The 144,179-nt window shown below is 39.5% G+C and overlaps 1 protein-coding gene, 1 long non-coding RNA gene and 1 pseudogene across 13 annotated transcripts; 1 reads left to right on the top strand and 2 right to left on the bottom strand.

The window, feature by feature from the left end:
- Positions 1-22,364: 22,364 nt before the first annotated feature.
- On the bottom strand, positions 22,365-25,635 carry LOC129627862 (prefoldin subunit 4-like; annotated as a pseudogene).
- A 2,850-nt stretch (positions 25,636-28,485) lies between these two features.
- LOC129628900 (uncharacterized) lies at positions 28,486-31,259 on the top strand. Its single transcript, XR_008702969.1, has 3 exons — positions 28,486-28,605; positions 29,799-29,855; positions 30,918-31,259. It is a non-coding gene; the product is annotated as an uncharacterized LOC129628900 (long non-coding RNA).
- A 10,334-nt stretch (positions 31,260-41,593) lies between these two features.
- EMSY (EMSY transcriptional repressor, BRCA2 interacting) lies at positions 41,594-124,753 on the bottom strand. 12 transcript variants are annotated; one of them, XM_055549145.1, is made up of 23 exons: positions 124,445-124,752; positions 122,651-122,759; positions 118,246-118,380; positions 117,305-117,404; positions 115,726-115,800; positions 114,346-114,387; positions 110,800-110,975; positions 109,052-109,204; positions 107,067-107,326; positions 97,798-98,074; positions 93,164-93,418; positions 80,994-81,143; positions 78,167-78,337; positions 72,402-72,538; positions 69,764-69,937; positions 67,530-67,728; positions 59,362-59,526; positions 57,504-57,659; positions 56,454-56,495; positions 53,752-53,951; positions 51,290-51,853; positions 49,830-50,330; positions 41,594-45,871 (listed from the first exon to the last, which is right to left on the bottom strand). In XM_055549145.1, the coding sequence occupies exons 6-23, from the start codon at positions 114,384-114,386 to the stop codon at positions 45,677-45,679; spliced, it is 3,816 nt and encodes a 1,271-aa protein (XP_055405120.1). In that variant the 5' UTR covers position 114,387; positions 115,726-115,800; positions 117,305-117,404; positions 118,246-118,380; positions 122,651-122,759; positions 124,445-124,752; the 3' UTR covers positions 41,594-45,676. The 12 variants fall into 12 exon arrangements, with proteins under 12 accessions (XP_055405120.1, XP_055405119.1, XP_055405110.1 ...); XM_055549144.1 differs by having other exon boundaries at positions 118,259-118,380; XM_055549135.1 differs by lacking the exon at positions 118,246-118,380 and having other exon boundaries at positions 109,052-109,201; positions 124,445-124,753.
- Between the last annotated feature and the right edge of the window lie 19,426 nt (positions 124,754-144,179).

Below are 144,179 nucleotides of genomic sequence, written 5' to 3'. Positions count from 1 at the left end.
GGTGACTGCAGCCATGAAATTAAAAGACACTTACTCCTTGGAAGGAAAGTTATGAACAACCTAGATAGCATATTCAAAAGCAGAGACATTACTTTGCCAATATAGGTCTGTCTAGTCAAGGCTATGGTTTTTCCTGTGGTCATGTATGGATGTGAGAGTTGGACTGTGAAGAAGGCTGAGCACTGAAGAATTGATGCTTTTGAATTGTGGTGTTGGAGAAGACTCTTGAGAGTCCCTTGGACTGCAAGGAGATCCAACCAGTCCATTCTGAAGGAGATCAGCCCTGGGATTTCTTTGGAAGGAATGATGCTAAAGCTGAAACTTCAGTACTTTGGCCACCTCTTGCGAAGAGTTGACTCATTGGAAAAGACTCTGATGCTGGGAGGGATTGGGGGCAGGAGGAGAAGGGGACGACAGAGGATGAGATGGCTGGATGGCATCACTGACTCGATGGATGTGTGTCTGAGTGAACTCTGGGAATTGGTGATGGACAGGGAGGCCTGGTGTGCTGCGATTCATGGGGTGGCAAAGAGTCGGATACGACTGAGCGACTGAACTGAACTGAACGCATATATATGGAATTTAGAAAGATGGTAATGATAACCCTTTATGTGAGATAGCAAAAGAGACACAGATGTATAGAACAGTCTTTTGGACTCTGTGGGAGAGGGCGAGGGTGGGATGATTTGGGAGAATGGCATTGAAACATGTATAATATCATATGTGAAACAAATCACCAGTCCAGGTTTGATGCATGATACAGAATGCTCGGGGCTGGTGCACTGGGATGACCCAGAGGGATGGGATGGGGAGGGAGGTGGGAGGGGGGTTCAGGATGAGGAACACATGTGCACCCGTGGTGGATTCATGTTGATGTATGGCAAAACCAATACAATATTGTAAAGTAATTGGCCTCCAATTAAAATAAATAAATTTATATTAAAAATAAATAAATACAAAGGCTAAATTGACATTGAATAACATTAAATTTAAGTCAATAGAATCAAAACATATTGGAGAGAGAAAATAAATAAGCTTTGTGGGCTGAAATAATCTCTGAGGTGACTTTTAAACTCTAGGTTTTGTCTGATTCTATGATCTACTCCAGAATGGTCCAATTAAACGTAGCATAATTAAGGGAATAAAATTCACATCTACATGCAAAAAAAAAAAAAAGATACTTGCTCCTTGGGAGAAAAGTTATGACCACTTAGCACATTAAAAAGCAGAGATATTACTTTGTCAACAAAGGTCCATCTAGTCAAAGCTATGGTTTTTCCAGTAGTCATGTATGGATGTGACAGTTGGACTATAAAGAAAGCTGAGAACCAAAGAAATGATGCTTTTGAACTGTGGTGTTGGAGAAGACTCTTGAGAATCCCTTGGACTGCAAGAAGATCCAACAAGTCTATCCTAAAGGAAATCTGTGCTGAATATTCATTGGAAGAACTGATGCTGAAGCTGAAACTCCAATACTTTGGCCACCTGATGTGAAGAACTGACTCACTGGAAAAGACCCTGATTCTGGGAAAAATTGAAAGCAGGATCAGAAGGAGACAACAGAGGATGAGATGGTTTGGTGGCATTACCAGCTTGATGGACATGAGTTTGAGCAAGCTCCGGGAGTTGGTGATGGAAAGGGAAGCCTGGCATGCTGCAGTCCATGAGGTTGCAAAGAGTCAGACATGACTGAATTACTGAACTGAACTGATCAGGAAGATGTGACTTTTCCCCTTCTTTTCTCACTCTTCTGTATACATGTGTGCATGCTTATACATGAACATAGTAGAGAAGGGGTTTCCATTCAAAGTGAGTAGAGGACTAGGTGGGCAGCTCCATTCTACAGATGGAGAAACTGAGGCACACAGTGAGAAAATCATATAAGATCCCAAGTCCATTCACTGTCCTCCGACCTCAGATACACAGCTTCTGTCTCCTGAGCATCCAGCCTGCTTTAAGTTCTGTTTGGGACCAGAGTGTGGAATCTGGTAAGTCTGACCTTCTCTCCCACCCCCCAGCTCTTCTGCTGCTCTGACCTGGATCTCAGAAAGGGAGGTTTCATCCAATGTTCCAGTTTCAGGAACATGTTCCTTCTATGTCCCCAGCATCCCTGGTAAGTCTGTGAAAACTCTAGGATCCCAGAGATCAATTGATTTCATCCTATCTTATTATTTACATGGGGGAAGAGACCTGCCCACTGCACAATGCATCCTCCCAGAGGCAGGGGTTGTCTTTGCCACAAACTTCCTACAGAAGACAGTAGGAGGAGAGAAACCTGAAGAGGAAACTGAGGGGGTGGGTGGGAGAGCATCATGCAAGGATTGGATGCAGATCACTCTGCTTCTTCCATGGCCACAGGTGCTGCCTTCTAGTTTGTCCACATCAGCACATGCAGCATCCCCCTTCATCTTTTCCTCACCCTAGTCTGTTCATGGGTACACACTGTTCAGAGCAATGTCATTCACATTCATTGGTTCAGCCAAGATAACACAAGAGGTTAACTCTGCAGGGATTTGTGCCTGTTATATAGATGGGAAGACTGAGGCCCAGAAAGGGAAGAGACTTGGTTCCCTGATCGTGGCAGGATGTTGTTCTTGGTAGTCTGCCCACAGCCTCCCACTGGCTCTCACTGAAAGAGTCCCCACATGCTGAGGGGGAGCTGAGCCAGCGACTCCAGCACCTCTGGAGGGGACACCTCCAGCTCCCAGGGTTAGATGGGGTGAGGAGGCAAGGGTGGCAGGAGACGTAGTTGGTTTCCAGGTTTCTGGTTGGCTGTGCACGTGGATGGGAAGCACAGTTTGGGTCAGGCGGCGCAAGTCACAAGGGAGAGGGCCCCTGGGGAGGACAAACTGAGCGGGAACTGAGAGGTGTCTCTGGAGAGGCTGCAGCCTGGGTGGGCGCAACGGTGCCAGGAGTGTCACCTTCCTGGTGAGCCTTCAGCAAATACCTGTTCAAAACTCCAGCCCTCCATACTTCTTACACCCCTCCCTTGCCTCATTTTTCCCCATGGCCCTTAGACCATGCAACCTACTGTTAACTTACATCTCACTTACCTTATTCACTGTCTGCTCCCCATGGTGGGTGGGGATAGACAGGGAGCTTGTGTTTGTTTGTTTGTGTTTGTTTGCATATCTGCTTGTTTCTCTGCTAGGCCCCTGTGCTTAGAACATTGCACATTTATGTGCAATGTGTGTGAGATGTGTGGATGGATGAAATCCTCAAGAGCTGAGGGCTTGAGACTGGGGTGTTTTGGGGGTCAGCATGTAAGAGGTGGCAGAGAAATAACAACCAGTCGACAAGGTCCACAGCACCCAGGTAACCTCCACAAAGTCACTTCACAATCTTGGTTTTGCTCATCTGTAAAAAGGAGATGGGCTAGTTTGCAGGGGCTGCTGTAACAAAGTGCCAAAAACTGAGGGGCTTACACAACAGAAATGTATTGTCTCCCAGTTCTGGAGGCTACAAGTCCAAGGTCAAGGTGTTGGCAGGGTTGGGTGCTTCTGGGGGGTAAGAGGGAGGATCTGGTTCTCGCCTCTCCCCTAGCTTCTGCTACTTTGTTGGCAATCGGTGCCATTCTGTGGCTTATAGAAGCATCACCCTAATCTCTGCCATTGTCGTCACATGGTATTTTCTCTGGGCAGGTCTCAGTTCAGTTCAGTTGTTCATTTGTGTCGAACTCTTTGCAACTCCATGGACTGCAGCACACCAGGCCTCCCTGTCCATCACCAACTCCCAGAGCTTACTCAAACTCATGTCCGAAATTGGTGATGCCATCCAAGCATCTCATGCTCTGTCGTCCCCTCTCCTCCCACCTTCAATCTTTCCCAACATCAGGGTCTTTTCCAATGAGTCAGTTCTTCACATCAGGTGGCCAAAGTATTGGAGTTTCAGCTTCAGCATCAGTCCTTCCAATGAATATTCAGGACTGATTTCCTTTAGGATGGACTGGTTGGATCTCCTTGCAGTCCAAGGAACTCTCAACAGTCTTCTCCAACACCACAGTTCAAAAGCATCATTTCTTTGGGCTCAGCTTTCTTTATAGTCCAACTGTCACATCCATACATGACTACTGGAAAAACCATAGCCTTGACTAGATGGACCTTTGTTGGCAAAGTAACATCTCTGCTTTTTAATATGCTATCTAGGTTGGTCATAACTTTCCTTCCAAGGAGTAAGCATCTTTTAATTTCATGGCTGCAATCACCATCTGCAGTGATTTTGGAGCCCCCCAAAATAAAGTCTGACACTGTTTCCACTGTTTCCCCATCTATTTCCCATCAAGTGATGGGACCAGATGCCATGATCTTAGTTTTCTGAATGTTGAGTTTTAAGCCAACTTTTTACTCTCCTCTTTCACTTTCATCAAGAGGCTCTTTAGTTCCTCTTCACTTTCTGCCATAAGGGTGGTGTCATCTGCATATCTGAGGTTATTGATATTTCTCCCAGCAATCTTGATTCCAGCTTGTGCTTCTTCCAGCCTATCATTTCTCATGATGTACACTGCATATAAGTTAAATAAGCAGGTTAACAATATGTACTTGATGTACTCCTTTTCCTATTTGGAATCAGTCTGTTGTTCCATGTCCAGCTCTAGCTGTTGCTTCCTGACTTGCATATAAGTTTCTCAAGAGAAAGGAGAAAAGGAAAGATATTCCCATTTGAATGCAGAAGAAAGCAAATTGGAAGTGGTCAAACAGGAGATGGCAAGAGTGAACATTGACATTTTAGGAATCAGTGAACTAAAATGGACTGGAATGGGTGAATTTAACTCAGATGACCATTATATCTACTGCTGTGGGCAGGAATCCCTTGAAAGAAATGGGGTAGCCATTATAGTCAACAAAAGAGTCCGAAATGCTGTACTTGGATGCAATCTCAAAAACAACAGAATGATCTCTGTTCATTTCCAAGGCAAACCATTCAATATCACAGTAATCCAAGTCTATGCCCTGACTGGTAATGCTGAAGAAGCTGAAGTTGAACAGTTCTATGAAGACCTACAAGACCTTCTAGAACTAACACCAAAAAAGATGTCCTTTTCATTATAGGGGCTGCTGCTGCTGCTGCTAACTTGCTTGTCGTGTCCGACTCACTGCGACCTCAGAGATGGCAGCCCACCAGGCTCCCCCATCCCTGGGATTCTCCAGGCAAGAACACTGGAGTGGGTTGCCATTTCCTTCTCCAATGCATGAAAGTGAAAAGTGAAAGTGAAGTCGCTCAGTCGTGTCCAACTCTTCGCGACCCCATGGGCTGCAGCCTACCAGGCTCCTCCGTCCATGGGATTTTCCAGGCAAGAGTACTGGAGTGGGGTGCCATCGCCTTCTCTGTCATTATAGGGGACTGGAATGCAAAAGTAAGAAGTCAAGAGATACCTGGAACAACAAGCAAATTTGGCCTTGGAGTACAAAATGAAGCAGGTCAAAGGTTAAAAGAGTTTTCCCAAGAGAAAGCACCGATCATAGCAAACACCCTCTTCCAACAACACAAGAGAAGACTACACGTGGACATCACCAGATGTTCAATACCACAATCAGATTGATTATATTCTTTGCAGCCAAAGATGGAGAAGCTCTATACAGTCAGCAAAAACAAGACTGGAGCTGACTATGGCTCAGATCATGAACTCCTTATTGTCAAATTCAGACTTAAATTGAAGAAAGTAGGGAAAACTACTAGACCATTCAGGTATGACCTAAATCAAATCCCTTATGATTATACAGTGGAAGTGACAAATAGATTCAAGGGATTAGATCTGATAGACAGAGTGCCTGAAGAACTATGGACAGAGGTTTGTGACATTGTACAAGAGGCGGTGATCAAGACCATTCCCAAGAAAAAGAAAGGCAAAAAGGCAAAATGGTTGTCTGAGGAAGCCTTACAAATGGCTGAGAAAAGAAGAGAAGCTAAAGGCAAAGAAGAAAGATATATCCATTTGAATGCAGAGTTCCAAAGACTAGCATGGAGAGATAAGAAAGCCTTTCTCAGTGATCAATGCAAAGAAATAGAAGAAAATAATAGAATGGGAAAGACTAGAGGTCTCTTCAAGAAAATTAGATACCAAGGGAACATTTCATGCAAAGATGGGCACAATGAAGGATGGAAATGGTATGGACCTAACGGAAGCAGAAGCTGTTAAGAAGAGGTGGCAAGAATACACAGAAGAACTATAAAAAAAGATCTTCATGACCCAGATAACCACGATGGTGTGATCACTCACCTAGAGCCAAACATCATGGAATTCGAAGTCAAGTGGGCCTTATGAAACATCACTATGAACAAGGCTAGTGGAGATGATGGAATTCCAGTTGAGCTATTTCAAATCCTAAAAGATGATGCTGTGAAAGTGCTGCACTCAATATGCCAGTAAATTTGGAAAACTCAGCAGTGGCCACAGGACTGGAAAAGATCAGTTTTCATTCCAATCCCAAAGAAAGGCAATGGCAAAAATGTTCAAACTACCACACAATTACACTCATCTCACATACTAGCAAAGTAATGCTCAAAATTCTCTAAGCTGGACTTCAACAGTATGTGAACCGTGAACTTCCAGATGTTCAAGCTGGATTTAGAAAATACAGAGGAACCAGAGATCAAATTGCCAACATCTGTTGGATCATAGGAAAAGCAAGAGAGTTCCAGAAAAACATCTATTTCTGCTTTATTGACTATGCCAAAGACTTTGATTGTGTGGATCACAACAAACCGGAAAATTCTTAAAGGGATGGAAATAGCAGACCACCTGACTTGCCTCCTGAGAAATCTGTATGCAGGTCAAGAAGCAAAAGTTAGAACTGGACATGGAACAACAGACTGGCTCCAAATTGGGAAAGGAGTACGTCAAGACTATATATTGTCACCCTGCTTATTTAACTTACATGCAGAGTGCATCATGGGAAATGCTGTGCTGGATGATGCACAAGCTGGAATCAAGATTGCCAAGAGAAATATCAAGAACCTCAGATATGCAGATGACACCACCCTTATGACAGAAAGTGAAGAACTAAAGAGCCTCTCGATGAAAGTGAAAGAGGAGAGTGAAAAGTTGGCTTAAAGCTCAACATTCAGAAAACGAAGATCATGGCATCCGGTCCCATCACTTCATGGCAAAGAGATGGATAAACAGTGGAAAGAATAGCAGACTTTATTTCAGGGCCCCCAAAACACTGCAGATGGTGACTGCAGCCATGAAATTAAAAGACGCTTACTCCTTGGAAGAAAAGCTCTGACCATCCTAGATAGCATATTGAAAAGCAGAAACATTACTTTACCAACAAAGGTCCGTCTAGTCAAAGTTATGGTTTTTCCAGTGGTCATGTATGGATGTGAGAGTTGGACTGTGAAGAAAGCTGAGTGCCGAAGAATTGATGCTTTTGAACTGTGGTGTTGGAGAAGACTCTTGAGAGTCCCTTGGACTGCAAGGAGATCCAACCAGTCCATCCTAAGGGAGATCAGTCCTGGGTGTTCTTCGGAAGGACTGATGCTAAAGCTGAAACTCCACTACTTTGGCCACCTGATGCGAAGAGTTGACTCATTGGAAAAGACTCTGATGCTGGAGGGATTGAGGGCAGGAGGAGAAGGGGACGACAGAGGATGAGATGGCTGGATGGCATCACCGACTCGATGGACATGAGTTTGAGTGAACTCCGGTAGTTGGTGATGGACAAGGGAGGCCTGGCGTGCTGCAATTCATGGGGTCACAAAGAGTCGGACACGACTGAGTGACTGAACTGAGCTGAACTGAGGCCCCACCCAGAGATTCTGGTGTAATGGGTCTGGGGTGGGGCCCTGCCTTGTGATTTTTTTATAAGCTCCTTTCACTTTCATGCATTGGAGAAGGAAATGGCAACCCACTGTACTGTTCTTGCCTGGAGAATCCCAGGGAGGGTGGAGCTTGGTGGGCTGCCCTCTATGGGGTCGCACAGAGTCGGACACGACTGAAACGACTTAGCAGCAGCAGCAGTTGACACTGACATGCAGGTGGGGATGAGAGCCCAGGTACTGAATCTGTGGATCTGTGGCCCTCGCTGCCTCATCAGCAAACCCACGCTGGGTTGGCATAGCTTCCTGCTCAGGCAGAGCCTTGGGGCAGGCAATGGAACAAAGAGGCTTTGTCCATGCCCACACCCTAGGGTGGAGCCTGTGTACCTGGGCCTTCCCAGAGCTAGGAAGACAGTCCCAGGCCTGGGCTGTGGGAGAAGTAGGGATTATAAAGTTATGGCTTTCTTGCGGATTGCACCCAGGTACTCGGAAGCCTGTAGCAGGAAATGAGATGGAGCCTTCTGGGCACCGTGGTTTTTAAGGTGAAACCTAGAGGAGGTCAGAGTATGGGCTCGTGAAAGAGGCAGAGGGGAGGGCAGGTCCCCAGAAGGAGAGAGAGAAAGACTGTGTGAGGCAACAGGGTGTGGCATGGCATTCAAGTCCAGGCCTCACCACCTGCCAACAGCGTGATCCTTGGAGAGGGAGTAACTTTACTAAGCCTCAGCTTTCACATCTGTAAAATGGGGATTGTGAGTATAATAACTAAATTGTGTGTTGGGGGGTGGGTGGTGCTATTGAGACTAAACACTAGAACTGGCCCGAGCAGTTCTTTACCTCAGCTTCAATCCTATCCTCCGTCCATGAATTGAGTCTATCCCTCTGCTCGGCACTGCCCCACCCCCACTGGAACACAGGCCTGGGGTCCCACGGTCTACCCCACTCGTTGTGTGACACCTGACTTCTCCCCACAAGACCGAGGACCTGGAGGGCGGGGCCTGGGGCTTGCGCTGCTGTGTCGCGGACCCAAGTCTCATGCTCAACCAGCAGCAGGTCCCTTCTGAGAACCCCAGCTCAGTGAAGATAAGCATCTCTAAGGGTTCTCAAGAAGTACCTTGCAGAAGTGACAGCCCAGATTGTGTGATGTCTGCCATACACTGTTCTAACAGGTGCTGGGAGGGTTTGGCTAAGGGACAGATGGACAGACATAGGAGCAGCATTTCCTGAGTGGGGCCACCCTACCGTGGACTCTGCTCACGCGAGACCATGTTCACCGAGCAGCTGTGCTCTTTCTTTGCCACGTGCACCCGCATCCTTGGCTCCTCACAACCCCCTTCTGAGGCGGCTGCTTTACAGATAAGGAGATAGAGCTTGTAGGAGACGGGCACTTGCCCCAGCACGTCTGCACCGCAGGCCGCTCCCACCCCACCCTCTGCCGGGCACAGGGCGCCGGGAATAGCATTCTGTCCCTGCAGGCCCAGCACTGTACCACCCTGTCCGGGCCTGGCTCTGACCTCTCACCAGACCAGGAGCCCACACAGGCAGCCAGCACAGGGCCTGGCACAGACAAGAGTTCACACAATACACAAGTGAATAAACAAGTGAATGAACGGATGGCTGAGAGAAAGCCAGCGCCTCTGTCCTCGAGGGGCTTGTGGTCTGGTGGACAAGCACACAAGATGTGCAGGGAGCAGAGAGCCCTTGGGAAGCACTGACTTCCCCTCTGCGTGCACAGGGAACTGCTCACCCAGCCTCCTGGCCCAGGTGAGGGGAGGCCTGAGGTTGATGACAGAGAAGAAGCAGCTTTCGGTACCATAAGAAAGCGCCCTCTGTGCGCCCCTGTGTACAAGGAGAAAGAGAAGCCCAGGAGGGGCAGGGATACAGCTGAGGCCACAAACAGTCCACAGCGGAGAATTTTTAGGTCTCCCGGCTCCCCTTTGGCCGGTGTCCTCTCTTTCATGCCTCATTGTCATGATAGTGCCACAATTATCGTACTCGTTACATGCAACCTTGGCCTTAAGGAAGTGCCCTTGAGGAGCTGGCCTGTGCCAACGTGGGAAGGATAACAGCCACTCCTGGGTGCACCCCACTTGACCCGGGAAGCATGGCCCACACCCACCTCCTTTAGTCTCACAACAAGCTGTGAGGCAGCCGTGCTTCCTGGTGTATAAATGAGCAGCTGAGGCTCTGAGGCAGGGCGCTTGCTCTCCCAGGAGCACATAGCCAAAAACAAGAAAAAGACAGCCAAGAGTCCGGGATGCAAAAGTCCAGGAGCTGGATGGTGGCGATGGTTGCACAACGGCTTAATACCTCTGAGTTGTGGCTAAAAAGGGTTAAATGGTAAACTGTATACTACGTATATTTGACTGCAATTTGGAAACAAATGGCCAAATGCACCTAAGTACATTTGTGTACCTAGGACCATGGGGAACCACAATTGGGAGTCTTTCCCTTCTTCGGGGTGGGGAAATTTCACCCACTCAGAGCATTCTGGTAACCCAGGCTACCCTCTGCTTCTTTCCTCTGCAGCACAACTTTTCCAGGTTTCTGCGCCATGCCAGGGTCCTGGCTAGGTGCTAGTGACACATGGATGAGGCCCAACCCCCAGAACTCAGCAGGGAGGCCAGTCCAAGACACGGAGGGGCCCGGTCAGGGGCAGAGTGGAGACCACTGGGCATCTGCAGGCTTCCAGGCTGGGCTGGAAGCAAAAGATGAGCTGATCAGGGTCAACAATGCAGCGGCAGGTCTACCAATCAGCTGGCTCCAGAGTCGTGACTCTGAGAAAGGAGGTGACGGCTGGGGTAAGGTCCCCACACTCAGCGCAAGCAAGACAGGGGGCCTGACTGAGCAGGAACCTGCACACCGGGGTTGGAGCCCAGCTGTGCCCATCACCTGTGGCAGGCCATTTCCACTCCGAACTTCCATTTCCTCAGGGTGATACCCGCTCCTCCTGAAGCTCGTGAGCGTTGTACTCATGTGCATACATTGCCTAACTCAAGACTAAATCTTTCTGCCCTCCACTGCCCCTCACCCTAAGCCTCATCGTCTGTCTTAGCTTTGAGAGCTCCTGAGCAGAAGACAGCAAGGGGCTTTGAGCAGCTCTGGCCCCTGTCCCCTGTTCAGGACTGATACAGTTCCCCACCTCCCACGTCCCCAGCTTTGCCCCTCACAGGTGCCAGGGGCCTGCCTGATGTGCTTTCATTTCATCCTCTAGTGAAACAAGGGCTGTTAACATCTATGCTACAGAAAAGGAAACTGGGGCTCAGAGAGCGGCTTCCTCAGTGTGTTGGGGCTGCCTGACTCCTAAATCATGACCTTCTCACTGTCTGTTTGGGTCACCAGTGGTGGATCCCAGCCCCCCAGGGCCATCACCCTCCATCCTTCTGTGACACTATATCCTGGGAGCTGGGCTCAGCCCTGCAGCTTGGCCTGCTGTCCAGGTTTTTACCTGAGCAACCTCCTCACAGGCTTCCTGCCCTGTTACCACATGGCTGAACCCACCAAGCCCAACTTCGGATGCCCCAGCTCACCTGAACGTACTGGTGACTGGGTGCTATGGGTCCTCAACTCCCTGCTCTGGCGAGTGAGTCTCAGGTGAAGGAAATTTTCACCCGTGTGATGTCATATCCCAAGTGGATGGCACATACTCTGGGCTCCAGAAATGTCTGAATGAATCAGAAACAAAGGACCCAGTGCAGTATCCTTGGCACCTAGAGTTGACACTGTGCAAGACCACACCACCCCCAGAGCCCTGCCCCGGAGGAGCGACCAGAGTTATGTCTGCAGCAGGGTTGCTCATGTGGGAGAGAAGAGGAGCAACCAGAGTTATGTCTGCAGCAGGGTTGCTCATGTGGGAGAGAAGTGGAGCAGGTTTGGAAGAAGGAACGGGGGGCAATGGTGAAGCCACAACTAGGGAAGATGGTTAGAAGAGGTGGCCCAGCCGGCTGTTATCCTGAAGAAGACTCCAGAGGGCCCTGCCCATTCAGTCACTCATTCATTCACTCCACCGTTCAACACAGTTTCTGGAATAGTCTCCCTAATGCCACACTGTGCTGGGGCAAAGCGATGACACCATCCCATCCCTATCCTTGGGACCCCCCAGAAGCCCTCTCCACACTGCTGGGCATGGAGTCTAGGCTGGGGCCAGGGAGCTCAGATCAAGTTGTCTGGCTAACAGGCTACACGGATTGGGCAGGGCGTCCAGTGATGCCCTTCATTTGGATTAAGCAGCTGGTGGATGGTGAAAGAACTGCAGATATGGGGACTGTGAGGAAGGACATGCGTGAGGCAAGGGATCTGTGTGGGACACGTGAAATTTGAGGTGCTGCTCAGACATTGAGGGGTCTTCCAAGAGAACCAGATAGATGGTCGGGACACCCACGGAGGGCTCCAGGCCCCGGGACAGAGCCCTGGGGACTGTCGGGGTGGAGCTGGCTCTGATGCCCCCTTGCAGCTGAGGGGTTGAGTGTGTGGGGAGGAGAGTCGACAGCCGTCCTGCCCAGGCGGAAGCCCTCCCGCAGGAGAGCCCAGGCCACTTCCTCCCTCGCCTGGAGCACGGTGGATAAGGGCCGGCCTCCAGCCTTGAGGCAGGGCCTTCCTGCTCAGCAGTGCAGCATGTGAAGGAAATAACTTTATTAGCTCGTGGATGAAAAACAGGAAACGTATGCTGTGACTCGGGCACCAGCAGAGTTTCACTCACATCTAGTTTCTAGGAAACAGTTATGTGGCCTCAGACTAGTGGGGTTTTCTCAGCCAGGTCTTTCTGGAAACGCCATGCTTTTCTCAGGAAAAACCATGTCCTGTAGGCCCCCCCAGACTGAGGGGTAATAGTGAGAGGAGACCTCACTTCCCTTCCCAGTCCCCTACCCCTAGAAGGCCTCGAAGACACCCGAGGCTGACAATGGCGGGTTTCCTGAGTACCTACTATGTGCTATACAGTAGAAATAACTTGAATCACAATAGCAAAGTGAAGATGGTTAAAGAAAGTTTAAAAAAAAAATAGCTGTAAGAACACAGAAAATTCGAAGGATGAAACAAATATTAACCAAAAAGAAAAGAATCTGTTGTAGCCAAATGAATGTTAGACTAAACAGATTTGAAGACAGAAACACGATGAGAGATAAAGTGGGCCATCATGAAATAATTAATATTTCAATTAACCAGAAAGATATAAAACTGTTTAATTCATACACACATGAAAACACAGCTTTAAAAAAGACATATACAGGGGGAGATCTATCAGAACTTGTTAGATCACATTAAAAAAATCATCAGTAAGACTTCAGCGATCTAATGCTTGCATTTAGAATCCTGTATCCAATAACTGTACAATAAACCCAGTTTTAAAGAATATAGACCACCCTTGCCTACTGATAATACACTAGGCTATAAAACAAGTATCAACCAACTCCAAAGAATCATATAAACCATGTTCTCTGACTACAGTGTTCAGCATTAGAAAAATCTATAAATGAATTGCTTTTAACAACAGATTAAAGGGGGAAATTAAAATTATTTTTAATAAATAATAGAAAAAATAAAAGTCAACATCCATTTGCAGTTAAATAAAACTCTTCACAATTATTAATATAAACAAATTTTCTAAACCTGATATCTACCAAAAAAAAAAATCTATGGGAAGCATTTTACTAAATTCTGAAGCAATAAAAGTGCTTCTTTTAAAAATAGGAATAAGATAAAGAAGAGTATTTACTGCCATTTCTATTAAACATTGCACTAGGAGTTCCAGAAAACACAATAAGACAAAAGAGAAATAAAATTAAGGATCAAAAAGGAAGAAACAAAACTGTTATGATTTAATATGACTTTCTACCTAGAAAAGCAAAATAGTCTAGAGTCAAATTATCACACTTAAGAGAATTTAGCAATTCGTCTGATTAAAATCAATACACAAAAGTCAATTGCACTTTTATACACTACCATTTTTCCATTTTTTGTTAGAAAATACAGTTTAAAAAGAATATGATTTGCACTAATAAAAATGTGCAATATCTTGGACTAAATCTAACAAAAGATGTACAGAACTATTAATAAAACTTCATTGAAAGATGTTGCTGTTGCTGTTTAGTCGCTAAGTCATGTCGTTTTGTAACCCCATGGACTGTAGCCCACCAGGCTCCTCTGCCCATGGAATTCTCCAGGCAACAATACTGGAGTGGGTTGCCATATCCTTCTCCAGGGCATCTTCCCAACCCAGGGATGAAACCTGAGTCTCTTAAGTCTCCTGCATTAGCAGACAGGTTACTTACCAAATAAACAGAGATGTATATCACATTAATAAATGGAAAGACTTGCTATCTTGAAGATGTCAGTTTTCTCTAAACTGACCTGTAGATTCAGTACAATCCCAAACAAAATTCCCAGTGAACTTTTTCATTGGGAAAGAATTCAGTTTGCTTGTGATTTCTCCTGTTTCCCCATGATTAGATTCATATGGAAAAACAAACCAAGACAGGCTCCCACTGACCAAATATGGGACCATCTGAACTTCATAACAATAATGACAAATATATTGAAATACTTAAAAGTCACCAAGTTCATAACAATACTTGTTCATATCATAATAGACCTATCATGGTGATCAGTTTAAAATGTATAGAAATGTTGGATCACTATGTTATGTAACAAGACCTAATGTAGTGTTGTAGGTCAATTATATTTCAAAAATAAACAAACTCTTAGAAAAAGAAATCAGGCTTGTGGTAACCGGAAGTGGGAAATTGGGGGAGAAGGAATTGGATGAAGGTAGTCAAAAGGTGCACACTTCCACTTATGGGATACATAAGTACGAGGGATGAAATGTACAATGCAGTAAATGAAATTAACACCACTGTATGTTACATGTGAGAGTAGTTAGAGTAAATCTTGAGTTCTCATGGCAAACTGCCTTCTGTTTCTTTAATTTCATGTCTATATGATATAATGGACACTGACTAAACTTATTATAATATCACTTTATGCTATATGTAAATAAAAACATTATGCTGTACACCTTAAACTTTAGAACAGCTATATGTCAATAAAACTGGAAGCAAAAAGTCTTACTGATCAGCTTTGGAGGGTGCTAGAAAATAAACTCATTATTATGAAAGCTGACAAGTAAAGGGAAAGACATTTATCCTGACTTGCTATTGAAACTACCTCAAAGAAATGAACTCGTGTATTTGATGAAAAGGAAGTTTTTTAATTTTGTTTGGAATGAAGGAATCCTTGCTAATAAGCAAAGAAAGACTAATTGAGTTAGAATGTCACCGTTTTGCATTTCCTCAGAGAATGCCTGATCACAGGATAGGGGAAGGAAGAGTACAAGATGTGCCTGGAAGATCTTGTTGTGCCAGAAATTACGGAAGTATCCAAGAATGACGGGGACTTTTCAAAAGGATACATGACCTAGCTTGAAGGGACTGGTCAAGCTAGGGACAATTTGATCACAGAACTAAATACAGCCCAGTGAATAAAACAGAAAACCATAAGTACACACTGATATAAACAAATGAATAAATTGAAAGCTTGATGAGAAATGAGACATTTTCACAGTGTCAAAGTATTTATGAAATCACAAAAGAGGAAAGAGTAACTTCACCATGGAGAAGACTAGCAGATATCACCTCTATCCTCATCAGTAAAGGGACTGGTCAAAATCACACGCCATCTGAAGATGCAATGAGAAAACCACAGGGGCATTTCTGGGCTATTCCTGCTAACGATGCATAATCATGAGGAAATGTCAGACAAATTCCTACTGGTCTAGAAAATCACTCCCCAAATGTCAAGGTCTTAAAAGTCAAAAGTTGAGGAACTTTTCCAGACTGGAGGAGGCTAAAGAGACATGACATCTAAATACAGCGAGTGTGTCTGAACTGGGTCCTCCGACTATGCAAGACACTGCTGGGGCAATTGGCCACTTGAAGGAGGTCTGAGGAGTAAATGGTAGCAACGACTCCCTGTTAGCCTCCTGGTGTTGCTGGTTGTATTACAGAGGAGACAGTCTTCGTAGGAAATAGTACAGACTCAGGGCGTGATGGGAAACCAGGTACACAACTCACGCTCAAAAGGTTCAAGGGAAGGGAAGTTCTTTGTAATGTACTTGCCACTTTTCTGTGTTTGTGCTTGTTTCAAAATTAAAAAGAAAAACTTAAGAGACACAATCAAAAGCAATGTCTGGACCTTACTTTGGATCCTTATTCAAGCAAATATATATAGATAAAGAGAAAAAATATGTATAAATGAATATACATATTATCTCTTATACTTTATATATACATATGTACATATACTTTATACATATGTACATATGTATAATATATGTAAAAAGACAACCAGTAAAATTTGTTATATTGGTATTTGATTATATTAGAAAATCATTCATTTTTAAGGTGTGAAACTGCTTATCTTTTGCAAAGGCTTGCTGAAGTATTTACAGGTGAAATTATATGAAGTTTGGTGTCTGTTTCATTAACTTGTGGTTGGGAGTCTAGATGGAGCACAGTTAGCCATGAATTGATAACTGTTAAAGGTGGTCAGGGTTCATTCCCTCCACTTTTACTTATGTGTGAAATGTCCTTAATTTCTTTTTAATTTCCAAAGAAAATGTAATAAAAAGCTCATGCGGTAAATATGGGGCAACGCTGGGTGATTGCACACAATGTCTATTATGTTCTTTGCTCTATTTTTAAAGTATCTATTTCCCTTCTTGAAACACCCTGTGTTGGTGACTGTAATCCAGCAGGCGCTGTGATCCAGGGTTAGTGGGAGTGTGCTGCTGCTAAGTCGCTTCAGTCGTGTCCAACTCTGTGCGACCCCAGAGACAGCAGCCCACCAGGCTCCCCAGTCCCTGGGATTCTCCAGGCAAGAACACTGGAGTGGGTTGCCATTTCCTTCTCCAATGCATGAAAGTGAAAATGAATGTGAAGTCGCTCAGTCGAGTCCGACTCCTAGCGACCCCATGGACTGCAGCCTACCAGGCTCCTCCGTCCATGGGATTTTCCAGGCAAGAGTACTGGAGTGGGGTGGGAGTGTAAATGGCCACAATTCTTGGAAGGTAGTTTGTTTAGGGAAGCATAATTTTTTTAAGTTATTTATTTACATATTTTTGACTGCCTTGGGTCTTAGTAGCGGTGCACAGGCTTATTTGCCCACAAGGCATGTGGGATCCTACTTTCCCAGCCAGGGATCAAACCTGCATCCTCTGCATTGGAAGGTGGATTCTTATCCACTGGACCACCAGGGAAGTCCCTAGAATTTTTTCTTTTTAATGATCTGTTGAAAGTATCATTGTACCTCAAGAAATTGATTGACTAGATTAGAGTACTTCTCTAAAATGGGATACATTGTGAACATTTTTTAAATGAGGCAGTTCTATTTTTCTTTTTTTCTTTGCCCAGCATTCTGATGACTATCTGATTCAGGTCACTGACTGGGCAATCATGGTTGCAACAGCCCCAGCCATGGGGTCTTCCTCTTCCAGAGTCAGTGGGTTGTCAGTTTGATTTTGATGACATGAAAATATATTGAACATATGTCCAAGTGAAAAAGTCAAATGGCTGAATAGTGTATGAAGAATGATTTCATCACAGTGAAGTGCAAGTAGCTCAGTTGTGTCCGACTCTTTGCGACCCCACGCACTACACAGTCCATGGAATTCTCCAGGCCAGAATACTGGAGTGGGTAGCCTTTCCCTTCTCCAGGGATTTCATCATAATGTAGACATAAATACATTGTATGTATATGGCTATCTACACTTAAAAATTTTTAATGACTATATCCCAAACTTTTAAACTTTTATTACACAAATAGTTATACAAATTTTAAAGTAAATCATTCAGATTAACAGTGATACTAGTATTATTTTAAGAGAACTTTAATATAAATGGGCAGGGATAAGGATTTTTTAAATGGCCTTTAATAAATACCAAAAACTATAGTGAAGACATTCCAGAAGAAGAAAGTGCAGATGGGGAAGTTTTGCTCTACCAGATATTAAACAAGGGCATGGTCAGTTGCTCAGTCGTGTCCGACTCTTTGTGACCCCATGGACTGGAGCTTACAAGGCTCCTCTGTCCATGGAATTTTCCAGGCAAGAATACTGGAGTGGGTTGCCGTTTCCTTCTCCAGAGGATCTTCCCAAGCCAGAGATTGAACCTGGGTCTCCTGCATTGCAGGCAGACGCTTTACTGTCTAAGCCACCAGGGAAGCCCCTTAACTAGAAAACATGTTTGCAAAATACATATAAAATTTATCAGTAGGCCAATCCTTTCTATTTTTATATCTATATATACATTTATGACTTCCCAAAAAAGCAGTAAGAAAGAGACAACCGAATATTCCTATAGAAGGTCCACCTACTCCTTCTATATACATCTAATGATGTGACCCTCACTCCCTTGAAGCAGCCCCCACTGAAGACTCATTCTGACTGGGAGAAGTTTTTCCCTCATGGAGCTGAGACTTGAGCTCTTCTCTCCCACAAGTTCTAGTTTGCCTGCTTCCTAAGGAAGCCAAGGGGGACACCGGGCAAACCTCAGCTATAGGAGTCTGCCAAGGCAGCCATAACAAAGGACCACAAACTAGATGACTTAAAACAACAGAAAGGTATTATCTCACAGTTCTGGAGGCTAGAACTATAAAATCTAGGTGCTGGCAGTCATGCTCCCTCAAAAGCCCTCCAGAGGACGACCCTTCCTTGCCTCTAAAAGTTTCTGGTAGTCTCAGGCATTCCTTGGTTTAGGGCAGCATAACTCCAATCTCTGCCTTTGTCTTCATATGACAATCTTTCCTCTTCTTATAAGGACACTAACCATAGTGGACTAGGGCCCACCCTACAACCTCTTCTTAACTTGACTACATCTGCCAAGATCTGATTTCCAAATAAGGTCACATTGGCAGGTATGAGGGTTATATCTTCAACAGATCTTTTGGGGGAACACAATTCAATCCATAACATAACACCAGCCTCATTTCTGTCTTCCTGAGAAGGTCTTTGTGTCCCAGGACCTAGGGTTCCCACAGCCAGAGGGAGAAGGGGAGAGCTCTGTACATGAGTGCTTCCAGGGCTCCTTCAATCCACAGGCCAGTCTCCATGTGGGGCCCACAAGAGCCAGCAGGATGCAAAGGGCAGTCCTAAAGCTGCGTAACATATGATTCAATCCTAGATCTATCATTCGCAAGTCATGAAACCTTGAGATTTCATGCCCGTACTGAGCCTCAGTTTCTTCATCTGGAAAATGGGAAGTGATAACATACAGCTCAAAGGCTTGTGAGGGTCAAATGGGATGACTGTCTGTGGGAGTTTCTGGCACGTACCAGGCTCTTGGTTGACTCTCAGTAAATGTTAGTGCTCTCTCCCCCAGGTTCCAAGAGCTCCTCAAGGAGAGAGGAAGCCCCGCCTGCCACCCAGTAGCTTGTAAGCCCCTCAAGGGCAGAGTCGTGTCCTAAATAATCCATACTTGTACCCCTCAAGCATGGTCTCTGCAGCCGGCCAGTAGTGTCAGCATGCCTGAGATGAGTGACCCCTGGGAAAGGGCAGTCTGACACCAAGAGAAAGCCAGTCACCACTGGGAAAGTCGTGGGAGTCGCCACACTCATGTCACAAAGCAAAGTCTTGACCCTGAAGAAAGGAACCAAGAGGACAGAAACCCGACTTCTCAGTGGGCGGCCAGGCCTGCTCTCGTTCCCTCTCCCCCTCTTTGGAGTCTGGCCCCATTGAGATTTGGGAATGTTTATTTTCTTTGGTGGGAAAACAGAGTAGGATAAAATATTTCCTTGCGTCTGGAGAGCTATTTTGAGCCAGGCCAGCCTGGTGATGCTCCTGGTGATGGACGCTGGCTGACCCGGGCTGGGCCCCAGCTTTCCGGTCTCTCTCCCTCCCATGCCCCAGAGTCCTGGTAGCAACATAGCCTGTGGGAGCCTGGGTTCCCACTCCTGCCCAGTGACTCATCCCAGGGGGGTCTCGGGGAAGCCTTTGGCAGTCCTTGGACCTTGTCTCCCAAAGGGGAGACTGAGGTCTGTGCTGCCCCCTCCTGGGGACAGGGAACTCGGGCTGTGGACATGAACGTGCCATAGAGATACTTAGAATGGAGACAAACAACCGCTACACAGCCTGTGCAGTTCAAGATCCCAGGGCGGGAAAGGACCTCCTCGTGTAGCAGTGCCCCTCCACACATCTCCACTCAGTGGCCACACTGTCCTTCTGGAGACCCAGTCTGATCTGGCCCCAAATCTGCCTAATCCTTACCAGCTCCCACTGCTCATAGAAAGAAGTTCTACTCCGTCTGTGATCAACAGGCCCCACCAGCGCTGGATGCCCCTCCTCTGCCTGCTCCAGCCTCCTCTTTCTTTGTGCTCTGAAACCAGGCTGGCCTCTGTCCACTCCTCAAACTGCTGACAAGTCACTCAGGAGTTTCACAGGCTTCATTTTTTTTCCATCCTCACCATGACCTTCAGGCAAGTGCCTTCCAGGGCCAAGGGTTGGGAGGAAGAGATGTTTGTGAATATGCCTGCCACACAATAGGACCTTAATAAATGTTGGGTTTCTTCCTTCCTTCTTAACACACACCCTGTTTTTTCTTTTTTTAAAAAAACCCAATGGCATCACATAAATCTTACTGCAGAAGTTGCTGCTGTTGGGCGGGTGTTGAGGGCAGGAAAGCCCAGGTGGCCCCACTCCAGAGACAAGAAGCAGGCTTCGGGACAAGGGGCTCCTGGGAGTCTGCTCTCTAAGGGTTCCCAGCCTTCCCCGAGGAGCTGGGAAGCTGTGTAACAAGCTCCTCACATCCTCAACAGAGACAGGACTCTGGCTCCTATGAAAGGCTGGAGGAGGGTCTTCATGAGGCAAGTCCCAGCTGGAGGAAGAAACAACTTGAGACTTCTTGCTTCTGAAGGTGAAGCAGGAGTGGATGGAGGGAAGAGCCTCAGAGAAGAGAGGAAATGCTCCCCGGGCGGAGTGTCAGGAACCTCTGGACAGCCTGGGGATGGGGGTTTGCTGGGGTGAAGGGAAGGAGACATCCCAGAGCCCCAGACACTTACCAAAGGCCATACCGGAAGCCGTTAGGGCTCCTTCAGGCTCTTGTTCTTAAACAGTGGTCCAAGGGCTTTTTTTTGGAGAAACCTCCGTACCTTGAGAGCAAAATGAAGAAGTGAATGTGCAGGCTGAAGCGCAAAAGAAGAAAGATGAGGCAGAGGTCCAAGTAAACTCGTACACCACGGAAGCCACAGAAGCAGAAACAGTGAAAGCTAGAGGCCAGGGACGCTGGTACAAAGTGTTCGACTGCATGTCATCCATCTAGAACTTGTCTCAATGGAATATCTATCTGGAACATCTACGGCCATTCTGATTGCCCTGACCACCTTTGAGAAACCCACCATGCTTGTATCAAAGCAGTTCCTTTTGGTCCTTTGCCCTGGACTAGTGATGTTATGGACTAGTTCTCTTGTCAGTTGTGGCTGAATGTAACGTGTACAGCAAATCATTTCTTTTGCTGTCTTAGCTGAAGAATAAGAAAAGTGGTCCGAGGGCCAGCAGCATCAGCAGACTCTGGAAGTTTGTTAGAAACGACATCTCTGAGGCCCTGCCCCAGACCTGCTGAATCAGAACCTGCCTATTAACAAGATCCCAGCAATTCACCAGCACTCGAAAGTCTAAGAAGCGTTCTTGATGGTGATGCCCCCACGTTATAATAAAGAATGGCCTTGAGAGGAGAAATCCTGTCCCAGTTTCTCACAGTAAGTCAATGACAGCCTAAGCCTGGAGTCTGGCTCTCCTGGCCTTGTCCCAGGTCCTTGGACTAGCTCTGCTTCATCCCAGTCCCCCATGCAGGAAGTTATCCTTTCTACCTGAGTGTGTTCAGGACAGAAAGGACTGAGAATAGGGAGAAGAGCTTTGGTTGGGGAAACAGGGACCTGGAGGCTGAGCCTGGTTCTGTTAACAGCCCCAGGTGTGAGCTGCCCTCTTTGGGCCTCGGTTTCCCCTGTGGTTCTCTGAGATGGGCTGGAGTAGGCAAAAAAATTGGGTGGTATAATCAATCACATTCATCTCCTTACAGCTGCCTGGTGAGACAGGCAGGTCAAGAAGTATTTTGGGGCTTCCCTGGCGGCTCAGTGATAATGAATCCGCCTGCTAGTTCAGGAGGCAGGGGCTCGATCCCTGGTCTGGGAGGATCTCACAGGCCGCGGAGCAACTAAGCCCATGTGCCACAACTACTGAGCCTTGCTCTAGAGCCCTCCCACCACAACTATTGAAGCCCATGTGCCCTGGATCTTGTGCTCAGCAAAAAGAGAAGCCACGGCAATGAGAAGCCTGCATACCGCAACTAGAGAGTGGCCCCTGCTCACAGCAGCTAGAGAAACAACTCAGCAGCCATGAAGACCCAGCATGGCCAAAAACAAATACATAAATAAAATGAATTAAAAAAAAAAAAAGGAAATATAACCCCTATTCTACAGATGGGGAAACTGAGGCCTGTTAGGCAGTGGCTTCTCTGAGGCTGCCAGCCCTGGCTGCTTTGTGCTGTTCTGCCCAGCCCAGCGACCCTGAAATGTGCCCCATGGACCCAGCCTTCCTCTCTAATGGTTCTTTCAGCTCCTGTCAGTTATCAGGGCCTCTGGCTCGGCTGACAGCCAGCGTGTCTGCTGCTGATACTCGGATGCCCACATTCCTGGGCTGTGACGGGGAGCGCACCAGGAGCCCAGGCTGGGGCACCCGGAGGGGTTCCACTTGGCTGCAAGCTCTGGGGCCTGGCTGTCTGGAGAGTGTCAGGATGCAAAGAGCTTTCTCTCCTTCTCACTGAGGAGGCAGGGGGTGATATCTCTAGAGGCTGATATGACAGGAGCTGGAGAGGGTACAGGTTCAGCTGGGCCCTGAGGCAAGGCCTGGCCCTGCGGACAACAAGGGGGAGGGGAGGGAAACAGGAAGTGTGAGGGGGCAGGAATGAGCTAGGGTCAGGGGCTGATCAAAGGAGAGCCATCTGAGCAGCAAGACAAAGACCTCAGGCTAGAAAATCGGACCTAGCTGGATTTGCGTCCATGCTCTGACATCTCTTAGTTCTGTGACTAGGGTCAAGGCACCCACCACCTCGGACCCTCAGTTTCTTCATCCTTAAAGTCCTTAACACAGCCTTGTACATCCATAGCAAGCAGGCAGTGGAGTCCTTCTGAAGCCAAAGACGCTCAGGGTTCAGTGTCAGACGAGCATTGCATTTAAGAAGTAAACCTAGCAGATAAAGACAGCAGAACAATTCATCCTCCTCTTTTTAAAGAAGTCATTTCAATGTAAACATTATTCAAGTTTAATATAGAGAGCAAACTAGTGTTTACCAGTGGGGAGAGGGAAGCAGAGGGTGTAGGATTAAGAGGTACTGTTGTAGCAAGGGGGACCCCTTCCAGGGCCCAAAACTGGGCTCTTGTCTAACACTCGGAAATGAATTGTCCAAGGAGACACATGTGCTGACAAAGCAAGAGATTTTATTGGGAAAGGGCACCCAGGTGGAGAGCACTAGGGTAAGGGAACCCAGGAGAACTGCTCTGCCGTGTGGCTCGCAGTCTCAGGTTTTACGGTGATGGGATTAGTTTCCAGGCGGTCTTTGGCCAATCATTCTAATTCAGAGTCTTTGCTGGTGGCCCATGCATCACTCAGCCAGGATGGACGCTAGCGAGAGGGATTCTGGGAAGTGGACAGACACGCGATATCTCCTTCCGACCTTTCCTGAACTCTTCCGCTTGGTGGTGGCTTATTAGTTCTGTATTCCTTATCAGGATCTCCTGTCATAAAACAACTCATGCAAATAGTTACTATGGTGCCTGGCCAGGGTGGGCGGTTTCAATCAGTGTGCTTCCCCTAACAGTACAACTGTTACGCATAAAATAAGCAAATAAACTGGGCTTCCCTGGTGTCTCGGTGGTAAAGAATCCACCTGCAATGCAGGAGACACAGGAGACCCAAGTTCAATCCCTGGATGGGGAAGATTCCCTGGGGGAGGGCATGGCAACCCACTCCAGTATACTTGCCTGGAGAATCCCCATGGGCAGAGAAGCCTAGTGGGCTATAGTCCATAGGGTCGCAAAGAGTGGGCTTCCCTGGTGGTTCAGATGGTAAAGCGTCTGCCTGCAATGCGGGAAACCCGAGTTTGATCCCTGGGTCAGGAAGATCCCTTGGAGAAGGAAATGGCAACCCACTCCAGTACTCTTGCCTGGAAAATTCCATGGGCAGAGGAGCCTTGTAGGCTCCAGTCCATGGGGTCGCAAAGAGTCAGACACAACTGTGCGACTTCACTTAACTTCAAGGCTTATGTTGCTGTCAAATCTTGATTATAACTCAACTTTCGAGTCTAACACCCACTGAGTTGATCTCAGTTTGGATTCTAAGGCATCAGTTTCTTCTAGGAAATTTTTTTCTTTGCTTCTTCTGAGACTTCTTGCGCTCATTACTGAGACTGGCTAATGAAAACATCACCAGTTTTAAATCATCTTGATATCATTACGCAGTCATCATCGGCAAGCATGATGCCCTGACAAGCGTCTTCCAAATTTCAAAGTTGTTTCCTTCTTTACTCCTAATTCTTCCTTCAGTTCTGGGATTCCAATTGTATTCTGTGCAAATGTGTCTTTTGTTTACCTTCAAAAGTAACACTGACACCTTCCTCATAGGACACCTTCCTCATAGCGGCTGCCAACTTAGTGGAGTCTTAGAACAATTCTAAATACACTCCGTGCAATGCTCTGAGAATCCACTTTCTCCTCTTGTCACTTCTGTCCTCTTCTTAGTTTGGCTCCTCTCACCTCAAATGCCCTGAAAAATTTCTCCAACCCCAAGCTATTCAGTTCTTTTTCATTTTCCCTCCCCTCAACCCCAGGACTTTACTATGTGGATCACCTTGGCCTTTTGCCCAGCAACAGGGAAAATAAAGGGGAAAACAGCAGGGTCCCTCATAGGATTCCCTTGGGCACAGTAGATTCTGTGTAGTGGTCCCTGTTCCATCCAGATTACTACTATGATTTAAAGCTGTGACAGGACAAAAAAGATCACCATATGAGCATTCAAGAGCTTGTCCTAACAACTCCCACCCACTAACAAGACTCTACGTTTTCCCTTTCAGTTCTGCCCGTCCTTACCCTGTAAGGCAATGCCAGATAGGACCTTTTTCTTTGGGAATGGAGAATAGGGTTGGAAGGTAAGCACAGAGGAACCGGATCAGAGGGCAGCAGGGAGGGGAGCGGGACTTAGGCAAAAGAAGTTAAGCCTATTTACTTTCGGGGACTTCCTTGGTAATCCCTGGTTGGGGAACTAAGATTCAAAGTATCAAGGGGCAACTAAACCCATGTGTAAAAACTACCCATGTAGTTTTACAAACTAGAGAAACCAGTATAACACAACTAATGAACTCGTGCACTCTAGAGCCTACACAAGGCAACACTAAGAGCTCTAGAGCCTGTGCTCTAGTTCAAATACAGAGGTTTTTTGTTCATCAAAAAGCATCATAAAGAGAAAAGCAAGCCATAAAGTAAGTAAAAACATGTGCAATGCCTTACACCAGAAAAGAAATTACACCCAGAATATATAAAGAAGTTCTAGGAAATAATGAGAAAAAGATAAAAATCAAATTGAAAAAATGAGCAAAAAAACTTGAACAAACACTTCATAAAGAGAAAAGTCAATGGCCAATAAACATGAAATAAACCCAACCTTAAAAGTAATCAGAAAACTGAAAGTTAAAAATATGATTACGCTCAAAATAATTTGTCATTAAAGAAATACAAATGAAAGCAATAATGACATTCTGTTACACACTTAATAGCATGGCTAAAGTCCAAGAACCTGACAATACCAAATGCTGATGAGTATGTGAAGTAATAAGAGCGCTCTTTCATGGCTGTTGGGAATGCAAAATGGTGTAGCTACCCTGGCAGTTTCTTTTAAGCTAAATATAGACTTATCATACAACCCAGCAATCACACTCCTGGGTATGACTTAAGTGAATTGAAAATTTAAGTAAATACAAAATCCTTTACATGAATGTTTATTTATAGTAGCTTTATTCATGAGTGCTCCAATAGGAAACAACCAAGATGTCCTTCAATAGATGAATAAATAAACTGAGTATAACATCAGGGTTCTCCAGAGAAAACAGTATACATATACTGGGCTTGGGAAAACATGAACATATACAAAAATATTTCTAGCATAGCAAAAAACTAGAAACCACCCCACTTCGGTAGGCTGGAAAATAAACTGTGGTATGTTCAGTCAATGGAGTCCTATACAACAGTAATAATTAACAGCCATATCTGTCATCATAGAAAGAGCTGAGAAACATAGTGTTGAGTAAAAGAAGCAAATCATAGAAGATACAGTCAGTGTAACTTCATTTATGTAAAGTTCAAAAACTGAAAAATACATTATTTAATTGTGCACAAGTAGATGTCAAAATATTTTTAAAAAAAAGAAAAAAGCAACGGCATAATTATAATAAAAATCAGGAAACTGGAGGTTCCCTGGTGGTCCAGTGGTTAAGAATCCACCTGCCAATGCAGGGGACATGGGTTTGATCCCTGGTCTAGGAGGATCCCACATACCACAAGGCAACTAACCCCCTGCATCATATCTACTGGGCTCATAACTAAAGAGGCCACGTGCTACAGCTCCTGAGGCCCACATACCTTAAGCCCGTGCTCTGCAACGAGAGAAGCCACTGCACTGAGAAGCCCGCGCACCTCAACTAGAGAGCAGCCTCCATTCACTGCAACAAGAGAAAGCCTACGCACAGCAACAAAGGCCCAACACAGCTAAATAATTAAATAAAATAAAATAAAAATCAGGAGAGTGGTTTTGTCCTGAGAAGAGGAGTGTGACAAGAATCACACAGACTTGCAGGGTGACTGGCAAGTCCCCATTTCTTAACTCGGGTGGTAACTACATGAATGTTTGTATTTAGTTGCTCAGTTGTGTCCAACTCTTTGCAACCCCATGAACCAGGCTCCTCTGTCCATGGAATTCTCCCTCCAATACTGGAGGGGGTTGCCATTTCCTTCTCCAGGGGATCTTCCCAAACCAAGTACCGAACCTGGGTTTCCTGCATTGCAGGCAGATTCTTTGCCATCTAAGCTACCAGGGAAGCTTTATAACTATTCTTTAAATTGTACAAAAATACTATATACTCTCCTGTATATATTATATATTTCTAATTTTAAAAATTGTTAAAGAAAAGTTTAGAAACATCTATTCCTACTGCATTAGCGTCTTTCTAGCCCTAGCACTTGAGCTTGCTAACCTACAGAGAGCAGTCAACCTGACCCCCTTGGTGTCACTTAGGCATGACCTTCATCCACTCCTTCTACCCTTCATGCCTCGCTCCCTAGTGCCATTATTTCTACCAGCAATGCGTATTTCTGGTGATTTTCTTTGATCTGGGTAACTCTTACTCAGTTACAACCATGAGCCAGGCACTGTTCTAAACACTGTAGATACAGCAGGAACAAGACAAGAAACCTATTCCTCAAAGAATTTACATTACATTCTAGCACAGGTAGACATGTATGTCAATAAACAAAGAAGGTTGTTTAAGGAACTAAGTTGCATGAAATAGATAAAATAAGGCAACATGGAATCAGAAGTAGGCTCTTGGCAGGAAAATGTGGGAAGGCCTTTCAGAGAAGATGATACTTGAGATGAAACATGGTTGATGAGAAGGAAGTGGTTCTGTAGAAAAGACTTCAGGATCAAAATAACCGCAAGTGCAAAGGTTCTGAGACAGGAATCAGTTTGCCATGTCCAGGAACAGAGAGAAGCCCACTGTGGCTGGAGCACAAGAATGAAGAGAAGGAGGAGATGAGCTGGATAGGGTCAGCTGCACCAGGGTTAGGGTTGGGAAGTCATCGTAAGAGCAGTGAGAAGCCATCAGGAGTTTTCTGACACTTAACCCAAGAATTAGTCACAAAATTTAGAACAACTTTTTAAATAACAGCTTAATTGAAATATAATTCACAAGCTACAGAATTCACCCTTTTAAAGAGAAAATTCAATTTTTTAATTCACAGAATTGGACAATCTTCTCCACAAACAATTTTAGAACATTTGCATCATATTTTTTAAAAAGACAAAAACTCTGTACCCAATAGCTGTCACTACCCAAAACCCCAAGCCCTAGGCAACCATGGATCTACATTCTGTATGAATTTGCCTATGCCGTATACTTCATATGCATGGAATTATACAGTATATGGTGGAGAAGGAAATGGCAACCCAGTCCAGTATTCTTGCCTGGAGAATTGCATGGACAAGAGGAGCCCAGCGGGGTTGCTAAGAGTCAGATATGACTGAGTGACTAAACACCAACAATAATGGTACTTTGTGACTGGTTTCTTTCCCTTAGCATAATGTTTTTGCTTTGGGCTCCCCCATTTTCTAGTGTAAACGCTTTCTTTATCTCTTCTCTATTAATTAATAAGAAAGAGACGTTGAAGTCTCTGAACGTAATTGTGAATCTGTTTACTTTTCCTTCCAATTCTAGCAGCTTTTTTGCTCTAATACACCTTGAAATTCTTTTATTACATGCATATACTTTTAGAATTACATGCTTTTGATGAGTTTATCTCTTTCTTAGGGCTTTCCTGGTAGCTCAGTGGTAAAGGATCCGCCAGCCAATGCAGGAGACGTGAGAGACAGAAGTTTGACCTCTGGGTCAGGATGATCCCCTGGAGGAGGGCATGGCAACCCACTCCAATATTCTTGGCTGGAGAATCCCACGGACAGAGGAGCCCTGGCAGGCTGCAGTCCATGGGGTCACAAAGAGCCAGACATGGCTGAGCATGCACGTGGCACCCCTTTCTTATTAGGAAATGGTATTCTTTATTTCTGATGATATTCTTTGCTCTGAAATGTACTTTATCTGACACATAGAGCCATTCCAACTCTTTTTGTACTATTGATAGTATAGTATATATATTTTCAATCCATTTACTTTTTAACTAACTTTAAAAAAATTGTATTTATTTATTTATTGGCTGTATTGAGTCTTCGGAGAAGGCAATGGCACCCCACTCCAGTACTCATGCCTGGAAAATCCCATGGGCAGAGGAGCCTAGTGGGCTGCAGTCCATGGGGACACAACTGAGCGACTTCACTTTCACTTTTCACTTTCATGCATTGGAGAAGGAAATGGCAACCCACTCCAGTGTTCTTGCCTGGAGAATCCCAGGGACAGGGGAGCCTGGTGGGCTGCCGTCTATGAGGTCACACAGAGTCGGACACGACTGAAGTGACTTACCTTACCTTATTGAGTCTTCATTGCTACGGGCAGGCTTTCTCTAGTGTGGCGAGCAGGAACGACTCTCTAGTTGTAGAGCATGGCTTCTTATTGTGGTGGCTTCTCTTGTTGTGGAGCATGGGCTCTAGAACACGAACTCAGTAGTTGTGATGCAGGACTTACTTGTCCTGCTGCATGTGGTATTGTCTCAGACTAGGGATCGAACCTACGTCCCGAGCATTGGCAGGCGGATTCTTAACCACTGGACCAGCAGGGAAGTCCCTCCATTTACTTTTTAAAGTTGAAGTATAGTCGAGTTACAATATTATATTAGTTTTGGGTGTACAACATAATGATTCAGTATTTTTATAGGTTACACACTACTTATTACAAGATATTGGCTGTATTCCATGTTATGTACAAGGCGTGTGTGTGTTTAGTCGCTCAGTCATGTCCGATTCTTTTGCTCTATAATTTTGTGTTATTTTATACATAGTAGTTTGTACCTCAATCCACTTACTTTTAAACTATTTATGATTTTTTTCAAGTGAGTTTCTTGGAGGCAGCATGTAATTGAGTCTCATTTTTATACTTAATCTAATGCTTTATGCCTTTTAGTTGAGAGTAGATAATTTACATTTAACGTGATTATTTATGTGAGTGTGTGCTAAGTTGCATCAGTCGTGTCCGACTCTGTGTGACCCCATGGACTATAGCCCGCCAGGCTCCTCTGTTCATGGGATTCTCCAGGCAAGAATACTGGAGTGGGTTTTCATTCCTTTTCTCCAGGGGATCCTTCTGACCCCAGGATCGAACCTGCATCTCTTATGTCTCCAGCACTGTCAGGTGGGTTCTTTACCACTAGTACATCTGGGAAGCCCAGATTTTTTATATGGTTAGGGTTAAATCCATTGTCTTGCTATTTGATCTGTCTCTTCTTTGTTCCCCTGTATGCTCACCTGGCTTCCCTTAAGGACAAAATCCCACATAATCACAGTGTGTTGTGAAAAACCATCATTGAAACTTGCATTCAGTGGCTGCAGAATTTTAGGTTGATAGGTATTTTCCTTCTGTACTTTCAAGTATCATTCTGCTGTCTTTTTGCTTGAATTGTTTCTTAAGAGAAATCTGTTATTATCCTTATTCTGGTTCCTTCATGTCTTTCCTCACACTAGTGCTTTACGGCTTCCTTTTCATCATTGGTTTTGAGCATTTGACTATGACATGTCTATGTACACTCTTTCACGTTTCTTGTCCTTGGAGCTCACTGAGATTCCAAGATGTGTGGGTTTATAGTTTTCATCAAATTGGGGAAGTGTTGGTCATTATTTTTAGGTATTCTTCTGTCTCTCCTCTTCTGTTTCTCCAGGGTGCCAAAATACACATATATTAGACTGCTTAAAATTTTCTCAGTCAACTGATGCTCTTGTTCATTTTAAGATGTTTTCTTCTTACTCTCTGTGTTTCACTGGGGATAATTTCTATTATTGTCATTAAGCACCATAATCTTTCTTCTGAAATGCCTAATCTGCTGTTAATCCTACTCAACATATATCTCAGATATTACAATTTTCACCTCTAAAAGTTTCATTTGCATCTTTATATCTTCAATGTCTCCATTTAATATTTCAATACATATATGTAGTGATCATGACCTTTTTAAATGTTCTCCTCTGTTAGTTTTTACATCTGGGGTAAGCCTGTGTCTGTTTTATTTGATTTTTCTCACTGTAGGTTGTATTTTCCTGCTTATTTGCATTTTAATCATCTTTATTCGATGCAAGTAATGGTGACTATTACCTTGTTGAATGCTAGATATTTATTTCTATAAAGATTCTTGAGCTTTGTTCTAGGATGCACTTAAATGAGTTTGAAACAGTTTGATCTTCTTGGGGTATTTCTTTTAAGATGTGTTAAGCAGGACAAAAACGGCAATTCATCCAGGACTTATGATTCCCCACGACTGAGGCAGAACTCTTTTGAGCACTCTACCTGCAGCCTTGTGAAATAAGTAGCTTTCCAGTCTGGCTGGTGGGAGCCAACTCTATTCCTGGCCCCGTGTGAGTGACAGCTACTACTTCCTCTAATACTTCCAGGTGGGTCTTTCCCCCGTCTTTGATCGTGTCGTCACATACATGCACCAATCAGCATTCAATATAAGAAGCACTAGGATATCATCCAGGTCCTTGGGAGATGGTGTGACCTTACTAAGGAATTGGAATGCTCTCTTCATTATGACTAGAGGGAAGGCAGGCATGTGGGCCCAGATGTAAGTAGGTCATTAGAAATAGTGGTTGGGAGAAGTATCTTAATTTGGGTTCCCCCAGCAGAGCACAAGACAAGGAGTCATCACATGTAGGTCATTCATTCAGGAGGGGTCCCAGGAAACATTATTACAGGGGTCGGGGAGTGAGGCAGGGAGGGGAAGGCAGCAAATCAAGGAAATATTACCAAGCCAGTTACCACTGTGGGTAACTGGGGCTTAACATGGGGAAGATGCTCCTAAGTTATCCCAAATTAAGAAGTGAGAGAGCTGGGTTATTTTTTCATATCCACTCCCATCAGTCCCTGGTTAACTGGAGGGCCGTAAATTTCCCAGCATTTTGGCACCTGCATGGGGCAGAGGCAGGTCCCCGTGCCAGAGAAAGCCCTTAGGTGAGCGGAGAGGCTGATGTCGGCAGAAGGAGTCTGGCCAGCCGGCCTTGAAATGGAAAGGCTTTAAAGGAGCAACGCATGGGGTGCCAACAGCATCTCAGTATACACTGCGGAGGGTCACTGCCACTTCTGAGTTCAGCGTTTAGTCTATACAATACAAGGTGAGGTCATCGTCTGAGGGGGAGATTTGAGAGGAGAGAAAACATCACTCTCAGTCGGGGTGTCCTAAGTGAGATTGAATGGGCCTGTGCACTCCAGCTGTTGATAAGCCTTTGATTTTAATACAGGCACACACGTGCGTGCACACACAACCATCTTCCCCAGTGCATCCCCACCGTGCTGAGCCCACAGGGCTGTGGAAGGTACACGGTGCAGATGTGGTGCGGGCAGCAAGAAACCACAAGAAGAGCAAGAAACGTGGAGATGTCAGGAACTGGTTTCCCAGTTGGGAAAATGGTGCTAACTTACCTCCCAGGACTATTGTGAGAATGAAGGGAAACAGGGCACATGAGAGCACTCTGCAAACTTAGAGTACTATGTGCACACTGCCAGAGGCCATCAGGTACTTGTAAGACGCCCCAGAGAAAGACTCACTGAAGATAAGCTTCCCAAGAAAACCCACACACGGTTATAAGCAAACCTCCAGTAGGTCAACAAAAGTCTTGATATTGACAGTGTGGTCTGTGGTCCAGCAGCCCTGGCATCACCCGAGAGCTTGTTTCAAATGCAGAACTCAGATGCCAGCCCAGAACTGAGTCCAAATCTACTGACTCAGAAACTGCATTTTAACAAATCCTCACCGAGTTCAAATCCACAAAGAAGCAGGAGAGTCACTGGTCCTGTGCTCAGGTCAGAGACTGCCTCTGCCCTCCCCTTCCCCCACCGCCACCTACCCCTCTGACTCCTGGGGCAGTTCGGTTGCCTCCAGGTTAGATTTGGGGTTCTAGTCTGGATCTGCTCCAGGGAGAGACTGAGCCTGACTTATGCCTCTTCTCACTCCTTTAGCAAGGCTGTGTACTCATCACTGAGCTGGAAAATCATTATAATTCTGTTCATAATGAAGACTGTGAAGAAACAAGAGATGGTAGGATCATGTTCAGGATGGTATGGTAATATATTTCTGAAATTTACCTTCTAAAGAGGTTAAAATTAACAACAATAACTACAACAACAACAACAATGTCCTGTTGCTTAATTTATTTGAACTGTGGCAATCCGGAAAAGTCGTCAGTATGAAATGACTCATTCCCTGAGGGTTCTGAATACGATTCTAAAATCACCACCCATGGTTTTCCTGCACTTTGAAGTGACAGCAGAGGAGGGCACTGCACTCGGGGAGTCCAGAGAGGCCGATACGCAAATATCTCACAACAATAACATCCTCATCCAAAAACAGCCTGCAATAAGGATGTTATTGCTGGGATGTGCTTGTGCATTTTAATGTTAATAAGCATTTGTGCACCTGTGAGCAAACCCCAGGACCAGAATGGTCTGATTTTTTTTTTTTTTTACACAATCAACAAATTTGTTGATGCCTCATCCATGCCAGATCCTATTCTAGGGACATGAAGAGGAATTCAATTCTTAGAGCAAAACTTTCACGGAGCAAAAATTGGAAGCCATAATGAAAATTCAGAAGAGCTATAAAGGAGACAGATTCAACAGTAATGGGGGAAGAATTTGGGAAAAGTCTCTGAAAGTGACCTTCGGGATGGAGGGTGAGAAGGCGTTTTGGTCAATAATCAGGGGTAAGTACAGTGTAGTAGGAAGGAATGAATACAAGGCCCAGGAGGCAAAAGTGCTTGTCAGGTTTTTCCAGCTGGCTAACAATCTAATGCTACGGAGAAAAACTGAAGATAAATAGCCCTTTAGATCATTTTAAAAACCATGGATAACTCCATGAGACCCTGACAGATTGCATTGTTGACCTCTGGGTGCGTAATAGCTTCCAGGGGCCTGCTCTGAGCTCACTGCTCCCTAGTCACCCCACATCCCAATTTCCCACCATCTTTGAGTTATCTGCCTATTCCATTCTCCTACTTTCTTGCCCATGGAAGATGTCTACCCTCCTTCCAGCACCAGCTCTGGGGTTGCTAATGAATGAAACCATAAATTAGAAGAAAAGGAATTGATCTATTCTGGTTTGGGACAGCCTAAGGCTGAAGTACTTCTAGGAAATCCAGTTGGGGATGCGTCAAGGCAGTGGGTTTTGGCTCTGGAAGAGATAATATTATAGATATGGATTTGAGACGCAGCAGAAAATTGATGCAAATGTTATCTCCCCACCTACCCTCCTGTTCCTGAATTTACTTCTCTTATGTTGTAATGGATGAACCCAACACCTCCACAAATCCCTTCTCTTCCCACTAGTCAAGAACAGTACATGAGCAATTCTCCTCTCCTGCATTATAAACTTTCTTCTGTCCATTGGATCAATCCCATCAGGAATCCCATTTTAAGTTACAAAACAAAAAACAACAAACCTCTTGACTTCACTTGCCTTTCTAGCAATTGCTCCTCTTTATAGCAACTTACTATCTTTGCAACTCATTATCTTTATTCTGTTTTCAGTTTCCTCCTCACATTCTTCTCTAGCTTTTGTCCCTAACTCCACCACAATTGCTCATCCCAAAGTCACCACTGACTTCACATGACTAGCTCTGAGTTCTCATTTTGATTTAGCAGCTTTCTTTAGCTGTTTCCCAGATACTACCACCTCAGTCTCCAGCTTCACCTCCCATCCTTCTGGTCATTTCTTCTGTCTACTTTTCTGATTCTGCCTCATCTTCCTGACCCCTATGGGCTGGACTGCCCAGGGATCAACCCTTGTACCTCTTTTTTTTTCTCCCTACCTATTTACAGGTATCTTGATTTTAATTTATGCTAAACCGAACCCTTGATACCCTCTTTCAAAATTTGATCTTCCCAAAGTCTTTCCTACTTCAGTTAACGGCTGTTCTACTCTTCCTAACTGCTCAGGACAAAATCTTGATGGTGATGGCAGATAAATGATAGTCAACTCCAAGCTCCCACAGAAACACTGAAAAATAAGCAGAAACTGTCAGAACTAATTTGTCAGACTCTGGAATATAGTCAAAAGTTTACAGCAATAACCAAATGATCAATCAAGCAAATGGCAACTTGAAAAGTATAGGATGGTTAGTAAGGGGCTGGGCGTGGGGCACAAAAATAGGAGTTATTACATAATAGGTAACGAATTTCAGTTGGGGATGAGGAAAGTTCTCCAGACAGATAGTGGTAGTGGTTGTCCAATAATCTGAATGTACATAATGCCAATGAATTGTGTACTTAAAATGGTAAATTTTGTTCTGTATATTTTACCAGAATTTTAAAAAATGAGATTGGGAAAAAAAAAAAAAGGAAAGCCTTATGGCATTTTACTAGCCTTCATCCCACTCTCTCCCTGACTTGGCTTAAAGACGTCAGGTTACCAGTGTAGGGGCCTGGTCCCTGCTTCTGGGAGGAGGACAGCAAACCATATTTGCAAATTATCGTGTACATCTGTTCTAAGCTGCCTCAGGGTTATTTGAAGGACCAAAGCAAGGCACTCATTGCTGTCTCACTTAAATAAACACTCACTCAGGCTGAAAAGGCAGCAGACATTGCTTGAAAACATGGTGTGGCTGAAAGACAACCTACACACACCTGAAGAACAAGATCTGGTTGAGACATCAACCATCGATAAATCACCTAAGGACTGCAGAGAAAGACAAGGGAGTCATTTGTTTTTGTTTTTTTGAAATTAGGGCATTCAAAAGCCCCTGTATATTAGGAGAAATTTAGAAAGCCATGCACATACTTAAGAAAAGGACTGAGACCTCAAGCTTCACATTAGCATGGTCTCTAAGTTCAGTGGAGTCTGGTTAAGTGTTGAAGGGCCACAGCACAAAGTCAGCCTACAAACATAAGGAGGTGTGTATGTGTGTGTATATTTGCTTAGCTCCTAGGGTTCAAGGAAATTTCTGTCAAAACACTAGTTGAATACATGCTGAGGAATAGAGACTTCAGTGACCACACATGAAAAAGAAAACAGTTTCTTGCGGGGGAAAAAGAAGTTAGGAGAAGTCACGAGACAAGTGACCCACTATAGCCTTTAACAATCAAAGTAAAAAACAAAAAATGCCAAACCAAACAAACAAAAATCCTTCAAATCCCAGGGGAAAGTGAAAATCTGATGTCTATAGAGTTGCCATATCTTAATATTCAGAGGTTCACTTTTCAACAAAAAAAAATCAAAGTATATAAATAAAGAGTAAAGTACAATCCATTCAGCAGTACAAAATCAATTAACTGAAATTCACCCAGAAAATTCAGACATTGGACTTACTGCACAAAGCCTTTAAAATAACTGTCTTAAATATGCTCAAAGAGCTAAAGAATAACATGGACAAAGAAATAAAGGAAAGTGATGTCTAAACAAAGGAGAATATCAATAAATTATAAAAAGGAACCAAACAAAAATTCTGGAGATGAAATAATTATTAAAATGAAAACATCATGGAAAAGGTATAAAGGTTCCTAAAAAATTAAAACTATCATATGGTGCAGCAATTCCATTACTGGGTATATATCCAAAGGAAATAAAAAGAGTATCTCTAAAAGATATTTGTACTCCATGTTCACTGCAGCACTATTCTCAACAGCCAAGACATTTGTTCATTAACAAATGGATAAAGAAAGTGTGTGTGTGTTGTATACATATACAGTCCAGTTTAGTTGCTCAGTCATGTCTGACTCTTTGCGACCCCATGAATCGCAGCATACCAGGCCTCCCTGTCCATCACCAACTTCTGGAGTCTACCCAAACTCATGTCCATTGAGTCAGTGATGCCATCCAGCCATCTCATCCTCTGCCGTCCCCTTCTCCTCCTGACCTCAATCTTTCCCAGCATCAGGGTCTTTTCAAATGAGTCAGCTCTTCGCATCAGGTGGCCAAAGTATTGGAGTTTCAGCTTCAACATCAGTGAACACCAAGGACTTCCAATGAACACCCAGGACTGATCTCCTTTAGGATGGACTAATTGGATCTCCTTGCAGTCCAAGGGACTCTCAAGAGTCTTCTCCAACACCACAGTTCAAAAGCATCAATTCTTCGGTGCTCAACTTTCTTTATAGTCCAACTCTCACATCCATACATGACCACTGGAAAAACCATAGCCTTGACTAGATGGACCTTTGCTGACAAAGTAATGTCTCTGCTTTTTAATATGCTACCTAGGTTGGTCATAACTTTCCTTCCAAGGAGTAAGCGTCTTTTAATTTCATGGCTGCAATCACCATCTGCAGTGATTTTGGAGCACCCCAAAATAAAGTCTGACACTGTTCCCACTGTTTCCCCATCTATTTGCCATGAAGTGATGGGACCGGATGCCATGATCTTCGTTTTCTGAATGTTGAGCTTTAAGCCAACTTTTTCACTCTCCTCTTTCATCAAGAGGCTCTTTAGTTCTTCTTCACTTTCTGCCATAAGGGTGGTATCATCTGCATATCTGAGGTTATTGATATTTCTCCCGGCAATCTTGATTCCAGCTTGTGCTTCCTCCAGCCCAGTGTTTCTCATGATGTACTCTGCATATAAGCTAAATAAGCAGGGTGACAATATACAGTCTTGACGTACTCCTTTCCCTATTTGGAACCAGTCTGTTGTTCCATGTCCAGTTTTAACTATTGTTTCCTGATCTGCATACATGTTTCTCAAGAGGCAGGTCAGGTGGTCTGGTATTCTCATCTCTTTCAGAATTTTCCACAGTTTATTGTGATCCACACAGTCAAAGGCTTCGGCATAATCAATAAAGCGGAAATAGATGTTTTTCTGGAACTCTCTTGTATACATATACAATGGAATATTATTCAGCTTTTAAAAAGAGTAAAACTCATTTTCAACAACATGTATGAATCTGGAAGATGTTAAATGAAATAAGCAAGGCACAGAAAGACAACTATTGCATGATCTCACATATATGTAGAATCTAAAAAAGTAGAACTCATAAAAGCAGAGAGTAGGATAGTGGTTGCCAGGTGCTGGGAAAATGGGGGATATGTTGGTAAGTTCTTAAAAAACTTCACTGGAAGGGCTCAACAGCAAATTTGAAAATGCAGAAGATGGAATCCGTGAATTTGAAGATAAAACAACTGATATTATCCAGTCTGAGGAGCAGAAAGAGAAAAGAACGAAGAAAAATGAATAGAGTCTAAAAGACGTATGGAACACCAGCAAACAGATCAATATATGTGCTATGGAAGTCCCAGAAGAAGAAAGAGAGGAAACGGCGGAGCAAATATTTGAATAGAAAATAACTGAAAATTTCCCAAGTTTGATGATGAAGACATGAATCTACATACCAAGTTCAGGGAACTTCAAGTAGAATAAACTTACAGACCCACATTAAGACACATCATAATCAAACTCTCAAAAGACAAAGAAACAATTCTAGAAAGAAGCAAGAGGGCAGCAACTTATCATGTACAAGGGCTCTACAATAAGATCAACAGCCAATCTCACCAGAAGCCACGGAGTCTAGAAGGAAGTGGGATGACATATTTAAAAGTGCTAAAAGAAAAAAAAAAAAATCAAGAATTCAATATCTGGCAAAACTTTCAAAAATAAGGGAGAAATTAAGACATTTCCAAATGAGGAAATGTCTTAATTACCAATAGATCTTCCCTAAAAGAAATGCTAAAATCCTTCAGGTTAAAACAAAAGGCCACTGGATAGTAACTTGAAGACATGAAGAAATAAAGATACCCAATAACTACACAGGCAAATGAATATAAGGGCAGAGTTTTGTATGCTATCAAAATTATCAATTCAGATTAGACTGCTGTAATTTTAAGATACTCCATGTAATTCTCATGGTAACCACAAGGGAAATATCTAAATATCTAAAAAATATACACAAAAGAATTGAGAAAGGAATCAAAACATTTCACTACAAATAATCAACACAAATGAAGACTGTAATGGAGGAAATGGAGGATAAAAGGATATAAGACATTTGGAAAACTATAAATAGCAAATGGCAGAAGTAAATCCTTCCTTCTTAATAATTACATGAATGTAAATGGATTTAACTCTCCTTTCAAGAAGACTGGCAGATTACATTTTAAAATATCCAATCTGCTATCCACAAGAGACTCACTTTAGATCTAAAGGTAAAATAGAATGTAAGTGAAAGGATAGAAATATATATTCCATGGAAATGGTAGCCAAGAGAGAGCTAAGGTGACTATACTACTATCAGAAAAAATAGATTTTAAGTAAAAACTGTTAAAGAGACAAAGAGGCACAATATACAATGATAAAGGGGTTGATTCATCAAGCTGCTGCTGCTGCTAAGTCCCATCAGTCGTGTCCAACTCTGTGTGACCCCATAAATGGCAGCCCACCAGGCTCTTCCGTCCCTGGGATTCTCCAGGCAAGAATACTGGAATGGGTTGCCATGTCCTTCTCTAATGCATGAAAGTGAAAAGTGAAAGTGAAGTTGCTCAATCGTGTCCGACTCTTCGTGACCCCATGGACTGTAGCCTATCAGGCACCTCCGTCCATGCAAAACAATTGTTAAGGATATATGCACCAAACAGAGCTCCAGAATATATGAAGCAAATATTAATAAAAACCGAAGGGAGAAACCGTTCCACTATACTAGAGACTTGTGGAGACTTCAGTTCACCCCTTTCATCAATCAGGGATAGAATATCTATGGTAGAATGAAGAAAAAAAATAACCGGGACTTCCTTGGTGGTCTAGTGGTTAAGAATTTGTCTGCCAATACAGGGGACATGGGTTTGATCCCTTGTCTGGGAAGATTACACATGTCATGGGCAACTAAGCCCGTGTACCACAACTACTGAGCCTGTGCTATAGAGCCGAATAGTCACAACTACTGAGCCTGTGTGCCCTAGAGCCTGTGCTCCACAAGAGAAGCCACAATGAGAAAATCACATATCACTACTAGAGTAGCCCCCACTCCTTGCATCTAGAGAAAGTCTGTGCGAAGCAACAAAGATCCAGTGCAGCCAAAGGTAAATAATTTTAAAAATAAGTAAAACTGAAAATTCACAAATATGTGGAAATTAAACCACATTTTAAAATAACCAATAGTTGAAGAAATCACAAGAGAAACTAGAAAATGCCTGAAATGAATGGGGAAAAAAAAAAATCCCAACATACTAAAATGCATGGAATATAGCAAAAGTAATGCATCTGGTAAATTTATAGCTGTAAATGCCTACATTAAAAATGAAGGTCTCAAAATCAATAACCTAACTTTACATCTTGGGGAACTAGAAGAAAAGCTAACACCAGAGCTAGCAAAAGAAAGCAAATAATAAAGAACAGAATGGAGATAAACAGAGAATAGAAAAACAATAGAATCAATGAAGTCAAGTCATTTATTGGAAGAGATCAACGAAATTGGCAACACTTTAAGTTTGAGCATGCTCTAGGAGTTGGTGATGGACAGGGAAGCCTGGCGTGCTGAAGCCCATGGGGTCACAAAGAGTCGGAAATGACTGAGCTGAACTGAACTGACCCCCTCCCCAAAAGATGTCTGTAAGGGAGATTCACATGCAATACAAACGGTTCACAGTAGGTAACTAATGATAAATGATTAGTAAACACACGTTTCTCCCAAAATGCTAGAGGAACCTAGCAGTGGGGTGGGATGACTTCTCCTTGAAGAGATCTGGGCAGTCTTAGTGAAGGAGGTGAAATTCAAGCTGGGCTTTGAGGAATGAGTGAGACTTTCTAACACAGCATAAACTGTGTGTGTGGTGGGGTACATAGGCAACAGACCAGGGTAGCGAAATGAATTATGAATCTAGAAACCTAAGCTGAAGCTATGGCTAAAAACCTTGAATACCAGATTCCACAGTACTGGGGAACCATTGTAGATGTTAGAGAAAAAGGACATAAAGAGATGAGACTGGCATCAAAAAAGAAATGTTAAATGTTTTTCTGTTCCAATGAACCAACGTAACTCCAAATATTTTGTAAAAGTATTAATTCATTTTACTGGCTCTAATGGCTTAAAACTTTTTAATGACTTCTCATTGTTCTTATAAAAAATATTCAAACTTTTATAACAAGCTGTAAGATCCATATAGTTTGGTCTCTACTTTCCACTCCTACTGTACTCACTGACTGCCCTTGCTCTCCAAACTGCTGCCACACTGGCCTAGAAGTCCCTCCCACCACGAGGTTTTTGTATCTGCTGTCCATCTACTGGACAGCTGCTGCCCTCCTCTTTGCCTAGCTCAGTCCTCTTCCTTCAGATTACAGGTTAAACAATCTTTCCTGAAGGAAAACTCCCCAACCTCCCCATTTATATGCTATCATGGCACTTTCTGTCACAGCATTTAACACTGAATAGATCTAGGTGTGATCTTTGATGAACATTATCTCCTTTGCTATGCTTAAGCTCCATGAGGACAAGGGCTTCTCCTCCAGCTGACAACTGTGTCCCTGATGTCTATGCAAAGGAAGTATACAGTAACTATTGATATTTTTTGGAAGAGAAAGAAAAAGTCAGAAAGAACCACTTTGGAGGAATTTTGTTCACCTATCAGTTTTTTTTTAAGTAGGAATTATAATTCATTCCATCTTCTGCTGTTTTAAGCCCCTTAGAGCTTGTCCAAACTCACATGGCTTGTCAGGAATCAAACTCAGGCTTGCTTTTTTTTTTAAAATAAAAGTGTACAGGTACACTGTATATGTAAATAAGGAAGAGAAAAAAGCAAGAGTGGGCCTTCTCACGAGTACAAATGTACAGTGTTTCATATATATATATATATATATATATATATATATATACACACACACACACACACATACAGGTCATCAAACCTCACTTACATAAAGGCTTATAAACCTGCAAGCAGAGGCAAAAGACTGTTTTTCACTGTCCTTTCTTGGAAAGGCCTTGCCCATATGGTGCTTTTTCACTCTACTTCCTCTTATCAGGAGTTTGTGACACATAATTAAACTGAGTTGAGCACCTCTGAGTGAAGGCATGTTAGGCTGGCATAATGATCATCTTAAAGACCAACGCCAAGTTCCTCTGACCTTCCAAAGATCAGTCCTGTGTCTGGTGGCACAAATATACTCTTCTATGGAAAGTAGCAACTCATGGCTCAGCCTGATGCCTGCTAGCATTTAACCTGTGAGGTTTGGTACATCACCTCTCTGAGCCCTCAGTTTTTTAAGTGGTAGTGGTACAAATACTTAAAAAATAGATCACCAAACTTAGACTTACAAAATAGAGCACAACTGTGCCTGGCATTTTCACATAAACAATTTCATTTAATCTTCACAATAATTCTACGGGATCAGAATTATGGAAAATGTGACTTCCTCAAGTTCATATGACGAATAAACAGAGGAGCCTGGAACTCAAAACCTAACCACTATTTCCTTTGCACCATCCCAGGTGCCTACTGAAGTCTCCTATCACAGCAGTGTATTGAAATGTATTTAAAAGCATTTTCAACTATAAAGCTCTATACATTTTTAAGGATGTTAAGTAATTTGCTACATTAGAGATGAAGAACAAGAACCTGATTAAGATTTTAAGGGTGATGAATTAATTTCCAGAAAACAACTTACTTTTAAGAGCAGTAATATTTCTGTACTTCAAAAGTTCTCAATTAAAATAATAAAAAAGAAAATGATTTAATTAAGAAATAGGCAAAGAACATTTCTCCACAGATGTATGAATGGCCAATAAACACATGAAAAAATGCTCATCATTAGCCATCAAGGAAATATGTATCAGGACCCTTCATATGTTAGCATAACTACAATTAAAATTACAGCCAGTGTTGGCCAAGACACAGAGAAATTGGAGATCTCCGACACTGCTGGCCAGAATATAAAAGGTGCAGTTACTGTAGAAAAGAGTTTGGCAGTTCTTCAAACTGTTAAAAATACTTACCACATGACCCAGACATTGCACTCCTAGATATTTACCCAAGAGAACTGAAAACTTACGTAAAACTTGTACACAAATGTTCATAATAGCATCATTCATAAGAGCCTCAAAGTAGAAACAACACAAATGCCCATCAACTGATGGATGGACAAAATGTGGTCTATCCACACAGTGGACTATTACTGAGCCACACAAAGGAATGGAGCACTGATACATGCTGCAACATGAATGAACCTTGAAAACACTACATTAAGTGAAAGAGGACAGTCATAAAAGACCACATATTACATGATTCCATTTATATGAAATGTCCAGAACAGATAAATCCATAGAGACAGAAATGATCAGAGGATACCTAGGGCCAGGGTGGTGGTGGTTTCAGGCATACAGGGTTTCTTTGGGGGGTTATACAAATGCTCTAAAATTGACCGTAGTGATGACTGCCCTATTCTAAATATACTAAAAAACCACTGACTGTGATACTTTAAATGGGTGAATGGTATGACGTGAAGTAATCTCAGTAAAACTGCTCATTTTTTTAAAGTTCTGTAATTTCACCATAAACTGCAACTGCTAGTACGAAGCATTTATCAAAGTTTCCTTTAAGCCAAACAGATTTTTCTTATCACTGCTTACAACAGTTGTTAGGGTTTTATTCATTTCGTAGCATTTGCACTGTAATCTTGGAATATCTTTCACATGGATGACGTAAACTTACATTTATGAACTTAAACATATGAAATAGTAAAAGAGCTAATGCTAAGATCTTCAGTTAAAGGATGCCTAGAGATCCATGAATGGCATTACCATCCACCCACTAAATTAAGAAACCTAAGAGCCACTCTTGTTTCTTCTTTCCTTTAGCCTTCATATCCATTTCATCAGCCAGTAACCCTGCTTGTCAACTCCATAAGGGAAGGATTTTCTGTTTATTCACTATGGTACATACCTGGTGCTTAGCCTAGCATCTGGCACACAGAAGATGCTTAATTAATATTTATCAAATAAATTGAAATTCATGCTGTCCTTCAGATTAACAGTTTTTAAAAGAAAAAAAAATTAAATCCCTCATTTGATAATTTGTTAAAATATATACTAATTTTTTAAAATGTAAACTATGGAAATTTCATCCGCCATTTTAGTTGCTGAAACATATTAAGGCTAAATTCTCAAAGGGACACAGGTATGCTATGGTACCGGAATATGCAGAAGTAGAACATAATGACTTTATTCAAGTTTGCTGTTACCTGATCCATGAATATTTAAAAGATATTTTATTTTATAAAAACTTACATCTGTAAGTAATGGACTGACCGTTAACAGAGGGCTTAACCTGGAACACATAGATAGGCTTAGAGGCCCATGAACCCCTAAAAACTGCAAAACCTAACATGTATATTGGCATGTGAGAGTTTTCACTTTTTGGTGAGAGTTCAAAGTGTCATCAGATTTTCAAAGAAGTCTATGACCCAAAAGGTTAAAAAAATTACTTAACTAGAAACAGTCACAAGTCTTTTAAACAGGAATTTGTACAATAAAATAATACCCAACAGCTCCATCTATGGGTATAAGTCATTATCATGTAGCAGAAATAAGGACAACTACAAGAAATCAGTGCATCTGTGAATGCCTGTGTTTAAATCTTCAGTGTCACTCTAGTGGGAATTTATTAACTATAGGATCACAGTTTTTTTTTTTTTTTCCCCAGATATAGATGTAAAAATTAGGAGACCATTGATGAATTCTACTTTACAGTACTTCAGCACCAAAAAATTGGGCAGTTATGCTGATATATGTATATACAGTTCAACATTTGTCAGTCTTAAAATGCTTATTTATAGTGAAATCTATATAAAACCGTTAAAAACTTTTCTATTTACATTTTTAAAAAAATGAAAAGTATAGTTTCCTTTGCCACAACTTGTCAAAACTGACTCTTACCCGTTCCCACCCTCTTACCCTTCACTCTACTTGTGACAGACAGTGATCACAAGACCCAAACATATTGCTTAAACAAATCATGTCCTAAAAAGGTAGAATGCTTAAAAACATTACATTTAGAACTGTAAATGAACTTTTTATACATTTCAAAGGGGGTTAAACAAAGGTATGTAAAAGTTATTTTCAAAGTCTCAGTCCAACATGAATGTGCAATTTCAGTGTTAAGATAGCATCATATGAATAATTTGTTTTCCTGAACATAACTGAACATTTCCTTTGGACTAGAAAATATTTCTATTCCTCTGTTTCACAATGAAACATTTTCTCATAAGTTTTCTTAAAGGAGAAAGGGGGAGGGGGTGGGAGGTGGAAAGGGTAGACAATCCTGGCTTACAGGAAATTTGTCAGAAGGAATATGGCCTGCTTTGAAATGTTTACATTTAAATAAATAGAAAGCAAGTGTGCTGCCTAGAGCACAAAGGAACAACAACACAATAAATTAGCATACAACTGGTGAGAATGTACAAATCACCCAAAAAAGCACTTCCCACTGGTTAGGGACCTGATTTCCACCATCTAACAAGGATTCTTTAATGCCAGTATCAAATAACTAGTTATTTTATAAAATACGAACTGTGGAGATGTAAAATGTTAACCAATTCAGCACTTGCAGGGATTTGCAAAAACATACAAGATTAAAAAAAACAAAACAAAACAAAACTATTCCTGACACACTGTTTCAAAATACAATCTATTCACATTCTCCTTTTTTGATGGTGTTTGCTCAGTAGAAACCAGTTGAAGAACATTCACAGGAAAAGTCTCTTTCCACTGCAAGACAAACTTTTCCATTAGCCGTGGTCCAACAGAGAAAGAATATCAGGTCTTATGTCACTGTAGATGTGCATCTTTTTTCTTTTTCTAAAAAAAAGTACATTCCCCTGTGAGTTTTATCTTGTTTTAAAATGCTACTCCTGCAGCAATTCTTGTTGAAACACTGCTGTTTCAGGGTCCACAGTCTAAGCATGGGCAAAGTGCTCTCTTTAGACATCAAAATACAAGGGCTTCCCTGGACACTTGGTAACCAAGTAGGTTTTAAAGTGCACTCCTGTGTCCAAAACACTAGGATCGCTCAGCAGAACTCTGAGAGGGGCTGGGTTCAGTTCCATCCTCTGTGCTACTGTCTATGTCCTGCTCCATGGCCGTCTCATCATCATCCAACTGCTGACTGGTGAAATTGTTCAGTTCAAGGAGCCCGCTCGGCTCTACGACCACGTTGGAGCTGGAGTGGCAAGGAATAGCATACTGGGGAATGGCCTGGAAGAGAAGACAGAGGAGAGAAGCTTCATGGTTAAAAAAAAGGTAACAGAAGGATGTCCTCAACAATAACAAGGAAGGAAATAAGGACACTGACATTAACTGGACAACCACTAGATGCCAGGCACTATGCTAGATGCTTAATATTATTCCCATTTTACAAATGAGGAAACTAAGACAGTAAGTGACTTAATCAAGGTCACACAGTTGGTCAGGGTTAATGCTAGGATGCCAGGATTCAAATCCAAGTCCTCTACAACGCAAAGTGATCTCTCCACTCCTTGATGGTGCCTCTTCTAACAAAGGAGGCTGAAGTCCATGCCTAATTCAAGAGACAGACTCTGAGGATATTTTTATTTGGTCATTAAGCAAATTTTAAATGTAAATGCATCAGATTTTGCTTCTGCAAGATGAATGATTAATCCACTGATACCACAATATTTTTAAGCCCTCTGGTAGTTCAAAGGTGAACTTATTTGTTTGGGTCACATAGTAACAATCTTTATTGAAGATGAGGCTAGAGAAGACAAACAGTCTTTTAAACAATGAAAGTACCAAAAGATAACCACATACTCCCTTGCCAGATTCTTTTTTTTCTCAACTTTATTATATACCTTCTTAAAAGGTATATCAGTTCATATCATACCCCTACTTAAAATTCTATAATTGTTTCCTATTGTTCATGTCTCCAGCCTTATGCCAAACTCCCTTGTACCATGGGGTGTGTGCACTAGTTCTTCCTCTCTTCCTGGAATATCCTTCCTCTAAATCTTTACATGGCTGGTTCCATTCTTATCATCTGCATCTTAGCTCAAATGCTTCAAGTAAAAGGCTTTGAGAAGCCTTCCTTCTATGAAAGGAAACCAGAGTACTGGGTCGATCCCACCCCTGACCCCTATTATGTTCTGTACATTTTCTTTATTGATTTATCATCTCTTTGTTTTCTTCTCATCCTTAGAATGTAAGATCCAAGACAGTACGAACCAGAGCACAGATCCTGACTATCTTTTTCATTGCTAGATACCCAGAACTTTGAACAGAGTCTGGCACACATTGAAACTGAAAGTCGCTCAGTCGTGTCTGACTCTTTGCGACCCCAGAGACTATACAGTCCATGGAATTCTCTGTGCCAGAATACTGGAGTGGGTAGCCTTTCCCTTCTCAAGGGGATCTTTCCAACCCAGGGATTGAACTCAGGTCTCCTGCATTGCCAACAGATTCTTAACTTTCCCAATGAATAATGTATCTTTGACATAAAGAACCCAGGAGCAAAGCTGAATATCAGCATTTGGAAAATATACCTAACCAAAACAACCTTCTACTGAGGAGAGATGCAAATTTAGTTTTAATACTATCAAGAAAATAGTGTAAGATGCCCAGGCATTGATTCTAAAGTGGTAAAGTTTTTTGTCTCCCCTCACCCTCCTGCCCTTGTTCCATACAGCTGATCGCTGTGAAAAAGTCTCTAGTGGGGTCAGAATTTTAGTTGAGCTCTAGCTGTGACTTGCTGTGGACCTCTGAATAAGTCACTTCCCTTCTTAAGCTTTAGTTTAATTTTGTGTAAAATAAGATCATTAGAAAAGATATGCTTTAAATATCCCTACAGATCTAAATTCTATGAATTCCATATACATATAGACCCCTTCAAAATAGAAGATACATTCATCTTGTGTACTCCTCTATCCTTACACCTAGCACAGTGCCTGGAACACAGAGGTCAAATAATCCATGTGGAATGAATGAATGAATAAAAGAAATATGGATTATCTGTCTACAAGGTACTTAACATTAAACATGCTGAATTTTTACAGAACATTTTTCAAGGAACTTCTGCAGACTTCCTTCACTCAAGTCAGTGGTATTTTACTGAATGAGTAAAAATCAATACTTTGGGTCAAAGCTAAGCATAACTACTGAGACCTGAAAATAAATGTTCTAACAATCTGTTAGTGATGATTATAACAACAGGAGCTATCCTTATTGAGTATTACTCTATATAGGACATTTAACCAGATATTTACTCAATCCTCAAAACAACTCTTTGAGCTGTTATTGTTTCCCCTTCATCACAGGAACAGAGGTTAACTGTTGCCCAAAGCCACAAAGTAGGTAAGGATTACGGGATTCAAATCTAGATATTTCTGACTCCAAAAGCTTGGTCCTTACTGCTGCTCTTCCCTCTGACACAGTGACACATCAACCTAGCATATAGTAAACGCTAAAAATTAGCTCAGTATTCTTGCAGAGAACCTACTCATTAGCTATCATCTTTGATACATGAAGCAAATTACATTTTAACCCCTGTTCATGAAGTATAGAAAATAATTTCCACATAAGCTATTCAAAATAATTTTCAATTTAGCAAGTATACGAACTTAAAGAACTTAAACTCCCAGGGGCCACAGTAAATTTTAGTAAAAATAGGAATAGCTATCATATATTGGGCAATCACTACAAGCCAGGTACTGTGCTAAGTGCTTCATTTCAATTTTATATACTCCTTATGTCAATCACGTAAAGTAGGCATTCCTTATTCCCATTTTACTGATGAGGAAACTAAGGCACAGTGAGGTTAAGTAGTCTTGCCCAAAGTCACACAGTGAATAAATAGCAAAGCCACGAAACCTCCTTTTCCACCAAACCCTACCTCTTCAGTGGAGAAGGGCATGGCAACCCACTCCAGTATTCTTGCCTGGAGAATTCCATGGACAGAGGAGACTGGTACAGTCCATAGCGTCGCAAAGAGTCAGACACGACTGAAGCGACTTAGCATGCAATGCTACCTCTTCAGGGGGAAAAAACATGTAACAAATCCATCTGGTCAACGGTTATTTAGTTCACTGTTTTGACAGGAACAAAATGTTTGAATAATTCAATGGCCAGATCTATTTGCACTTAAGCATTTCCCCTATACTAAAATAAATCCCATCTGGGTTAATATCGGTCAATTTGCATTCTTTCATGGCTTGGGATCACAGGAAAGGCAAAATTTACTACAGAATAGTCTAAGTCACACAATATAGTACAATAAATACTACTATCCATAGTAAATACTAGATTATCCACATTTCAATAAATCCAAATTCTCAATTAACTAAAATGTGCTGCTCTGATACCTTCCAAGCAAAAAAATGACAAATGTCAAGAAAAAAACCTGAAACCTTGCAAGGAGAGAGGGAAATAAAACACAACTTCTAAAAGCTAGTCTGGACCCAGTAACTCTTCAGTCTGGATTATATATGATAACAGATGAGTTTTAGAATGAAGGGAATGTGAGGCATAGGAAAATCTACTGTCAATGAATAATCCGTCATGTTCACTAGCCTGTACTTACCAAGACAGGAGAGTAACCATAAAAAGATTTTTCAATAATATAATGATTGAAATAAAAAACAAAGCTTTACGGTTAATCCCAAGTTAGTTATAAAATTAAATTACTAAGAAACATTCTCTTACAACATGGTTCTCTAGACATTTCAGTTAATTAAGGTTTTATAGTGCTGAAAACCATAAATTTGGATCAAGATCAAGAACTGTGTTTCTACAAGGGTCTCTAAAATTAACTTGAAATAGGAGTACAATCCAGTTATATCCCAAGAGTACAAACTACTTATACTCTGGGCAAAGACTGAGAAGCCCAAAATTTGACCTGGAAAGTTGCTGATCTTGTAGGTTGACTGCTGAGTCAACACTGGCAAGTGTGGCTTGCATCTATGAATCAAGTGGACACTGGGGCTCAGGGCCCTTGACTGTCTCTAAGGTGTACTGTTGTGATAATATCTATCAAGGACTCTGTTTCAGAAAATAATTATAAACTTGTATATTTGTAATAGGTAATAAACCAAATTTGATAATCTCTCTGCTATTTTGGCTTGACTCTTCCTGTGACATCCCAAAACACACCAAACCCACAACCCTCAAGACACCCAAGATTTCTTGTGTTCCTTCTGATTCTTACCTGGATGATAATTTCTGCTGGGCTCTCTTCAGCTTTCTTTTGGCCTACATTCTGAATACGCATGAACTGGCCTGTCGCAGGCACTCCTGGTGCATCGATTTTCCTTGTCGTTAGGGGAGGGCCAACAGCAGATGGACTTGAACAGGACTCTCTACATTTCTGTTTCTGGGGAGTGGAATTCGCCATCCCTGCCACCACCACATGGGTGGAGGGTAATGATCCTGCTTCACCAGTGAGCACACTAGTGGCAAGAGCCTTCTTTGGGGGATCCACTACCAAATGCTCTACATTTGTATCAATCTGAGCTTCCATCAAAGACATTTTCAAAATGTCTGACACTGCTGTCTTCTCAGAGGCCTGAATGGGAGATATGCTTGTAACTGGTGATGTCAACTTAGGCACAGAACTGCCACCAGTTATCTTTGTAACTGTGGGAGGCTGGCGCCCCTCAAAAGTTATCTTTGTAACAGAGGATCCTTGGGTTATAATTGGCTGCTCCACCTGAAAACAAATTGGGGTTGTGTGTGTTACAGCTACATATCTTTGAGAAAACCTATCAAACACCCCAGACAATAATGGCAAAAGAAACATTTGTGCTGTATACTAGGAAGATATTTTGAAGCTTGGTGTTTCAATAAGAGGGCTGATGGCAAAGTATCTGGTTACCTTTAAGAAAACTAGCGAAAGAGGAGGGGTCAAAAGAACCTTTGTTCAGCCAGCCAAGGTTCATAGCAGTAAAGGAAAAAAAGTCACAGCAGCCTTGTTTTCCTTGGGATTTACATCCCCACACAGTATACCTTAAACCCATCTCAAATAATTTCATATAATCTTCAGCTTTTTAAAATAAAAGTAGGGTTTTTTCAATCTTTTGCTTCAAAATACGTTTATACAAACATATTCTATATATATGTATTTATAACACACACATATACACATACATCACTCCAAAGCCACTAATTTTCCCTAATATAATTTTTTGTTTTCAATATTCACAGATAATTCCTCTGAAATCTAGAAGATAAATTTATTAACCAAATGGTGGTGGTGTAAACTACAAAGGAAGACGGTCAATGAAGCTCCTTAAAAGACTGTAGTTTACTTATTAGCATTATTGCCACAGAAACAAGAGCTTACAGGCATGGAGATAAATACTTTATGCCTAAAAAATAAAAATAATTTAGGTATATCTATGCATTATTGATCAATGCTGAAGTTATTTCATTAAAAACTGCCTGGAAATTCAAGTTCTGAGTGCTATGCTTTTTTTCTTCCTATATTAATGCGTACATTTCTTCCCTAATGTCAACCTTCTGATGGAGTAAAGTAATACCAGCGTAATGAGGCTTTTGAGTTTCCTCTTGCCAGGAGAATGCACCGCTAATCACGATAGGGTCGTGATGTTTTCATTTTTTTCCGTGAACAGAGAAGTTTAACTTTGCATGCTATCAATATTCCGTTACCTGGCTTGCCGGCTGTTTCTCTGAAGAGGCTGGGAGCGGCATTTGGCTCTGGGGGGTTTGGGGTTGCACGTAGATTTTTGGTTGGTTCGGAGCCTGCTGCAGTTTAGGGAGCTGCTGCGTGGTTTTCACTGCAAGCACCTGTACTACAGTCTGTGGGGGCTGTGCCATTAAGGTAGGAAGCTGCCTGTCTTTGGCCACCATGGGATGCTGTGTGTGCTGTACATCTGGCTTGGGCTGTGCTTGTTCTTGCTGGAGAGGGGTGAGTTTTTGATGCCTGATGGAAAGCTGGGGCATTTGCGGGAGTTTGTGCTGGAGCTGGTCTGCCTGCAGGTGGATGGTCTGCTTCTGTTTAGTCTGGAAGCACTGCAGAGTTTTCACTTGCAGCTGAGTCTGTTCCAGCTGTGGCTGGCTAAGTTTCTGCGGCTTAGCTGACTGTGACTGAGTCAGGGCAGATCGATAAAACAGACCTGTCTGAGGGTCTAAAGTGTCCATCTCTTCAACCTCGCCCTCCTCAGTTCCAAGTTCCTCGCTGTGTTTGGTAAAAGCAGTGTGACTGCTTAATGCCTAAGTAAAAAAGGCACAAAGTAAGAATGAAATAAGAAAAACACCTATATTGCTACATTTTCCTCAAATTGGAAAAGACCTGATTATGAGAATCATTCAAAATTTTCAGAAGGGAGAACCTAAGAAGACCAAAAAACTCTCAAGGTCTCTAAATCTAAAGGCAGCCTTAGATTGAGACTCTTAAAATTTCAACTCTTAAATACTGCAAAAACTGGCAAATGCACTGCAGTAAGAAAACTCTCAGAGGGCCCAGAACTTAAAAGGTAAGAAAAATAAGGATGCTTTGTAAGCACAGCACAAGATGGGAAAAGAAAAGGGTCCCTGGCTCAGGACACAGCTCCAGAGCTGTTAATCTGTCCAAAGGAAGAACGCAGCAACCCAGAAGTGAGGTATCTAGAGAAAATCCAAGGTTCAGAGACGCCCACTTGTGCTGTGCACCCATTCAGCACAGTCCAGGAGGCAGGCATTGTCTGAAGGCCATGCCCATCCCAGTCTCCACAGAGGGCCTCTTTGCTAAGGGTGGAGACGGGTGGCCAGGCCTACCAAGGTCTGAGTGATCTGCCCTCTGCCCCAGCCCTCCTCGCCCAGGTTCCACGCCCACCAGGCAATGGCTTTCACACACCCGGATCCCTCCCAGGAGGGAAGGAAACTGTGGCAGCAATAAGAGCACTCCTGTCAGGAGAAACAGAGATGGCCTGATGTCAGTTCTAACAGCGTTGGGAGGCAGCAGCAATCTTGAGTGACATGGTTAGAGCCAGCTGTCCGACCTCCCTGGGTGTCTTGAGAAAAGTCAGTCAGGACAGCCAGATGAGGGCCAGACTCCAGGCTGAGAGCTGACACCCAGCAAAATCTCTGGCCATCTGGTTTCCCTCAGTGACAGAAGATCCACCCCAATCCCATCCTTCCCACTGCTTTGTCAAATGCTACACATCTTCTTAAACTTTAAAACTTTGAGATTCAATCGAAACTCTCCCCTATCTCATAATGACCTTACATATACAGGTTTTTAATTCAACAATTTCTTCATGCCTTTCGAGTAGTTTGCCTGTAATTATGGTCAACTGCTACCAGTTGAGTAATGATAATTTATGTGGCTGCTAATGATAAGTCATGCTTAAATCTGATATTTATGATATCACTTTATAATAGAGGCAGGATTCTTTAGATTTAAATCCTGGTTCTGCCATCCAGAATAGGTTATTTAATTTCTATGGGCATGAGTTTCCTCATTTGTAAGAGGGATGATACAATCACCTTGCAGGCTCATAGCAAGAATTAAATAAGTTAAAGCATTTAAAGCTCAAAGCACAGTATCTGGCACAAAATCAATATATCAATGTATTTTTTACCTTTTCCCCATTACCCTTGGTACCACATTTCCTGTTTTATATTAATTCATTTTTCTTCCTGTTGAGTCTCTTCCTCAATTGGTCACATTCAATAAAAGAAGTCAAATAATATTTACCTAGTTATTTTTAATGTTCCCATAAGGATTCATTATGAAAGCAAAAAGTAAAACAAATGAAAAACTCAGCATCAAACAGCTTAAGGAAGCCAACTTCTATTTCATTTGAAAATCTTGCCTCAGTGATAAACCCTTCCATAACAAGAAAATACATAGAAACAGTGACCAATTCTGATATCATAGATTCATCTAGATAGCTTTGCCCTTTTGAAATGTTACGAGTTCACAGAAGATCCAAGAATACTATTTCTTAATTACTTTCTGGTGTTAAGACTCTCAGTTCATTTCCTTTACTCACCCCTCACAGATGACAAGAACTACACTAACACTCTTTAACTCAGTTATTTCCCCTCTTATAATAGGAGATGAAACTGAATCTTATTTCAGGAAGGAAGCGGCTACAGAAGGTAGAAGGAAAAAGCAGAGATACAACCTGCTGCATTATGTGGGTGATTGCTCCAGGGGAAGAAGCTGGGATGGACTTCACCACCACGGATGTCTGTGTTGCAGTCTGTGACTGAGCCACATGCTGGAGGAGGGTCCGCTGAGGCTGGGAGGGCTGTTGGGGCTGGGAGCGGTGGCTGACTGAAAATAGAGGAGGTGATGATATTTCTCCAGAAATCACCACAGCATCTGTAACCAGTAGTCATTTTAAACAACTGTCTGTGAGATTGCATCACAGAGAGAAAGTGTGGTACTAGGAGGCAGAAGACCAGAGTCTGCCCATTTATGAGCTGTGTAACTCTGAGAAAGTCACTTATCTTCTCTGAGACTCTGTGTCCTCATCTGTAAAATGGGAATAACAGAGCTATTATAAGGATGAGATGAGAAATGTATGTGGAAGCACTGTGAAAACTATTATCACAAAGGAGGAACAAATCCCTTAAAGCTATATCCTCCTGTGAGTTGTACTCTTTCTCCAGTGACCTTTACCCCATTACGGTAACAAAACAACAATCAATTTCTGCAATCAAATCCTAGACTAATATTTTTAAGGATAGTGAGACAGTGCAAGTTTTTAACCTCTTGATCCCAGTTCTAAATGTAATACAAAAACCAGAAGCATTCACTCCTTTATATACAAAAGACACTCTCTCATATCCTAAAGGTGATATGATAGGTCAAGGTGATACTACAGAAAGAAAACGGGATCAACAGTCACAACTGGATTCTGTCCCACTCTGCCACCAATCAGCTATGTGAATTTGAAGAGGACACTTAAACTCTATGTTATTAATCTCTAAAGTTCAGAGGTTTTATTTTGTTTATTTTTGTTTTTTATTGGGATAAAATTTTATTTCTTAGAAGAGGACCAAATGAAGTAATGAATTGAAAATGGTCCTTAGATTATTAAGTACCAAAATATAAAGTTAACAAAATAACAGAAAAGTTAGTGTTCTTTCATCTTCTCAAATTCAGCTCATCCAAAACAAATGAGTAAGAGTATAGTTCAGGAAATAATTCCACCTCTTAGTTTCTTGCTGGAAGGTCCCATGGAGTAAACTATACATTTAAACTACACATCTATGTTGATGCCAAACTATCCCTTTTAATCAGCCTCAATTTCAACTTTTTAAACAGTATAAATACTCAACACTTCTTATTCTACAGAGCTTTAAAAATGTCTGTAGTTACTGGAAACCAACTTTTTGAATCAGAAACAGATAAAAACAAATCTGTAAAATTAGCTAAGGATTTTGAGAATATCAAAACCTCTCAATAATCCATGGTTCTAATTCTCATATATCTTGATCTACAATTTCAAGTAGCAGTGGTTCCATACTTAGAAAAGTCATAGTCAAATGCCCAAGGATAAGATGATCACTACAAAATCAATGTAAAAGCGCCACTGTCAGTATAGAACTTTAAAACTATCTAGTGAAATACAAATAAGCTTCATTTTTATAACACATTTTATCCATATTCAAAAATGCCATTTTTCTTTCTTTTTTTTTTTTTTTGAACATTTTTCTAATATTTATTTATTTGGCTGCACTGGGTCCCAGTACTGCATGCAGGATCCTTGATCCTCGTTGTAGCATGCAGGATCTTTTTAGTTGCAGCATGTGAGATCTAGTTCCCTGACCAGGAATTAAACTCAGGCCTCCTACATTGGAAGCTCAGAGTGTCTGCCACTGGACCACCAAGGAAGTCCCACAGTGCAGTTTTTCTATTGTTGCTATATATATGCCTACATGTGGTGTGAGGTTACAGGCAGCAGCACCAGCACTCTTTTATAAATGCACTATAGTATCTTACTGCATTTCACAATAAGCTTTATATATACATTTTAAATTATATGAGTTAATACAATCTTCCATATGTGCTCAACGAAACTGGAAAAAAGGGAGTCATGGTTTGTATTAAAATAACAAATACTTAAATCATTTATAGTACAACTGAGTAAGAGAAAAAACAAATCATATTAATAATATTAAAACTAAGCAAGCAAATCAATGAAGCTTTTTACTGATAGAAGCATCATCAGAAATGAATGACATTTGAAAAATAATATATATAATTTCTGATGAAATTATCAGATTATATGGAACATTTTTACTGCCCACACTAATATTCATAATTATTACATTTATTAAGAAATGAAGTAGATTTCACAGATGATCAACTGAAACCATTTAAGAATAATCCTCAAGATACTATAAATTCAAAATACTAAAATCTCTTCATAGTAATTCTCCAGAGTGCAGGTAAGTTAAAGAAAAATAACATCCACTGCAGAATAATACAAGAGGGTCAGGAAGTTGGCTGTGAAGTTAAAAAAAAAAAAACAACACTCAGTGAGGCTGAAGATATGATGGGAGAAGATTATAGAAGGGAGGTCACAGAGTAGGTATTTGGAAAACAGCTGAAGTGACCTTTAACTGGGCCATGTAAACACCATAAAACAGTCACTTATTTCTTTAAACAACTCTTATTTTTCCAATGTCAGACTGCTCATTTCTGAGAAAGAATCCCACTACTCTGCAAAAGGAAAGTCTCTCTCCCTTTTACTGAGTAGAGCTTACCTTTCCTCTACCAGATCAGAGTAGAGCGCATCCATTAAGTGGTTTGCCCCCAAAACAATCATCTTTTATCTTCAGTTACTTTTACTACAAATGGATGCACACCACTTACCTAGAAGGGGAAAAGCAACCTCTGTCCCCTCATCAGTGCGTTCTGAAAAGGATAAGTAAGGGAAGATATCATAGGTCTTTTTATCTATTTACCGTTTGATAATCTAGTCTATCCCCAGAGGTTATTATTGATTTTCCCAACATACTGCCCTCTGCTTTTTGCTAAGTATCTCTAAAGAAAGATGCGAGATAGCTTTACATAATTTTTAATTGGATTTTCCCTTTTGGCAATTTTAATCCATTAGTCTTAACAATATCTCCCAAAATTATGCCAAAAAATTCCCTTTCCACTTTGGTATTTACATCCTTCAAATATTTGCAACTTTTTGTTCTCTTATGCTTAAGAAAATAGAAGACAGGTGTTCTTTATATACTGCCTCATAAGTCATCTCTCCTAAGCCCTAATTATTCATGTTACTACTCTCTGAACTCCTCCAAATCTCAAAGTAACAGAGGGCCCAAAACAGAAAGCAGTATTCCAGGTGTGGTCTCACCAGAATATGAACGAACTTATTATCCTTCCTGCTCCACTTCTCTACATATGCCATCCAAAAACATCATCAGTGTTTTTGCTGCCAGACCACATAAATACCTAATGTGTTTTCCATCACAACTCTTAACTATTTACAAGGATTTAAAATTTTCCACATTTTTTTCTTTACATTAAAAATGGGGAGAAGGGTTGGATTTTATACTTTCTTTCACCCTTGACCCACCTCCCCTTCCCAAAACTAAAAAATTCAAATGTATATGAGTATTTATTCCCCCATAAAAGATATTCTATCCTCTCGCTACCGGTGCTGCCTGATGTTCACAGATATTCTTTAAGGCCAACTACAGTTTTATATTACTTGCAAACTTTGTAAAATCTATCAATTTTCTCCCTCTAATCATTAAAGGCAGGGTAAATCCCAAAGACAATGTGAATCTGCTCTCAGAGAAAACTGGATGAGATCGAGAAATATAAAAAATATATTTTCCCCCAATCATCACATGAAATCCAGAAAGGTAGCACTCCTACCTTAATACTACTTTTTAAAAGGACACCTACCAGTAGTGATGTATTCAGCAACTAGTTCTGACTCTACCACCGCAATTGATGGACTTTCAGGAGAATGTCTCTTTTCCTGGGTCATCTGAATAGGCACTGCCATTTGACTTAGGTCAATAGTGGGTTGTCTTGGTTTAGATTCCAATTTTTCCTTCACTGTATAAAAAAGTCAGGGGAAAAATTAACTTTATTATAAACAAGTACTAAAACCAGAGTTGTCCATGGAAAAATGAACAAGACCTCTGGGGTGCCACATGGGCAGTGACTAAGAAGATAGGAAGTTGAAAACAAAAGCGCAGACTACTGGATGGCTATAGAGTGCACAACTTGTGCAAGCATACTCAGTAGCACAGCAAGAACACATAGGCGTTCAGACTAAAATCTGCCCCCTATTATCACTAGGCCAAACAACTGGACCTGTTCCCCTTGTACATACAGCCCTTTAGAACACTTCCTTTACCCTTAGTCAAGGCAGTACCTGGTACTCTTCAGTTCACCAACCTGAAAACAAAGGGTGAGTAAGCACTACTTAGCATTATTTGCTCCAGGACACAACTGCCCGGAAGAGCACAACACAGTGACCAGTTTAATTTGATCTATTAAAAATTCAAGATAATTCCCCAAGAAATGTTACATTTTTATGGCTCTTGAAGAATAAAAATATTCATTGTTAGGAAAATATGTTCCTGCAAAAATGTCTATGGAATGGTCTGGAATCAAGAATGGTTTCCATGGATAGAATAACTTTCTAAATTATCACTTTTTCTACAAAATTATTTGGTTTCCACCCTCTATAAGGCATTAACGGAAATAGTTGAGTATGTTAAAGACAAGAAGCTAAGGAAATGCCTAAGCCAAAAATAACACCAATAAAAAAATCAAAGACTTAAAATAAATGCTAGTATTCTTTGGGTAGTGTAGAGTGGATGTTACAACAAACAGTAAGAAATTAAATCCAGTAAGCAATCATTCAGATTATTCTCACCAAGCATAAAATGTGATAAAATCAAGATAATCATTTAAAGAAAGTAAAACAAAACCAAAGGAATACAAAAGTCACCCCACAAGTAGAGAGGACACTGAATTGGGAATCAAAAGACATGGAATCTCACTCTGCCACTAGCCAACTGGATAACCTCTCTAGGTCTCAGTATGTTTATTCATAATGAAACGAATGGACGAGATCATCACTAAGGTCCCCTAAGAACTCTGACAATATCTGATCTATTATAATAGAAAAGTCAGTATAACTAACACAGTTTTGCCTAGAGTTTATAGAAGATATATGGTAACTGGAAATACCGATTGGATCTTGCTAAATGAGAACAGCTTTGCATGGAAGCTCAGGTTGTTAAAATTATACAAAGAAGTATGAAGATAAAAAAACAAATTAGAATGTTAGCAAGGCCCTTAATGTTTTATGACCACAAAACTGCTCCACCAATATCAAGCAGGATGGCAGGGGCCCTCCAATTTGCCTTCTACTATTCTTGAATAGAATTGGCAAATGTACTGCATTTATCTTTGTGCTTAGAAATCGATAGACCTACTCCTTTCTGGTGACAAAAGGCAACAGGATTGTCCACTTTAAGCTGGAGAGAGAGCAGAAAAGAACTGTGCTGTTTTTTCTTCTTTCTTCTGATAGAAATGATAGACTACAGTCTGTCTATCCTTCAGTACTCCTGTGAACATCTTAATGAACTGACAAGTAAACAGACTGAACCAATGATTATAGACAAGTCCAGAGGGGGGAAATGTGCTCAAATAGTAACAAAGAAAATATAACAGTAGTAGTACTTTAGCACAACCCATCTCTAGAGAAAACATGCTTCATTCAGCTGAGCATGTGAATTCATACCTGTTGTCTGTTGGAGTTCTAACAGAGCTTTGATTGTTGAAGTAGCTGATTGTGATTCACTGGATACATCCTGATAAATTATGGTGGGGCTAGTCTCCATTGCAATCTCATGTTCTGACCAATCCTGACGCCGGGAAGCAATTACATGAACTACAGGCTGGGAATCTGTTTTATATTAGTTAAAAAAAAAAAACCCTATAAACAAAGTTTCTCTTAAAAAAAAAAAAAACAAAAAAACAATTTGTTCTTTTTAAAAAATCTTTGTTTTACTACAAACTTCATGCTTTATCTCCCCAAAAAGACTGTAAGCTCCCAGAGGGCATAATGTCTTTCATGTCTATATTCACGTATTCATTCATTGATTGATTCAACAGACTGGGCACCTATGTGCCAGTCTACATTTGGCACTGAGGATATAAAAGAGCTCACAGAATAATCAAAGGATGCTCAAGAAGCACACAATCTGGTTGGAGAGACAGACATGTAAAGAGACAAATTACAATTCAATGCTATAACTGCTATGATAAATAGGTGTGCATTTCTGTAGGTGGGTGCATGTCCACGTACCATAAGAACGAAATGCAGTATGAGTCTTATTTTCCCCAATGCACCTAAAAATGTGTTCTGTAGTACAACCTGAGCATTCAGTCAACACTTACTGGAATTACTGAAAGGAAATCCTGTCCACTGACAAGAAAAATGGATAAATGATCTAGAAGCCGCATGATATAATAGGATACATATAACATTCAGAATTCAAAGTCTTAGGTTACAGTCCCAGCTCTAGCAATTACCAGCAAGTTGATTCTTTGGGTCTTAGTATCATTATTTCTAAAATGGCAACACTAAAATTACCTCTCTAGCTCACAGGATTTCTGAGGATATAATGAAATAATATATGTAAAAGAGCTTTATAAACTATGAAGGACAATAGAAATGCTTTATTTTTGTTGTTGTTGTTCTGGTTGTGGCCTGAAAATTTCTCAATTCTAAGCCTTTTTGTTAATTTCAAAATAAATTATAGCCCTAACTAACTCAAGGCTTATTATATTCATGCTATATAAGCATGCATGTAAATATTAGACACATAAAATCAAACAACAAATTATTTGAGTTTTCCATCTACAGAATAAGTAGATGGAATAAGTAGTATAAGTGTAGTATACTACACTATTGTTAAGTTCCTAAACTCCTTGGTCCAAGATACCACACAGAAATTACATAGGCTATAAAAGCATGACTCCTACTCCCAAGTTTAGATTCTAATGGAGGAGACATAAAACGTGTGTGTGTGTGTGTGTGTGTGTGTAGCTTTGTACCCTGAGATAAAGTCAAATGATTAGGGCAATTATATAATAGAAAGAAAAAGACTACTATGAGTTGGAATGGTCAGTGAAAGTATCACAGAAAATAATTCATGCAGCCCCAAAACCAAGAATAAGTACAACTTAAGTTCACCCTTCTATGAATTTTATAGTTTTGAAAACCACAAAGTTGTTCAAAAAGGTTGAAGCAGCAGGAATGACTCTTCAAAAACAAAACAAAACCAAAAAAGCTATCTTCCCCCAAAAACAAAATCAATATACAAAATATCTGGAGTTTTTATTTACCATAAAAACAAAACTGTGTTTCTGCTCCCTACCTTATCCTCTAAACTCTAGGTAGACTATATGCCACACCAGGGATGTACAATTTCCATTAAACTTTCAAAAAAAATCTAGATGATTGAAGAACAATATCATGTAGTAATATCAAAAGCCATGTGAGGCCTACAGCAGTTTTTCTTTACTAATTCTAAGAGCATATGTAAGAAATTAAACTTAAAGAAAACTGATTATATTAGGGAATCATTCATTTTATATAAACTTAGTTCTCAATTTTAAGACTCTCTCATGATGCTATAAGTACCCCTTGGTTAGGTGCAAGGACCTATAGGCAAAGAATGACTTTGCAACCCAACTCTGTAAAATACACATATTAACTACCCAGAAGAAAGCAAAAACTGCATTGGTAGAGAGATAAGGTAACACAAGACTGAAAAAGAACACACATTTCTACAAGGAGCACCTAATCCAACACATCATCCCACATAACAGCATCCCATAGGGACTGGGGAGACTGGTTTTTCTCTTTTTGCCCATATACACAAAAAGTGCAGCTGACCACACAAAGCGTCAGTGCAGCAACCACAATGGCTGTGACACAGAGTGGGTGTGAACCTAAACATCAAAAACATTCCTTGAGTGATTTTCCTCTAGCTTAGACTAGATCAATCTACTGCCTACCAAATCTGACGCTGAGGTCTGAGTGTAATGACTGAGACAGCAGGAGCCTGATACAACAGTTCCATTTGATTATGCAGTGTGCATCCATCCAGACTTTCCTACCTCTCTTGGGGATGGTGGCCTACTGACCCTCAGATATCCTTCCCCATAGGTCATTTAACAAGTATTTACCGGGCATATACTGTATGTTATGTACTAGAGATACACACTATACTGTTATATCCAAAGGCAGATTCAGGCATCTCTATGGAAGAATGTCTCTTATGTCTTTACTATAAAAAACTTCTATCACATTTGCATAGAATTGTAAGACCTCTCTGGAGAAGGCAATGGCAGCCCACTCCAGTACTCTTGCCTGGAAAATCCCATGGACGGAGGAGCCTGGTAGGCTGCAGTCCATGAGGTCGCTAGGAGTCGGACACGACTGAGTGACTTCACTTTCACTTTTCACTTTCATGCATTGGAGAAGGAAATGGCAACCCACTCCGGTGTTCTTGCCTGGAGAATCCCAAGGACGGGGGAGCCTGGTGGGCTGCCGTCTCTGGGGTCACACAGAGTCGGACACAACTGAAGTGACTTAGCAGCAGCAGCAGCAGCAGCGCTAAGACCTCTCAGGCTTCCCTGGTAGCTTCCCTGCAGCTGAAAGAATCCACCTGCAATGTGGGTGACCTACGTTTGATCCCTGGGTTGGAAAGATCCCCTGGAGAAGGGAATGGCTACCCATTCCAGTATTCTGGCCTGGAGAATTCCACGGACTACGTATTAGTCCATGGGGTCGCAAAGAGTCAGAAACGACTGAGCTACTTTCAACTTTCACATGAGACCTCTGAGCTAGAAAAAATAAAATCTAAAAGTATGTTTAATACTATCATCGATCTTATGTTAAAATCTTCAAAATATCACCACCAGTCCAGGAATCTAGCACTAAAGAACTCACTGTTTTCCAAGGCAGTTTCCTTCTATCTTTGCACAGTTATGACAATTAGAAAATTTTCTTGTATGGAGTGGAAACAGGTCTTCTGATTGCTTCTCAACGGTTCTAGTTCTGCCCATGTACCTATCAAAGACCAATTCTTTTCCCTCTTCTATGTCACATTCCTTAAGATAACTGACAACAGTTCCTATGTCCCCCACAACCCAACCCAATCTTCATCTTCTCTTCTCTATGATAAATGTCCTCTTTCCACCTACTGTTCTTCATAAAAATGATTCCCAGATGCTGCACGCACCTAATCCATCTATTCTATACTAAACCCAAGATGTCTGTATCTTTTCCATGATGTAATAGGTATCTTCCCTCTGAAACACTGTCATAAAAAACAAGGCCTTCACAGTATTTAATGGCTTACACAGCTTTCCCCCAAATGTTCCAATGAACATTTTGCAAAAGAAGGGTTCCATGCTCAAAAAAGTTGGGGGGCATTTTATATTATATACGCCATTCTTCATCTTTCACAATATATATCACCACATAATGACTCTGAAAAGTTCTGCAATAAGTATTGGTATGTTTTGCTTAACCTTCATTCATTCCTTACCCTTACCATAACCTGCTGAGATCATGAAGCTTCTGGAAAAATCATCCTAGAAACTAAGTTATTTAAAACAATGTCTTTATAGGATGCATTTTCATATTTGCTTCATTCATGTTCCATCTTAAATCACTACCCTTGGTTTTGTCTCCTTTTTCTCTTTCATTTTACTTCACATAATCTTGTATTCTAGTCTACTTAAAACCTTTTTTGGAAACAAAGTTTTTCTTTTAACGTTTTTTTCTCTCTTTAAAAAAAAATATGGAACCCAATAAGCCCAATAACCCTGTTCCCAAGTGAAAAAGAGAAAAAAAGAAGATCCAAATAGGAAGGAAAGCTGAAGAGTTGTGGAAGGTATGTGGCCCAATTTTCATTTAGTGACCTAGGCAAGTATGACCCTGAACTATTAGAGTTGGTCATCTAGCTGTCTATCAGTATGTAAAAATACTTCAGGTGTATAGAACTTAACCCACTAGGTTAGGAGAAACCCCAGAAAGGAAAAAATATTTTGGACTCAGGAAACAAGTGAATTTATAAGGCTGAAGCTTAACCCTGTGCCACAGTCGCTGTTACAGCTGCTCTTTTGTTTGTTCATTCAGAGAAACTTTTACTGAGTGTCTACTTAGAGCTAGTTAACCTCTTCACTAAATACTGAATATACAGAGATGAGTATGATGCTTGCCTCTAAGAAGTTAGTAGCCTAGTGGAAAAGAAAATAATTATATTAAACAAACAAAAAAAGTACAAAATAAAATGATCAATGATAAACTAGCTGGTAGTACAAAGCAATTTTGGAAGCCTAGTATAGAAGGAGTAATGAACCCTCCCAGGGTGATTAAGGAAAGTGCCATAACAAGGTGAAGATGAAGGTCTCTATTCTAACCTGTGAGAAGACAGTTCAGAAATAATGTATAAGGCCTAAACTGCTTCTCCTTTCAGGCAGGGAATGGTGGGAAAAGTTTAGAAACCACAAGTAGAATCAAGGAAACCTTTGGCATAAAAAGACATCTTTATTCTAAGACTTGTATAAAGGAAGTCACTAGAAAAAGGATATGAAGTCAAGAAAAGTCAATCTATTCTTACAGTAGAATGCCAACTATCAACTAGGTAACAAATAATAGACTTTAGAAAATTATCACTGGATGCTAAAACTAGCAGATAAAGATGAGGGATATGATATTTATATAGTTTCAAACCATCTCTCCATATATTACCATTAATCTCAAAGGGACATATGGTAATTTCATAATGCAAAAAAAAAAGGGGGGGGGGAGGGGAAGGCATTAACCAAGAGATCAACATTAACACAACATCACCAATATTGGGACAAACTGCCATCAGTGCCTTCTGATAAGTAACGCTAAGAATACACTACATCTGTGGAATTCATGCTGAATCAGATGAGAAACATCAGACAATGCAACTAAACATAATGCATAATACTGATGTGGGCTGTGGACTGGTGGTGGGGGTAGGTTGCTGTACTGGCAAAACTACAAAGGATTACGTGATTGGACAGTTGATGACATCTGAATGGATTGTAGATCATAGAACTAAAACTTTAAATCATGATTTTGATAACTGTATTTTAGTTATGAAGAGACTAACCCTTAAGAAATATAAGCCGACAAATATATAAGTATTTAGAGATAAAAGGCATGACATCTACAACTTGTTCTCAAATGGTTAAAAATTTCAAAAATTATAAACACACAGGGGGCGGCACAGAAAGAGAATCAACAACAAAGTAAATAGGGCAAAATATAAATAAGTGGTGAATCTAGTAAAAGACTATACACAGAGGTTCTTTTTATTCCTGTAACTTTTTATAAATTTGAAATTACATTAAAAGTACTAAACAGAAGTGGGCTAAAAACTACAAAAACAATATAAAGAAAAAAATGGGCTGTTATATAGTGCTTATATTCCCAGTAGGTATGAAAACCAAACTTGAGTCTTAAACGTAACAAAACCTTTATCCCTTTCTCTTATAACACAGCATATATATTCCCACAGCATATATAGTCCCTTGTCTTTGGAGAATGCACTAAGAAACTATACAGTGAAATGGGGAGAGGAGTATTATAAAAATTGGCTTTAGGGACCTCCCTGGTGGCCCAGTAGTTAAGAAACCACCTTGCAAGGCAGGGGACATGGGTTTGATCTCTGGTCGGGGAATGTCACAACTACTGAGCCCACACACTCTGGAGCCTGTGTGCCACAACTAAAGAGTTGTGCAGCACAACGAATATTCTGCAGGACACAATTAAGACCTAGCACAGCCAAATAAAAAGCAAATAAATAAATATTTTTTTAAACTGGCTTTATAGTTAACTATATTAGATATTCTTCTTTGGTGATTTTTTTCTGTATTATAAAATATTTTAAAAAGAAGTAATATGCAATGAGAGATAAATAACAAAAATAAAAATAAATGATGCCACATATAATAACAGATCAAAGAGCAAGAAATTTACACTCAATCACTTCCAAAAATAGTCAAACTTTTGTCCTTTTCTTAGAATGAAAACTAAAGGCTCCCTAATGAAATGGCATGTTAGGGAAGTAATGACTGGCTTATAGCTCCCTTAGGAAAAAAACAGCAATTTCAAAGGTAACCTGAGCTTGTGTATATATAATTTACTGTTCAGGTTCCCATTTCAGCACCAATTCATAACCTAAACATTTTACCTGTCTTTTATGAAAATATTTCTCAAAGGAAAAAACAGCTGGAATTATTCAAATAAGTACCGACTTAAAAATAAAAGAGGAAAAAAGAATCTTATTGCTAGTTTAAGAATAGAATCTATACACATCAAATCAGTAAGTCTAAAAGAAATAGAGTAAATATCACCCCACTGTAACCAGACATAAACTGATTCATAACCAATATGGAATGATAAATTAAACCTTAGTAAATTGATTCAGAAAATATTACTATTACTGATAATATGCTGAAGAAAATTATCCATTTTCTAAAATGAGAGCCATACTGTTTGCTAAAATCAATATTTTATTTTTTTATCAATGAGTTTCCAAAGACCATTTCAAATGCTACCTCCTTCATGAAGCTTTCTCATAAAGCTTACTACATAGTATAAATTTAAAGATAAATGTTCAAATTGAATTAATGGAATAATTAGCAATATGAACCGTTAGTAAGACTAATCTGGGATGATTCCACCAAAGAGTTAAAATAATAATGCCTGTACAATATGAAGAAACTGTATTGAAAAAGTGAAGGTGCTAAGAAAGCATTCCAGACAGAATAATGTGGACGATGAGGAGAGGAAACAGAGTGAGTGAGGAATGATCAAAGAAAGATAAACAGTTCTGTTTCAATATATCAGAGCTTCTAAGTACAGGCATAAATATACTACCTGGGTGGTGACGGTAACTGACACACACACAGGTACTAGATCTGTTGTTGTTGTGCAGTTGCTCAGTCATGTCCAGCTCTTCGCAACTCCATGAACTGCAGCACGCCAGGCCTCCCTGTCCTTCACTATCTCCCTGAGTTTGCGCAAACTCATGTCCATTTAGTCAGTGATACCATCCAACCATCTCATCCTCTGTCGCCCCCTTCTCCTCTTGTCCTCAATCTTTCCCAGCATCAGGGTCTAGATTTGTACAAAGTCTCAAAGTTTATGATCAATATGGTGGTTAAGGTAACTGACAGACACAGGTACTAGATTTGTAGAAAATCTCAAAGCTTATGATCATTGAGTTTATTTCAATAAGTGACTCCCTAGAACAACATAATTAAAATAGCACTAACTATAACTAGTTTCCCTACTATGGAGCCTGGCTTCATATCACCTTCCTTATAATTAGGACAACCATACAATTATCATCTAAACTGGAACACCTGTGAGAGTGAAAGACAGTGCTATTATTATTCTAGAACAGAAATAAACTAAGACTTATTCCATGCAAACTGCAATGTATGAACACCCACATACAGCCCATTTATAGGCCTATCTCTGGCCACCATGATCCTTTCTCAAGATTCAGCAAAAATCATTTCAAAAGGTACACTCACTTTCTTGCACACTTCTACTTACTCAAAGCAAACAAAAGGAATCACAGCTCTATCCACTTTGATAATACCTATCTCCCAAAATCATCACCTAGTTTATGAATTATTTGATGAACATATGCCAGGCAAGAAAGAATGGTAAGCCTTACCAAAAACAAAATGTCTGCTCACATCAAACAAAAGACAATAAAATCAAAAGAAATGACAAGTCAAAGTATACATGTTTGTTTGAGATCCTTAGATTCAACTATTTTAGAACTAGGGCATTATCTCAGCAATAATTATATAAATCAGAAGTAAAATGGGTCTTACCTTGGGAACTTTGGGAGGACTCTGTAGAAGAGGAACTACTATCTGTATAACTCTGTAGTTCTTCCTTTCCTTCTTGAATAGATGAATTACCAGCCTCTGCCACCCTGGAGGCTTGTTGTAATGTTTCTGTGACAAGTTGCCTTGTTTGCTCACTAACAACTGTGGCCTGAAACGTCACTGGTTTGGGTTTAATAAGAACCTAGAAGACAAGTGGAAATACAACCAGTATAAATTTTTGAGCATTTAAAATATGTTTAACTTCTAGATCATAATAAAACAAATATTTTCCTGACATGGAAAACAGTACTCTGTCCATTTATTATACTTTGGGCACAGCATTGATCATCACAGACAAATTCAATCTATGAATCAATTATACAGGCCACATATACAGTTCATGCTACAACAGCTACAATCCTGACAAGAGCCTTTACTCTGTTTTTTCTTGCCTAAAATGACTTCAGGAATCATTTTACAATCTGCAGTTATATAGTAGAATGATAGCCACAAGCTAAGGACGGCAGAACAGAAAGACACAAGGAGCCTAGATTCCCAGGGGAAGTGTGTGTGTGTGTGTGTGTGTGTGTGTGTGTGTGTGAGAGAGAGAGATAGAATTTAAGTATTTATGTATACTATACATAGTCAGCATAAGAGGAAAGATTTCCCGTGTGTGTGTGAGATAGAATTTAAGTATTTATGTATACTATACATAGTCAGCGTAAGAGGAAAGATTTCCTCAGATCTCCCAGGAGAATTTTTGAGTCACAATAACAGTCCAGGATTTCCTTCCTCTAAATATTTATCAACATAATAAAAATAAAACCCTAATTTGTTTAAGCCACTGTTCTTCAGGTTTCTTTTTAGCAACCAAATGAAATTCCTAATTAACACACCTGCACAAAGTAATCTTGCTTAGGACCTAAGTCATCTTTTAAGAAATCTCCAAAGGAACACTAATTTAGACAACTGGGTGTGCGTGCATGCTCAGTCATTTCCGACTCTTTGCAACCCTATGGACTCTAGCCCACCACGCTCCTCTCTCCATGGGAATCTCCAGGCAACAATACTGGAGTGGGTTGCCATTCCCTCCTCCAGGGGATCTTCCCCACCCAGGGATTGAACCTGCGTCTCCTGCATCTCCTGCATTGCAGGCAGACTCTTTACTGCTGAGCCACAATTTAGACAACTACTATAGTCAATAAGGAACATGTGACAGATCAACCTTGGCAAAGGTCAAAACCACACAGACAGTAGAACAAGTGAAATGGGAAGAAAGTTTCACACTGAACTATTCAATTCAAAGTGTGGACTCCAGGAGTTAACTTCAATGGGGTACATGGAATGAAAATGTTACTTCACCACAATTATTTTTTACTTCTCCATTTATAAGAATCTAAATCTTTCAGACTCTATTAAGTCACCCATTTCCAAAAATTCAAGAATGAAAACATGGGTTATGACAAAGATGATGGAGAAAATGTAACTGTTGCCACTGAAATTTAAAGCAATTTGACCTTATTAGAAAAATCACAAAACTAATGGTTTTGATATATAAACTATTTGGCTATAATATTGAGGGAACTGACTCTAAAGGCAAACTATTAGTTTATAGATAAATTATTATCTTTTACAAAAATTCTAAAAATGGCATTTTTCAACCAAAGCTGATATCATTTCCTTTGATATTCTCAAGAAAGTAAAGTACCTGAAAAATAAACAGTAGCCCACCAACACAACATTAAATCCTGAGCCTCAATTTCCCAGGTAAATTTCTAGAAAAGCTCCCTTATCATTTACTGGTTGAAAAATGAACAGATCTTTACTTTCTCCATTATTTAGGTTTCAAGGAAATGAAATTTATAAGTAAATATCTCAAGTGCTTTCAAAGGTCATATAAGCTTACACAAAAATATTCTTTGACAGATTATGATTAACTACTATCCTCTGTCAACCATGTACTTCTCAAATAATGACATACAGCTTCAGCAAATTTTACTCCAAGGGGATTCTATTCTCTAATTTTTGCTCATGACATGATACAAATATTTAATTTTTTTTAAGTACTGAAAAGAGAAACACAGGTTTTGAAAACAGACGGTTATAAACACTCAATCATAACTTTTAATAATCTGGTTCTTTCAATGTTACTCATCTTTTTGTTCAGATTTCTACCTTGGAATTTTAGGAATTTGAAATATACCAGAGTCAAGAAAAATCACCATATCTTAGCATACCTGTGTTTTCCCTTGCTGCCCATAAACAATTTTTGTTGGGATGATTTTAGCTGCTGGTTGAACTGTGGAACCTATACCTTTTGGCTGAGTTACAATCATTTTGGTGATGGGTCTTGTAGCAGTGATAATAGCTGGCTTTGCTCCTGTTGGCACCGTCTGAATAGTCTTTTCTCCCTAAATTGAAGTCAGTAAATACATGAGATTTACATACATTTAAATGGGAAAAAAAAGTCCTTTTACTGAAAAATCATAGAAAAGTTTTACCAGGATGATGAGGAAAGGGTTGCAAATTGTGCAACAAAGTATAAGCTTCCAGGTGATCAAAAATGTTAGACCTAGTTGAAATGATCTTAGAAGTCATCTGACCAACCTTCTGTCCAAAGAAGGCAGTAAATATTTCTTGGTGAGTGAATTTTAAAAATTACCTTATTTAAGAATACTTAGTATTCTCTGTCATTCACAGAATATATATACTAAAAGAGTCAAAATTTAGAGAGTATATACTGTTATCTCTAAGTGTTGGAACTACAGGTCGTGCTCCCTCAATATTCATCTTTATGTGACAGTTTATATGAAATAAACATATGTATAATAAAAAAATTAGTGTGCATTCTACCAATAGCTAAATGTTCACATACAAAATAAATTAAGTTCCCCAAATATGAAGTTATAAGGCTATATAGCAGAATGTCTATGTGAAATGGTATGGGCAAGAAATGTAATCAGCAGCAATATTAACATTTTTTCTGAGGTTACACTGGAAAAAACAAAGAAAAAACTTAGGACATTTCCCACATTAGCATGTTACTAATATCACTTTAGTCTACTAACTAGATAGTTTAAGCCCATTAACTTTTCACCATTTTCTACATTTTCATCTGCTTTATTCTTAAGTACTATTTTCTGATCATTTATGGAGTCAATACTTGAGCTTAACAAATTAAATTCAGTCATTTTACTAAAGTACTAAAATTTTTTTAAAAAATCCATAAAATTAAAAAGGAAAATATCTAAAATTTTTTCACCTTATCAGTTTTTCTTTTCAGTCACCATCACCTAAATGTGTGGCCACTGAAATTTAGCAGCCAGTAAAAACAAAACACCCAGGTGAACTGGCAAAAAGGTAATTACTCTGTAAATTTAGGTTAAATGATTACAAACTTCACAAGTTTAAATATCTGCTGCAATAATCTAAGGAAAACATGGAGTGTCTGCCAACCGTGCGATTACTTATTTTAATACATAACACACCCTTCACGGCAGCATCTCTGGAAAGAGCTCTATAATCATTTGCCAAGAGCTGCTAGTTTGCAAGTGGGCGTGCCCTTTTATTAAGAAGCTCAATGGGCCCTGTCCAAGTAAAATTATAAAGACCCATTCAAAACAGACTAGCAGGCTTTTTTGAAAAAGCTCTTTTGGTGTGTGTGTGCATACATGCACAGGTGTGTGTGTGTGTGTGTGTGTATGCACAGGTAAGCAAGTTTTGAGTATAGGTGCATGTAGGTATGTGGTGAAGAGGATGGTCTTATACCCTGATCTTCTTGTTTGACTATCATTTCTTGCGTCAAACTTTTTGCTATTAGATATATATGGCAGCAAGTACTCACATATACTATTTTTATATCTGTATGACCATAGGACCTAGAGTACATGGTACCCCTCTCTTTTAATATCAAGTTCCATGAAATTACAAACCATGTAATTTCTGAAAATCTATATTCTAATTCCGGCTTTATTTTTGGCTTACTATGTGAACCGAGGCGAGGAACAATCTACGCTTTCCTACATGATGAAAATATCTAATACTAGACACCCACCAGCACTGTAAAGACTATGATGCCAAGGAAGCCACTAGAGATCAACTACAATGAAGCATAGTATTCTTTTTTCTAGCAAAGTAGAGATATTACCAAACCTCTATAGTTAAGTACAAAGAATAATAACAGTAAGAAGAAACATTTTATTGAGGACTTATGGGCCAGGTACTGTTTTAAGCACTTTTAAAACAGTTACCAGTTAGTTACTCATTACTCAACAAACTCACTGGTAGAGATCACCAATGTACAAATGAGGAAATTATGGATGAGAGAAGTGGAATAAGTTAGCCAAACACCTATGATACTCAGAGACAAAGCCTAGGTTTGGCTAACTTCAAATCTCTTAACCTCGTAACAACTGCCTTCAGAACTATAAATGCATCTCTAATTTACTTGATTTTTTTCCCACTAGCTCAAAGAAGTAAAAGTGAAAGTAACAAATCCTTATCATTAATTTAGTCTTAGCGGCAAATATTTCTCTTTGCCTAGCCTATGTCCAATACTAGACTGGTATCTACTGGCCATAAGCAGGAATAAAACTGTCCACTGACCGAGTTCCCTCTGAGTTAAGCTGGTAAAATCTTCCATCTGAACCAACCTAAGACTGAAATCATGGTCATAAGCAACATAGTCATAAGCAACATGTTTTAGAAATTACTGTAAAAAATGGCATCAATAGGTGGTGTTTTTTACATCACAGCAGGAGTAAATCAAGCCATTCTATCCATTGTGGGTTCTCAAGTCCTTAGACACATATTTATATAGCTGGTCTTTAAAATCCTTAGTGGACTGCTCAGTCTGTAGTTCAAGCTCTTACTTACTCCGGCATTTAGCAACGTTGTGACAACGTTTTTGCCCGGGAGGCCTTGAATGGTCGTTCCTTTTCCTGTAGTCTTTTGCACAACAATCACATTGGGCTTGGAAGTCATGGGGATTGTAGTGATTTTGGTAGTCGTTCCTTAGAGAAGGGGGGAGAAAAGGAGGCCTGAGTTAATTAAGGACTAGTGATATTTGGTTATTTCTATTTATGTTGTACACAATTAAATATATGTAGTCAGTGTTACCCCAGATGATGTCAAAGCTGTCATGAGGATGAAAATGAAGGCCTTGGAATAATAAATTACAAGTTGTCCTAGAATGAAAGAATATTAAGAATCGATTCTTACAGCATTCATCTTTTTGGAATCTGAAGACCTACATAACAAACTCAGAATCTAAATATATCACCATCTGCTTCCCTATCGATATTCTTCTTCTGACTAGTTAACTGGAACAAATTAGACTATTTCATGACAAACATTTCTCCCAAACTCAACAGTGTTACCTGTGTGACTAGTATGACAGGAAAACACTTCAAAAAAAGAATATAAAAAAGGATAAATGTATATAAAAATTCTCATATAACACTAAATTGTAGAGAAAATTTATGAAAAAGAAATGTCATTTATTTTTATGAGAACAAAAAAGAAAATAAACACTAGTCCCAGACCAAGTCAGATGAAACATGTACTCTTATAATTTTCAACACTCTGAAAAGTCTGAGGATGAAACCCTAATTTATATACTTAAATATATAAATTTATATTTTCAATCATTAAGTTCTATATAATAGATCTATGTCTACCAATCCAAACATATTAGTATCTTACCCTCTCCGGCACATCCTTCCACAATATGTTTCTCTTCTATCAAATTTATCTTCCTATCATATTCATACCCTATATTCTTCTAATTGTTCAAATTGGAAATCCTGGAGCAAATCTTTGATTCTTGCCTTGTCTTCACTCTGCATCCTCTAACAAAATAATAGCCCCTTAGCTCCAACCATATTTTTTTATACCACTGACTCCTCAGTGTTTAGCACACACCGTATTGCAATTACTCAAGTTATCATTCAGTGAGTATACAAATGAACTAAATTTGTCGTAACAAATGTCTTCTTTCAAAATGTTATCAATGTCAGCTCAACAGACAGGCCCACATCTCTCTTGCTTTCCGGTATCTTCTCCCTATTTCAAGCTTCTCTGTCATGCAAACAGCTCTGATGTATCCTGCCATAGCAAACATTCTTAAAAAAAAAAAAAAAAAAACACCACCTCATTTCATCATGCCACGAACCAACAACATGTGAAACTGGTCAAAAACCTTCCAAATCCTCACTGTATTTTGTTTCAACTTCCCTTCTTGGGTTTCAAAATCCTTTATAATTTGATCTTATTTGTTCCCACTGCACAATGTACACCATAATCTCTATAGTTTAACGAGTATTTTCTTTTATTATGGCTTCCTACTATCTACCACACAAAGACCAAACTCTTCAGCTTAGCCCTCCAGGTTCCATCAGACTTTAACTTTCAGGATTACCCAATATATATCTCTTCTTCAGTGTGCTGATTTCCACATCAATCCTTGAGCTACTAGACCCAATGCACCCTTTATACCTATAATTTCCTCTGGCTATGCAAACAGGCAAGTCATAGTTTTCCTCTATAGGCTTGCATATCATTTATCAAATGACTAAGCACAGAATGGATACACATTAAATACATGATTAATATACTCTTGAGAAGAAAAATTAAAATTTTATTATTTTCTACTGGGAAACCTTAGCATTCTCTACTATAGTTTCAGAAATAAGATTGATAAGAATAAGAATGTTCTAGTTATGTGTCAATTTTTGGCAATCTTGTTACAATATAATACACTTGCCATCATCTAATGCCTCTATCAGTCTGAGGTAACATGCTCAGGTTACATAAAAAAGCACTTTTGTCCATGGGCCAGTTTCACAAATATTTTTTCCTTTATCTGTGGTCTGTGAATAGTAAGCTGTTAAAAGCCACAAAAACCAAGCTGCCTATTATTTACTTATATCAACTTTAACTCTTATTAACTCCAATTCCTCATGTGATTGACTATGATGCCTTCTCTGACAATGCTCCCTCATCAAATATTTGGTTAATAAAAAAATGTTTTTAGAAAGTAAGCATTAAATACTAGCTCAAGGAAATGTAAACCAAGCTTTAACTTTATAGCAAAGTATAAGGGTCACATTTTTGACAAAACTTACTTAACAAATGAATTATCTTTATAACTATGAAAATATCAAATCCTTTCTATTACAGGTGTGTCAATTTGTGAGACAGCTGCAAACCAAGTTCACTAGCTTAACAAAATGGGAGGCGGTGTGTTAGAAAACTGAAGAAAAAGGCATAACATAAGGAAAAGCAAGTACAGTATTATATTAAGATAGAATACGATTTATAACTAGAACTATCAAATTATAAAAATTTAAAATTCTAATAGTATATTTTTGTATCTCAGGTGATATCTATTATATTGAAGTAAGAAGTATTACTCATTTAAAAAAAAGTCTTCCTCTATACTTTCATAGTATTCAGCCTACAGTTCTCATGTTACAAGACAATGTATGAAGTTCACTTGTTCAGCGTTCTGTAGGGCACAGAATATCCCTTATGTACATCACTGTGTATCACAGCACCCAACCCCACATCTAGCTCATAGCATATTAGAGAACTCACCTAGACATACAGTCCTTACTTATAAAGAGTCAAAATACAATAGGTGCAAGAAACTGTGAATCACATTTGGATCAAGGCTATGACACTGACGCATTCCAGAGATTCCTATTCAAAAATAAGATGCCTGTAAAACTTTGAGCATTATGGAACGTAGGCGTAAAGAACACAAATTAATTGGCCTAGACTTTATTATTCACTGATTCTTAAATCACTCTGGCAATTTTGGTTTTGGGGGTAATTTTTTATATGTTACTCTGCTCAAAGAATGAACAAATAAATGTAATGAATGAACAAATGAATGTAACGAATGAACAAATACAGACAAACACTAGCCCCTTGCCTGGACATTGTACTAAAGATAAGGGGAATCAAAATCAAGTCCTGCCATTGTCACAGGTTCTCATAAAGTCCTTAGATTCAAGGTAATGAGTTTACCTCTAAAGAATCCATCTTCTGCATAAAACAGACACGATTTTTCAACCAACTTTCAACAAAGCTCACCAACAGACTTACGTATCTGATAATTCTATATATACACACACATATAAGTAAATATTTGACTGCATAAATGAATAACTGCAAAAACAGTCATGCCTTCAACTTAACTGCTTATTCTAATAAAAATAAAAACTTGATCTTTCTGGAAACTACTTTGGAAGCATGAATTTGCCTTCCAGGACATTATACAAAGGAAATAAGAATTTCATATAATAATTTATGTATAATAATATTCTTCATAGGATTATCAATGAGAAAAAAATTGTTAAGTAACCTAAAACATTCAGCAATGAATAAACAGTTAAATTATGGTGCATTATAGGAGAGAATATTGTATAGTCATTAATCTGGGGTGTGAGGTATCAAAATACATTTAATGGAATGAGAAAATGATATTATTATATGAAAAAAGATTAAAACTGATTATATAGATCTATATTTAGTTTTTAAAATATACATATATGCACAAAAACATTTATATAGAAATCTAAATAGAAAAAGGAATAAACAGAAACATACACAGATTATTTCCCTAGATGGCAAAAATTATAGGTTTTTAGTTTTCTTTGTATACCTTTCTGTATTTTCTAAATTCCCCACAATAAACATAAAAGTATTATTTTTTTTTAAAAAGCCTTCTATTCTCAAAGCCAGATGTATGAGTGTATTTTAAGAAAAGCATTTCTTTTTTGTTGTGGGGGTGGTGAGGGCATTGACTCTAGCATCCAGCATCTGATCATAGATGAAGGCAGAAAACTGTCTAAATTCATTCAACCTGGCTTATTGGTTTACTGTGAAAAGACAGGGATTGAAAATTTAAAAACTGACCAATAACCCCAGTATCATGGAACGAGAATATAATAAGAAACACTGACACGTAACATAAGGATTAGTTTAAAGTACTCAGAAATGAGAGAAGTTCTTTAGAATGAAAGTGTCAAATAGTGAAGCAGAGGTAGAGGCAAAAAGAGCCCCACGCAATGAATAAAGCTATTTCAGCTGTGAGTCCATTATACCCTACCGTGCTGAAAAAGTTTAAGAGCTCTTCCTCTATATATCTATACACTTGAAATAGCAACTAACCACCAGTTACTTTATATTTTAGAACAAAGGTATGTTTACAAGTGTAGGGTATATACCTCACTGCCTCTTTGCTTCTAGGAAAATGTGCTTGTGTATATTGCTCTAACCTCACACAAAGCAGCTAAATCATAAATAAGGTTTGAAAACAAGAGGCTTCATGACATTCCTTCAAGCTATATGGTATTAAGAACTTACACCTAAATAAAGAAATACCCTATGGTCATGAAAAGTTATACACTAATAAAAAAACATGATTACTTCTTGAAAAATAAAGTTTTAAGTGTGTGCTCTATACTATTTAAAGATATTGTCAGGTAATAAATTACAATCTAGTTTTAACTGTGTTATTTAAAATATCCTCTTAAAAGCTGGAGTATGATGATTCTTTCCCTACTGGTTTCACCCTCCTTAGTTTGGCAAACATCAAAGTTTCTCACTTACACTTAAAGAGTAGAGCCAAAGTTAGCAGCTTTAAATATAGAGCTTTATGCCAATACCACGACCTGCCTTGTTTTTTTTCACTCCTTGAGTTATCAGCAACATCATATTACTGCCAGGAACTTCAATTCCTTCACTTTAAAATGTCAGAACAATTCACTGGGGGCATACAAAATACAGCTAGTCTTCAAAAATGGTAGACAGTAAAAGACCAGGGTTTGCCTGGTCAGAGATTATTCACATCATTTTAATTAAAAAACAATATTCAGTGAAAATAGATACCATGTTAACATTCCACTTCAGGGTACACAACTCAAATATTGCAGGAATAAATGAGCCATTAAAAACCAGGTAAGGTTCTAAAACACCAATAAATATTAGCTTTCATTATCTGAGTTAAATATTTTTAAAAAGTAAAAAGCCATTATAAATGGTGAAAAGCAAATAAAAATATTCAAGTATTTTTATTTTTTATAAGCTAAAGTGACATTAGTAATTGAAACTATGAGATTATGATCCTGCAAACATATGTAGACAAATAAATACTAGTTAGTAATTGAGATTATGATCCCACAAACATATTTAGACAAATAAATACTAGTTCTTTCACTGTCTAGTTTATGTGGCTTTGGACAGGTCACATTCATCTCTTGAAATGTACAACACATCTATACCTATAAACTGGAGATGATACCAACTATTTCAGAGTTTTGAGGTAGAAATGAATTGATAGATGGGACAATATTTTATAAATGAAACATCTCTATGCAAATGTAAACTATAATCCTCCCATTCTGATTAAAAGCAACTAAATGTTCTTTCTATTTTAAAACTCTCAAAAGCTTAACATGTAAAGATTTTATACTGGAACTAAAAAACTATACTTAATCACTAGACATAAGGGCTAAAAACAAAGTTATAGATTTCTAAGCAGAAAACTGAGATCAAACAGTATCCTTTGACAGTGAAATGTTTTTTCCGCTTATTGGTCACCTATACCTTTAACATATTTCAGATATACCTACCAGAAACTATATTACTGCTAATTATCTTGCCCCCCAAGGTAGCTAATGATTTGGGTACTACTGTAATAATGCTACCACTGGTAGTTTTCACGTAGGTTGCAGCTCCAGGGGTTGCAGCCATCCGACCTATAGATGGGCTCACTGTTGGCCGAGTATAGGTTGCCTGTGTGCCTATAAAAAGGGAAAAGCCAAGAAAAAAACTTGTCATCACTTTTAGAAGAATGACAATTTATACAGTTTAACTGTAATTCAATGTAATCTACATTGCTTTAACTTGAAAATGGAATTTCAAGGTGTCAAGCCATTAAGTAACAATTTACAGCCAGTTTTCAATGCACATAGCAAGAACTACAGCCAACTCAATTTGAATTAACTTTACACATAAAATTTTGTGATGTGTTGCATCAAATTACTAACCCCAAGAAAAGCATAACTAACTCTGTTCCCTTCTTCCACTACCCTTCTTCCACTAGCTTGGTGCCAAAAGAAACTTAAATTTAATCATCTTTCCTGCCAGAGCATTTTAGATATTTCTGTTATAGATTTCAAGGTCTCCGCATCTGTTTTATGCTCTCAGTGCCAAATCCAATGTCAGCACTCAGCAAATAAGGCAGTATATTGTTTGCCTAAAATTTTATAAACTTTTACTGTTTTGTATTCTGCTACCCTCTAAATATATTTCCATCATTAGAGAGTTATTCCATCATTTTACTAGAGATTAAAGTTGTAGCTGCCAAGAGTTGCCAGGAATATTTTTTTACTGAGAAAATTCACTATTTACATATTTCCTCAACTTTAACCAACCTGTTAGAATATTTTTCTTCATATCTCTCAAAAAGATTTTACACTCGTCCCCACTATTTTTAGGACTTTTTCCTTCCCCCAAACAGGAACTAAAAATTAACCAGATTAGCCTATTGTAGCATCTCACACATCTGGTAACTCAGAAACACTATTCCTAAGTTTCTAAAACTGTTCCTAAGAACAGTTAGTTTTGAGGAGAAAGAAGATAATTCAGGCAACACTTTCTTCAAATGAAAACATTTTTTTCATAATTAGGTTCAGAAGTCGCTGTAATAATCATTTTCAAAACCCCCCTAAAATTGGTTTTATCCAGTTAGTATTTACCATTTTAAAATGCAATCACTACCCAAAAAAAGGAAGAAGCAGAGGAACATTAAGTAGAATTAAACTGATTACAAACATACATCTAAATCAGAAAAATAAATCTAGTACAAAATAAATATGCTATGAAGATACATAGCTTGAATTAATTATAAGTGGAAAATATTTCAACTTTAGCTTTTGTTTTAAAATTTGCAGAAACATTTATTCTAACATAGATACATAAGGATACATTATTTTTCACTACCTTTCCCTAACATGAGGAATCACATCTTTGTACAAAATGGAGAAAAGTTTTGGGTGAAGAATGATAGATTCAATAAAAGAAAAACTGTTTTTAAAGCATAGGCTTTGCAAGAAGATTAAGTATTGCAGAATGGCAGTTGTCAGGGATTGGAAGAAGGTGGGAATGAACAGTTATTGTTTAATGGGCAGTTTCAGTTTGGGAAGACAAAAATGTTTTGGAGCTAGATGGTTTTAATGGCTGCAAAACAACGTTAATGTACTTAATGCCAATGAACTGTACACTTAAAAATGGTGAAAATGATAAATTTCATGTTATCTATATTTTATCACAACCTTTTTAAAAAAAGTTTTGGGAGTCAAACAGACCTGGATTCAAATTCCAGTCCTGTCAGTCTCTGTTTTGTTTCTGAAAATGGAGACATTAAAGCTTAAGGGAGACTAAGGGTATATGTTTATACACACTTTTACATAATGGCCAATAGGTGATAGCTTATAAACTTGAGAAAGGAATCACTTTACACTCTTCAGATTCTATCATCTAAATTGTTGTTGTTCGGTTGTTAAGTCATGTCCGACTCTTTGCGACCCCATGCACTACAATATGCCAGGTTTCCCTGTCCTTCACTATCTCCTGGAATTTGCACAAACTCACGTCCATTGAGTCAGTGATGCAGCCAACAATCTCATCTCATCATCTAAATTTGGCCCTCTTCAAAGAGTCTGGTAAGAGTTACACCAATTTAAAATAACACCAATGGATAATACTAATTCTAACATTAATTTATAGTAATGGCTATTATAGTGATGGCTAGTAAAGCACTCTCCTGGGGACTTAACATACCAGATTTAGTAAAGGTATTAAGATCACATAGAAATAGACAACAGAAAAGACTGAGAGGAATTAAATTGGTCAAAGTCACAAAGGATGGTACTATTTCACTTCCTTGGGCCACAGTCTGGATACTCTCATAACTGGGTAAAATGGCATCCAATGCTTCTCTTAGTCAGACTAACACTTACCATACAATAATGTAACAAAGATTCTCAGCCTCATCAGGGTGAGCTTCTCTTGGGCTGGGACTGTGTTTTCATTCACTCAACAAATCCTGACTGAACACCTACTTACAGATCAGCTCTACATACATAAGGTGAATAACATAGACACGATCCTTTATCCTCATGGAGCTCATGAGCTAATAAAGTAATTAACATCAAACAATTGACAAAAAAATACCTAAGTAATTAGAAACTGTAGTATGTGTTACAAAGGAAAAGAAGAGGACCATGACAACAGCAGAGAGCTAATTCGAGTTGGGAGGAGGGAAGAGTCAAGAGAGGCCTCTTTGAAGAATTGTCTCCTGAATTTCTATATTCCCAATATCAAGCAAATTACTGGGTCAGAGAAATTACTCAGTGAGTATGATGAATGAATGGACTGATGCTCAAGATAACTTACCAGTAGGAGTGGTTACCAGTTTAGTTGTCATAATTGCACCATTACTGCTAACCACCATAATAGGGGAATTGCTACTGGTAGGCAGAGTTGCTGTCACTGGTTTGGGTAAGATTTTACTTGGTTGAACTTGTTGTGTGATGATTTTAACACCTTTGAAAGAAGAAAGATAAATCTCAATACAAATTATTTTTTAATAATGTGCTTTATATCAACCCAAGAGGGCAGCAGTTATACACATTTACTGAGTCTTGACTAAAGAAGCTTTCTTTCATATTGATGAATAATACTCTTTTAACTTTTATCCCTCAAACTATCTTTCCAAATTTCTTTGATTCAGGAATATAATTAAAATACTACAAAAACTATTGAACAAGTTGTTAATAAAAAATGATTTTTGTCTATGATTACATCATATGAGAGCTTTCAAACCAAATTAGCCATTGATCTTAACTTTCAGACAATCTGTGTTCTATGCAAATACTTGGGATAAAAGGATTAGAAGACAAAAATAAAAGTTAATGTAGCTTTTATATATTCTCTACTCTATCAAAGATTTTTCTAACCTCTTAAGATTACAAAAAGCAAGAACATTTTCTTTTTGAACCTTTTATTTTTAAACTTATTTTAAAGTATTTAAATAGCTCACTTTGTCAAAAGTAAAGAATATGCTCTTATTGAACCCACATAAAATACACATGTGGACAAGAATTTGAAAACAATATATAAAAATAAAATTAAAATATTAGGGTGGTGATGTTATATTTTTCATACATTTTTCAAATTTCTTTAAATGTTACTGTTACATTGACTTAACAAATTTCAGATGTCCATTTAAAAGAAATCTCTCATGCTAACAACAAATTTAAGTCCTAACAGCTGTTAACTAAGGAAGGAAAATTTTGGTAACACTTTTTCCCCACTAAACTTCACTGAAATAATTCATGGAATAGAATGTATTTCAATAGACAACTAAAATTTGTATTACTTTTTTGGATGGTGATTTAGGTTAAGATATGAGGTAGCAAACAAATATATTTATTTAATAGCCTTAAATAATTATAAAATACTTATACCCAACAAAGAAATTAAAATAATAACATCTAGGCATAATTAGTCAAATTACTTAATAATCTTTATGACTCAGCTTTCCATTCATAAAATAAAGATAATATTAGTATATATACCTTCTAGGATTGTTGTGAAGATTAATTATGGGAAAATTGTGAATTGCCTAATGCATAGCAAGGATTCAATAGAAAAAAAAGTATTACTACTGTATAAACAAATTCTGATTATAATAAATCATAAACTATAAAGCTGTAGGGGAAAAATGATTTCTAGAATTATCTCATTAATGAATTACAACAATGCTTAAGGTACATAAAGAAGATAACTCCCATGCTTTTAAAACCATTCCTCTCATTGTTGCAGTAAATAGAAAAAGGAGGAATTAAGTTTTTTCTTTCCCTTTCCTGAGAACAAAGAAGATAAAGAGAAGAGTCAGCAGGCCTGATCATTCCTACTTTTTACTTTAACTGTTCCTAATCTGTTGTTGTTCAGTCACTCAGTCGTGTCTGACTATTTGCAACCCCGTGGACTGCAGCATGCCAGGCTTCCCTGTACTTCACTATTTCCTGGAGTTTGCTCAAACTCATGTCCATTGAGTCAGTGATGCCATACAACCATCTCATCCTCTGTCAGCCCCTTCTTCTTTTGCCCTCAATCTTTCCCAGCATCAAGGTCTTTACCAATGTCCACTCTTCGCATCAGGTGGCCAAAGGACTGGAGTTTTCGCATCAGTCCTTCCAACGAATATTCAGGGTTGATTTCCTTTAGGATTGATTGGTTTGATCTCCTTGCTGTCCAAGGGACTCTCAAGAGTCTTCTCCAGCACCGCAATTCAAAAGCATCAATCCTAATCTCTAGTCTGTAACTAAGATTGCTTTTCTGCCCCCTAACTCGACATGAGCTACATTTTTACACCTATTATCCTTTGACTCTCTGTGAATTACATCCTGAATCTGGTGCTCACCTTTATAGCACTCGCTTCATAGACCACCCCTCATAGTTTTTCTCTTTTTGCACTACAAAAAGAAGGCCACAGGGCTACCAAACTGCCAGATTCAATTACTGGGTTACTTGATGCCACCCTATCATTGTTTTTAGAAACAATGCAAGAGGAAGAATACAAGATCCTTACACCTTTGTTCCTCATCATTGACTCCTGACTGCAAGCCCTCATCTTATATAAGCTCTTAGACTCCTCATAGAAGTGGAAGCTCAGTTCTTGAGGCATGAGGCTGTTGTGTCGCCCTCTGCTGCTGCTGCTAAGTCGCTTCAGTAGTATCCGACTGTGCGACCCAATAGACGGCAGCCCATCAGGCTCCCCCATCCCTGGGATTCTCTAGGTAAGAACACTGGAGTGGGTTGCCACTTCCTTCTCCAATGCATCAAAGTGAAAAGTGAAAGTGAACCACTCAGTCGTGTCTGACTCTTAGCGACCCTATGGACTGCAGCCTATCAGGCTCCTCCACCCTCTGCTGGCTGAGGATTAAAGCCACCTTTCTAATTCCTCCAAACTCTGTCTTCGTATTTTTTTATTCGGCTTCAGAGGGCAGAGAAAGCCAAGATTTTGGCCCTAACATCACCAAATCAAAACAAAACTGTGTGGTGTGCTCAACTGCTCAGTTATGTCCAACATTTTGCAACCACATGGATTGTAGCCAACCAGGCTCCTCTCTGTATGGAATTTTTCAGGCAACAATACTAGAGTCAGTTGCTATTTTCTCCTCCAGGGGATTTTCCCAACCCAGGGATGGAACCTGCATCTTCTGTGTCTCCTATACTGGCAGGCAGACTCTTTACCACTGAGCCACCTGGGAAGCCAATTGTGTAGTTCAGTTCAGTTAGTTCAGTTCAGTCGCTCAGTCGTGTCCAACTCTGTGTGACCCCATGAACCGCAGCATGCCAGGCCTCCCTGTCCATCACCAACTCCCGGAGTCCATCCAAACACATGTCCATCAAGTCGGTGATGCCATCCAGCCATCTCATCCTCTGTCGTCCCCTTCTCCTCCTGCCCTCAATCTTTCCCAGCATCAGGGTCTTTTCAAATGAGACAGCTCTTCACATCAGGTGGCCAAAGTATTGGAGTTTCAGCTTCAACATCAGTCCTTCCAATGAACACCTAGGGCCGATCTTTAGGATGGACTGGTTGGATCTCCTTGCAGTCCAAGGGACTCTCAAGAGTCTTCTCCAACACCACAGTTCAAAAGCATCAATTCTTCAGCACTCAGCTTTCTTTACAGTCCAACTCTCACATTCAAACATGACCACTGGAAAAACCACAGCCTTGACTAGACGGACCTTTGTTGGCAAAGTAATGTCTCTGCTTTTTAATATGCTGTCTAGGTTGGTCATAACTTTCCTTCCAAGGAGTAAGTGTCTTTTCATTTCATGGCTGCAATTACCATCTGCAGTGATTTTGAAGCCCAGAAAAATAAAGTCTGACACTGTTTCCCCTGTTTCCCCATCTATTTCCCATGAAGTGATGGGACCAGATGCCATGATCTTAGTTTTCTGAATGTTGAGCTTTAAGGCAACTTTTTCACTCTCCTCTTTGTGTGGTAATGGATGTTAATTAAACTTATTGGGGGTCATTTCATAATACATGCATATATCAATCATTATGTTATACACCTCAAACTAATAATATGTTATATGTCAATTATACCTCAATTTAAAATAAGCAAATTACAAAAACCATTCCAGAGATTGATTTCTGACAAGAAAGCATAAGGAGTTCTGCTGACAATGAAACTGGTGAAAATGATTTTCAAAAAATAAATAAACAAAACCAACCAATGAAAGGCTCTGGTGACAGTCTCAAGACTAAACGAAAAGCATCTATTCAAGAATACATTTGGTAAGACAGGGGAAATCTCTAATATTTAAACTAAGACCTGTTCCTCGTCATCCCTCCCTACATGTGAAGCAAGGACTCCTCTCCAGACTGCCATAGTCAAGGGCACAGTTTCCTCCTTCTCCAGCTCCTAGTTGGAGGGCTTTCTTCTGAGGAGTAGAAGGACTTCAGCTTATCTCATTCTGCTCCCTCGTACCTGCTGCTAAGTCACAGGCCACTGCAGTCAAGAGGTGGCTACTCCCTTCTGCCCAGCCCCCAATCCATGGCTCTATCTTGGGCAAAAAAAGCCTCTGAGAATATTGGGCTCGTGACCACTCTGGCTTGTAAGACAGTGGCTCCACCACTGGGGAAAGCAAGCTGAGAGGATCTCAGGCTGCTTGCCCACTCTCCCACACTTGACTTCACTGAGTGCTGTCAGCTTACAGAGCAGGGGTAACATACATAGAAAAGACTGCCATGACCCTACCCCCAGAGTTCCAGAGCTGCCTGAGGATAAAAACAGGTCTTAGATAGCTCCCTAGCCTCTTCCCAGAGAAACTGAACTCATTTGTAACAGAGCATGGAGAAGTTTAAACCTAAGGGTGCTCTCAAAAACAGTGGAGGATGTGATGAAAAAGACTAGAGATCTCTCAAGAAAATTAGATACCAAGGGAACATTTCATGCAGAGATGGGTACAATAAAGGACAGAAATGGTATGGACCTAACAGAAGCAGAAGATATTAAGAAGAGATGGAAAGAATACACAGAAGAACTATACAAAACAGTGTCTTAATGACTCAGATAACCAAGATGATGTGATCACTCACCTAGAGTCAGACATCCTGAAATGTGAAGTCAAAGGCCTTTGGAAGTGCCATACGAAAAAGCTAGTAGAGGTAATGGAATTCCAGCTGAGCTATTTCAAATCCTAAAAAGTTGATGCTGTGAAAGTGCTTCACTCAATATGCCAGCAAATTTGGAAAATTCAGCAGTGGCCACAGGACTGGAAAAGGTCAGTTTTTATTCCAGTTCCAAAGAAGGGCAATGCCAAAGAATGTTCAAACTGCCACACAACTGCACTCATTTCACATGCTAGCAAGGTAATGCTCAAAATCTTCCAAGCTAGGCTTCAATAGTACATGAACCAAGAACTCCCAGATGTACAAACTGGATTTAGAAAAGGCAGAGGAACCAGAGATCAAATTGCCAATATCCATTGGATCATAGAAAAAGGGAATTCCAGAAAAACACCTACTTCTGTTTCATTGACTATGCTAAAGCCTATGACTGTGTCAATCACAACAAACTGGAAAATTCTGAAAGAGATGGGAATACCAGACCACCTTACCCGCCTCCTGAGAAACGTGTATGCAGGTCAAGAAGCAACAGTTAGAACTGGACATGGAACAACAGACTGGTTCCAAATTGGGAAAGGAGTACATCAAGGCTGTATACTGTTACCCTGCTTATTTAAATTACATACATGCAGAGTATATAATGCTAAATGTGGGGCTGGATGAAGCTCAAGTTGTAATCAAGATTGCCAGGAGAAATATCAATAACCTCAGATATGCAGATGACACCACCCTTATGGCAGAAAGTGAAGAGGAACTAAAGAGCCTCTTGATGAAAGTAAAAGAGGGGAGTGAAAGAGCTGGCTTAAAACTCAACATTCATAAAAGTAAGATCATGGCATCCAGTCCCATCACTTCATGGCAAATAGACAGGGAAACAATGGAAACAGAGGCAGGCTTTATTTTCTTGGGCTCCAAAATCACTGTGGACAGCGACTATAGTCATAAAATTAAAAGACGCTTGCTCCTTGGAAGAAAAGCTTTGATAAACCTAGATAGTGTATTAAAAAGAAGAGCCATTACTTCACCAAAAAAGGTCCTTCCGGTCAAAGCTATAGGTTTTCCAGTAGTCATTTATGAATGTCAGAGTTGGACCATAAAGAAGGCTGGGTGCCGCAGAACTGATGCTTTTGAACTGTGGTGCTGGAGAAGACTCTTGGGAGTTCCTTGGATTGCAAGGAGATAAAATCAGTCAATAATAAAGGAAATCAACCCTGAATATTCATTGGAAGGACTGATACTAAAGCTCAAGTTCCAATCCTTTGGTCACATGATGTGAAGAGTCAACTCATTGGAAAAGACCTTGATGCTGGGAAAAATTGAGGGAAGGAGGCGAAGAGGGCTGTTAGAAGCATACTGACTGAAATCACCCACCCTGGCCAGGCACCACAGTAATCATCTGTTTGAGTTATTTTATGACAGGAGGTCCTCACAAGGAACACGGAACTAACAAGCCACCACTAATCAGAAGAGTTTGGGAAAGGTCAAAAGGAGACACCATGTGTCCAACTACCTCCCAGTATCCTTCTTGCTGGCATCCATCTTGGCTGAGCAATCCTTGGCACCACCAGGAAAGACTCTGAGTCAGAACGATTGGCCAAAGACAACCAGGAAGCTAACCCCGCCACCATAAAACCAGAGACTGCAAGCCACGTGGCAAAGCACTTCTCCTGGGTTCCCTTAACCTGCTGCCCTCTGCCAAGCAACCTCTTTCCCAATAAAATCTCTTGCTTTGTCAGCTCATATGTCTCCTTGGACAATTCATTTCCAAGTGTTAGACAAGAGCCCACTCTCGGGCTCTGAAAGGGGTTTCCCATTCCTGCAACAGGGCAACAGAGGATGAGATGGCTTGATGATATCATCGACTCAATGGACATGAGTTTCAACAAACTCCAAGAGATACTGAAGAACAGGGAAGCCTGGCATGCTGCAGTCCATGGGGTCGCAGAGTCGGACTCCATTTAGCAACTGAAAAACAGTGGAGAAGTTCAAGCCTAAGGGTATCTCAAAACAGTGGAAGATGTGATGAAAGGCAATTCTATAAGTAGAATCATGGATTTGATTAAGATAGACTATAGGCCAGATAGTTTGTAGAAGAGAGACTGAGAGGAACCCTCCTGTGGTAAGAACAAATATCAAAAATAGACCTTTGAAATTATTCCTTCAAAGAAGCCACAATTTGCAACAGTTTGTAGAGCAACTTATGCTCCAGAGCATTGTTGGATACAACAGAGAAATCAGTTAGTGAAGTTTAACAACTAGATGTGGTCAGGAAAAAAGAAGAAAGAGCCATACCAATACCACTGTCACCTCAGAATAACTGGGCATACCTGGAGCTGTACCTCCCTAAGGAACAATAGTGGGGGCTTATCAATAACCTCAGATATGCAGATGACACCACCCTTATGGCAGAAAGTGAGGAGGAACTCAAAAGCCTCTTGATGAAAGTGAATGTGGAGAGTGAAAAAGTTGGCTTAAAGCTCAACATTCAGAAAACGAAGATCATGGCATCTGGTCCCATCACTTCATGGGAAATAGATGGGGAAACAGGGGAAACAGTGTCAGACTTTATTTTTCTGGGCTCCAAAATCACTGCAGATGGTGACTGCAGCCATGAAATGAAAAGACGCTTACTCCTTGGAAGGAAAGTTATGACCAACCTAGATAGCATATTAAAAAGCAGAGACATTACTTTGCCAACAAAGGTCCATCTAGTCAAGGCTATGGTTTTTCCTGTGGTCATGTATGCGTGTGAGAGTTGGACTGTGAAGAAGGCTGAGCGCCGAAGAATTGACGCTTTTGAACTGTGGTGTTGGAGAAGACTCCCTTGGACTGCAAGGAGATCCAATCAGTCCGTTCTGAAGGAGATCAGCCCTGGGATTTCTTTGGAAGGAATGATGCTGAAGCTGAAACTCCAGTACTTTGGCCACCTCATGCAAAGAGTTGACTCATTGGAAAAGACTCTGATGCTGGGAGGGATTGGGGGCAGGAGAAGGGGACGACAGAGGATGAGATGGCTGGATGGCATCACTGACTCGATGGACATTGAGCCTGAGTGAACTCCGGGAGTTGGTGATGGACAGGGAGGCCTGACGTGGTGCGATTCATGGTGTTGCAAAGAGTCGGACACGACTGAGCGACTGAACTGAAATGAACTTCAACAAAATAATTGATCCAGTCACTAAACAACAAATAACCATGCTAATAACAGTAACAAATCACAAATGAGGGTAGAGAAAGACCTGTACCCAGTTACAACACACAATGTCTATTATCTATATATACAATCTAAAATGTCAATGTAAAATGTCTAAAATGTCCAGTTTTCAACAAAAACATCAGGAGGCATGCAAAAAAACAGGAAAATATGACCCACACAGGGGAAAAAAAGCAGTCAACAGAAACTGTGAGAGCAATCATGTTTCAGATTTAACAACAACAACAAAAAGGCTTCAAAACAGCCATTACACATATGTTCACAGAACTAGAGGAAAGCATGATTACAGAAGTAAAAGAAGGTATGATAACAAAGTTGCATCAAATAAAGAATATGAATTAAGCAATAGAAATTACAAAAAAAAATCAAATGGAAAATGTAGAGCTGAAAAGTATAGTAATTGAAATAAAAAATTCACTAGAAGGGCTTAAGAGTAGATCTGAACAGGCAGAAAAATGAATTAACAAATTTAAAGACAGATCACTTACAGATTATGCAAGCTGAAGAATAGAAAGAAAAAAGAATGAAAAAAATGAACATAAATGTGAAACACCAGTAAGTACACAATATATATGTAACTACAAAAAGGAAGGAACAGAGAGAAAAGGGGACATTCAAAGAAATAATGGCTGAAAATGTCCCAAATTTATTGAAAAGCAGTAACTTACACATCAGGAAGCTGGACAAATGCTAAAGAAGATAAATACGAAGAGATCCACAAACAGGCATACCACACTTAAAATGCTGAAAGTCAAAGACATGGAGGAAATCCAAAAAGCATCAAGAGAACAACAGTTTTTCATTTACAACGGAATTGCGTCGAGGTTCGAAACTGACTTTTCGGTGGAAACAATGGAGGCCAGGAGGCAGTAGAAATATGTGTTCAAAGTGTCAAAGACCGTCAACCAAGAAGCTGATATTCAGCAAAGCTGTCTTTCAAATATTGCAGATGAAATAGTTTTTACCAAATAAATTAAAAATGAAGCGAATTTGTTGCTGACCACCTTACAACAGACACTGAAAGAAGTTCTATGAATAGAAGGAACTAGAAACAAAACAATGATATTCACTCTTGCCAGTTATATTCAAAATTTTACCATTCTAATCAGGGAAATCAGGCAAGAAAAAGAAATACAAGGCATCCTGATTGTAACAGAAGAAACTATCTCTATTTGCAGATGATTTGATTATTTCATATAGAAAATCCTAAGGAATTCACTAAAAACTATTAGGACTAAAAGTGAGTTTAGCTAAGTTGCAGATGTAAAATCAATAGATTCAGTTGCATTTCTATACTAATCCAAGTAACTAGAAAAATAAAATACTTAAAAATAAATTAACAAAAGTGTAAAGTTAATACACTGAAAACCATTCATTTCAACAGTGTTGAAAGAAATTAAAGATCTAAATAAACACAGAAACATCCCATGTTCATGGATCAGAAGATTTAATATTATAAAGATGGTAATACTCCTTGGCTGATCTATAGATTCAAAGCAAACCCATGAGATTTTCAACTTTCTCTTTTGTAGAAAGTGACAAGCTGATTTCAAAATTCATACAGAATCACAAGGGACTCAGAACAGCCAAACATCTTTTAAAAAACAACAGAACAGGAATATTCACACTTCCTGATTTCAAAGCTTAATATAAACCAATGGTAATCAAATCAGCACAGAGACAGACGTATAATGGAATACAATTGAGAATCCCGAAATAAAGTCATACATGTTTTCAGTGGATTTTCCACAAGGGTACTGAGATCATTGAGTGAAGGAACAGTCTTTTTTAAAAATGGTATTGGGATAATCAAAGCTCAATATGCAAAGAATGAAGTGGGATCCTTACTTCACACCATTATGAAATTAATCAAAACAGATCAAAGATCTAAATTTAAGAGGTAAAAGTATCAATCTCTTAGGAAAAACATAAGGATAATCTTCATAACCTAGGATCTGGCAAAAGATTCTTAAATAAGATACCAAAAGTACAAGCAACACAAGAAAAAAATCAACTGTACATCATCAAAATTAAAGGCGCTTGTGCTTCAAAGGACACCATCAAGTGATGAAAAAACGACCCACAGAATGGGAGGAAATGTTGGAAGTTCATGTATCTGATAAAGGCTTAATATCTAAAATATGTATAGCAAAAAAAAAAAAAAAACACCTTTCAGTTCAATAATAAAAAGACAAATAACTCAATTTAAAAATGGCAAAAGATATAAATAGACATTTCTCCAAGGTAGATATAAAAAGGGCCAATAACCACATGAAAAGACACTCAAGACTATTAGTTATCAGAGAAACACAAATCAAAACCACAATGAAATATCACTTCACACTTCACACAAAGTACTAGTTGCTAGAATCCAAAAATCAGAGACAAACAAGTGTTATCAATGGACAAGTGGATAAACAGAATGTGAAAATATTATTTGGCCATAAGAGGGAATGAAACACTAATAATTCTATTTCATAAATGAACCTTGAAATCATTGTGAAGTAAAAGAAGCCAGTCACAAAAGATCACACATTAAATGACTGCATTCACATAAAAACCCAGAATACAGAAATCTAGAGACAGAAAGTAGATTAGTGGTTGCTTAAGGCTAAGAGGTTGTCATGGTGGGACTTCTTTTGAAAGTGATAAAAATATTCTAAAAATCAACTGTGGTGATGGTTGTACATATCTGTGAATATACGGAGTGAGTGAAAGCTGCTCAGTCATGTCCGACTCTTTGTGATCCTATGGCTGTAGCCCACCAGGCTCCTCTGTCCATGGAATTCTCCAGGCAAGAATACTGGAGTGGGTAGCCATTCCATTCTCCAAGGGATCTTTCTGACCCAGCAACTGAACCCAGATCTCCTACACTGTAGGCAGATTCTTTACCATTTGAGCCACCAAGGATATACTACCTACCATTAAATAGTACTCTAAATGGGTTGAATGGTAGGTGAATTCTCTCTCAATAAAGCTCTTTTTTTAAAAAAATTTCAGAGCATTTTGAAAAGGAAAACTTTACACTTCTTTCTTGAAAGCACATATACCATTGAAACTAAAGCCTGACAAGAGACTGCAGGCAAAAAGAAAACGAGAGATCGATTTCCCTATGACTACTGATACATTGTACTATCCATACCTCATACTAGCTGTGAGGCAGTGACCAAATGGTACAAAGTTCCAGTCAAAAGGTACAAACTTACAGTTAAAAGACACATAAGTGCTGGAGGTGTAATGCACAGCATGATGACTATAGTTAACAGTACTGCATTGTACATTGCAAGTCGCTGAGAGTAAATCTTAAAAGTTCTCATCACAAGAAAAAACACTGCAACTATGTGTGGTGATGATGCTTATTGTAGTAATCATTTTGTTATATATATATATATATATATATAATCATCAAATCATTATGCTACATATAAAGCTAATACAATGTTATATCAATTACATCTTAAAAAAATAATAAAATGTTCCTATCAAGAAAGTAAACAAAAAATTGAAAATATCAGGATCTCCCAAAGTCCTGTTCTACTCTGAAATAAAATATAGATTCCATGGAGGGAAAAAAAATCCATTTTCTTTTCTTAAAGATATTAAGTATGTTATGAGGCATTTAATCTCCTTAAATCTAAGACTCTATCCTATCTGCCTTTCTAGTCAATACCTTTATGATTCAGTAACTTATGTTATTGTCTTCTACCTTTGAGTGCCCACTGTGCTAGAGATGATTTCAATAAACTGTTATGCCACATTTCTTCACTGTACAGTGTCTTTTAATCTTAGTACCTCTGCCTAGCACCTAGCAACTCATGCCAAATTCACAATATGATCTCTAACACAAGACTCCCCAGACTAATTTTTCTACTGCTCACTTCTCATAACCCCAGTGGGCTCCAGAGTATAGTTCTAAAATCTGGGTTTGTTTCCTCTGCTTCCTTTATCTCTCCTGAAAGTTCACTGAAGAAAACCTCTTCCTGCTGTGCAAACTGCTTTTTCATTCTTCTCTATTCCCAAGCATCAGTTTCCTCTATATAAATATCCCCAACATGAGGGCCTCAGAATATACTTTGGAATTAAAACTCTTGTGCTTAAGGAGCCTATATGTGGAAGTAAATCCATATATATTATTACAATTTTCAGAGAACTGGTGACTGGGGAAGAATTACCATCTCCTATAAACATTTTTCCATTTACCTGACTCCTGTTTGATTTGAATGGTAGGCTTGATACCAGGTGGCAAAGGAGACTGCTGAGGCTGTTGCTGATGAGATACTGGAGAAGGCTGGGCCACCTGTTGCTGTGTCTGTTGCTGCACTTGATGTAACTGCTGCTTAGGAGACTGCTGATGCTGTTTAGGAAACTGTGCAAGAATCTGAGTTGGGGCACCCACTAAGCTTTTGGGAGAAGGAAGTCTGGTTGATGCCATTTTGATTGCTGATGTAGATACACCTATAGAAAAGTAAGGAAAAGAACATTTAAAATTAAAGCATAATTAAGGCTACTTCTGGTTATTATAGTAGATAATAATTTAAAACTAGGTAAATCAATAAAAACAATGATTATTCAACACCTAGTGTCAGATATAATGGATGTAGTATTTTACATATCTGATATCTAGTCCTCAAACTTTGCAAGAGAGGCACCATTGCTCCAACACTCAAAAAACTAATTCATTTTCCCTTGGTGAAGAGTCAAAACAAAAGAAACATCAGCCAGCACATTCTCACACATCTCTCAATAGGTTTTTCTCTTAGAAAATATAGATTCTCAATGTGAATAAAAGAACAAAAGCAAACTAAGTTTGGTTTTGTTTTTTGCAAACTAAGTTTTGAATACCGTTTTTTAAATATTGCTTTTCAGGTTTTAATGAGTCAATTTAAAAATGGCATTAGACAAAATAATTTATACTGAAACATTCACCTTTTATTATTTAGCATGGTAAAGCAGCTTTTCTGTATCTCATTTCCAATAAAGTAAATATCAGTTGTTTCTTGACCGGTCATTAAATAATCATGTGGAAAGGTACAAGTGGGCATACTATTTAATGTATCTATAGCAAAAAATTCTCATGATAAGAGATTTTACGAAATTTTTCAGTGCAATGCTAGTATTAGCAAGCATGCACAGGAAGCAAATACCAACAATTTTCACTACAGATGTTATGAGTTTGAGAAAAATTATTCCCTCTCCCAGATTTTTCATCAGTAATCTTACAATTCATCAACAACACAAGAGGACTATTATCTGTAATGAAGAGAAACTGATAAATTAATAACCTAATTATAAAAATCTAATTATCAAACAGGCTATTTCACACCTTCCTCCCCCACAGCCCTATTATGACATTTATATTGCATTACAGAAAAAAAATTTAAATATCACATTTGTATGTAAAATGTTTCTGGAGAATAATAAAAATGAAGAAGAAATCTTAAGACACTCCAACTCAGTTTTCCTGTATGTTGAGTTTACCCTGCACTATAATTCTCTAAGGGTTGTTTAACAGATCAGGTAAAACCACAGATTGAGGAATATTTTGAGAGAAGAGAAAAGAAAGATGCAGTTAGAATCAGCTCAAGGGCTTACTCATCTTATTTACACATTATTCTTCCACCTTGCTCACCTCTATCCCTCCCTGACTGCTAGGATTTTAGTGACATGTGTCTGCTATATTGCTTAGTTTTGCTGAACTAGATTATCTCTGGAGCCCCTTTCAAGTGCCAACGTTTTAAAACTTAATGAATATAAAGTGTTATTCAAGTGAAAGTATTTTTAAACTATCTGAAAACTTTAACCTTTACATTGCATTAATGAACTCTTGTATTAACTGAGGTAAACTGTGCACATGAGTAACCTAACTAATCTATGTTCTCTACATCCTTTTATATAGGAGCACATTTGAATTGACAGGGTTGAGGAATTTCATAATAAGAAGATTTCATGAAACAGAAATGGAAAATGGGAATTGGGAATTGGGTTCAGGGCCAGACTAAAAAAAAAATATAGTAAAGAGAACAGGAGTATTAGTGTATACAATAAAATAGGAAGTACCATATTACTTAGGTTGAAGTGCAATCAAGGAGGAAAATAAAAGCAGAAGACTGTCACAATACTGGGTAAGGTAATTCATCAAGTCTATAAAACATTATTAGAAGAATGAGACAAAAGAAATTTCTCTCACCAAAGTAAGAGAAAAGACAATGGCAACAGGATATATCTGAGAAACAATAAAAAGTAGAAAAATAATAGTAATCAACCTGAGTAATAAATAATAGTCCATTCTTCTGTTAATGAAGAACAAGAGTCAGATGAATTTAAGAGATAAGATAAAAAAGGTTATTTATGACTTATAGTCTGATAAATACTGTATGAAAACTAGAGGGGATAAAAGGGAAGAATCATGTTGTGATACATACTGAAGTATTTATAACTGAAATTATGATATTTAGGATTTGCTTCAAAATATTCCGGGTCAGGGATATGTAGAGGAAAAAAGCAGGTATAGATGAAACAAGACTGACCATGTGTTGCTCATCACTGAAGCTGGGTAATGGGCACATGGGTATTCATTTTACTATTCTATCTACTTATGTGCTTGCAATTTTCCATAATAAAAAAGAAAATTTCAGTTATCCTATTTCATAGATGACCAATTCAGTATAAACATTCTAATTGGTAGAATTTAGGACTTCTTATATTCCAAATATGTAGTTCCTCTCCATACACATGAGCCAACCATACACAATTCCCCTAAACTCTACTTTTAGAGCCAGTCAGATGATATCACTTAAATGGCAGAAAGCAAAGAGGAACTAAAGAGCCTCTCAATGATGGTGAAAGAGGAAAGTGAAAACGCTGGCTTAAAACTCAACATTCAAAAAACTAAGATCATGGCATTTGATCCCATCACTTCATAGCAAATAGATGGGGAAACAGTGGAAACAGTGACAGATTATTTTTCTGGGCTCCAAAATCACTGCGGATGGTGACTGCAGCTATGAAATTAAAACATGCTTGCTCCTTGGACGAAAAGCTATGACAAGCGTAGACAGTGCATTAAAAAGCAGAGACATCACTTTGCTGACAAAAGTCCACACAGTCAAAGCTATGATTTTTTTCAGTAGTCACGCATGGATGTGAGAGCTGGGCCATAAAGAAGGCTGAGTGCTAAAGAATTGATGCTTTCTAATTGTGGTGCTGGAGAAGACTCCTGAGAAGTCCCTTGGACTGCAAGATCAAACCAGTCAATCCTGAAGGATATCAACCCTGAATATTCATTGGAAGGACTGATGCTGAAGTTGAAGCTCCAATCCTTGTCCATGTGATTCGAAGAGCCAACTCATTGGAAAAGACCCTGATGTTGGGAAAGACTGAGGGCAACAGAGGCAGGTAACAGAGGATAAGATGGCTGGGCAGCATTACTGAGTCAATGGACATGAGCTTGAGCAAACTCCAGGAGATAGTGAAGGACAGGGAAGCCTGGTGTGCTGCAGTCCATGCGGTCACAAAGAGTCAGATACGACTTAGAGACTGAACAACTACACTTATTAACATGGAGTCCTCCACCAGGTCTTATTGTTACTAAGACTCTTCCCCCTCCACCACCAGCTGCCCCTAGAAGAATAACCAGAAACAGACACATCAGCTCTAAAACAGTTTGTCTTTAGTCCCCAAAAGAAGCAGACACTGAATGCCATAGTGCCCCAGGTACCTACAAAGAAGCTACTGAAGAAGCCCTGCACTCAGATCACAACTGCAGTTTATATATTACCACTTCTGCTAACATTTACCTTTTTCTAAGAAAATGCCTTAATTTCTTAGCCCTTGTATCTAAATTAAATATCTCAAACAAAAACTCAAAATAATCATACACTTTCCTTGGAGTATCTACATTTGGATAGTTTACTTTTATATCTCTCATGCTCTATTGAATTCCACTGAATTTAGGAGAAATCTCTGAGATGTCTTGTCTAGCTCTCCTATGACGACTTAGGGCTCAAAGATATACAGGATGCTAAGAAACAAAGGAGAAAATAGGGAAGTCAAAGTCACAGGTTCCCAAAAGATTCAGAAGATACCTGGAGAAAATTAAGAATGAAAAATCGAAGCATGGAATATTCATTTGCCTAAAGGTATTTCAATACTAATGAAGAGAAATACCAGTCAGTCAAACCAGTCAATCCTAAAGGAAATCAATCCTGAATATTCAGTGGAAAGACTGATGCTGAAGCTGAAGCTCCAATATTTGTGCCACCTGATGCAAAAAGCCAACTCACTGGAAAAGACCCTGATGCTGGGAAAGATTGAAGACGGGAAGAGAAGGGGACGACAGAGGACAAGATGGTTGGATAGCAACACCGACTCAACGGACATGAGTTTGAGCAAACTCTGGGAGATGATGAAGGACAGGGAACGCTGACATGCTGCAGTCCATGGGGTAGCAAAGAGTCAGACACAACTGGGCGACTGAACAACAAGAGAAATACCCTTCTTTTCTCAAATAACAATTTCACAAAAGGGAAATGTGCGTGTGTTGTTGGGGGGCGGGGATTAAATCAGAAGCTTGGGATGAACACTACTATATATAAAACAGATAATCAACAAGGACCTACTATATATATAGCACAGGGAACTCTATTCAATATTCTGTGATAATCTATAAGAGAAAAGAAACTAAAGAAGAATGAATCTATGTATAACTGAATCACTTTGCTGTACACCTGAAACTACCACATTGTAAATCAATTATACTCCAATAAAATTAAAATATTATGAAAAAAAATTCCATACACTACATGGACAGAATTTCGTGATGAATTACCACTTACCTTGTGCTACTGTTGACATGACCACAGATGGTGTGGAAGAAACCACAGCTGTTACTGCAACTGTATTAGGAATAGGTGATGGTGTAGAACTGCTGCTGCCACTGCTGCTACTACTGACCAGAGAGGACTGTGAAGCAGTTATAACCACTGGTGGCTTCTGAGTTGTGGAAGCAATGACTGATGTTGGTACAAGCTTAGTGACTGCTGCATAGTTATGGGATTTGGAGAGAATGTTGGGCACGAAGGTTGAACTTGGTGATGTGGTCACTATAATAACCTAAGGAAGGTAAAATAAGTTATTTTCATGTACCTATCACACTACTAATGTATCCAGACTCACAGTTTATACAATTTAAAAATAGCTTATGAAACACAATGAAGCAATTCAAGAAAAAGAAATTTACAACTAAAAATATATGAAAGCTTTCCTTTACTAGTGATCATCAAAATGTATTTAAAAGAAACAACTTTTACTAACCAAACATTTTAAAAGACAACATTCAATGCTGTACAAGATGCAGCATTTCAATATGCTCAGGAAGTATAAACTGGCATAATTTTTCTAGAAAATAATTTGGATAGTCATTCATTTATAAATATTTGTTGAGCATCTACTATGTGCCAGGCATGGTTCTAGAGGCTGAGGCTAGTGGAATGAACAAAACAGAAAAATTTCTAATTTCCATTAAACTACAGTCTAGTAAGGGGAGAAAAACAGTAAACGAGTAGAAAAGTAAATATATGTCATGTTGAGATAAATGGAAGACACAATAAAGCAGGGCAGAAAACAAAAGAAAAAGGGGGTGGTATACAGTTTTTTATAAAATGTTTAATGAAGATCTCTCTGACAAGGTGATAAATAAGCAGAAACTCCAAGTAGGGGTTAAATCACACTGCTACCTAGAGGAAGAGCATCCAATGGAACAGGGAACAGCAAATACTAAGCTCCTGAGGGAGAAACAAGCTTGGTATGTTCAAGAAACCTCAAGGACCTAATAAATTGGATTGGAATTTATAAGACAGAGAGTAGTAGCAGACAGACTTAGTAAAGTAATGGGGGACTAGATGATGTAAGATCATATTGATATGTATACCCTTGATATATGATATGATGAAAATGGCATTTTCTCTCTGTGGTCTTCCTTCTAAAAACCCATAACCATAATCTAATCATAAGAAAAACACGAGATAAATTGAAGAAGTGGGGCATACTACAAAATATCTGACTAGTCCTCAAAACTGTCAAGGTCCTCAAACACAAGGAAAGTATGAAAAACTTTCACAACCAAGAGGAGTCTAAGAAGACATAACAAGAAAATGTAATGTGGTATCCTGGAACAGAAATAGACAATAGCTAAAAACTAAAGAAATCTGAATAAACCATGGGCTTTATTAATATTAATGTATCAATATTGGTTTATTAATTGGAGCAAATGTACCATATTAACACAAAATGTTAAGAACAAGGGAAACTGAATGCAGAGTATATGAGAACTCTCTGTACTATTTTTTCAATTTTCCTATAAATCCAAATCTGTTCAAAAAAATAAAGTACTTTTTAAAAAGCACTACTCAATTTGCTAGGTGAAAAGTACAGCCAGGCAGAGACAGGAGAAACAGAAAGACAAATTAGGAGACTCCTGAAAACCAAGCAGAGAAGATGGTGACCAAAATGTCTGTAGTAGAACTGACAAAAAGTGAACAAATTCTGAATATATTTAAAGGAAAACCAACTGGATTTGCTCACAGACACAGAAAATGGAGGAAAAAAGAGGCAGGATAGAGACTTCAAGGTTAACCACTAGGACTTGAAAAATGTAGGTGACAGAGGAGAAAGCATTTCAGAAAGAGGGAACAGGACGGCGCAAAAGATCAAAGGTAGGAATTAGTCTGATGTATTTAAAAACAGAAAAGAGAGCCAGTGCAGCAAAAGTATACAGGGCAAGGAAGGGTTACAAAAGTAAGCAGAGGCCAGATCAAATTTGCAAACCAGAGTAAAGAATCTAAATTTTATACTAAGTATAATGGGAAGCCATGGGAAGATTTTAAGTAAAGAAATAGCAAAACCTGATTTATAGTTTAAAATATCATTCTAGTTGCTAGGTGATGAGAGGTAAGAGTGGAAGCAGTGAGACTAGTAAAGAAGTCACTGCAGTAGACTAGGCAAGAAATGGGAGAGGCTGCTCGGACTAGGGTGTTAGTAGTCAAAGAGGAGTGATCAGATTCAGATTACTTTAAGACAAAGAGTCAACAGGACTTGCTGATGTATGGAAATGGCAGAGTTGAGGAAAAGAAGAGAATCAAGATTAGCTCCTAGAGCTAATACACACTGGTTTATTGAAATCTCCTAACAATTTTACCACAGAGATTACTATTATTATCCCCATTTTACAGTTGAGAACACAAAACCATTTATAAATCTGTAGTATCAGCTTTATTCTGGGCAAGGATAATGGTAGTTTAGTGATACCCCAAATGATACTAAGTGAATTTTTCCTCTTTAACCAGAATTACTTTTTACCTACCTAGGACAGAAAATTGTTTTGAAAAACCCAAAGAATTTAAGGGAGAAATTCTTTTTTTTAATTTTTATATCAGTCCTAAAGAATGTCTGAAATTAAATCAGTAAGTCAAACTTACTGATGTCTGTCTGTACTCAGTACTGACATCTCAAAGAAGCTTTGACGTCATATTATTATTATATATTCCAGTGTTAGAGAATTCTAAGTAGTGTCCATTACTTTAAGAAGTTTGTTGATTATTTGAGGAGTCAAGAGACATACGAGTCTTCACCAGCAAAAACCTCTATAGAGCTGACCAGCGTACTTCTACATAGACTCAATCAGCAAACCTCTACATAGCACTACTACAAACACAACCATTAGCCTTCATATAAACTGAGAAGTAGACCAATATGGTAAAAAGACCCGAAGTTAAGAGTCAAATGAACCTGAGAACTCTGAGTAGAGAATCTCTGCTACTAACAAATGGTAGGGCCCCGGATATGTGAAAATCTCTATGTTTCAATTTTCATCTATAAAATAGGGATAATAATACTTACCTTACAAACCATTATAAGGATTAAGTGAGATAATGATGTGAAGCATCTAACATAGTGCTAGGCACATAGCAGGTGGTCAATATTTGGCAGTTTACAAATGGTACTTAATAGTATCTTATTACTACTACTTAATAAATGTTAGAAGGATATCAGTAAAGCTGTTATAGATCAAATCAACCTGAAAATTAAAATTTTAATATATCAAATTAATGTGGAAATTTATTTTAATGTTCTCTATTTTTGTTTCATTAAAAAATTTTATATATCTTTTTCCCAAATTCTGATACTCCTGAGAATCCAAAGAGCTCACAGTTACTATCAACTAGCCAAGCCAATTAATAGTAGTAATAGTAATGGTAGGTTTCATATTTGCCAATTCTGAACTAATGGTAGTACCTTCCTAGAGCACAGTTTTTAGAGGGACTCTGCGGCACAGATGAGAATTAGCCAAGGCTTGGCAGGAAAGTATGCCACACTTAACAGGCAATATCTGTCATGGGTAGGGAAAGGGAAGCATTCACACTTGGGTCAAATATTTTTAATTTTAGAACTAGAGTATACATGTAGACTTCTAATATTAAGACAATAACATTTCAGCAAAATAAATATAGAATCTTTGAAAGCATGTTTTAGATTATAGGTATAAATGATAAAATATACTTTGAGATTTCAGTCTGCAAGCTAATTTCTGATTTGAAAAGGGGTTATCCAAAATTAGAGATCCACCTTGAAGAAAATTTACTTGTACTTCAGTTACGTGTTACAATAAGGGAAACAAAGGGATTTTGAAACCAAGAGAACCACACAGTGTTTATTCAGGCCATAATTCAAATTACTGACCTTCTAGCACTCACAAAAACTCCTTAAGAGTGCTGGGACTTGCACCCTAAGGATAAAATGAAAAATATCAATCAAGCATGTGAAAGCATAAAGCTATATTCTGTTGCTTTGTTTATATAAGTGTTGTACCAATGTTATACTTAAAATGAAGGCACCACATTAACACAGGTGGAAATTTGTCTACCCTGAAAATACATGACCTATTTGAGTTTGAATCAAGTCCACAAAGTCAAAAATAATTATACTTAATGTAAAGTAATTCCTAAGTTGACTTCCATAGGATTTGTGAGAAATCCAAGGTGAATAGAATAATGGTAACAGCTTTACAGAGATTTCAAAAAAATCCAATTATCCAGCAAAAGGAAAACAAAAAACATACCAAAAATCCAGTGTATCTATTAGTCCTACCCACATTCAGCTTCTCCAAGAAATAACAAAATTAATGGCACTGAATACACATGAAGTAAAAGAGTATAGTTTTGCACCTAAAACAAAATAAATACTAGATACTTAGTAAATATTTGTGGAATGAATAGGTCTTAATTTCTTTTTTGGCTGTGCTGGGTCTTCATTGCTGGGCAGGCTTTCTCAAGGTATGGCAAGTGGGGGCTACTCTAGTTGCAGTGCGTGGGCTTCTCATTGCAACGGCTTCTCTTTGGAACACAGGCTCCAGGGCATGCAGGCTTCAGCAGGTGTGGCACATGGACTCAGCAGTTACGGCTCCCGGGCTCTAGAGCACAGGTTCAGTAGCTGCAGTAAAGGGGCTTAGTTGCTAAATGGCATGTGGGATCTTCTGGGAGCAGGAACTGAACCCATGTCTCCTGCACTGGCAGGTGGATTCTTTACCACTGAGCCACCAGAAAAGCCAATTTAATTTGTTTTACATGTTTATTCAACACAGTAGGACAAATCTAAGGTTCTAAGCCTGGAATATTATGGGATGACTCATGCATGACTTTGGAGATAAATATGTCCTCTTATGAGCATTACAAGTCTGACAATCTCAACTATCCATTTTCAATTGACAATTCAGAAGAAAAGGAAAAATTAAAATTAAAAAGTCCACCAATTTCACTTATAGGTGAGCCCCCATCTATTATAAGAATTTTTATATAGGTTTACTAAGAAGACTGGAAAGTTAATTTAAATGTCGGGTGACATTTACTGAGTATTCATCATATGTACTATGTTAAGTACATTGCACGAATCATCTCAATTAAGTAGTAAGCACTATTTTTATCTTTGTTTTTAAAGGAGACTGAGGCTCAAGAGAGATTGAGAGCAACTACTAGAACCATATATACTTATTCATTCAACAAATATTAGTTAACACCTACTGCATGTCAAGCACTGTTCTAAACACTAGGAAATAGTAATGAATAAGATCAAGTCTCTACCTTCAGTAACTTATACTGTATGGGAGAAACAGAAAATAAACAAACAAGTAACATAATGTCAACTAGTTATAAGTATAATGAATAAAAGTAAAATAAGACAGAATAAGGAAATAATAGGACATAGACTAGAGGTGGGTGCTCTTTTAGGTATAACTTTGCTACATTATTTCTCAAATATCAAAAGAGCAGAAGAGAAGAGGGAGATGAGAAGAGAATTACTGATAAAATGGATCCAGCAAAGAAGGTAGTAAAAATTTACAGAAGTAGATTTAAATATTCTTGGAGTATAGCAGGCTAAAGACACCTAATATCCAGCTAGCCCAGAAAACAATAATTAAAATGTATAAGAATTGATATTCAGAAAGATTACCCTGGAGCCATCAAATACAAATACAAAAATTATGTTCAGTGTAACATTTAAGAAGTCAGCAAAAATAGTCAATTTCTATATATTAAGGGGGAGGCTTAGTGAAATAAATTCATTATTTGGAACAGTTCATTCCCAATAGTATAAATAAATTTTTTTTTAAAGTTCACTGACTTGACTTATAGGTTTATCTCTTCCAGTAAAATATTTTTATATAAGTCTACCAAAAAAGATTAGAAAGTTAGTGTTAGGTAACACTGCTTTCCATTAAAACACCAGCAAGGGAAGAGACCTAACATTTTTTGAGTACATACATTTTGTGTACTTTAAAATACCCAATCTCGGGAATTCCCCGGTGGTCCAGTGGCTAAGACTCTGTGCTCCCGATACAGGGGGGCTGGGTTCGATCCCTGGGGGTCAGGGAACTAGTTCCCATGTGCCACAACTAAGACTCTATGCAGCCAAATAAATAAAAATAAATATTAAAAATAAAATACCCAGTCTCATTTAATCCTCACAATAACCTTATAAAATAGGTATTATCCTCATCTCACAGATGGATAAACAGATTTAGAAAGGTTAATTTATCTCAAGTCATATTGGAAGAGCTGGGGTTCTAACCCAGGCCTCTTTGACTATAAAAATCCTTACCTGATTTTTAATACTAAACTATGGTGCCTCATCCTAAGGCTGAAGACAAAATTATATTCCACAGATCAATTCATTATCATTTCTAGTTTATCAAGAAAATTAAAATTTTTATATATTATATAATGACATCTTTCCAAGAAACTCAAGGAGCTTCTTTAAATGAAAGTTATCATGGATCTAAAGACTTAAAAGTAGGAAAGCAAACTCCTGAAAACAAGAATTCACCTCTACTCCTTCCCCCAAATCCCTCTAAAACAGTATGAAGGGATTTTTCAGAAGAGGCACATAAACCCAAAAGGTTAAAATAGAAAGGAGACAACAGCTACCACGTTTTTGAAAAGTGGAAAACAGAAGTAACAACCAATCGAGCATACTCAAAAAACTGAACATCTAAGACCAGCAAGCAGAGAAACAAAAAATAAGACAGCTTTCAGAGAATCCCAGAAAGACTCAGGAACTTGAGAGTACCAGATGCTTCTGAAGTGGGGGTAACAGAGGGATTAAAAAAATGGAAATCAGTTGAAAACCTGTTCAAGCAGCATTAGGATCCCCAGCTATCCTCCCCTATCCTAAAGGAAGACTAAAAACTTATTCTCTTGAGGGAGAGATTGAATCCAAGGGAATTTGATGATACAAGGCTGAGGAGAGTAAGTGCTATGGTGAAAACAGAGGGGTTTAGTAAAGTTTATGTACTGAATGATTAGACTATCCAGCCCTCTCCCTCCCTTCGTTCACAAGATATTGGCAGACAGGCTTACTACTGTAGGCGAAGACTAGAAGATTCTTCTCTAAAGAATCCGTCCAGAAAAAGCCTTAATGAGAATGACAACTGGCGGAGGTAAAGTGGTACTGAGTGTTTATCAACAGAACAGCCCAGCTAAGTCAACCCACAATGAAAGTCACCTGCCAGTTATGTCCCATCCAACTCACAAAGCTTTCATCAGCTTTTTAGTCCCCATTTCCATATATAGATGTGGCCAACGTTTAAGGAAACTTAAAGACAGAGATCAAAACAAATAAGTAAAAGAAATTTACGAGAGAAAATATCAAAGAAAAAAAATTTTTAAATTATCGTATCATTAGAAAAGAACATAGTGACCATGAAAGAGCAAGATACTATTAAAAAAAAAAAAAAGGAACTTTCAGAGAGCAAGAAAGTTACTAGAAATTTTAAACAGAAAAACCAAAATGAAAAATTCTGACAAGTAATGAAGGATAAAGTTAAAAAATAAAGAAAATAATACAGAGCATTTACTATGTGCCAGGCTCTATTCTATGCATTTACATTTATTATCTCATTTATTTACACCTTAAAACCCTATAAAATAGATATATTATTCTCACTATTTTACCACAGAAAAACTTACATCAAGAGTTTAGTTTTCCCAAAGTCACATAACTAGTAAGTAGCAAAAAATGGGATTCAAAATTCAGAAAGTCTACTTCTAAAATCCAAGCTTTTAACTACTTTACTACAGTAGGAAAAGCAAACAAATGGAAATTGGGGATGAGAAAGATTGAAATTCCAGGATCAATCTAGGCATTTAATATCCAGAATAAGAGGTGATCCAAAAAAAGACAGAGAAAAATCAAAGAAATAATTCAAGAAATTTTCCAGAATTGAAGGATAGGAGTGACTAGAATAACAGGGGCCACTTGAGTCCACAACTCAATGGATAAAATAAAGACCCACAACCACGGAAAATTACCTTGAAGTTTCAGAACTCTGACAGTTACTAAGAGCTTTCCAAGAGAAAATGAGGGTCTGGAATAATAATGGCATTACTGGACTTCTCAAAAGCAATACTGTAAGCCAACAGCCAGTGAAGCAGCATCTTTAAATTCTCAAGGAAAATGATCTCCCACCTAGAATACTTACCTTGCTAAATTGACATCAAGACAGTAGGAGGATAGAATAAAGAAATTTCCAGTCTACCATGTAGGGTCTCAAAGACTTCCCAGGTGGTGCAGTGGTAAAGAATCCACCTGCAATGCAGGAGATGTGGAAGACATGGGTTCGATCCCTGGGTCAGGAAGATCCTCTGGAGGAGGAACCCACTCCAGTGGGTTCCAATGACAACCCACTCCAGTATGTTTGCCTGGACAATCCCATGGACAGAGTGGCCTGGAAGGCTACAGCCCACAGGGTTGCAAAGAGTCGGACACAACTTGAGTATATGCACATGTGTGCACACACACACGCACACACAAAAGGTCTGAACAACTCTACTTTCCACCCCACTCATATACCAAGAAGCTACTGGAGGATATACTTCAGCAAATTTGTAAATAAACCAAGAAAGGGGAAGATCAGAATGACAGTGAAGGGAGATCTTAGACACAGCAGTGTGTAACAAGCCTAGGGCACCATCAGTTTCCAGATTAATGTCGGAAGTAGAGGGTTCTAATAACAAAACTGACCAAATATTGATGACTTGAACATACTGAGAGAAGAGTTTAGAAATGAATTAATGATAGCTTTCAAGAATTAAAAAATAAGATGATAACAATTATTCACTTAATCATATCCTTCCTTTCTTCTATGAAACACCTAACTGTCTGACAACTTCATTACTCTGGCAGCATAAATACTGAGTTCCTAAAGGTAAAGTTATCCAAATAGAGGCTGAAAGAATCCTCTATATTTTAATTTTTTTTCCAAATAGAACCATAAAAGTGAAATAAATGGAAGTCTTAGAAGATCTGCTAGCTATATCATATCAGGCAAGTCATGTGGCATCTCTGAGCCTCATCTACAAAAACATAAACAAAAAGTAAAATAATAATATCTAACCCAAAGCTTTATATGTAGAATTAAAGAAAGATGTGAACATTCCCACCATAATGCCAAGCACATAGTAAGTACTCAGTGCATGTTTGTTAAATCTGAATCACATTGACTGAAAGAGATTAAAGCAGCACCTGGCAGACAGAGATTCCCTCTACTACATACCTTCTGTGTTGTTGAGTTTGTCGTCTGTGTTGATGGTTTGGTGAAGGTTATTTTCACAGGAGACATGTGAGGTGGCAGGGAATTGGCAATGCTCTGCATGATGTTGCTCATCTTAGGACTGCCACTCACAGGCACAGTGATCGTCTTCGAGACCGGAACGACAGCCTTTGGAACTTCCTTAAGGACGACAGGGGAGGAGCTGGAAGAGTTTGTTCGCCTTCGTTTTCTGGGTTTTTCATCTTCATCTGAACAGCTAACACCTGTAAGGCAATAACAACATCGTTAAATTTTATAGCAATCTAATCTTGTATTTATACTTCATTTTAAAATCATTGTGTCATCAGTCATCCTTGACCTCTCCCTTTGCCTCATGCCCAATCAGACAGTTCATCAATCCTCCCTTAGGGGAGCTATCTCTGAGTCTTCCCGACTTTAACCCTACAGCCATGTCAGGCCTCCTTATCTCCTGCCTGTGTTTCAGCGACAACCTCCTAAAAGGTGTACATGATTCTAATTTCTCCACTTCCATTCTACCTTTCAACCTACTACAAGTTATAAAAATCTCACATCTAATCATGCCAGTGCCCTGCCTCAAATCTTTTAGTTTTACCTCCCTACAAGATAAGGCACAAAAATCATTACTGTCTCATTCAAGGTCCCATATCTTTCTAAGAACACAATACCCTATTCCACCCACCCTATAATCCTTGCAAACTGACATGTTCACCATTCCCCAAAGCCAACTTATCACATTCTCTATCCATGTGGAATCTCTATATACTCTTGTTCTTTGGGGAACACCAAGTATCATCAATGACCTCTTCATCATCCAGCAATCATCATCCTATAAGCTATTTCCTCAGTGAAGCCTTCCCTTACTCCAAGCAATGCTAATCCATGTCGCCTCTGAGCTTGGAAAGCACTTCATACATTCTTTTTGGTATCACTTATCCCATGGCAATGTGGCAGTCAGTCTGCACATCTCCTGTTATTAAGGGACTCTCAGAGGTCAACAACTCAGTCTTATTGGTTTGTTTCCCTGGTACAGTGCCTTGCACATATGAAGTTAGGAGAATGAATGATCATATCTCAAACTAATGTTGCCTGTGTGATTTCTGAGAATAAAGCAATAAACTTTCAGGTACTTCAAGCTATATATTATGTGAAATACTTTCTTCATGTTTGGGATTCACTTTCAACATTTAAAAAACAATTAAAAAATAGACCTCTACAGTTATTTTAAAAGACCATTTTGGCTAAATCCACAGAAATCAGGTATAATACTCCCGAAGTTTAAATTTTTTCTTTATGTACTAAAGCCTCAATTGTCTTGTACTTAAGAAAAAAATCAAATGAAAAACAAAATTTTGCAATATACATAGGAAATCTTTATAAAGCAGACATTTACAAAAGCACTCAGCATGACTCATGGAATTGGTGATAAAACATAACTCCTTATACCTTTAAGTTTTAGACTCTAACCAAGACTGACATGAGCTAAAATTATTTGTCTAAAACTGAAAAGTCCACCTCTAAAAGTTACAAAGAAATTAAGTTTATAACTACATTGAGAAAAATGAAAGTCAAATAGTAATGATCTCGAGTTAACACTAAAAGCAAATCAATACTGACATAACAGACATTGAAAGCAAAAAATGAACTGGACATCAAAGTGCTTCACAGGGTAGAATCAAAGGGTTAACAACTGCAAATAAACGTCAAAAAATTACAGTCAACTAGAAATATGAAAGAAAGATGCTCTAGAATGCTTCACTGAAATTTAACAATTAGATGATATGTTGCATAATTTTTAAAAACACTACAAAGACTACAATTACAGGAAAGGAATTCTTTACAATGTTCAAAAACCAACCACTGCTTATAGCCAGTGGGCCAATGAATTAATCAGGAAGGCAGATCTAATCAGAGCCTATGCTGCAGCTTTTAGCCAAGATGGCCCTGATAACACTGAGAATATCACTTACTTTTGACATAAACAGTACTTCCACTTGGCAAGACAACTACATTGGAGGCAGGACTGGCAGGTCTTGGAGACTTAACCGTTGCTATGCTGCCACTTGGAACAGGGGTAGAGGTTGGGGTTGACGTGGTACTTGTGTAGGAATAGCAAACCACTACTGAAGGAACGATAAAAAAGTCCACTGTTAACTTTCACCAAAACGGTCCACACATACACAAAGATAATTTTTTTTACTTCAGGCCAATTTTAACATTTTCATATAACCAGAAGTTAGCAGCCAATACTAAGAATTAGGTCCAAAGGTTAAAAAAATTAATAACCTTTCCTGAAAATCATCACTTAACTAGGTTTTCCCCAAGTATTTAGCAGTTGTCTACAGGTGGCATTGACAACAGAGAAGAGCACAGTTACAAAGAAACCAAGTTCAAAACTGAGAAAAATGAAAATCATTATTTACTCATGGCAGGAGTTGGACAAAAAGCATATACTTATACTCTTTTCTAATACTAATAGCAGTATCAATGATGGAGTGATGGATCAGTTTTCCCTAACCACAGAAATTTCCAACTTAGCCCCTAGAGAAAACCAAGGTAAATTTCTCTTATAAACAACTCACTAGTCACTTGCCATCTAAACAGTGCAATAATAACTAAGGTAATGACAACACAGTATTTTAACTGCTTGAATAACAGTAACAAGCAGGAATGAGTACCATGGATTATGCTAAAGTCTTCCCATATATTATCACTAATCTCACAACACCACATCCTCATTTTAAGGACAAGGAACCCAAGGCTCACAGAAGCTCAAAGACTGGGTAGAGGTCACAGAGCAAGGAAATGACAAATGAGGACTTAAACCTAGATTAGAACTATCAAAAATTCTATATTCTTTCCACTGAATCAGAGAGGTGGTAAACAGAAGAGATAAAAGAGGGCAGAGAAAAAAGATATCTCTCCTGCAACAAAGAAAACAGGAATTCAATGAAGGCCAAGTTTGCACACTTATAACTGTCTCTCCCTAAATATAGCTTCTTTACATGTAAAAGAGTCTGGCATGTATGAAAGGAATGTCTCATTCTGTTCCACTATCCACAGATAGTCAAAAAAAGATAATTCCCCAAAATAATCTGACAACTGTGTTATTTTCAGGGTCATTTTCATATAACACCAAACTAAGCTACTGAAGTCAACTCAAACATGCACTCTCAAATTTAATATTACTCTTGGTTACCTTAGGAAATTCCAAGGAATTTTAAAGCATGTGTCAATGACTAGATTAAATAACAATAAGAAAGCCTTCTCCATCAGCCATGTAACCCCTAACAGATTAAACACATTGACTGGAACAGAGAAGCAGCATATACCACTGATTTCAGAAGACAAAAACAGAACTTTATTTTCTAAAGTATCAGTTCAGCATCTTTCTCCAGCAGCTATTATAAATGACTTCTATTGCCTTATTAATTTTCTAAGGCCTTTTATCCACTTCTAACAAGACAGGTTCCTATCAAAAAATTCATTCCAAGGCTTTTTGCAATTTTGTGATTAATGTAATTCACTTTGAACAAAAGGGATATTTAATTTTGGCTGAGACTAAAAACTCGGCAGTTTGTAGTTTCAGAACAAGAGTTATTCACTACGTTTCACAGCGTTTGAATACTGGGACAAAAACAGATGAAAGATAAGATAACTTTTCTTGAAAGTATCCAAGGAAAGTCATCTCTACACACTGAAATATTTCTTTACTCACCTTCCTTGTTTCCTGTTTCTGCAGGCACTGGAAGAGATGCATTGTGCTGAACTGCTGCATTGGCAACAGCATTAGCTGTTACAGTGAAGGCAGTTTGGGGAACCAGCCGGGGCATCAGGGGTACCAATCGACGACCTTCAATGGACCATTCTGAGGAGCTATTAGGTCCAGACATACTAAACAAAAAAGAAAATGCTGCTACACGAGTTCTCGATAGCTAAAACTGAATTAAATACATATATTCAAATATAACTTTTTAAATTATAAAAAAAGTACCCTGAGTGAACAGGAGAGGCTTTATTTTAAGCAAGATCAAAACTATGAATAAAAATCAGAATTTAAGGAATCTTACATACACTTAGGTTTTCACACATTTTATTCCATAATCTGAATCTTATAACGAACATCTCTGAAACTGTGGAAAATTGTCCCATGCCTTGTAAATAAACATCAACATTATTTTCATTAGTTTAAATCTGGTTGGTATTGAAGATGAAAACTAGTATTTCTACCAACTTTTAGAACAATGTTGTAATTAGGCTAAAAAGGTAAAAATTACTCAATTTCAAAAATCAGACTTTCCTTAATAATTAAGGATGAAATTCACTGAATTTTTGCAAAATTATCTTAACTGCCTGCATGGCCAGAGGTTCTAAGGCTTTCAAACAAGGGAAACTGAGGCAGTAAACGAGGGAGACTAGGTACTGGGAGGTGCGAAGCTGTACATATCACTGCAGGTGTCACTGACAATGTGTTATATTATTATCCTTTCTATTAAAAATAAGTAGACTAGATCTGAGGACACTGGAAGAAATCTGCCACTATTTTAATTTTACTTATTTATATTATTCTTCACTCTTAGAAATGTTTGAGGCAACTGAACTCTATTCCTTAGCAGACACTATTCTCAATTTTACTCTAAACTTGTTGAGCAAATTTTATCCTAGGAGTCCAAACGGAGGTTGAAGCATGAAAAGACAGCTTTTCTCTTCCCTTTGCTTGGCTTCAATAAAGGCAGCGGTCTAACTAATGGTGACTGTCAAGGTTTAAAATTCACCCAGAATCAATCAATCAATTTCTTCACTAAGTTGGAAATACTTGCGCACCTTTTTCAAAACCAAAGATTCTACAACCCAACCTAGAGTTTAAGATTCTGTGTGTCCACTGAGTCTTGATAAGAGTACACAAAAGTTCTTGTTAGTGGATAGTGGAATGATGATGATGACAGTGATGATGATAGTTAACATCAATTAGCACTTAGTATATGTGATATATTGTTCTAAATATTTTGCCTGTATTAACTCATATAATTCTTTCAATCCTATGAAATTGGTAATATTATCATCTCCATTTTATAGATGGGAAAATTGAGTTACCAAGAGGTTGAATAACTTGCTTAGGGTCACACAGTTACTAAACAGCTCCTTTAACAAGCATACATCATGCTATTGAAATGAACTGCCACAACACAAGTACAAGGTATAAAAATTTTCAAATGTGTTTCATGTCAAACTTTTGCCTTTGATTTATACTACCTAGACACTGTTGTCTAATCTACAAACTTTCAGTAAATGAAACAAATTACAACTTGAGAAGAATTTACATTCAGTTAAGAAAAGAATTTCTAGGAGTTGATGAATCCAACTGAGTTATTGTGGAAAATCTGCAAATTCCCTATGGTTTAACACAGGCCTACCTAAGACACGGGAAAGAGGGATTCCTAAGACCCCGATAACCCTCACAAATCTGTTATCATGTAATCTCCAAATTGATGCTAGTTTTGAAACAGAGAATGGTACAACGAGAGAGACAGAAAAGGGCTATTACTGATTGTCAAAGGGAAAAAATTCTAAAAGCTATTCAGTATTTTCTTGGCTTACTCCTATTTTGCTACCATTTTACTAGAAAGTCGCTAAAAAATTTGCTGATGAAAGTTTACCACACAAATAAAATGATGTCTACACTTACCTGGTACACTGTTAAATAGTGGCAGAAATTATGGAAGATTAATAATTTAAACACACGAATATATATGCTATTGAAAAGACAGAATCTGCAGTGCAAAAAACACAACTGCAACTTTTAAAAACATCTATAAATCTTCCAAATTTCTACTCACGCAAACATGCTCAAATTTTTTTAAGTGAGTGAAAAATTACTCATCATGTTAGAATTAGATTTAAAATTCCTATTTGCTTATTAATGAGGGTGTAAATATGCATTAGCTGCACAAATCATCTAAAAAGAATTTTACAGGTTTCTGTAAACATCTTATTCCATGGCTTCCCTGGGATTCCTAAGTTTCAGAGAACATCTCTTTATTTATACTAAATATAGCAAGAGGGGGGTGGAAACCTTGCTCCAAGCCCCTTTTCTGAGAAGTCTGACACTAGTAGAACTACCTTGGCCCTTGCATCCTTTGGTGTGCATGGCACCAGCATGAAATCCTCACAGAGAGGCTCATACAGTATCCATGAATGACTAGCTGATGGGGAAGGAGTTAAGAGATCAGTCATTCTGGATAGCTACTTTCTTTAGATCCAAGAGTGGCCCAATTAAAAACTGTGAGGTCTCTTAACATTCCAGGCTTTAATACTATAATATTCTGTCATGTTTCAAAACTGAATTAGAGTATCAAATAATAAAAACGTGTTATGGTTCAAGCGAGGCTTTTCTTTGATCCCAGACACTCGACTCCTTTTGTTTCCACCTCCTTTGTGCTCAATCTTCTTGGCTTTCTTTTCACCTTTCAAACATTCCTTCTGGCCTAAGCTGCTGTTTTGAGTGGGGGAGGGAAGGGAGAGGAGAAAGGGAATGCAGTCAGTTCAGATGCATTCCTCCTTGGCTCAAGTTACTTTTTTCAGGCTCAGAGTATGAAACCTATAGATAATCTTTAGAACTAGATTCTGTTGCTACAGACGGCAAAGGAGACGGACAGATGAGGGATCTATGTCTTTCTCAGCATTACCCACTCATTGCCCGTTGGGCTCCACAAGTAAATACAACATCTGGTCAAACTAAAACCACAATATAAAATATTAAAACAGGAGTATGGAAACGCCTGAGAAGCTTAAAATTATACACTGAAGTAAACGTTTTTCAAAAAATTAAATTCATGTATTAAAGAAATCAGAAAAGGAGAGAAAAAAAGAGGAAACAGGTAGGTAGAAGCCAACTCTCAATTATCCATGCTAATAGAGAGAGGAGGGAAAGGGAGAGGTCAGATTAAAGAAACTCACATATTAACCAAAATACTTTGGCAAATACTTAAAATTTCTTCCATCAAACCTTTTCCAGAACAACTAACAAGTAGTAAAATGACTAATTAAAATTTTCACCTCCTCTCCCTTCCCACCCTCTGACTACTTTCAAGCAGCAAAATAGCTAAAGGGTGGGCAGTATTAGGAAGGGGAGGAGGAGAAGAGAAGGAAAAGCAAGGGGCTCGGTTAATTCATAAATGAAGTATGTGCCCCTGAATAATTGAGAGCTTCAATTTTGAAATAAATACAAGAAAAAGCCTGAAATAATAATAACCTATTTGCATACCTGTAACTTGGTCTTTCACCCAAATATAAGGATAAATTCATTCTTTAAAGGGGAAAAAAGGAAAAGGAGACTAAATAAATGTTATCTTTAAGTATGAAACTGATGCATCAACTTATAACTAATTGCCCCACAATATTGTTCCAATGTTTTTAAGGTACTAATTTTGTCTCTAAGTGCCCCTGATTGCAAACTACTATTCACTACTTCATTATCTGGCACATAAGTTTCCTATTACCAGTTCTCAAATTAGAATCTAGGCTCAATTACTATTTTTAGAGTATCTCAATTTAAAAGTTTAGAGAAATTTAAAAGAAGGAGCACATTAATATTTAAATGTTTCAGCCATGTTGGCCTAACAATACTTAATGTCACTAGAGGAAAATTTCCAAATTTCCACAGTGCATAGATATCTACCACTGAAAAATCTCCAAATTCAAACTGCTTATCTTTCAAACTATGCAGTTAAAAAGATAGCACCCCATTTTATCAGTCAAGTAAAATGAGGAACAGAGAAGTACAACATGAAGCTAATGGATCTTTGGGGTCAATACTAATACTGCCAATTGGGTTAAAAGCACTATTTATTACAGAATGGAAAGGTATCAAAATTTTTCTTGTAGCTTTACTTCATATTAAGACAAAAATAAAAAGCAAATGAATTATTCTATAACATACCTTATTAATTATCAAATGTTCCTACCATCTTGCATTAACATTTAAAGGATAATTTCTGCTCTTTTCTATTTTTCAGGAGGCACTCTCTCCATACATACTCCATTAATGCTCAGTCCCTACTTTCCACCACCCTCCACCCCATCTATCAAATAGTTATAATGATCTGAAAGCAATTTGATAAGAATCCTTTATAATTGTATTTTGTTGTCTTTTCAAAATAAATTAAAATACATTGTATTCATATTTCTTAAAACCAGGCTATATGTTACAATCTTTTTTCTGAATCTCAAAATACATGAAATATTAGTCAAAAAATTTATAATGCCTATTTACAAAGCAATATGTATACATATCAAATACTGTTACAAAGAAACTCTAAGGGGCTGTCAAATTTGGGAAGCACGCTACTTTGTTATTAAACTTTGTTTCAAATAAAGGAATCACCTGCTAAACTGCTGAGGCCTTTAGGTACACAGAGATTACATTGTAACAGGATTTGACCTGAGTACTTAAAGCTTGCCTAACCAAATGCAAAACATAACCAATAAAATAAACAGTTAACACAGCTATGGTTAGGATCCCTGAGTACAGAGATATTACTATCAAGATAAAAGACTCAGGAATCTCTACACAATAGGAAGACTGTTTCAAAACTATGGTATACTACGTCATGAAAAATCAGGGGTGGTATGACTAATGGCTTACTTATGTGCAATTGTTGTTAACCGTTCATCGTTTACTGCTCTCCGAACTTCAGCACGGTGGCGTTCTGTTGAGATGCTATGAAAAAAAATAGCCATTATAGAACTCTGCCAAGCAGGCAGCTCTTCTCTATACTTTTATTAATGTTTAAGTCAACATTTTGTTTGTGGGGGAGGAGGGGAATTGATGTGTAAAAAAGATAAAGACAAGGGTCTAATATATATATTTTCAAATGCTTTAATTAAAGTCATAGAAAAGGATTCAGACTGATTCTGTGTAATTGTAGAGAGAATTTGTAACTAAATTCTAATTATAAATTACAAATTATAAATTTGTACAAATTATACAAATTACAAATCACAGAAAGACAAATTCAGTTTGATATGAAGTCATTAACGTCCAAAACTCAGAAATGTCAGACCATAGTCAAGATCAGCAGAGGTTCCTGTTATCTAAAAATACAAACCACTGAATGACCTCTAATCATGGTTACTGAGATTTTGGCCCTCAAAAGAAAGTCGTTTCTAAAGCTTAAGAGTCTAAAATTTTATGTTCAGTGAATATACTAAAGAAATAAAAGTGACAAGATAATGTTTCATATGCTATGAAACTTGATACCAGGATATTACTCCTTTATTACTCAACACTGAAGCTACATGTCTTCTGCATTATATCACATCACCACTATGGTAAAAATGTGCTTATGTTGATCCTGATTAAATATATGTAAAGTTAAATCTAAACAACTAAAAAAAAGGCTATACCCATTCCATTCATAAATACTCAATAAAATGAATACCACCCTTGAAACTGTAATCTTTATTACTAAGCTAAATCTATACCATTGATTAAAATATTTAAGGGGCTTAAAAGCAGAATTTATGAGGCAATATAAACAACAAACAAAAAATATAAATTGTTAAGTATGGAGGCATTAAGACAGGATTTAATAACATATCTACTTGACTGATAATTGAACATGGGGGGGGGAGGAAATCTCTTCCCTATTTTCACTTTAAATATAGGACAAAATGGTCTTAAATGTAGAAAGGAAATTTCAGTTAAAAAAACACTGAATTTTCTGAGAAAGCTCAAGATGTTAAGAATGGATCAAGGCAAAGTATCAAAGAACCCCTTTCACCAGGTTTTTTTTTAATGAATTGAAGTCCCACACTAATGGGAAGTTGAAGGGATCAACTGTCCCTAATGCTATGACTATATAATCACTACCCGTTTCTATAACTAAGACAACAACTTCCTAGTGTCTTCTTCTACCCCCTAACAGATGCCACTTGGCCACTCTAGATCTTCATATCCAGTCACTCCTAGCTCTTCTTTCCTTTACCCAGGTTAAAAATATTTTCCTTTTCCAACTAGCCCAAAGCTAAAATAACCTGCCTTAAACCTTTTCTGATTAAAGTACAGAATAAATGGTAAATTACATAATTTTCTGTAACAAAGCACACAACTGGGATGGGATCTCTAAGTACCAACAACTTGAACACCTAAGAGTGAAAAGTACCAAAATATCTCAAAATGAAATTCCTAGAGTCATGTCTCACAAACTTTTATGATAATTTACCTAAGAACTTTTGAGAGTTCTCCAAGAAGATCTTTCTTTTCCTTGGTGAGATCTCCCTGTGCCCGAAGTGCACTGATAACTCCAGCATATGCCTCCAATTCTAGAAGAAGAAAATTATTTTATCAAAATAGACCATCAATATTTTAATAGTATGGCTATATACAGTGAAACTTCAGGGCAGGAAACCTAAAAATCAATATGCAAATATTTCATTAATGTCCTCTTATTAAAAATTTTATCTACTAACATACATTAAATGTGGCTTTTATAAGCTTATTTTCTTTTTTACTGCCTCACAGAAGTCATGTGTGTAAAAGTTTAGGAAGAAAAGTCTAAATATTTTGCTTTACATATCACTGAAGAACATTCAACTCGGATGCTACCAACAACTGGGAATAGGTTCCCAGTGGTATAATAAGGCTGGTAAGAGAAGTTCTTAGTATTATTGATAGGTAGCTTTGCTGATAAAATTTTGAAATAATTCCTTAAGCTTGCCTAAGAATTCAACCTATATTCCATCTGTGAGTAGCGTGCAACTGAAAAACTACTGGATCAAGAGTCAAATGACCAGATTCTGGCTCCAGCACTGACATTAGTTGTGTGACCCTAGGTAAGTCCTTTCTCATCTCTGATCCTAGCTTCTTTACCTAGTGTCCTAGAAGACACTTTGAAGGTACCTTGAAGAAACCACCAACAAATTGAAACCACCAGCAAAATGACTAAGGCAGATTAGCAAACGTGAATTTTCACTCTTACAGAAATCAGGACATAATACACAGAAACCTAATTCCAGACAGTTTCATTTCACTAACTTTCCACAGCAACAACTATTATTTAATGAAACTGTTGTCCCTAGTAGTGGTTAAACTATAAAACCAAAAAGCCCTCAATGGCTCCCAATGAACCATGCCTGCTTCTCAGTGAACTTCCTCATGTACTACCTTTCTATAGTACCTCCAACAATGACTCTGGACTTGGCATGTGACTTGCTTTGGCCAATGGAACATCACATACATGATGCAAACAGCAGCCTTGCACACAGGGCCTTGTTCTCTTGGAACCTTAAGATCACCAAGCTGTGAAGAAGCACAGGATGAAAGGTCACATGGAGAGAGCGGCCCAGCCACCTTAGCTGAGCCCAACTAACCAGCTAAGCTTCCAGCTGAATAGAGCCATGTGAGCGAGCTCAGGCAATACGAGCAACCCACAGAATCATGAGAAATAATAAAATAGTTGTTTCAAACCATAAACACTATGAGACAAGTAGACCTGAACAAAACAAAATGATGGGAAATAAGTATCCAAACTACAGTTATCTTCTTAATAGATCCAACTTACTACCAGTATTTGCCAATGCCTTACATATAATAGATACTGAATGTTAGCCAAATAACTAAGGCATGCATAGCTGCATTCAAGATACTACAATAACAGTAAAATAGTAGCCTCATTCAGTTTGTATTATCCACAGTTCTGTCAAAAAAAAAAAAGAATTTATATAGAAGAGTGAGTTGACCATATTAACTAGACATGTCTTGTCCAACTGAATTATTCCATGTGTAAACATCCTGCATGTTCAATCTACACTGGATATTAGGTAGATGTTTCATGTGGTCCTTCTGGAAGGACAATCTCTGCTTCCCTGGAAATACTTTGATCCAAAAAACATATTTCAGCTTTTATCAGAACCCAAAGTAGAGTTCAGAAAGACACTGGGGATAAGTTAAGAAATCCTATACTCTAAATGTTTATGCCTCATTTATCGAGTATTTTGTTCAACAAATCAGTGTTGAATCCCATTATATATATGAGATAGTATGCTAAACCCTGCCTTAAGAAGTTAACTCTAGAATAAAGTTACAATGAAACAAGTCATCAGACAATTCTGATACATTTTACAATACAGTGGTAAAGGCACAGAGGAAAAACATCATCTAGTCTAGAAGCATAAGCTTTACTCAGAAACAGAACTGTGCTCTAGGCAGGGCGGGGGTGGCCGGGATGCAAATGTGCAAAAAGAATATAGAGTAAAAGAGCATATAATGTTTCATAAAGATGTTAAACTTCCAGTAATAGTCACTGTTTTGAGAGTTTTATACTAGGAAAAGTAAAAATATGTCTGTACTTGGCTAGTCACTAATTCAAACCTAACTACTAACTGAACACTACTACTACTGCAAGGTACCAAGGCGAATCTTTATATAAACAAAACAAGGTCCGTATTCTCAAAGTGATTAAAATCCAACAAGGATAAAAATAGAAAAAGAATTTGGGGCCAGACTAAGAAAAGCCACTATCCCCAGTCTAAAAAGTTTTTGATATGACTCAGTGATTGATTAAATGTGGAAGGAATGGCAGAAGGAAAATAACCAGGTTTTTCAGTTTCCAAGATATTTAGGAAAATGACAATACCATAAAAAGAAATGGAGAGGTCAGAGAGAAGTGATTTGAGGAAAAGGTTCACTTTTGGCCTGTGAAATTTATGGTGATCAAAATTTCACTATTTCACAGTATTTTTTAGAAACTGAAATTAAGTAAAGACAAAGATTTTGACAACTCAAGTCTCATTCCAAGTCTAACTAAAAAGTCATGGATAGAAGAGGTAGCAACCACACACAAAACTACATAACTCAGAACACAGTTCTCACAGGTACACAATCCAAGGCACACTTTCCTTTCATTCAATGAGAAATTCACTCACTATAAAGAACATCTGCTAGCTTCCCAACCTCATTCACATTTGTGGATTTCCATTTTGATGAGAATCCTAAGATTCTGACAAATATCAAGCTCAGTTGAATTTCTGGTATTATTTTTTATACCCTTCTATTACAGTGTGAACTTTAATGAGACTTAAGTATAATGAAACAATTAACACATGAAAAACCACAGAAAACAAAAGATCTGAACTATTTTAATAAAGCCTCAACCCATTCCATTTAAGCAAACCTGCCATTCAATATGAATACTGTATTTCATAAAGCCCCATGTTAGCATTATATAGAGATAGAAATTCTCTATCCCAATGTCTATGTGGGCTTCTCTGGTGGCTCAAACAGTAAAGAATCTGCCTGCAAGGCAGGAGACCCACGTTTGATCTGAGTCAGGAAGATCCCCTGGAGAAGGAAATGGCAACCCACTTCAGTATTCTTGCCTGGAGAATCCCAAGTAATGATGAGCCTGGTGGGCTACACAACTGAGCAACTAACACTTTCACAAGTAAAATATAAATGTTTAACATCTTATATTAAAATAATTTATAACTGTTTTAGAAGAATCTTTTTAAAAGCTAATCCTTAAAATATTTTAAGCTAACTCTTAAACACAGTACCTTCTCTAAACTCTGGACCTAGAGCCAGTGTCTGAAAGCAATTCAAAGGTTTCACTGTTATGATAATGAGCCAACGGGTGAGGAGGAAGTCATTCCGCAAATCTCTATCAAAGCTCACCTCCCAAAAGAAGGATCCTTGAAGATGACATTACCCTATAGGAAGGCTGTTCTCTTCAGTACAGAAGCAGCTCTTCAGCAACATTACCTACACAGCTCTGACTAAAAGTAAGGATAAATCTAAGACTTAAAGCTTACAATTTTTATATTTAAACATAATCTCCTGATTTGAGGTTCCAAAAGCCCAGAAACTAAAGCAGCTGACTGCAGCTGTGATCTGAACAGATCACAATAACTCTGTAACTATTTCAGCTATGAAATAAATACAAATCCAATTTTATAACTGGTAGCTAACAAGTTAGACCAATTGTCTATCAGTGTATAGAAAACCTTGAATGGGTAGTAAAAATTTAACTTATAAGGTTAAATTTAAAAAAATAAAATAAAGGAATAATTGACCAAAAAAAAAAAAAACCACCAAGGTACTGGAGTACAACGCTAAGAAATAGTTTAAAATATAGAAATCTTCATGGTAGCCCCTAAGGGGAAATAAAAAGGGCAAAGGTTATTAGCAGTTAAGGCCAGACTAGCTATGATTCAGATTTATCCACAGGAATTTCCAACAAAGATTTCTTGTGAAGAAAACATTCAACTGCAAATAAATAAATGTCTGAAAGCAATTGCTTTAAAATGCTATATACTCAGATGTCGGACACTGTGATAGGCCCTTTCTGTATACACTTAACCCACAAACTTATGAGGCAGATTATTATTACCCTTCATTTACAAAATTATCAATAGATTTAGGGAGATTAAACAACTTGCTTTTGGATGTCAGTCATTAGTAACAGGACCAAGATCCTAAATCTATGTGAATTCAAAGTCCGCATTTTCCCCTTCAAAATCACAGATATCTAAATAATTGCTGCTGCTGCTAAGTCGCTTCAGTCGTGTCCGACTCGGTGCGACCCCATAGACGGCAGCTTACCAGGCTCTCCTCTGCCAAAACATTTAATGTTCTTTTCCAAATTATTTTTTTCATTTATTGAGTCATTACTATATGCTGGTCTGAGACTACAGTGGTAAATAAGACAAAAATGTCCTCCTTGAATCTCAGAGTCTAAGGCTACATTTCTCAACCAAGGATTCTCATTTGAATCACAGAATACAGAAAATGATTTGAGTAACTCTTTTTTTCTCAATTGTCCCAAAGATAATACATAACATACCATTCTAGATGCAGGTAGAAAACTTGGTTCATTACATACAATGAAGGCCTTAGCATTAGGGCTTAATTCTCTCCCTAAATGCTGTTTGAGAAAGACTGCCCTAAAGGAAAAGAAGCACTAAATAGTTCATTACAAGCATAAATGGTGTTTTATTACTGAGAGTAAAATATAATTTGGGAAAGTCATCATAGCTTACATTAACTCAGAATTCAGAAACAGTATGGCTCCAGTCCATGGGGTCGCAGATACAACTGAGCAACTGAGCACACACGCACACACATGTAATTCACACACACTCATGAAGCCTAAGAGTATGTTAAAGTGAGACTGGAATCCTATTCCCTGGGTTGAAATTCTGACCCCACGACTTACTAAAGAATTAGTCTGGGTTCTAAGCTTCAGTTTTGTCATCTGTAAAATGTGGACATAAAAAGAAAAATACCTATCTGGTTTGAGTGACAATTAAATGAGATATTGAATGTAAAGGACTCAGTCCAGTAGCCCTGAAGAATTCTTAGCTGCAATTATTATTAATATGATTCATGCATCTACTGTGTACAAAGCACTATGCTAGGCACTAAGGAAATAACAAAGAGTAAAACAAGAACTATACACCTCTAAAGGATTTCTAACAGCATGAAATATGACATCCATGCAAACAGTCATGACCCAAATAGAAAGCAAAAAGCATCACAGAGAGGCACAAAACATCAGAAATGAAAATCATACCCAATTTTCGAAGAATCCTTTTGCATTCATCCCTGCTGAGATCCAAAAGTGTTGGCCACACAACAGGCATTGCTGCTTCTTTTTGGTAGCCCCAAAGAGCTTGTCTTCCCTTCCAAAGCAAAAACCAAAAGGTCAAATTACAAAAGGGCACATTGCTAAAGTGCATTCAAAAGCCCACTCACCTGGCTATCCACACGTTAAGAAGCAAAACCAGTAAAAGTATCTCAAAATCCTATTTCACCTCCACATTTTACAACTTCTGACAAATGAAGAACTTAACCATTTGGGAGTTTACTATTCCAGGCTATCACATGGAAAGAACATAGGTATCAGACACCTATAGGCTTTAATTAGATCTTACAACTTACTGGCTGTGTGATCCTGGGTAAACAGGTCTACTTGAACATGTGTTACTATAAAGTAGAGGTTTTATCACCCAGCTATAAGAACTGAATAACAGTGTATGTGAAGTTCTTATTCTAGTGGCAGGCACATTATTTAATAGGTGCCACTACCTATGTAATCTTGGGCAATTAATTTACTTGACTTCTGCCAGGTTTCTCACTATGAATTACATGAGATACAGTATGTAAAGATCCTAAGATGCTAAGTGGATAAATGGAACTGTCTCCTCGTCTTAACAATGAAAGACGAATTTACACCCCGAAGTCTTTACAAAAGCGTTTCCCAAAAGTTTAGATGTCAGAAACTTCGGACTGGTAATCCCCTGGTCTTGAAAAAGACAACGGCGCTGGGCCCTTACACAATACCTGCTTAGCCCACAGCAGATCTGCTGTAAATATCTGTTAAATAAATGAGTGATTGAGAAGAGTAACACGAATGAATGAATGAGTGAATGTAAGAAGGAGCGAGCTCAGTGTCTAGACTAGGAATCAGGCATCGATCCGTAATAACTGCTATCTCTTTTCCAAGAGCTAGGGCTGCTAACTCCAGCTCCACGCCTGGAGTTGAACCCCCTCCCCCTACTTCCCATAGTCCTCTCAGCTAAGAACCAACCCAGAGCAAGGAGAACTGGACTGCGCGCCCCAGTCGGCAGAATGACATAAAGAAAAGGGGTGGGGAAGAGGAAGAAGGGGCAGAGCCAAAGGAATCCGCTCCCTCCACAAGCCAGTCCCCGCCTCCCGACAGGATCTTGGAGGTGGCCGGCGACCGCCGGAATCAAGCACCACGTCACGGCATCCCGATGCGTCCCCGCCAGAGGACCTTACTGCGGGGCCGCATCGCACTGGAAACCTGGGCAGAGGTTGCCGGAGCCCGCTCCGGGAAACGGAATCCTGTCTAATCCTCCCCCGACTCAAGTGTCAAGGAGGCCAGCCCGCCCCGCCCCCTCCCCAAACACGCACTCTCTCGCAACACCACAACAAGAGTAGCCCGCCCACCCTCCTCACCCGTGCCGCTCAGCGCCCACCCCAATGTCAAGCCCGCGACCCAAGCTCTGTAAGGACCAGTAGCCGGAGTCAAGGGCTCTGGTAGGCATCAGCGCCTCGCTCCCTCCTTAGCGGAGAGGACAACGGAGAGAAAGAGTAGACGCTCGGACAGCCAGGTAGACGACCAAGACTCACCGGCAGGCCCCCAGGAGCTGGACCCCCGCAATTCCAGCACCAGGCCTGCCAGTTCCCCTAAGCCCACTTCGGGGAGCCCCACGATCCCGTTAGGAGACAACGGAGGATGGGGCTGGGCGCCCCAAGCCAGGCTCCAAATGCTTGGCCCGGCGGTCCTTCAGACTGGCTATCCTGCCAGCTCTTCCCAGCACTCTGTCTGAGAGTCACCCACCTGCCCGGCCTTTCTGAGCTCATCTAAAAGGCTCCTCCGCCAAGACTAGGGGACACCAGGAATTGGGTTTGTTTGCGGTGCCTCTGAACGGGCAAGATGGCGACAGGTATCAGGGCGCAGGCGCAGCCGCGCGTTGCAAGTCGGGAGGTGTAGTTCGCCTTTCCCGCCTTTCGAAGTACGGACACCAGAAGATCTCCATTCTTCTGTCCCTCTTTTCCTCCACGTTTTGAAAGCAAAGGGAGAGACATCGCGAGGATTGCTGGGACTTGTGGTCTGAACTCAAACTCCCTCCTCTTTCGCTCTCGGTGGGCACGCGCAAAGAAGGCTGGGATTGTAGTTTTTCCCATACCCTCCTCTCCCAGCTTCGCGCGCCTGTCCTCGGGTCTCTCAGCCAATGGGCTGGCTCTCCGCTGCGTGTTTCGCTACGTGTGGCGTCACACGTAGCGGCCAAGATGGCGTCGGTAGCTGGAGCCGAGGGTTCCCTGAGACCTTTATTCTAGGCGGGGTTAGGAAAGGTTGGGAAGTTTGTTGGTCCCTGAAGCGCCGTTGAGGGTTAGGCTCGGATTCCTCAAGAGTATTGGGAGCAATTATTACGGCCTCCAGCCCCGCCAGACGCAGCTTGAGGAGAGAACATCCACACTGCCAGACCTGACACAGTGGAAACCGCAGTTGGGCGTACCCGAACTTAGGGTTGCGAAGTTGCAAGTAGAGAAAGGGGACCCGAGCGTTCTCGACTTCGGGTTTCTCCACCTGTGAAGTGGGAATGATAGTGCCATTTCTGTCAAAGGCAAGAAGGAGGAGGGATTTATTTGAGGCCCAGCGACTTGGTAGGTTCACCCTTTAGCCTTTGTTCTTAATCACAGAACAATTGTGTGAAGAGGGTATGGATGAGAAAAAGAGCCCAATATATAGTTAATTGCGGCCGTAAGATCGAAGCCAGTACCCGTTATTGTTGAAGATCTAATCAAATTTTGTGATTTCCCACCCTTTCAAATTTTTTTCTTTGGGAAACGACTGCTCTGGTAAAAATGGTCAAATGGAAAGGAGTTTTTAATCTGTTTTATGATATTAACAAGGTTTTCTTATAAGTGTTAGGTTAATTTTACCCTATTGGGATGTGATACACAACGTACAGAAAAGTTCTTGGATTTCCATTGTAGGTTAGGTAGAAAAAAATAAATAACAACATGTGTGTACTATTTGCCCATTAGCTAAGAATCCTCTCTGAGGCCCAGGAAAATTTTATAGTGTTGGAACCCAAGTCTGTCCCTTGAGAAAGTCAGGAAGTGGGACAAATAGTCTCCCACCACCTCATCCCTAATCTTCCAATGCATTCTCTTCCCTCTGTCCTAAAAGTATCACCTGTTTTCTGACCAGTTTCTTAACTCTTGGAAAGATGATAAATGAAACTTTAATAGAAGATTTTGAATATTCTTTGATTTGAGTCTGATAGCATCTTAGTGAGCCAAGTCTAATTAAGATTACTCCCTACTATGCAAAAGAAAAACACAGATCAAGAACTCACCCTATTCCACAAAGCTAGGAATTGAAGGGAGCTAGGTTTTCCCCCAGGTCTTCTGACTTCCAAGTGTCTTCCTCTACAACATATGTCAAGGTGACAGGTAATGGAGTAGAAATGGAAAGACAAGCTGCTTATAAAACCAATTTTGATCATAATTAGTATATGAGTCAAGAATTACTATAGCTTATACTATCCTTGTGCTTGATAGGTGCCAATACTGTTCTAAGCTTTTAAAATATTCATTCCATTCTTAAAACTTTTATGAGGTAGATACTGTTTATCTCTGATTACAAATGAGGAAACTGAGGCATAGGAAGGAATTTAGCTTGCCTAAAGTTACACATAGTAAATAAATGGTGGGACTTGCCTGGCAGTCCAGCAGTTAGGATTCTGTGCTTCCACTGCAGGGGGCATGGGTTCAATTCCTGGTCCGGGAACCAGTTCCCATGTTGCAGTGACTCAGCCAGAAAAATAATAATAAGTAAATGGTAAAGCCAGGATTTAAACCTAAGCACCTTGGCTCCAGAGTCTGCCCTGGGCTAGTGCTTCACGAACTTCAGTGTTGAGTGAACCACCTAAGTATCTTATTCAAATACAGATTTTGATTGAGTAGATCTCAGTAGGGACTAAGATCCTGTATTTCTAACAAGCTCTCAAGTAATGATGTTCTGTCATCAACTACTACCTCTAATCTACCACACATACTCCCTTTGCTCAGAACCTGTTTGTCTTTTGCAGCAAGAAGCTGCCTTCCGCACGATGCCTCTCACTGCTCCATATCCCCAAATATTCCTAACATTAAATTCTCTTCTTTAATGATCAGACTTAAACTTTACGCTCAAGACAATTATCCTGTCCCTACCTTTCCCTCTTGGATAAGCGAGGCATTTTTTTGTCTCTGCTCCTACACCACTTATTGTAGTAAGTTCTTGTTACAGAACGCAGAACATTGAGTTACAGTCATTTGTATGAAAATCTTTCTGACAGAGAGTGAGCTCTTTAAGGAGAGGCACAAGAGTTTGTACTCTTCTGCCTAGCACATAATAATAGCTAATACTTATCTACGGCTTTCTCTTACAGATGCAGTTACATATCTAGTCAGTCAGTCAGTTCAGTTGCTCAATCGTGTCCAACTCTTTGCGACCCCATGAATTGCAGCACGCCAGGCCTCCCAGTCTATCACCAACTCCTGGAGTTCACTCAGACTCAAGTCCATCGAGTCAGTGATGCCATCCAGCCAACTCATCCTCTGTCGTCCCCTTCTCCTGCCCCCAATCTCTCCCAGCATCAGAGTCTTTTCCAATGAGTCAACTCTTCGCATGAGGTGGCCAAAGTACTGGAGTTTCAGCTTCAGCATCATTCCTACCAAAGAAATCCCAGGGCTGATCTCCTTCAGAATGGACTGGTTGGATCTCCTTGCAGTCCAAGGGACTCTCAAGAGTCTTCTCCAACACCACAGTTCAAAAGCATCAATTCTTTGGCGCTCAGCTTTCTTCACAGTCCAGCTCTCACATCCGTACATGACCACTGGAAAAACCATAGCCTTGACTAAATGGACCTTTGTTGGAAAAGTAATGTCTCTGCTTTTCAATGTGCTATCTAGGTTGGTCATAACTTTCCTTCCAAGGAGTAAGCGTCTTTTAATTTCATGGCTGCAGTCACCATCTGCAGTGATTTTGGAGCCCAAAAAACTAAAGTCTGACACTGTTTCCCCATCTATTTCCCATGAAGTGATGGGACCAGATGCCATGATCTTAGTTTTCTGAATGTTGAGCTTTAAGCCAACTTTTTCACTCTCCTCTTTCACTTTCATCAAGAGGCTTTTGAGTTCCTCCTCACTTTCTGCCATAAGGGTGATGTCATCTGCATGTCTGAGGTGATTGATATTTCTCCCGGCAATCTTGATTCCAGCTTGTGCTTCTTCCAGCCCAGCGTTTCTCATGATGTACTCTGCATAGAAGTTAAATAAGCAGGGTGACAATATACAGCCTTGATGTACTTCTTTTCCTATTTAGAACCAGTCTGTTGTTCCATGTCCAGTTCAACTGTTGCTTCAAACGTATCTAATCTCCACAGTAGCCTTATGAGATATATTATTACCCCTATTTTATAGATGAAGAGATTAAGGCACAGAGATACCAAATAGTTTGCCCAAGGTAACAAGCTGGTAAGTAGCAAAGCCATGATTTCAAGTGAAGTCACTTTAACTCCAGGAAATGTAAATAAAGTGAGAACCATTCTCCTCTACCTCTGGTCTGTGGAAATGTAGTTCAATACCTATTTCAAACTGTATCCCCCTATTGACAAAGCAGATTAAGTATGTTTCTTGGAACAAACTTCAAGATGCATGTCATCTACCATTCTAATTTTGCAGTACTATATTGGAGATGGTAGATTTCACTCTTATGAAAATATTTGTTAAGCTCCTATGATATTGTACAGGTAGGAAAATTGAAATGGATAAGACCTTAAAGATTCATTTTCTAAATTAAAAAAATTGGGGGTCTAAAGAAGTGAAGTGAGTTAACCAGAGTCGTATAGGAATTTCATGGCAGGAGTGAGACTAGAAACCAGCCCTTTCCACTTTATCACACTGCCTTTAGATTCGTACCATCAAAAAGTTGTATTACCGCACTAGTATAGCCAGGGTGTGTGCTAAAAAGGGATAACAAGACCAAAATAAAAAAAAAAGTAGAATATAAAATAGATCAAAAATAAGTGGATTTGGGGGACAGAAAAGAAAGAAGGGAAGTAAACTGGAGATAACTGACAATTATTATACATATCCAGGCTCAGTGAAGGATCAGAAGTGCTTTGAACAGTCTGGAACAGGTTCAAAAATGATTAAAAGATCTGGCCTTTGCATTGTCAACTGCCTCCATTCCTCTCTCCAGCTAACCATTCAGTTCTATAGTCTCTACTTCCCAAGTAGCTGACCTCATTGTTTTAGTAGGCTGATGGTGATGCCTCATCATCTGTGTGGAATGGACCTTTTTACCAACCCTCTTTCTCCAAAGGAACTTCTGTATTCCTTGCCACTACATCTGCCACACAGCCACTACAGTCAGGGTGAGTTTTGTGATTTTCAAACACGTCAGTCACCTACATAAAATTTGGAAAGCTCCCACATGCCAACGGGCTTCCCTGGTGGCTCAGATGGTAAAAGGATCTGCCTGTAATACAGGAGACCTAGGTTTGATTGCTGGGTCAGGAAGGTAACCCTGGGAAGGGAATGGCAACCCACTCCAGAGTTCTTGCCTGGAGAATCCCATGGATGGAGGAGCCTGGTAGGCTACAGTTCATGTGGTTGCAAAGAGTTGGACACAACTGAGCAACTAGGCATGCATAGATGCTAGTGATAAAATTGTAGGGCTTCCCTGGTGGCTCAGTGGTAAAGTATCTACCTGCCAGTGCATGAGACACAGGTTTACTTCCCTGATCCAGGAAGATCCCACAAGCTGAGGAGCAACTACTGAACTTGTGCTGTAGAGCCTGGGAATCGCAACTATTGAAGCTCGCATGGCCTAGAGTCTGTGCTCCACAACAAGAGGAAATACTGCAATGAGAAGCCCACGCAGCTTCAGCCAAAAAAGACCCAGCACAGCCAAAATAAAAATAAATATTTTTTTTAAAAAGAATAAAGTTTTAGCTTTTTTATGAGCAAACCCATGCTGAACTAAAGAAACATGCTTACTCATCTAACCTGTTCCTAGAACACTGCTGTCACCTTTTCAGATCAGATCAGATCAGTCGCTCAGTCATGTCTGACTCTTTTGCGACCCCATGAATCGCAGCACACCAGGCCTCCCTGTCCATCACCAACTCCTGGAGTTCACCCAGACTCACGTCCATCGAGTCGATGCCATCCAGTCATCTCATCCTCCGTCGTCCCCTTCTCCTCTTGCCCCCAATCCTTCCCAGCATCAGAGTCTTTTCCAATGAGTCAACTCTTCGCATGAGGTGGACAAAGTACTGGAGTTTCAGCTTTAGCATCATTCCTTCCAAAGAAATCCCAGGGCTGATCTCCTTTAGAATGGACTGGTTGGATCTCCTTGCAGTCCATGGGACTCTCAAGAGTCTTCTCCAACACCACAGTTCAAAAGCATCAATTCTTCAGCGCTCAGCCTTCTTCACAGTCCAACTCTCACATCCGTACATGACCACAGGAAAAACCATAGCCTTTTAATCTTGTCTAAAATCTAATGTTTTCCTAAAGTTCACTGCTTCCCTTGAAACTCTTTCAAATGGAATTCTCCTCCTCCCATCTTCAGTATCCTGAACCAGAAATAAGGGCTGACTTTCTTCTGATTTGTCACTACCATCTGTATTAAAGCCAACTACTCTTGTATTAAGGCTTTTACCATCAAGCCATTCAAACTCCATTCCACCCTCATTTTGTAACTCTAGGGATGAAAGACTCTTAAGGAGATTTTTAATAATCTGCTGATACCTGCTTAGGTTACCCCATTGCTTGGCCCATGTACTCCCCAGAAAAGTATACAAACCTTTCCCCATCATTGCCGTCCTGCACTTTGTTCTCCAGAATTGTTCCACCTTTTAAATCACTAAGCAAGGTATTCCACAATCAAAACTCATTTATTACAGATTTCTTATTCCTTTACCCTCACTAAGTCTGATCTTCAACTTCAGTGAAATGTGTAGTTCACAGTCTCCCAGTTCCAAGTCTTCCCTCCTCTGATTTTGCTTTCTACCCTGGACTCCCAAGATGATTTATTTCAAGCTCAGTCTCATCAGCGCTTTCAAGTCCATTCGACCGTCTCTATCCTTCCACATAGACCCTAAAGCAGCCCTCAACCTTGGATCAGTTTCATCTCTGCATCCCTCCCCATGTTGATTGATCTATTAGTTAAATATTAGTGTATAATACATTATCCCAAACCTTAGTGACTTAAAAAAATTTTTTTTAATTTCAACAGTTTTTGCAGTTTCTGTGGGTGGCTTAGGAGAGTGGTTCTGGCTTTGGAGCTCTAAGAGGTTGCAATCATCTGAAAGCTGACTAGGGCTGGAGGATCAGCTTCCAAGGTAGGGCACTCACATGGTTGGCAAACTAGTGATGAAAGAGTTTCTCACTACAGGGACTTCTTATAAGGCTGCTTGAGCATCCTTATGACATTGTAGCTGGATTCCCCCAGAGCAAGTGATCTAAGCAAAATAGAAGCTGTGGTATTATGATGTGCCTGCCTATGTGTATACAGAAAGATGGTTTATATTTGTGTATATGACACATACATACCATGAAAGGGACTTGGTACAAAACAGTAAATCTAGAACAGCTTGATGAAACTAAGTTGAAATAATATTAGGTAGCATTTTTGTTCATTCGCTAAGTCGTGTGCAACTCTGCGACCCCATGGACTGCGGCACTCCCAGCTTCCCTGTCCTTTACTATCCTGCAGTTTGCTCAAATTCGTGTTCTTTGAGTCAGTGATGCCATCTAACCAGCTCATCTTCTGCTGCCCTCTTCTTTTGTCTTCAATCTTTCCTAGCATCAGGATCTTTTCCAGTGAGTCAGCTCTTCGCATCAAGTGGCCAAAGTATTGGAGCTTCAGCATCAGTCCTTCTGATAAATATGCAATGTTGATTTCCTTTAGGTGGTTTGGATCCTATTATAAAAAGAGCACCTGGGCATGTATTACCTCATTTGAACCTCAAAATTCCCTTAACGTAGTAATTATTGTTACATTTTACAATGGCCTAAAGAGAAAAAATTGTCCAAAGTCAGATATCACCAGAAGACTCTTCTCAAGAACACACAGACACTACAGACTCTTAGTTATCTGTGGTTGCATAACAAACCTTTGCTTTGCCTTGAACAATCTATTTTGCTCCTGAATCTCCAAGTTTGGGTTTAGTGGGGACAACTCATCTCTACTCTGGGCATGAGCTGGGGCAACTTGATACCTTAAGAGTTGGAAGCATATGAGTGCTCATTTATTCATATAATTAACAATTGATGTTGGTTGTTGCCTGGAATCTTTGCTGTAATTATTATTGGGAATATCTGTATGTGGCATCTCCATGTGGCCTGGGCATCCTTACAACATGTAGCCAGATTTGAAGGACAAGTGACTGAAGAGAAGGAAACTATCATTTTTATGATCAAGCTATGGAAGTCCGAGCCTTTTTTCTGCCATACTCTTGACTAGAGCAGTTAAGCCCACCTGAATTTAAGGGGAAAGTGGGAAATGGGTTCCATTGCTTGATGGAAGAGTAGTAGAGTCCTGAAAGAACATGTAGGGCAAGACATGATGCTGTGCCTATTTTTGGAAAATGTCCACAACAATTCATATCCCTCTCACATGCAAAACACACTCATTCCTTCTCATTATGATAGCAGACCTGGGTTGCTCAGAGACTAGGAGGTTGCAATCATACTGTGAAATTCCATTTATATAAAGATCAAAAGCCATCAGATATAATTTATAGTTTTAGAAGTGTGAAAAGTAAATACCTTGAAGAGAGCAAATACTTGAATGGAGCATGTAGGAATGTGCCAGTGTGCTATAAATGTTCTATATCTTGATCTAAGTGGGGATTATATGAATAAATATGCACATGTAAAAGTTTACCATTTGAACCAATTGATTAAGATTTGGGTTTTGGTGAGATTGTCTGCTTTTCTGAAAACCCATCTTCAATTTCTAGTAGGTATCTAGCCTTACTAATTTGGATAAAAGCAGTTATTGTGTTTGTTGGAAAAGTGATGTTCTTAAAAAAAAGTTAAAAGCTTAACATCATGGCCCTTTAGGTCCTTACCTTTCACATCCTTGCACATCTTTCTTTGTAAGCATCCTAGTGAATAAATGCAAAGGAAGCCCAGATCTGGCTAAATTTAGCAGGCCAATGTTTACTACTTTTGGGTATCAATTTATTCTTTGATGCTGGGAGGGATTGGGGGCAAGAGGAGAAGGGGATGACAGAGGATGAGATGGCTGGATGGCATCACCGACTCGATGGACGTGAGTCTGGGTGAACTCCGGGAGTTGGTGATGGACAGGGAGGCCTGGTGTGCTGCGATTCATGGGGTCACAAAGAGTCGGACACAACTGAGCGACTGATCTGATCTGATATTATTCTTTGAATGAATGTCAGGCCCTGAAGTTATGAAGATGAATAAGTTATAACCATTATCCTCCTGGACCTCACTGTTGAGTGGGGAAGGTAGACATACGCAGATAGCTCTATTTACCATAGGAGAACGTGATAACACAATGTCCACGATGACGTGGCATTTAATGAGTGCTATGGGATCAAGGAGAAAAGGATTATTTCCATCACAGAAGGCTCCTTAGCAGAGGTAGCATTTGAGCTGGGCTTCACAAAGTAGCAGGATTCTACCAGACAGAGAAGTAAGAAGAGGGTATCAAGGGTATCACAGCAGAGAAAATAGGAGAAGCAAAGGCATGGAAGCGTAGGACACATAGAAGTGAAATGAGGGATATTGGATTCCCAGTTAGTGGTCCTCAACTGGGAGTACCTGTCAGAACAGCTTGGGAAGTTCTATCAAATTTCAGAAGGCTGTAATGTACAGTCTTGGCTAAAAACCTTAGATGGCCTCTGAGATTTTGTCTGTACCCTAAATAATCACCATACCACCTCACAAAAGAGCACCAGACCCAAAAACACAAGTTACTGCCATTTAATCCATATTGGAGCCCAAGTAACAAGAGTACTTACTGTCTGTGCTCTGGATGGTGATTTGACACTGATTAATGACCTGATCATTAGAAAGGCAAAGGGAATTGCAAATGAAAATAGAATTAAAGACATAATCTCACACATTAACTTTTCCCTAGTTCATTTTTTAAATAAAAAAATTAGGTTCACCCAAGTGCTAAGGTGCCTCAGGTGAGGAGCTGATGATAATTAGTAATTATCTGAGATGAGATCCAAGATATTTCATAAAGATGGAAATAATAACCCTGTCGGAAATGGAAATCAGCTACATGGGGTAAGGGGGAGGGGACTATAAATCCAAACATAATATTCAACTTGTCTTCACCTCAGAGAGTTTCCAGCTGTTTATGACGTTCTGAGGTGATTTGCCAGAGATGAAATGTATTTTTTAAAACTCTCCTCCAGCCAGCAGAACGAAAGCCTCAGAGCCATATTCTCTTTCAAGAAGTGTTGAGCACTTGTGAAGTCTGCAGAGAAATAGTAGAAAGTGTCTGCTTTCTTGTCAGTTTCAGTGAAAGTTTTTTTTCCCTTGTAACCCTAGGATTGATCATTATTTTCTAAGTGAGCTAGTGGAACACCAGATCAGGTCTCTTATGGGTGGAGAGGGCACTTGCTGAGATGCTGCAGGCTTTAAACTTATCACGTCAAGGCCAGCAGTTCAAATCCAATCCTTGCTAAAGGCAGAGGTAATAAAGGAACACGTGCTTATGGAGAGCCTGGGGAATATATGTGGTGAGAAATGATTGTGGGAAGGAAATGCTCACATGCATGCGTGCGCGCGCGCGCGCGCGCGCGCACACACACACACACACACACACACACCCCCTACCTGAAATGTACAAGGCAATCTGCTGATAGTTATCTCACCAGAGTCTCATTAGATCGGAGACTCCTTGAGAGCAAGGACTGAGGATTTTGACTTCTAAATTCCCAAAACTGTTGAGTGAATTACTGAATGGCGTGTTGAACCCAAAAGGACAGTGGTTGGTATGTGCATGTGGCAATGTCTTTCCACAGTCACCCCAGACTGCCTAAGGTTTGCCAAGCAGGCCTCACACCTTCATGCTCTGCCCTGGGGCTGTTCTCTTTCCACTCTTTCTCTGCCTGGAATGCCTTCCCCCCATGCCTTCAATGCAGCCCCTTGCCTTTTGAAGCCTATCAAAATCCTTCTTATTCTTTACTGTCCATCTCAAATGTCTTTTGAAAATCATTCTCCAAGCAGATGGGAGCGGGGCATGTTCTTGGAAATCAAAAAGATTTGGGTTTGAATTCAGTGCTACCTCTTTTTAAGTTCTTGAATGAGTTACCTCACTTCTTTGTGCCTCTGTTTCCTCCACATGGGTTTTGGGGAAGATTTAATGTTATAACATATATATGGCACCTAGATCAGCGACCAGCACAGGATAAATTATCAGTAACTGTTAGCTCTCTGAAACCCAGTTCAGTGCTTTAAAAATGTTAGGTCCCTCTGTCAGTACATTCTTTAATGTTTCCATTAGCGTTCTTCCCTCACCCCCGCCCCCTCACCAGAGTCCCTCATCAAGTGTAATTGCTCCCTCCTCTGTTGGTATTTTCTATAGGAGAGGTATTTCCTCTCCTATTTTCTAGCACTTGGTATGAACTAACTTGTGCTATAACTCATCGTGTTTCCCTCCCTCTTTGGCTGAAAATGCCTCAAGGGCAGTATCTCCAGCAGCTACATTAGGGACTAGCTTAGGACAGACATTCCATAAATGGTTATCTAATTGAAACAACATTTAACCCAGCTTTCCAGGAGGCAAAGTGAGCATGTAATGTGTCTTCTCTCAACCAGTGCTGAATGGTCTAAGTGGCAAGAAGGAAATTCCCCTGCAATTAAATGGTTCAGAGTTGATTGCTGTCCATGCAACCCAAGTGAGCAGAGCCCCTCCACTTCCAGATGTCTTTGTTTCTCTCACTTCCAACTCAGCCCCTGCCAGAGGAGCATTCCCATGAGGGTAACTTGATATATGGGTTTGTTTTTTTTTTTTTTTTTCCTGATCTGATTAGAGTGTGAAATACTTTCTTCGAAGAAAGTGCACAAGAGTGAGGTTTTCCTCTGTTTTTGCAAGGGATAGAAAGGAAGAAAGAGGAAAATAGAAGCCAGAGGAAAATATATTGTACCCCAGGAAACGAACATATATAGCCAATGCAACAGATGCTGTCCTGAGTCAGAACCTGAGTCATAAAGGACTCCATACCTTTGCATTGATCCTAGGAAAATAACTAAACAGAAGCAAAAGCAAAAAAATTAAAAATTAAAAAAAAAAATCTCTTCCCCAGAAGCTATTCTTTGAAATGAGATCTGTACTAATGAACTGGAAGCAACCTACAAATTCAACCCAATTCAACAAATATTTACTGAATTGCTAAGTGCAGAGGCATTGGAGTTACAGAGATAATGGTGAAAACAGACTTTCAATCTCAGTCAGTTCTTCTATCTACTCAATTATTTTCATCTTTGCGAAAAGCACAGTATTTCAGTAAGTGTTCAACTAAGAAAGCAGAACTACTCTGAATTATGGGATAAGGGGTTTATCGTAGGAATTGAAACTTGTACAATGTGGGAGGAGTTGGGGCAGTGGAGCTCTGATAGTGGAGCTCTGAAAGTGGACCAGTGGAGTCACCAACGGATCCAATCCTAGGAGTCACCAATCCTAGAAGAAGCCAAGGACACCAAGCTACAGAATGGGACTGTGATGGGGGAGCTGATGGAGACGTCTCAGGGGGAAGTCTGTGGGTGCACAGCCAAACGTCTGGTGGTGGACTTGGAGTTACGATTGGCCAGGAGAGTCAGCAGTGGGAAGACCAGGGTGTGGAGTGGAGGAGAATGAAGACAAGCTAAAATGTGCTGGCACCTCCATGTCTGCCTTCAGACCCACAACTTCAGAGAGCTGCACCTTCTGATTCACTTCTGCTTCCCAAATCTCAGGCAACTACCGTTTTTTTTTAACCAAGTTTAACCTAGACTCATATAGTTGCAGCTTAACCAAGCATACACACATAAATTTCTTCTATCGTCATTTCTGTCTTGTCCCAATTTTCTACAATAGAAAAAGAATAGCTTTTTAAGTCTAATGGGTCCGAGTTCTAATCCTCCCTAGTTGTATGTCCTCAGGCAAATTACATTTCTGGATCTTAATGGATCGAGAGCCCTTGCTCTGTGCTACCAGAGCATTCTGTGCTTCTCTCTGTTGTAGCACTTATTTCATTTTCTTGTCATTATCTATTTATGCATCTATTTCCTCCACCAGATCACAAGCTCAAGCCCAGGGATGATATCTGATTCCACTATATAGTTATGGTACCTAACAGCCTGGCACAGAATAGATGCTTAACAGATGCTTGCTGAGAATGAATCATTGAAATGGAGAAGGGAAACTCATCAGACTATCAGGCTAATAGTGGAGGCCACCACAAAGATGTTAAGGCAATGAGACCCTTCTCTGCCCCTATTACATTCTCAGCACCCTGTAAAAACAGGCTCCAGACACTATTTCCATCCACAGCATCTGTCTTAAACCATTCCAGTTCCCAACCTATTTTAATCACCCTAATTCCTGGCTTCTGGGCTTGTCTTCTCTTTATCACCTATAATCACCTCCTGGACCTATTACTTGAAATGTTCAAGCCTTTGGCTCTCTGTCTTGTCTGAATATTTATCTTCTTCTCTGTATAGTAGAAAGTATTTCTATTGGGTTGACCAAAAATTCATTTGGGTTTTTCCATAACATCTTATGGGAAAACCCAAATGAACTTTTTGGCCAACCCAATACTTTCTTGGCATATTTCTCACCGTCCTACCCTAGGTTCTCATATCAGAGACTATAAAAGTTCCTACCCTCAGGGAGTTCTCAGGTTGGTGAACAAAAGACAAGGAAACCAGCAATTCCAGGACAGTGTGGTAAGAGGTCTGGTTGAAGTATGTGTGGGGTACTGTGGGGGCAGAGAAAGAATGAAGAGCACCTGATCTTACAAAGAGAAAGGTAGATGTTAGAAGGATGGGTGGTTCAATCTGGGTCTTGAGAAATTGTAAGAGATTCTCAGGCAGAGAAAGGGAGGACAAGCATTGCAGACAGGGACCAACATTACAGAGAGATCAAGGTCTGGGCAGGAGTGACAGCTGGCTTGGTGTGGTGGGAAGAGCATAGAGACATAGTTGGTAAGTGGAGGGAAATGAGCCAATGTTTTAAAACTGGGAGATTTTACGTAAAATTCTGGATCTCCAGCTTCTGTTGAAAAATCAGAAGATCTAGCCATTACCACACTCTCATTCTCACATGAGCCGAGTGTTGTTTGTCCTTCTTGAATGCCAAAGGTGTTTTATAACCTCCTAGTCTCCACCACACTGTTGATCATCACACTTGTGCTCATGTTTTTCTTTAAGAGAACAAATATTTCTTAGTACCCATGTCTCTGTGAAAAGTGGGGGAAATGGAGGTTAGATCACAAGGGCCATGGCAATGAAAAAAAAAAAAAAAGGAATACCGTGTTTCTTTGTGGACGTGAAGAAACGTGTATCTGTTGGAGAAATGCAACTTTCTCTTAAACCCAGGCCCCTTGCTCATTTATGTTGCCTTGCAGGGGTTTGCTATATAAAGACCGATGACTTCATGGGGCCGCCTTACTTTTCGTAAAATCTTGCAATGTTCACAGGCCATCAAGAAGGAATGTGCCGGGAGTGCTGGTCTTAAAGGTGTAGGAGACATGTGCACGTCTGGCCAGAGCTTGTCGAAGAGAAGCCAACACTGACTCTCACAGCCTCGAGTAGTTGATGAATCAAGTAGAAAGAAATTGAGAGGGCTCAGAAAAGAGCTTGTCCATGGCCCCAAAGGCAGCTAACAACAGGAGTTCTCTGCAGCTGGTGACAGCGTGGAGGAAATGCAGTGCAACCCCTGCTTCCAGAACCAGAGCCATAAGACCAGGCTGCCCCCAGTAATCATGCAGAACTGGCCCAGCTTCTCAGGAAGAGGGTTACTGGATCCTTCAGAAACCCCCCAGTCCTCACATCCTGGGACTGATGACCCTGCACGTCCAAGTTACTGTCTAAGACCTCCAGCCTTCCCAGAGCCTGGAACTCCTGCTCTGAGCTCCTTGCAGCTGGCTGAGAGGCTGCCTCAAGCTCCTTTGGGGCCTGCTGTCTTCAGTGATAATTCTCTGCAGCTTGGCTCTGGCAGTCTTACCTCCTCTCTCCGTGTAACTGATCCTGGTCCTCTGGCTCTGTCAGCACCTCTGCTGTGTGCAGCGTGACATGTGTGAGCCTTGAGCTGGGTGGGAACATTCAGAGTGAGGTGTGAGTTTCTTCCCAGGTCACTGAAGCTGTTTTCTGTGGTATGCAAGACACTTGGGCTCTGCTAATCAGAAAGTAGTGCCTTCATTAGGTGGTAAAGGAGAAGGGGGTCCCTTAAATCTTCAGACTGGTCTTCCCATCCCCATCTTTTCTTACATCAATTCTGCTTATACCTGCTGAAATAACATACACTAAATCACAATGCTGAGCATGTTGTGTTTCTGATCAAAAGCCTTCACTGGCTACTCATTTACTATCAAATTCAAATCATTTTCCCTGGCATGTTGAAACTATCTCAGAATGATCCCAAAATGCTTTTCTAGGTTTCTTGGTACCTCTCAGGTAATTATAGACTCTTCAGAAAAGGAATGGAACCTTAACTGTTATTTTGTCTAATCCTGAATTTGATTATAAGAATTCCCTTCCTGTCACCCCCGATTCGCTACCAGGGGATGATGCAAAGTAATTTCTTACTGGGGCAGTTGGAAACTGGTTAGGTCCATCCAGGTAGAACTAAATACCTGGGACAAAAGAGGAATTTTATATACAAAAGCATTAGTGTTAATCCAGTTGTCTCTCTTTGGAGGCCAGGCAATCACTTAGAACAGATGTCCTCAAGCCATAGTGGCAGGGAAGTCTCAGTCTGCTGGTAACGGGGACTCATACTCATAGGTCTGGGTCCCTTTCGATTGCAACTATGCGGCCTGCACTCTGTGACTGCCCTTCCTCTTCCTGATGGGGGAACATCATACCGTAAGTACCAGTCATCATGGATTCAAGTTTCTGAGAACTTCATCCCAGAAATTGGGAAGCAATGAAATCTGAAGGAATAATCATGGTCTTGGAGCCAACCAGACAAGATTGGGCTTTAATTGTCTCACATAAGTATGATGTGGTTAAGAACTTTGGCTCTGGGACTTTCCTGGTGGTTCAGTAGTTAATAATCTGCCTGCCAATGCCAGGGACACAGGTCTGATCCCTGGTCTGGGAAGATCCCAATGCCTTGGGGCAACTAAGCCTATGCACTACAACCAACTGAGCCCACACACCCTAGAGCCTGTACTCTGCAACTAGAGAAACCACCATAATGAGAAGCCCACACAGCACAATGAAGAGTAGCTCCCACTCACCATAACCAGAGAAAGCCCATGAGCAGCAAAAGACCCAGGACAGCCAAAAATAAATAATTAAAAAAAAAAAGAACTCTGGCTCCAGATTTAGACAGAGCTAGTTCAGACACTACTCTACTATTTCCTATCTCTCTGACTAAGGACAAGTTACCCAAGTTCTCTGAGCCTTCATTTTCTGATATGTAAAATAGGGACAATAACACCATCATCACTGATTTTTGGTGATAAGTTATTAAGTACATGTGTACATGTATGCAGTACATGTGTACCAGTTAGAATGTTTTCAGTTGAAAATAACAAAAACTACAAGTGGCTGAAATGATTAGGACAATTTATTATTTCACAGAACAAGAAATCTAGAAATAGGAAAGTTCCAGGATTGGTTTATTCATAAAGAAATCAGATTTGCTCCATCTTTATGCTCTTTCAACCTCAGCTTACAGGCTTTCCTAGGTTGGTCTTCCTCATGATCATAAAATGACTGCCACAGTTCCAGGCATCACATTCTGACACTACAATGTATAAAAGCAAAAGAGGGTCATTTATTTTATGTTTTTTTAAGAGCAAGAAAACCTTTCCCTGATGTTATTATAAAACACACTGTCTCTCCCATTGAAGTCGTGACGCTACTTCCTCACTGATGCTCCATCTCACATTTTTGGCTGAAGCTGGGTCATAAGGCTGCCTTTAATCTAATCACTGACAGAAGGGAATAGAATCACCATGATTGACTGGCTCGGCCAGTCAGGCTGGAGATAGAGTCCTCTTCTCTTAGGGATGGATAGCTGAACAAAACTAGGATTCCGTGAGTAGAGAAGGGGTGAAATAGTTGTTATGTAGAAAACCAACAGTGTCTGTCATGAAACCTGACATGTGATAAGCATTAAATATATGTTGGCTATTGTTATTAACTCTTATTAGCTGTGTGAACTTATTCAAGTCACACATCTCCTAGAATGCTAATTTTCTAGTTTGTTGGATGGTTATAAAGTTAAATGAGATGGCATATATAAAGTCTTTGGTGCTCAGTAAATGTAGCTGTTTATTACAATTTTGTACATAATTATTGCCAGAGGATTTGAGCAGCAGGCTGAGGTCTCCCACAAAGGTTCCTGCGGTTGACCCCGGCCTGAAAAAGTCAAAAGCATGTGCACTAGAAGCAGTTCATAGGTAACGTCCTCTAGTTGTGATTGTTAATTTGCCAGCCTTAATCCTTCAGGAACAATTACCTATGCCTTTGTGACAGGGGACCCTGTAAGAAATGATTCTGCTAAGAGGCCCACTGCCCTGACGCCCTTGCCCCAAGAGGGCACTAGAGGCCTCCCCTGCTCAAGGGATTGATGGTCTAAGACTAACAACCCATCTACCAACAAGAATAGATCTCACTTCTTGGCCTTTGAGTCCTCAGCTTAAGAGTGAAGCTTGATGGGCAGGAACCATCTTCTCGAAGCACCTAGAACTATGGCTTTGTCAGATCCAGGCTCTTATCCCTGCTCTAGCACTTACTAGTAGTGTGACATTAGGCAAAGTTCTTTTTGAGTATCATTCTCCTCCTCTATGTGAGAAGGCGATGGCACCCAACTCCAGTACTCTTGCCTGGAAAATCCCATGGACGGAGGTGCCTGGTGGGCTACAGTCCATGGGGTTGCAAAGAGTCGGACACGACTCAGTGACTTCACTTTCACTTTTCACTTTCACGCATTGGAGAAGGAAATGGCGACCCATTCCAGTGTTCTTGCCTGGAGAATCCCAGGGACGGGGGAGCCTGGTGGGCTGCCATCTATGGGGTCGCACAGAGTCAGACACGACTGAAGCGACTTAGCAGCAGCAGCAGCTCCTCCTCTATAGAATGGGGATGATCATATAATATCCATTAGAATTATGGTGAAGACTAAATTAGATGGTGGCTATACATGCTGCTGCTGCTGCTGCTTAGTCACTTCATTTGTGTCTGACTCTTTGCAACCCTATGGACTGTAGCCAGCCAATCTCATCTGTCCATGGGATTCTCTAAGCAAGAATACTGGAGTGGGTTGCCATCCTCCTCCAGGGAATCTTCCCAACCCAGGGATCGGACCCAGGTCTCCTGCATTGCAGGCAGATTCTTTACCACTGAGCCACTAGGGAAGCCCAGTGGCTATACGTAATGCTTATCAAATTGAATGAGGCTTAATAAATGATGCCTATGTTCTTATAAGTGATCCCCTGGAGAAGGGAATGGCAACCCACTTCAGTATTCTTGCCTGGGAAATCCCATGGGCAGAGGAGCCTGATGGGCTACAGTCCACAGGGTTGTAAGGGTCGGACATGACTTAGTGATTTAAAACAACTAGAACAATGTTCTTCTTTTTTTTTTTTTTAATTTTATTTTATTTTTAAACTTTACATAATTGTATTAGTTTTGCCAAATATCAAAATGAATCCGCCACAGGTATACATGTGTTCCCCATCCTGAACCCTCCTCCCTCCTCCCTCCCCATACCATCCCTCTGGGTCGTCCCAGTGCACTAGCCCCAAGCATCCAGTATCGTGCATCGAACCTGGACTGGCAACTCATTTCATACATGATATTTTACATGTTTCAATGCCATTCTCCCAAATCTTCCCACCCTCTCCCTCTCCCACAGAGTCCATAAGACTGTTCTATACATCAGTGTCTCTTTTGCTGTCTCGTACACAGGGTTATTGTTACCATCTTTCTAAATTCCATATATATGCGTTAGTATACTGTATTGGTGTTTTTCTTTCTGGCTTACTTCACTCTGTATAATAGGCTCCAGTTTCATCCACCTCATTAGAACTGATTCAAATGTATTCTTTTTAATGGCTGAGTAATACTCCATTGTGTATATGTACCACTGCTTTCTTATCCATTCATCTGCTGATGGACATCTAGGTTGCTTCCATGTCCTGGCTATTATAAACAGTGCTGCGATGAACATTGGGGTACACGTGTCTCTTTCCCTTCTGGTTTCCTCAGTGTGTATGCCCAGCAGTGGGATTGCTGGATCATAAGGCAGGTCTATTTCCAGTTTTTTAAGGAATCTCCACACTGTTCTCCATAGTGGCTGTACTAGTTTGCTTTCCCACCAACAGTGTAAGAGGGTTCCCTTTTCTCCACACCCTCTCCAGCATTTATTATTTGTAGACTTTTGGAGTGCAGCCATTCTGACTGGTGTGAAATAGTACCTCATAGTGGTTTTGATTTGCATTTCTCTGATAATGAGTGATGTTGAGCATCTTTTCATGTGTTTGTTAGCCATCTCTATGTCTTCTTTGGAGAAATGTCTATTTAGTTCTTTGGCCCATTTTTTGATTGGGTCATTTATTTTTCTGGAGTTGAGCTGTAGGAGTTGCTTGTATATTTTTGAGATTAGTTGTTTGTCAGTTGCTTCATTTGCTATTATTTTCTCCCATTCTGAAGGCTGTCTTTTCACCTTGCTAATAGTTTCCTTTGATGTGTAGAAGCTTTTAAGGTTAATTAGGTCCCATTTGTTTATTTGTGCTTTTATTTCCAATATTCTGGGAGATGGGTCATAGAGGATCCTGCTGTGATGTATGTCAGAGAGTGTTTTGCCTATGTTCTCCTCTAGGAGTTTTATAGTTTCTGGTCTTACGTTTAGATCTTTAATCCATTTTGAGTTTATTTTTGTGTATGGTGTTATAAAGTGTTCTAGTTTCATTCTTTTACAAGTGGTTGACCAGATTTCCCAGCACCACTTGTTAAAGAGATTGTCTTGAATCCATTGTATAATCTTGGCTCCTTTGTCAAAGATAAGGTGTCCATATGTGCGTGGATTTATCTCTGGGCTTTCTATTTTGTTCCATTGATCTATATTTCTGTCTTTGTGCCAGTACCATACTGTCTTGATGACTGTGGCTTTGTAGTAGAGCCTGAAGTCAGGTAGGTTGATTCCTCCAGTTCCATTCTTCTTTCTCAAGATTGCTTTGGCTCTTCGAGGTTTTTTGTATTTCCATACAAATTGTGAAATTATTTGTTCTAGCTCTGTGAAGAATACCGTTGGTAGCTTGATAGGGATTGCATTGAATCTATAAATTGCTTTGGGTAGTATACTC

This window comes from Bubalus kerabau, chromosome 15 (genome assembly GCF_029407905.1).
Source record: "Bubalus kerabau isolate K-KA32 ecotype Philippines breed swamp buffalo chromosome 15, PCC_UOA_SB_1v2, whole genome shotgun sequence".
NCBI classification, from domain to species: Eukaryota; Metazoa; Chordata; class Mammalia; order Artiodactyla; family Bovidae; genus Bubalus; species Bubalus kerabau.
Note: the sequence above shows the minus strand (reverse complement) of the source record. Positions and strands in the feature narration are given on the sequence as shown.

Bases quoted from the DNA above. Each gene is read 5' to 3' on its own strand.
- EMSY (XM_055549134.1), bottom strand. From the start codon at position 122,720: ATGCCTGTTGTGTGGCCAACACTTTTGGATCTCAGCAGGGATGAATGC. The intron at 98,075-107,066 runs GTATGTAGTAGA...TACCTTCCTTAG, and splicing joins CAAACTCAACAACACAGAAG to GTTATTATAGTGACCACATC. The intron at 51,854-53,751 runs GTTGTATCTCTG...TTTTTTACTTAG, and splicing joins TCACCCACATAATGCAGCAG to GCATTAAGCAGTCACACTGC.